The sequence below is a fragment of the Heloderma suspectum genome, chromosome 4, assembly GCF_057233095.1.
Source record: "Heloderma suspectum isolate Gila_16-S chromosome 4, 16-S_ref, whole genome shotgun sequence".
NCBI lineage: Eukaryota > Metazoa > Chordata > Lepidosauria > Squamata > Helodermatidae > Heloderma > Heloderma suspectum.
In genome coordinates, this window is record NC_139461.1 from 215,718,080 (window position 1) to 215,824,294 (window position 106,215).

Here is a 106,215-nt window from a genome sequence, read left to right on the forward strand (position 1 = left end):
CAACGATACATGAAAGAGTGTTTTGGATTGTAGCCATTTGCATAATTATATTTGGCTGTCCAGAGCATCCCTGGACAGCCATCTGTCAGGGATGCTCTGACTTGGATTCCTGCACTGAGCACAGGGTTGGACTCAATGGTCTTGTAGGCCCCTTCCAACCCAACTATTCTATGATTCTATCTAGTTGCACAACTGGTGATTTCTACTTGCAGAATTTGGCTTTTGATCTTGCCGAACCTGGCAAAGAATTATTGGAATATTTTATACGCAGCAAGTCGGCTGTGATAGAAACGCTGCAAATAAACTATCGGGGTTATCAAAACTTTAAGTCAAATGTATATTAACATTGACTCTGATTCCATGAGTAATCCTACTGATTTTCTTTAAAACACTTATTAGAGGTTTATGGCCCTTATTTTGTATGGTAAGGGGTGGGGGACTTTTACCAGTGTACAGAATATTACAGTTAAAACTTTACAGTCCAGTAAAACCCACCCACTGCTAAGAGATTAACAGTTTTATTATTTGAGGGCTACTAATAAGGGAGCTGTTTTCCTCTATATTGATGGCAGACGATAATAAACTGTGGCTGGGGGTGGGGTGGGGGAGAGAAGAGAAGGAAACAAAGCTGTTAAATGCTCAGTTCATTTCACAATCCAGAGGTATATGGAAATAATTTGCAATCAAGGGACAGGCAGTTCTGAAGATGAGTACTCAAAGTACAATGAGGCAAATCAGGGTTCAGCAACTTGTCACAGATGAAGTTTTAAATGTATAGTGTGCCAGAGGCCTCTCCCCAATTAGCATATTGGAGTGTGTTCATCATTTGCCTAAATATGCCAGACACCAGGTCATTGGCTCTTGGATCTATTCCACTTCCCCCTTGATGCCATCTGTGCAATTTCTGGTGTGAGACTTGAAATGGCAGATCAGCATCCTCAGATGACATGGCAAAAAGTTAAGTAAGTAACAGATACTATATGATTTGGATCTTCCATAATTTCTGGGGAAATAATTGTTCTAATTATTCCTGGTTGACATTTCTCCTGGTGTATACAGGGCTGTGCGTTTTGCATGATAATAATTCATTTCTTGGAGGAGGAGGAGGAGGAGGAGGAGGAGGAGTCCTCTCCCCTAGAGGAACTCTGGCAAGTCCTCTCACACCAGATTAGCTGTCTGACCAGATTTATTGATCAGGCGTCTTGGTGCTGAAAGCTCCAAATACTTAAAATCATGAAAGGAGCCCCTGTAATAATGAGATGACGATTCAAGTAATGATGATTATCAGCATAACACTTTTGTTTCCAGACGTCTGAGCTACAAATTTATTTATTTACTTACTTGATTTATACCCCACCTTTCTACCAAAAATGGCACTCAAGGTGGCACTCAAATGTTACCATAACAATAATATTCTTAGCAGATACAAGCCAGAAGTGTACTATTTTAATCAAAATCAAGATTTAGAATGGTTGAGGATGTGTAGGGAGCACATGCAACCAGGTGAACTGTGTGTGATCTGTCTTCAACTCAGTGGTGCAGTTTGCCCCCAAGTGACCACCCAGAGAGTGGCAGGTGATTGGGGCAGCAGCAGGCCAGGGACCCACCTGGGGGGTGTCTCTACAACAACAGAAGGAGAAGCCAATGGTGGCTTACCCAGCTTTTTCAGGGAGCCAGGCTTCGTCTGTTCAGGGCTCCATTGTCAGGGTGGAAACTGAGCCGATAGAACCCCAGAGCAGTTCTGATTCTGAGGAGGAACAGCAAACCATGGGAGAGGAGCGTGCTCATCTCTCAGAGGCATAGCAGCTGGCAGAGGTTCCTCCTGCCAGCATTCCTGGGATAGATAGTGACCCTGGCAGCGAGAAAGTGCAGGAGGGGGGCTTGCTGGACGCTCGGTGCTGACACCGGGAGCAATGACAGATGGAGGGCGCAGAAAGGAGGCGTAGCGCTCGTTTGGCGCACAAGCAACGGTCGCATCCCGAGGACCCAAGGGTAAGAGGGAGGAACTCTCCCTAGCCCATAAGTTCAGGGTCTTCCCATGATTCTCCTTCAAACGGGGACCAACTGCCTAACCTGGAGCATAGGCTACTTTGCTGTTCATTGCTTAGTCGCTGGTGATTAGCATCTGAAAGAGTCATTAAGTTGTTAAAGGATTAAAGCCTTGAAAAGAATCCTTTTGTCTGTGTCTTGAGTTAGCTATTGGAGTAGACTGAAGGAGGCCGCCAGGGCGCTCCTGACATCCATGAACAAGTGCACCGTACCATTCCAAGTCCTTTCACAGGAACATACTTCCAGGTGCGGGGGGGATTGGAGTGATCATCATTAGACTGGCAGGGGCTGATCAACCAATGCAAGAGGCTTCCCCATCCTTCCTTACAGCTGACAAAGCTACAAACAATCGAAGCTTCACATTAATTACTCCCTGACAGCCGAGAAAGCAGCTTTGACATAGCACTTCACAGCTTGTAGGAGAGTTAATCCTCTGAACACTTGAAGCACCGTGGCTCCAACCAGCCCCCTTTCTAGTCCCCTTTCTCCTTTCCACTGAAGCTCCAGATGTTACAAAGGATCGAAGCTGTGAAATAATTACTTCCAAAAAGCAAGGAAGCACACACCAAAGACACTCAGCTTTGACATTAAGGCTCCTAAATGCCTTATTTCGATACATAGGAATCTCGGTGACTTCTGCAGTGCACCTTTCGGGAACAAGCCTCATTGACCACAATGGGAGCTATTTCTGAGTAGACACACATATGTTTGTGCTGGGAAAGACAGGGATGGGAAACACAAGGATGGGAAACTAGCCCCTTTCTAACCTGATGCAGTACAGGGTCGAAGGTGTGAAATATTTCCAAACGGCAATAAATCAAACAATGGAGAATCGCCGCTTCAAGATAGTGCTTTACAGTCTTTAGGGAATTAGTGCTTTAAAATGTGCTATTTTGATTGAGGGGGATCTATGTAAATTCTGAAGTGTGCATTCAAGGAACAAGCCTCATTGACCACAATGGGAGTTACTTCTGAGTAGACACTAATTGGTTTGTGCAGGGAAACACAGGGATGGGAAACACAGGGATGGGAACACCTCTTGACTTGGTAAATGGTGAAAGACACACCCCTGGGCAGGTCTAGCATACCCAAGGCAAATGAGGGGGTTGGGGCACACAACAACTATACTGCTGAGAACCTGACTTAAGGAAAAGAACTGGACTTAAAATAGTCTCAGGAAATCTGGTTTGTCCACAAAAAGTTTCAGGGTGGCTGCATGATGGCCACGATGTCATGTGCCCTGAATGACCTCGAAACAGAGCCAGCTCACAGCAAATCAACTGTGGAGACACCCCCAGGGCTGATACTTTCTGCAGCATCCTTTCTTTCGTCTTATTAAAAAAAAATGTTTCAATAGTCAGGGAGCAGCTAGCTGGGCATGTTCCTGTTTATTGATGCTCATTTTATTATTTTTACTTTAAAAAATATTCTCCTTTTATATATACATGCACACACACACACACACACACACACACAAGAGGTGCTTATTCCGAAGAAAATGCATTTAGCATCACAATAACATAAGCAACTCCATTTTATTTGCATAGCCATAATAGTGCTATGATTTAAGTGAGTTTAAAATGTGAGACTGCACATGCTCAGAGTATAATTATTTTTTATTGAGAGATGGCCACCAGGTTCCCCCCCCCCAACATATCAGGAATGTAGAAGCAATCATAAAGCATGGAATATTGTGGGGAAATAAGATAAATTTTAAGTGTTACTTCACAACAGGACTAATACATGACTGTCTAAAACCTCCCAGGGTCCAAAATTACCTAGCTGCACCACTGCTTCTACTATGTTTCTTAGATGCCAAACCATAAGGTGAACTTCCTGGGAAGACAACAACGGCTAACTAATTGGCACTAATGCATACTCATCACTTCGTGGATGCACAACTTAAGATTGTATGCATCTAGATCAATTACTGGGCTTTCACTTCCCACAGTGTGTTTGCAGCTATGTGAGGCTACAAGACTGTCAAGCTGCCTGAGTGAGATGCCCCACCTCTGAGGGGCCAGAACATGACCTGGCCCTGTTTGCCAGGTATCACACTTCTGAGGGTGTGGGGTCCCTTGTGGTCTCCAAAGATTCTTCAAGAAACAGCAGTTGCAACAGCCAGAGCAATAGCTGCAATGACACCTAAGGCCTGTGGAGTAGATATTATTGTCCCCTCAGAACCTTCACTGGTCACTACTGCCTTTAAAAATATTTGTTGTGTATTATATAACTTCATGAAGAATTCAGTTTGCTTGCTTTCCTTCTCCCTTCTCATGCCATTTGCTTTTGGTATTATGACTCTTAGTTTTTTTTTTAGGGCATAATCCTACACATGTTTAGACAGAAAAAAGTCCTACAACCCCATGGCTGGCTGGTGCATTTTGGGTGTTGTAGGACTTTTTTCTGTCTCAACGGGCATAGTATTGTGCCCTTAGATCTTTGTACAACACTTAGATGATGGTAGGAGGTGCTGTGAATGAATGAATTTTGGTAAATTAGCCATCACCATATAGTAGATGAGAATAATGAGCCAGTATAAGATAGAGGATGGTTTATTTTGTTTGGATCTGGGACACAAAGGTTTTCTCATTCAGTCCTAATTGTCAGTCCTTGCCAGCTGACTGCAGCTGGCTGGCAACAGTGGCAATAACTCACTGACTGATAAGTGGGTCATAAACCTGTCCAAGGCTAGGAACGGAGGGGGAAGCCCAGAGTGGGAGATTTTACCAGCTCAGACAAAGCCAAGATGACATGGCAGAGAGAAGTCGTATTTCCGGTCCAAGGTGTAAACTAGGGATGTGCAGGCGTGCTCCCATTCAGGTTCTCTGAGCACCCGCCCAGCCCCTGCCCCAGCTCGCCAGCCCCCAGGCTCCAAGGAGAGCCCTTCCATGCTTGGCGACTGGCTCGAGACTTTCCTGGACCTGTTTGCCTCCGCGCCGATCGCCATGTTTTTTAAAAACATGGTGATTGGCAGTATGTGCCCATAGACTTATACGCACAATAGAGCCATGAATCTTGCGTATAAGTCTATGTGTCCATAGATCATTCCAGTCCCTCCCCCCCCCATCCCAGGCCAGTATCAGGGTGGACACTGAGCCCATAGAATCCCAGAGTAGTTCTGATTCTGAGGAAGAGCAGTCGCTCCTGGGAGAGGAGTGCACTCCTCTTTCCCAGGGCCCACAGCTGACGAAGATTCCTCCCACCAGCATTCCTAGATTAGATAGCAGTCCAGGGAGTGACTGAGCACGGGAAGTAGACTTGGTGGATGTGCGACGCCGACGCAGAGAGCGGCGCCAAATGGAGGGCGCAGAAAGGAGGCGTAGTGCCCGGTTGGCGTGCAAACAACGGCTGCGCCCAGAGGATCCAAGGGAAAAGGGGAGGGACTCTCCCTAGTCCTTAAGTTCAGGGGTCTGCCAGTAATTCCCTTTCAGACAGGGACCAACTGTTTCAACTTGGGGCATAGGTACTGTGCTGCTCAGATCTAGTTGCAAACGGTAGAGTTGTTAAGTTGTAAAAGAAGAATAAAGCTTTGAAAGGAATCCCTTTGTCTGTGTCTGGACTTGGCTACTGGATTAGACTGAGAGAGGCCTCCAAGGAGCCCTTGACAGCCAGCTACATGAAAGCTGCGACTTGACAGGAGGAGGAAGGCAAGAGGGAAATGCCTCTTGCCTTTCTCCTCTTGTCAAGCAGCTGCCCACGTGTAACTGGCCTGGAATGGGAAGGGGAGACTGGAATGATCTATGGACAAATAGACTTATATGCAGGATTCACAGCTCTATTTTGCATATAAGTCTATGGAAACATACTGCCGATCGCCATGTTTTTAAAAAACATGGTGATGGGCAGGGAGGTGAACAGGTCCAGGTAAGCGTCGAGCTGGTCACTGAGCACAGGGGGCTGGCAGAGTGGGGCCCAGTGAGCTGGGAGAGTTAGGAGGGCGCAGCTTGGAGAGTGCAGATGCCAGCGGTCTGGCAAATTTGCGGACCAAATCGGGTGCCCACGACATCCCTGGTGTAAACAAAGGGATTCATGACCAAGGCTGAGGTTCAGGTTTGGGGTTGAGGTGGAGCTGATGAGATCTGGCATGTGGAAATGATGTTGTTCTCCAGCAGCTTTGCCCCTGCCTGCTTCCTGCTTTTAACTGTACCATCCCAGAGCAGCTGCATACAGTCAGTCCTCTGGCCTCTGAGATCCTCTCTGCCTTAAGCAGACAGAGGCTTGTCTCCATTGTTCTTTTACATGCAGCCTCCTTCGCTCTGCTGGGGTTGGTGGAACTTCGCCCTCTGAATCCTCTGGAGAGGCTGTAGCCAGGCATGGCTCCTCCACAGGAACTGAGGGGACTTGGGCTACTTCTGTGCTAGTGCCTTCCGCTGGGTCTGGAGAATGCCATTCTCCTTTGTCCTTGGAGGAGTCTGAGGGAGGCATGACACTAATACTCAGTGGATGGCCTTGGGCAAATCAATGTCTGTCAACTTAATATGCAACACATGTTTGTTTTATAGATGAATAACAGCAAGTCCTTGTACACTGTACACTATCCAATGTAGTGAGAATAATGTTTTGACATTAAGTTTCTAGACCTCATTGTTGCAAAGAGAAAATAATGTGATCACAATGCACATCTTGCACTTGTGGATCAGATTATCTGAATTTGTAGCTGCTCTAAGAGCTATTGGCTATTGGGTGGTATAGAAATGTAATAAACAAACAAAATAAAGAAATAAGTGACAAGGGTGCCAGTTCGAGTTCTAAATACTAGTTTGGGCATTTATGAAATGTTTAAAAATGGTGCTGTGTTTAAATGGTATTTTGTTTTGTTGATTAATTGTATATTTTAATGCTTATTTGCTTGATTGATGTATTGTAACAAATCCTTTCTCCTAAAGACTATTGGAAGTAGGTGGGAGGGGGGAGTTAGAATGTTCAGATTTAAATGCAGTCTCCTGATTGGCTGTTGCTTTTTTTCAGTTGAGAGAGAGAGGGAATAACAGGCACTTGTTTTTCTTTAGAGGTTTAGATGGGGATTGGCTTTCTGATGGGTAGGATTAGGGCACTGGGCTCTAGGTTTGAGAGTGGTTAGATTCCCCTGGGAGGTGGAGCGGAATATTTATTGTTTTGATGTATGCTTCTTAGAAAGGGTAGAATAGGTCAGGAATTAATAAAAACTTGAAACAAGAATTTTTACCACATAAAACTCAGACTGAATTGAAACATATTTACCATGTAAATAAAGTTTCATTTTTAATTTGTTCTTTCAAACCATGACATTCTTGGTCTCATTTGTTACCAGTAAAAGGGTTAAATGGAACTATGAAAGAAATAGGCCAAAGTCTAGGAATCTACACCCACACAGAAATTGAAGGTTCTCTCCTCACAAGGAGGAGGGTGGTGGCAGCGTCTTAATGAAGTGGTTGCTTAGATTATATAGTTGATGCCTGCCTGCCTGCCTGCCTGCCTGCCTGCCTGCCTGCCTGCCTGCCTGCCTTCCTTCCTTCCTTCCTTCCTTCCTTCCTTCCTTCCTTCCTTCCACACACACTCACTCACTCACTCACTCACTCACTCTGAGGTATTACCTCAAGGAAGAGGTTGAGAGATTATAGAGGTACTGAAATTGTAAAAATATTTATGAGGAGTGGTGTTATAATAATCACAGGCGGGAGAAGGGTGATACATCACAGTGTTTGAACATTATATCTGAAGCCCCTTATCTTAACATTAGAAGGTAGGAGATCCCTTAAGAGACTGGGCTGTGGATCTACCAGTTGACAGTGATAACTAGGGCTGTGCACCGCTTCAGTCTGAAGCCTGAATAATGAGATGGAATGGGCTGATTCGGAGGTGCCTTGACATGATACGAGACAGATCAGAACAGCACCGAGGTGCCCCAAAGTGAAGTGGCTCCTATACGAGGCGCCTTGGTCCACCTCAGTGATTCAGAGCTCTTATGGTGTGTTCTGAGCAGCCCAGACAGCCTGGCGCCAAATGTATCAACTTGTGAGAGATCAGTGAGGAGGAGGGCAGGGAGAGGAGAGGAGGAGGGAGGGAGTGAGCTTTGGCGAATGGCAACTGTAGTTGCCAAATTAGGGCTGAACGTAACCCAGCAGTCTCCAATCAGTGACAGTGGTGGAGGAGGGGAGTGGAGAGATCAGCCTGCTTGCTTGCTTGCGTTTCATTGTGTGAGAGGGCACATGCTGGTTAGGTGGTGGTTTTATTGTTAGACAGAGATTAGAAAGAGATCTTGTGTGTGCAGCTTCATGTGTCTTTCTTTATTCCCAATCTGAATTCAATTATTTTCTTTCTTTCTTTCTTTCTTTCTTTCTTTCTTTCTTTCTTTCTTTCTTTCTTTCTTTCGTAGATTCTTTATTTAAAAAAACCAAACATTTAGTACCAAGTTTGAGTTTCCTCCCTGTTCTTCGTTTCACCCAACCCACCCTTCTGTAATAGGTTTTTACCTTTCATTCTTCTTGATTTTACATTTTAAAAAGCAGAAAATTTCACTTTAGTTGCTTAGCTTCCCCTCCCCCTTTTCAATTGTCTCTCAACCATTAGTTTGCCCTTACTTTGATTCTGTCTAGTACACACACACACACACACACACACTTTCTTGTCCTTGTTCTTGACTCCCCCTGCCCCTTCTCAAGTTCTGTATTCCTTCCCTTCCCATTTTTTTTAATCAATTTTCCCTAAAAAAATAAAAAATAAAACACCTTCTCTCTTCTATTAGGATTATAGTTAGTCTCCCCTTTGCTTGTAGTTTAGTGTTTGCTTTTCTTTTGCTCATGTGTGTGCGCGTGCATGCTTGTGCTGTGTGGACAAGCAAACTGTGTGTTAAAGCGCTACGCAGTCCACACTTCCAGAAACAGTGGGCAAAGCACTACACACATCAACAGCTATTATTTAAATTATATAGTACTACGCTGTTTGGCAAAGCAAGCAAGCCCAATATGAGGCATCTTGCGGGTGTTGTTGGCAGGGGCAGAGGTGGGCAAGGTGGTAGGCAGCAGTGGTAGGCAAGCTGGCTCTTCCCCAGTCCAGATAATGCATCCCAGTAGGCAGGCAGCAGGAGCGAGCAGAAGGCTGGTAGTGCTGGAACTCCTGGCAGCTCTCCATCTCTCACCCCCAAGAGGCTTAGGCAGGCCACCATGGAGGAGATGGGGTGGGGGAAGTGTGGGTTCACTAGGTGGAGGTTTCCATAGTTCGACTCGATGTGCCCTCCTGGCAGGTTGCTTGCAGTGTCTTGCTGCCTCTGAAAGACAAGACCACTGTGGTTGCTCTCAGTTCAACTCGATGTGCCCTCCTGGCAGGGTTGCTTGCTGAGTCTTGCTGCTTCTGTCAGACAAGACAACTGAGAGCCTGAGGTCATGACTGTGATTCTGAATAGGAAAGTACTAGGGGAAAGGGGTTGTTTGCACTTCAAAGAAACATACAGCAGAGATTAGGGATAGCGGAGGGCATCCTCCGCTTCAAAACCTAACTTCTCTGATCATTATCCCTTCTAAATTTGGTTTGAGTTTCTGAGAACAGCACATTGTACCTGTGCCTAGCACAAAAACTACCAGGCCAAACTGTCTAAAATTTGGCAGATGGGATCCCCTCCAGGGGGGCTGAGAGTTTTCCAAATGCCATGCACTTCTGTGGAACCAGTGAAAAGTTATAGCTCTTTGAGAGTTTTTATTGGGGAAAAAAATCAAATTTCACCTGCACCTCGCACATAAACTACTGGGCCAAGCTGTCTGAAATTTGGCAGTTCAACACTCCTCCATGGGGGCTGAGAGTTCTCCAGATTTCATGTATGTATCATGAAAAATGAAAAAGTTATGGCCATTTGCGTTTTCCTATGCAAATCAATAGGAAAACGTCAGAAACGAGTGATCCGGATGTCCGAATCTCGCTTTGCATTCGGATCTCAGTTGAAGTGGATGGGGTCCAAATTGGTATCTGAAGCAAAGGGGTGTGTGTCTGTGCACAGCCCTAGTAATAACTCAAGCCAGAAACACAAAGTGGCTTTTAAAATCTGGCATGGAGACAACAACCTGGGACCTGCTTCATCAGGAAGCATCCCATTGCTCTGTGGGCAAGTGGTTCAATGTGGCACAAGTGGGATTCCCATAACCAAGTGACAGCACAAGGAATGTAATCAAGATCCCCTGGAGTCACCCAAAGTGCCTCAAGCATGAAATCCGTCTAAGTAAGTGAATGGGAATGAGTGCCAATGTTTGCCAAGGCACAGTCTATTTGCTTTTGGCATCCTTTAATAGTGAGGTTTGATAGACATGACGCAACCAGGAAAATGGAGCACTACTTTTCACGAATGGATCATTTGCCCTGACCACACTAAGCAAGCAGCATCTCTATTCAGTTTATATATTTGCCAGTGCATAGGTAAGAAAAGCTACAGTGGGAAATATCGTGTCAAGCGTCTTAAGCTGCAATCCAAAGTCCAAAAGGAGTTCAAACGAAACCATCGACACTTAACTTTCACAGAAATGTGTTTTCGGACAGGGGCACGTCCATATCTAAACCAGCCTCCTTCAACCTGGTGCCCTGCAGATGTGATGGACTATAGTTCCCATAATCTCCAGCCAGCATGGTCACTGGGGATGATGAAAGTTGCAGTCCAACTTATCTGGAGGGCACTAGGTTGGGAGAGGCTGAACTAAACAACGCTTTCCATAAAACAGTGCACAGTTTCACTGAAAAAAAAATCTACTCAGAGGAATAAAAGGCATGTTGTCTAAACAGATATTTAAAATAATCCAAGGGATACTGAGAACATCTTCAGTGCCTTACTACACATACACCCACCTCGTTTCTGTAATATATGAGAATGATATGCAAGCTCACAACAGATTCCCTTGTAATAGCTGCCGTTTCTAAATGATCAAATGCCACTGTCTGTTGAAGCAGGCTCCTCTCCTTTCCGAGACATCAATTATATTTGCTGCCTTCCTTAAATACAGGACTTCCCTGCCCAATAACAAAAGTTGACTAAAGGGAAATTGTCAGAGGAATTGCTATTTTTCTTGAATATAGGTCCTCATTGCTGAAGAACAAAAAGTGGCTATTGGGAAAAATTGTGTGGGAGAGTGAAATCAAGGCAGCTTAAAACATAGGTGGCTAACCAGTGGCATATATGCCACAAGCGGCAATGTTAAAGGGAGTTTTGTGTCATGGCTGGACAGGAGCAGGATGGCTCACTGCCCTACCTACGCTATAGTCAAGTTTAATCTCCTTCCTTCCTCTCCAGTGTTGCACTGTACGTACTCCCCAGCTCAGTTGACTAGAGGCAAAATCATCCCATGCATCTCTCCTTAGTGAGGAAGATTATGAGCAGGTGACTTGTGTGCCTGCCTATTCAGTCTGCTGTTCAGGCGCTGGCAGTGGGCAACTTCAAGGCTCCTGTTGCTCTACTCTCATACGCTTCTTTATCTTTAAATCAGACTTGGATTGGACAGCCCTTCAAATAGAGGACTGTCTTCTGTAAAGTATGATACATGGGGTCCCACAGAGGGGGAAGAACCAGTTGGATTGGTAAGACCAGCAGTGAAACTATGGAAGAGGTGAACTCAGGCCCAGACCTTGAGACTGTCAGCTAGGGACTCTTTGAGCCAGAGACCCCTGAACTGAGACCTCAGGAGCCAGCACCCCATAGGACAAGTTTTCCTGAGGAGACAGATCCCTTTACACCATGGACCTGGCTCACTCTCCCCAGGGCATGCTTGAAAATACAGGCAAGTACAAGGTGAGAGGGGACGAACTCAAGACAACCTCTTTAAGGCTTTTTACTCTTCACGAAGGGGTGGAGCCTGGGAGGGATAGTCTGGCCTAAGAGGCATAAAAGTTCTCCACTGAACATCAGGCCTCCTCGGAGCAAGCTGTCTTCCAAGGTCTTCCAAGGACCTGACTAAGTCACCTTCAGACATCTGTCATATGATGTGCTATCATATATAGGAACTCAAGGTCAAGACAGGACATCCTCATGTTCTCTGAAATCTCAAAAGTCTGACCTTCTGCAGAGGGTCTCAGAGCAATCCAGCAGATTGGGAGACAGAAACAATATTTTAGGAGTCTTGTGGCATCTCCTCAGAAGACAATACTTTCATGTGTGATGTCCAGCAGGCAACATGTATCCTAACTCAAAGAAGCAATTTGGTCATTTGATTCATTGAAATTGACTCCTTCTCCCATGAATACCTGCTAATGAGCAGTTGATAAGAGACAAAGAGTTGCTTCATGACACATTTCCATTTGCAAGTCATCAATTACACCAATCATTTAAATTTGAACTATGAGTCCATTTTCTCACCTGCTACAGGGACTGAACTTGACAGAAGGTGGGCTGGGCATGCAACTTATCAATAGACAACATAAAGTTGCTTAAGAGTTGAGTTTTTAAGCTTTTAGATTATATAGCATTTTATCATTATAGCAGGAGAAAAGGATTTGGGCAGAGGCAATGAGGAGGCTTTAACACTGAAAATATACTGAGCAAATATATCACACAAGGGTCAGTGTAATATTGTGGCTAAAACATGGGACTTGGACTAGGAAGATCTGGATTCAAATTCTGTTCAACCATGAAACTCGCTGGGCGACTTTGGGTGAATTGTTATGTCTTGGCCTAACCTACCTCACAAAGATACAAATAAAACAAGTGAGTAGGTGAAGAATTGACTAAATAACCTTCGGGAAGCACATAACAAGCAAAGCAAAATGAAAATGCTGTACTTCCCTCTCCCCCTGCCCACACACACAGTTTAGAGCTCAGGCACTAGTAAGGGGTGCTCTCACCTCCAACCTGAACTTATCTTGCACAATGTAATATTGCATATTTGGCTCTTACAGACACTCTATGGGTTCACGGAGCCATGCACATAAATGTGCACCCACTACAGAATGCACCAGGGTGAGAGTAGAATGTAGCACACATGTTCAACTCAAGCTTCAGTGGTGGTAGTGGTGAGGACATCTGCTGGTGACTGAAAACCTGGAAAAGGGGCCTCATCCTGTGCAACACCGGCAAGAACCGGGCACAATTTCAGAAGCTGTAGATGACTTTCATTTAGCTTTAACTGAGACTATTAGGGCACAGCTTGGGAAGCCTGGTCACAACAGCCCTTAGAGACTTGAACTGACACACTGCATGCTTGCCTGTCAGTGGTGATATAGCCAGTCAGCTTGGGAAAGGCCTCATCCATATGGAATCATTTATTTATATTCTCATGCCATAAGCCCATACTTGCCTTTGTAGGAGGCAATCTCCTGTTGCTCAGCCTTATGACCACAAAGGAGGGAATAGCTGTAACTAAAGCTAAGACTTAAGAGATTCAAGATTGTGGGATGACTGATTCTTTTGTCCCCCTTCCATCTGCTGAATCAAGCATATGCTCCACAGTGCTGGCCTTCACAGCTAGTATCAAATTAACTTTGGAAGGAGAGGGGCCAAAACTATCTAATGGGCTTCTTCAGTGCCTTGGATTGGATTTGGTATTTGTTTTCATGACAGTTGTCAAAAGTTTCCCTTTCTAATAGCACATCAGTTTGGTGGAGTGTTGGCTCATGATAGCTCTGGGAAAACTGAGGGGTAGAGAGAGAGAAAGCCAGTGTGGTATATTTGCTGAGCAGCCTTCCCTGACCTGATGTCCTTCAGGTATGTTGGACTGTAACTCCCATCATCCACAGCCAGCATGGCCATGATAGCTGTGGATGATGCAAGTTGTAGTTCAACACATCTAGAGGACACCAGGTTGGGTAAGGCTATGCTAGAGGCTTAGAAGTGCAAAGCCCATGTGCAAATTTCTGCCTCGCTGTGAAGCTGAGCAAAGTGATGCTGATATTCCAGTAGCCTTTGGGAAAGCTCCATTTCACAGGGACAACTTTGGAATGACCCTGACACAGTGCTTGACAGTGCACCAGGCATCAGAATAGGAAAGGGGCAGGAGGAGACCCTTCCTCCCTCATTTCTGTCTCCTTGCAGCTTGCCAGCACCAGACCCAGAGTGCCACTGCAACTTCAGCCCAGTAAACTGGGTGGGAGGGAAAGGAAGAGGGATTGGGGGAAGAAAGTTGGATAGATGAATGTGTCAGTGGATGAGGGATTTGGGGTTCAGGGTTTATTTTGCGAATTTTGTTTGGTTAGGAAATAAGCCAAGCTGGTTCCTGATTTGGGGGAAGTAGGTCGACGTATTTCAGAGCTAACCCCAAGTACCTGCTGTGATCACTTCGTGAAGCACTTTGAAGATCAGATCACTTGGCTTCAATGCCCACTTGAACCTTGATTGTAGTATCTGGTGAAGTGTCCAGTGCACCTTCTGGTTTAGCTGTATGGGATCAATTTCAGTTTGTGCGGCCTGAGGATGTAGCCACGTGCCTGTAGCTGCTTAGCCTACAACCTGCTCTCACAACCCTTGCCGATCCTGGCTTATTCATTAGCTGGGAGCTACCTGCTGTTGGCTGAGTGGATCTGGGAAGTGGTGAATGTGTCTTTTGCACGACGGAGTGGTGCCCACCACCATGAAGGAGGTGGTGGTGCATCCACTCCTGAAAAAACCTTCCCTGGATCCAGAGGTTTATACGAACTATCACCCAGTCATGAATACTCCTTTTCTGAGTGTCAAAACCTACGTGACCGCATGTGACACCTGTCAATGGGCAAAGGACCCCACGGGCAAACCCACTGGATTGCTCCATCCCCTGCCTATGCCCTCAGGGCCCTGGAAACTACTCTCCCTCAAGTTTATCACCGACTTGCCATGATCACTATTTTGGTGGTGGTGGACTTATTTTTTAAAACTGCCCATTTCGAAAAGCTGTTTTAAACCCACGTTTCCCGATGGCATGGCTGGCGGGAGGGGCTAGTTTTGGATAGGCCCCCAATTCATGGCCTAATTCTGGTAGGAGTTACTGACAGTGCTCAAATTAGAACTCAGACATTCCTCCGCTCCCCACCCCCAGGTGGATGGGTAGACTGAACACACTAATGCCATGCTGAAGCAGTAATTACAGTGCTATGTAAATTACCAACAGGGTAATTGGGAGCTCCTTTTGCCTCTGGTTGAATTTGCTTACAACAAGTAGGGATGTACAAACCCACACCCATCTGGGTTCTCCAGGCACCCGCCCAGACTCTGCCCCCGCTTGCCAGTCCCCGGACCGCGCTCAAGCCCTTCCCACGCTTGGTAAGCAGCCCGCACTCACCCCAGCAGTCTCATCAAGCTCCATGGTCGCTATTTTTTTTTTAAGGCAGATCACAAAAATGCGCAAATTTGTGAATGCGCAAAATTGAAAATGTGCATTTTCGCACATATGCAAATATGAGCATTCGCAAAAATGTGCATTTTCATGCATATGCTAATATGCACATTTTTATGATCGCCGTTTTATTTTTTTAAAAATGGTGACTGTGGAGGTAGGCGAGGCTTCTGGGGTGAGTGCAGGCCATTCACCGAGCGGGAGCAGGGGCTCAGTGAGCAGGGCTCAGTGAGGGGGGCAGGGGTGGTTCTGCCAGATTTCCAGACAGAATTGAGCACCCGCACCATCCCTAACAAAAATGTATGTCATGCCTCCACACACCAAACCCCATTCTTTGCCAATTTGGGGTACCATCCCAAGACCTTCCCCTCCATGTTAAGTTCTGCCTCGGTGCCAGCCACCCATGATTTTTTAGTTAATACTTCAAAAGTATTAGCTATCCCGCCCAATTTTGTGTCATCTACTGAGTAGAGGGAAACTAGTACTTCCAGTAGAGGGGAACTAATACTTCCAGTAGAGGGGAACTAGTACTTCCACTAGTTTGCTAGTGGAAACTGCCAACCCCTGCTCTTGGGCAACTGTGGCAGAAGAGGATTTCCCACCCTTACTGGTAACCATTGAGAGGCAGCAGGTGGCACATTACTTAGCAGTGTGCATGTACGCAGTTGCTGATTGGCTACCCTTATCCCCATGCTGACAGTAGCAAATACCTGCAGTAGCTAGCCAGTCAGCAACTGCACACCCCAAGGATGGTGACTGAGGTGGCATCTACCTCCTGATTCCTGATGGTTCCTTGTAAGGGTAGGAATTCCCCTCTTCACCTATCCTGCAATAGCAGACAATTCTCAACAAAGAACCATTTCACCAGCCACTGCTGATGCCAAGCAAGGACCTACATGCTAGAAACTCACATTAGTTGGATTCCATAGCCCTGTTCAGGCATTGAAGAGAACATCTGAGGGCTCAAAGTAGGTACTGGTACAAGGCCATGCATGCTGGCCCCAACCCTACATCTCAGGCACTCTGGCTCTACCCCTGTAGTTCAGACCTTGCCATGCTGAATCTGCAAGTTCTGAACAGGAGTTCTACTTGCATTCACTTGAACATGAGTAGAACTCTCAGCGGAATTGGGAACCCTGCCTTTTCAGGGTCTATAATTGTGCTGAGATCACACACCCTGCTATCTTGATTCATTCATAAGGATGTCCATTGCTGGGAAATCCAGCCCTTTTGAGGCTTGCTGGACTTCAGCGACGTGCCCCACTCAGCTTGCTTTTGTGAGCCGAGCTGCGTGGTTTCTCTGAATTCCGGGGACTTTTAATGTAATGTGGGGGGGGGGGGTCTCAGCGATAATTTGCACAAATAGAGAGTTGTGTAAATTACGGCCACAAATTGAGCAAATTGCTGCTGTACTTTGCTCAAATTTGCACAATTTGCACAAATTTTGTCTGTAATTTATGTAAAGTCAAACACACTGAAAATCCACTAGCTGGCCCAACTCATGGCAGGCCAGCTGGTGGAAGGTGGAACAGAGTCCTGGGGGCCAAGACAATGGAAGTTCATTGAGCTCCACCCCACAACCAGATTCCATGAACATTACTATTCATTCATGCATTACTTAAATTCACAATCTAGAAGCTGAAGTTCTGAATCCCTGGATTGAAAATTAGGTCTGAAAAATCATTCCATCTGCTGCCATAGATTGCAGCCTTGGAAGTTCCACATATTGGGCCACTTCAGACATAATGAGATGAATGAACAGTGGTGCCCGTGGACTCTCTCTTTGTCCCTCTATTCCTCCCTACATGTACCAACTTTGGTGCTTCTATCATGTTTTGTTTAAACCATATGTCCCTGTTATATCTGAACCAGAAAACTGTGTTTTAATCTTGGCCTACTAACTAGGATATGAAACACCAGGAACAGATCCCCACAGCAGAATTCCAGAATCCAGATGTGTTTATTTGTTTGTGTTTATTTTCACAAACATACATTTGAAACCCTGTAGGGGAGCAGGAACAACTTGGAAGGTAATTGGGAATGGAAAAGGCTGAGGAATGGGAAAAGGTGCTTTTCTCTATAGAAATGGCTCTTGAGTTTTGTCCAATTTCATGTTCCTTCCTAGCCCTATTTAATTGTTCATTCCTGCATGTGTGTCAAATGAAACTAAGGGGGAGGTGGGACTGTGTTTGCAGAACATCCCTCTAACCTCTACAACCCAGTTCACACAATTTGCTGAGCTCACCATGGGTTGTTTAACACCTGAGGAGTCATGGTGCATGCCGGGCACCATTTTGAATATAGAACACACACACTCCCAGTTGGGGCATGCATATCAGTACTTACAATATTGTTCTTTCCTCTTTATTAGAATGTCTGCTTTCCTATCTTGTTGAATCTCCCTTAATGCATTTTATCCTATAACCCGGCCACCATCATTCATTCATTCATTCATTCATTCATTCATTCATTCATTCATTCATTCACAACCTCTATATATTGCTCCACATCTCAAAAGATTTCAGAGTGGTGAACAATAAAATATATAGAGATATAAAGAAGAAAACACCATATTAAACATTTTGTTTTTTAAAAACAATACCAATAAAAAACATGGCTAGTCAAGCAAGGAAGGCTTCTTGAAATAAATATGTTTTCAGGAGGTGCCGAAAACAACATAATGTTGGTGCCTGCCTGCCTGCCTGACCTCCAGAGGCAGGGAGTTCCATAGAAAGAGGACTGCCACACTGAAGGCTCCTTTATTTGAGGGTTAAACCACCCTTGCATAACTCTACTACAAACCATGGGTTATGCAAGTGTTGTTTAACCCTCAAATAACCCATAGTGGCCAGGTTCTCATGACACAGCAACCCCCCAATTGGGGGTTGCATATTCAAAATGGCACCTGGCACACAATGTGGCTCATTGGGGGTTAAACAACCCCTGGTGAGCCTGGTGGTCATGCGAACTAGGTTAGTGTATTCAGATGAATGTGTGAAAAGTGCCTCTACACAGACACAGCTGTGCACATGCAGGGGCTCCCAAGTGATCAAGAATCCTGATTGTGCAGGGTTCTAGATTGTATGGAAATCCAAACAGGTATATACATGTAGATACTCTTGTCACATATTCAGCCGAATGAGCGAAGGTCAGGGCATGGTCTAGGAGGGAAAGGAACTATCTTTTAACACCAGGTGTCTGTGGAATAATTTCTGTTGATATACATAAGGAAAACCTGCAATGATCATCTGTGTTCTTTAATGTGCTATTATTATCATCATTGTTATTGTTATTGTTGTTATTGTTATTATTATTATTATCATGTGCATTTAAATGTGCTGCATCTCTTTGAAGAGCCCCTGAAGCTCTGATAGACAAAAAAAAAATCCCATCAAATAACAAACACTAAATAGTGCCTAAGTTTCAATTCTTCAGCATATTTTCTTTCCACATTACTCTAAATGTTCTCAGCTGTTGAAGCCTGATATTGCTATCAGTATGTGTAATATTGTTCTTTCCCCTTTATTATAATGTCTCCCATCCTGTCTTGTTGAATCTCCCTTAATGCGCTTTATCCTTGCATGCTGCAGCCTTGTTCACTGTCCTGATTTAGACAAATATCGGTCCCTTAAAGATGTTTGTCCGCAGCCATGACATTCTCATCTTGTCCTTGTGAAGCAAACTTTTACATTTCACTTTTTGGGGGTGGCGGCTTTTGAGTCTGATATCAAACTATTTTCTGAAAACCTTCCTTTTGTTTCATTCATTTTTTTCAGGTCAACGCAACGCTCACCTACCAGAAACATTCCTGGAAAGGCTTTTCAACATTATCTGAATTCTGCTCATCCCTACATCTAATTTAGCTATATGAATTTGGAGGACACTTGGGTGACAGCAGCTTTTGTTCATCTTTTTACTGCCACAATACGCTTGCTTCCCCCAAAATTGACAGGAGTGAAGCTTGGGCTCTGGATTAATCATTTAATAAGTAATTCTGGAGATTTCCTGGGAAAACTGCAACCAGAAGCCAGTCCACCACATATGCAGGTATGTGCCAGTGTCCTTACAGGTACACTGACTCAAAGGACAGAACAAACTGCTCATGTGATGGAGTTGTATGGGTGTGAGGTATGAACGATGTAGGAGCTTCATGGGTAATTCCCCAACTCTGTTTGGAAGGGTTTCTTTGTCCATTGGTCTGCTGGAATGGCACTCCTAACATCCACCTCCAATGCTGATTTTAACCCTTCAAGAATGCCCCCAAACTCTGATCATAACATGGCATACATCTTTGATACAAGGGGAAGGATTCAATGCTATCTATGGGCTAGTGCTATTGATGTTGTACTAGCAGAAAACAACACTCGTGCAATGTCAGTAGTGCTTGCTAGAGTGACAGGTTTCCTGGGAAACCTGGTGTGCTCGCAGACACTGTTGATGTAGCAGAAGTCTTGGTTCCTGCTAGTGCAATGTCAGCACATGGATACTGTTGGGTCCTTTTGCAATAGCTGGAGTAGTTAACATTAGCCTCTCAAACCCCTTTGTGAGTGCCACAGAAAATGTCATTGTGTAGCTCTGGGTTGCTGCATGTATGCAGACTGTATAGCACTGGAAGGTACCTGATCTGTTTCAGCTACAATACAGGTACACTCGTACATGGCACCTAGTTCTCCTAGAGATATTGACCATCAGATTTTGCTCTGTGAAGTTGTGGTCAAACCTGATACCTTGTAGACTGTTTGGTATACTGTGCACAGTTCTGCCAATTGCACATCTAAAAGGATATTGTAGAGCTGGAAAAGGAGCAGAAAAGGGAAACCAAAATGATCAAAGGGCTGGAGCAACTCCCCTATGGGATAAGGTTATGTTGTTTGGGGTTTTTTAGCTTAGAAAAAAGGTAAGGGGGGACATGATAAAAGGTGTATAAAAAAGGTGTAATAAAATTATGCACCCTAAGGAGAAAGTGGATGAGAAGAAGTTTTTCTCCCTCTCTCCTAATACTAGAACCCAGCGTCATCCAACGAAACTGAGTGGTAGGTGATTCAGGTCAGAGAAAATGAAGCACTTCTTCACACATAGTTAAACTATGGAATTTGCTGCCACAAGATCTAGCGAGGGCCACCACCATGGATGGCTTTAAAAGGGGATTAGACAAATTCATGGAAGATAAGGCTATCAATGGCTACTAGTCATGATAGCTACATATTACCTCTAGTAATACCAGTTGCTGGAGAAAATGAGAATGTTATTGCACTCATGTCCTGCTTGTGTGCTTCCCATAGGCATCTGGCTAGCCATGGTGGAAACAGAATGTTGGACTAGATAGGCCTTTGGTCTGATCCAGCATGGCTCTCCTTATGTTTATATCATATATTAATCATGACCCATCTATCCAAATGCCTGTTTAGCCCATCAATCTTATTGGAAAGACACATTTGGCTAAATAATTTTTTATGTGCCTTATTCTTAAACACATATGGTAATGGTAGTTTCCTTTGCCACAGTACATTTTTTGCATCTCAAAATTGGATATGGTCTCTTTGTTAATCTTTTTTGATTCATTACTTTCTTTTGTAATTATTTTACCTTTGTATCCTGTTGATAATGCAATATAAAGACCCAGATCTTTTAAAATTTACTATCATGAAGAAAGAACTGTACCTCTTTTAAAAAGTTGTATTCTAATATTCAACTTATCATGAAATGTATCTTTCAAAAATCTAAGCACTGGAGTGCTCCATCCCAAATGTTTGTTATTCTTCATGGATATAGTACTCTAGATGGCATTATAGATATGATTAGCTGTTTTGTTTTAATATTCACTTTTGAGAGATATCAAAATGTAATAAATAACTAGGTAAATACAGCAATGCTACATTTTGTCCTATTATTCAAGACCTTTTTATATATAATATGTAAATAGCTGCATACAAAGCTATTTGTACACAGCTGCAACCCAATCCATGTCTTCTCAGAGGTAAGCCGTCTTCCAGGAAAGCATTATAGGATTATAACCTACCATGCTGAACAGTGGCTTCATCAAATGGGTCACTACTTTGCAATATAAATTGCAGGTGCAGGGCTCCTGATCGAGATTGGGTGCATTGCAGAAGAAAAAGGGTTACAGCCCTCCTACTCCCCATGCTAGGGTTCCAATCTGGATTGGGGCCCCTGCGCTCACACTAGAGTAAAAATGAAAAAGCTAATGTCTGTTTCAGTCCTTAGTCTTACCTTGTTGCACAAATGAGGGTTGCTGAGTTTTTTGTTTTGCATTAGAGGAGATGCCAGGTCCTGATCTTCAAAACACCAAGTGAAATGTCATCATCTCCCTAACTCACTTATTTTATTTCTAGCCATGCTAACAATGATAACCAAATAACACTGTATCCTCAGCATGCATGTACTGAGAGATCCTCTTTGTTTGCTATTGTGACGTAAAAGAATGATAGGCTAAAACCCTTATCAGGCCCGATTGAGAGGAGAGTTCTACTTGCATTCCCGATCATGAAAATAATTCTACCTGCATTCAACTGAACATGATGAATAGAATTCCCTTTGAGACCTTGCTAATTCAACACGGCAAGGTCTAAACTAAGGGGGGCAAGCCAGCGCACCTGGAGACATAGGGAGCGGGGCCAGCATCCATGCCCCTGACCCTCTACACACTTAAAGCCCTCACACCTTCAGGCAAATGCCAGAACAGAGCTTATGTCTTCTTCACAAACACAACTGAAGCGCATACCGTACAGTAGGGGTGGGGAACATGTGGCCCTGAGATGTTGTTGGACCTCAACTCCCATCAGCCCTTGCCAACATGGCCAATGGCAAGGGATTATGGGAGTTGTAGCCCAACAACGTCTGGAGGGCCACACGTTCCTCACCCCTGCTTTACATGCAACCTGAACCACTACTTGTTCTTTTTTTCTAGATTGCATATATATGTCATCTCTCTAGAGCTGTAGGAGGGGTATGACCAAACGCACAGAACCCAGCCTCTCTTCTCAGAAAATGTTTCTAAAAATTGCCTAGGGCTGGACAGAAATGGTTGAACTTAAATTTCATTGACTGGGGGGGTGGGGGGGAGGGGGAAATCAGGAGGCAGTTTTGAGGTTGGGCCCAACCATTTTTTTCTAATGGTTTTAGCAGTAGGAGGGCAGTGACTGAGGTGGCAAGAAGTGGCAGCTTCCTCTTTTTTAAATTTTAAGATGTATTTTTGCCACCACCTCTGCTGCTGCCGCTGGCAGTGGCAACAAAGATTTTCTTGGCCACCCTCTCTTTCACCCTCCTCCGCTGCTCCTAGAATGATATTGCACCATTCCAGGGGCATTTGGGAAGGAGCATATTGGCAGCTGATAACAGCTGGTGAGGAGAGTCTCACTGTTGCTGCTGCAATAAGCAGCAGTAAAACTACATTTTAAAAGACAGAAGGGGGGGGGAGAAGCTGCTCCCTCCTATTGCCTGCTCCTTCACACACAATTAGAAGTTGCCAGTATATAACAAACCACAGTTATCTCTTTTGCCCAATACAGGAAACAGTGGTTTGTATGATTTTGAGGCAGCCACTTATTAACCCCAACAAGTGGAGGATCATTTAACAATGTATATATTATAGCTGTTATTGTTAATACAGTGTAATCTTGAAAGTGGCTGAGAACACTGTGAAAAGGCATATTACGCTAATCAGTGCCAGCATGCCTTACTTTGGTGCCCTATCCAATGGGAAAGAAGCAATGAAAGAAGATAATATTAAGTTCTGTCTCTTTGCTTCTGTTCAGCCAATGGGGAAGAAGTGTACTTTTCTGCCTCTACAATTCAGCTATGATTTGGTACTTTCCCAAATGAATGAACATTTAACATTCAGTGTTTGAGGAAACCCTATAGAAAGACTCACTTGAGCCAAGTCTAGTTTCACATCCCACCACAAATTGTCTGACACAGTTGAGTTCTTCTTGAAATCCCCCAAACTGAGAATGTTTGCATCATCCCTACTTCATGGTGGCTAAAGAAAGATACTGAGGACTTTGAAAAGACATTTGGCTGCTCTATCTTTGCCTGTTGAGTTTGTTGCCATTTCCTGCAATAACCTTCCCTTATTTCCCTTTGTTGAGTGGTGTGTAGTATTGGACAGACCTCTGTCAACAGGCATATCTATAGTTCAATAAATATTCTCCAACTATAAAACCCACAGAAAGATGGGATTGGAGAGAATACCATTTAAACTGCATTGCGGGGACAAAATTACATTACTTAATGAATGATTTAGGAATTTGGTAACACTGCCAGTCGTTTAATAACCTAGAATATTTCATAGACTTTTTAATTTCACACCACAGTGTCCATTGTTTCAGAGAAATTTGGTTGATTTTTCCTATTAAAGTTAGATATGGGTGTTCAGTGGAACCCTGTGACCTACATTTTATGTATATCAGGCCCGTGATGCTGACAATGAACTGAAAAACCCTGATCTATTATCACTTACAATACATTCCTATTCACAGCTTCATCTGTGTCATTTGCCAAGCAGAGATATATTTTGTCATACTTTCTCTGGAACATCCACACCTCGGATAACATTAACAATTCAAATGTATCTAAGCATTTTCTGTGTATAAAATTTGTCTGATTAATTAGAAAGAGCCCAGAGCATGCAGAACTAATTGTAACTAGTGTCAACATTCAAAAACTGCAGACGGTACATTAAAAAAAAAACGTACTGCAGAAAGTTACAGATTTGGGTTGTTTTTTTAGCATTTGTAGGAGTAGAGCCCTTTTCACCACTGATAATTTATAGCCTCATAAAACAATGTTGTTGTTTTTTTATGGAATTGAAGGACCATGTGTTCCTCCCCCTCACCACCTTTAACCAATTTAATTACTTTCAAATTCTGTTTTATTTTGGTTCCTTTGCTCTTAACATCAGTCTAGCACATTTAAAGAGTGTAATACAAGTAACACTGTGCAGAAAATGAGCAGGGTGGGGGGAGTCAAACATCATGCCCAAGAACGGGGGTGGGGGGTGCAGCTCAGGGACAGAGCACATGCATATCAGGCATACAGAACCTCTATCAGCCAACGGGGAGAATTCCATTCTGGAGAAGCTTTCCGGGCCTGAATTCTAGTGGTGGGTGGGGTGAAGTCAAAAGGGTGTATGGCCAAAGTCAAAAGGGGCAGAATAAAAAAAATGAGCATATTTAGCTTAAACTGGTTACTGCTAATAACTAAGCCTCAGGGGAGGCATTTCACCCTTTAGAATGGGGAAAACACTGCACAAAAGCCAGGAAACCACCAAATGAGTGGCAGGGGGAAAGAGGGTGGGGCCATGGGAGGGGAGTTTGGCCATCTGGGGAACATCAGAAGGCTGGATTAGGACACCAGGGATGGGGATGGAGTTGGGCCCCAGGCTTGAAGTTCTGCAGCTCTGCATTACAAGCAGGAGATCACAAACCAATCCTCAGCATCTCTGATTGAAAATACCTCCATTTGAAACTCTGGGAAAGTCTTTCTGGAATCACTGCTGGCCAGAATTGATGGTACATGGCTCCAGGTCTGAAATACTGCAGCCCTTATAAGGCAACTCAAATCTGCAAGCATAGAAGGCAGACAGGGACGTGTCCCCCCCTTCACCCTGACTACCCCATATTGGCAGGGAGGGGCTGAAGGGGTACTGTAGCCAAGTTCAGCTGAATGTGATGGCAGTGCTCCATAGGGCCCTGTGCAAGGAGAACTCCCAGTCCCAAGCAGGCTGCAACTCAGTTAAGCTGCCGTTATTTGGCACCTCAAGCTCAAATCCTAAGATCTGTGCTTGAACATTTCTTTGGAAATTAAAAACATAACCCTGAGGAGCTAGTCTGCCAAGTTCCAAACACGGGAGGCAATTATATAAAAAATATCAGCAAATGAGATCCCTCCACTATACAAGGGACAAACTACATGTGACCTTAACTCTGTGTAGCTCTGCTATTGAGCGCAGGGGTTTTTAAAAACAAATTGCCTGTGTGTGACTGTGTGGGGGGAAGGTGGTGGTTCCAATGTGTGTGCATGGGTGGGTGGGTGGGTGGGTGGGTAGGGGGTGTCCTTAATCCTTTGCCCCACTGAAGTTCTGATCCAGATCAGCGGGGGAGGGGGGGTTGCATTGCATTGCAAAAAAAAATCCTGTTGAAACAAACAGAACCCTTTTTGCAATGCAAATGGCAGGTGTGGGGGACCCAATCTGGACGGGGTGATGGGGGGAAGGGTCAAACCCCCATGCTAGGGGTCCTGCTCCTATCCAGCTGTCACATGAGGTTTGGCCCTAAGAGGGCTGGGGTGCAGTGCGATGTGAAAAGCTTTAAAAGCTAATGCAGCCTTTGCCAGGCACATGAGCAGCAACCCTGGAGATGTCAGAGTACATTTTGCTGCATAAGCAGTGTCACAGAAGTGAGAGAGGCTAATACATCTCCGAAACAATGCAATGCACAACCTCCCAAAGCAGATGGGGGGGGTGTGCATGCGTGGGGAACTGCTAGGGGGAGGGGGAATCCATTATGCCAGTGGTGTCTATTCCACTGGTGGATGGACATAGCTGAATATGACCCAGTATCTTCAACATGTAAATCACTTTAGGCCAGATGTCTTATGCTGGTGCTTGTTATTATGAATTCTGACTGCTTTATTACTGTATCAGTTTTTAAAACAATTATAATGAATTTGATTGTTGTACACTGCCTTAGGAAGGCTCCTGCCCTGAAAGGCAGCTAGAAATATTTAATTTTTTTTTAAGGGACTTTTGCTATCTCTTTAAAAAGATAATTGTTTTCTTGATTCCCTAATAGAAAAAAAGTAGAGAGAATGACCACTCCTCCAATCTTGTTTCTTCCACAGTAGGCAAATCTGAGGGCTTCTCTCTTCCGCCAGTCCTCTAGTACAAAATATGGAAACTCTTATCATGAACAGACATATGACGTGTTTAGCACTCCTGCACATTTTTGACAAGAAGGAGCATTGCTTTTATAAAGGTTTGAGCACATACCATCTATTAGGAGCTAGGCTCGGGATCTGTAAGCATTGGGAAACTATTTATGTATCACTATTTCTCAGTGGGCACCAAAGAACACGGAGGGTCCCTCTCATGGACAAACTTGTGTAGTAATTGCATATACTTTCTGGTGTGACCATCATTTTATTGAATATTGTTACAGTAAAGGCTGGTGGCTCTGATGTCAGTGGGGTGATGAATCCATTTCAGGTTTCAGTCAGAACTCTAATAGAGCTATCCAAGGTGGGAAGCACCTTGGAGAGCTCCGTTAGAGTTCTGACTGAAACCCAGAGCAGATTTACCACCCCACTGCCATTGGAGCTACCAGCCTCCACTGGTTGGTTCCCATTCATATTATATGTTAACAGGGGAATCCAGCCATGTAGCATGTAATTCAGTCTCAGACCACACTGTAGAAGGATGTGATCTCTTCCTAGTATTCAAGATCATCATCTAAGGACTATACTTCATGACTTTCTTTTGATACTTATTTTCTAGAAAATGGAACCACTTTGTTAATGTTGTTGTTCAGTCTGCTTGAAGGTCGACTGCTTTTTCTTCAAATTTATAACTGAAATGCCTAATAAAAATAGTTTTAAAAAATAATCAAATACATTTTCAACCATGGTTTACAGAGTATTCCTGTTCTCCTCCTTCCTTTCGATGAAGGGTCATAATGAAGCCATACCATGTAAGTGACTGACAGTGATAGAAAACACTGAAACAGATGTTACACACTCAGCATTAAAAAAAAGAGAGGTATGAATACTGGTTAAAAAAAAGCTTCTTTGTATTATGTGTAAATAAGTCACTATGCATGATCCCTCACCTCCTTTAAACAGTAGGTTTCCTGCACATTGATGGAGAAATATCAGTTACACAAAGCAAAATGAATCTATTTCTTGGAGGCTCGAAGGGTTGTTGAAGTAGAAGCAGAATGCTACAGGGACTTCCTGTTCAATGTATTCAGGGCTGTGAAGAGATTTAGCATTTGGGTTAGACTGAACTGTATCCCAGTGATTTCCCCCCCCCTGTAGTCTCTTTCTGTTGTATGTGAGATGAGCGTATGGAGATGTGTTGCAAGCTTGTTTCCCCGCTCAAAGAATGAAGCCCAATTAACCAGCAGAAGTTACCAGTGCCAGTTCCAGGCTTTTGAGGGCTCTTGGGCAAGACACCCTCCATGGGCCCCCTCCCTGAGTAAGTCTGTCTTCTCACCACCATTGTCAGCAGCTGCTATTGCTCCTCATCCCCTTTCTAATCACTTGCTACCACTTTCTTGCTTGACAGGCAGAGAAGCAGTGAGCAAGCAGGCAGCGACATCTACTCCTTTTCCTTCTTCTCAACGCCACCGTTGTCTGGGCCAGAGTGAGAGGCAGGTGAACAGAGAGGTTGCAATGGTGAAGATGAGGAGCGCTTCAGGGTGCTCTTGTCAGCAAGTGCCTGACCATATCTACCCTTGACTCCAGCCCCTGGAAGTTACCATTTGTTTTTCTCCATGTGTGATGTATAAAGCCAGCATTATTCTTGTCATCACGTTTACTTCTGTTCACATGTGTTAATCATTTTATAACTGAGATAAAACAATGGCATAAAATATAACATTCAGGGCCTTCTCCTTACTACACTTTTTGTATTAGTCCCTTATCTGCCTTGCTGTGTTAACCCTACCCTAAGGACCATAGTCCAGTCCTTCAGTGCTACCTGTCAACTCATCTTTCACCATGGATGGGATAACCTATTCAAGCATCTCATATATGCAGAGTGAAAATACAGCCTCTCAGATCAACAAGAGATTAAAGTAATCGATGAGAAGAGAGTTTATATGAAGCTGTCGTGTCTCAAAACAGGCTCAGACCATTGTTCTATGTAAGGTCTGGAAGGTCTTCTTCAGCTGTCTGAACTTCTGAAAAATACCAAAGACCTTCATAATATTGGAGATACTGAGGATGAAACTGGGGCCTTGTGCAAACCATGTGCTCTACCACTGAACTATGGCCTCAGTAAAGGCTGCCAAAATGAAGAGAATAAACTACTGTTTCCAAGCAATCACTCTTAAGTGGTTGTTGGTGAGGGAGTAAGCTCAACTAGGGATGGGTGAAAATTTCATTTCAGTTCATTTTTGAAAAGAATTTACTAACATTTGCTTTTTTCATATTCGGGATGGAAAGAACTTGAGGTGTTTTTTTTAAAAAAAAATCAGATGTGGGAGAAAGTGAAACAGAATGATTTGTCCATCCTGCTCCAAACTCTTCAGTGTGGCTATATGTCAGAGGTGTTGAACCTCTTTCAGCCTGAGGGCTGAATTCCATTTTGGAGAAGCTCTCAGGGGAGGGTGGGGCCAAAGGCAAAAAATGTGGGGCCAGAAATACCAAAAAGTAATAATATGTTTTAGCTTAAAGCTCTCATTGCCAGGAACTAAGCCTTAAGAGAGACATTTCGACCTTTTAGAATGGTGGGTGGGGTGGGTGGGAAGGAAACCCCACAAGATCTGGGAAACTACCAAACAATCAGTGATCAGGATCAAGGGGCAAGGCCACCTGAGGAACTCCAAACTGGGCCAGATTTGGACAGCAGGCATAAAATTCTACACCCCTGCCATAGAGGTAGCCATATGCCTGTGTTTAACGTGATTAGGTGCAAGGTTGATTTCACATTTCAGTCAGAATTTAAATCTTATCAGTTTTTTTTTTTAAGTATTCAAGCATAAAAAGCTGTCTTTCTGACACAGAAGGTTCCATATTCATGGATGTGGGTGGCCATTTTAAATGTTTTTTTCTCCATGTTCTCATGGGGGGAAAAAAACATTTTGTTCTCACAGGAGAATTTTTTCTTAAAACTGCTCACAATATCAACATGTAATCCCACATCAGGGGTTGGATCCAGATTCTTCATTCTGCCAGTGGAAGGATATCACTCATGGAGTGAAACTTCTGCATCCTCTCCTTTCCCCTGCAGCCCCCCCAGGTACATGAGGGGCTGCAGTGGGGAGGAGAGGATGTGAAAGTCCCATTCCACAAGTGGCATTCTTCCACTGGTTGAACAAAGAATCTAGATGCAACCCCAGGAGTTTGCTGCTGTGCCCAGTTCCCATGGTCTTTCCTCAGTTTTACTGAAGGTTTCTCCCCCACCCCATTGCCAAATGCCATATTTGAATTTTAGAGAACAGTCTCTTCTGAGACTGTGGGAGGCCAGCATCTTGGAGCCAGGTGGGACTTGAAGAAGACGAAAGCTGGCCAGAAAGTGTCCTTCTCTGGTTAGTGCATATTGCATTAAATGTAACGGCCCTTGTGATTAAGGGAGCAATCCCACAGCCACTAGACAGCAGCTAGATAGCCATAGGATATGCTGTTTTCTGGGAACCAACCTAGGAGCCCACGGTCCAAGGTCGGTTCCTAGAAAACTGACCTCCCCGCACTTCTGCGCTGCCTCGGAGGCAGCACGGAACAGCCCCATTCTCACCGCTCACAAGAGGAGTGCCTAGGGGCCAGAAAGGGGCATGGCTGGGGGCATTCCGGGGCAGGGATTGCGTAGCTGCATGTATGCAGCATCCTATGTGTTATACAGCAGCCTCCTTCCATGCTCCGTGCTCCTGCGGCTAGACAGCCGCAATTGGCTGTCTAGTTGAAAAAGCAGGGCAGGAGAAGAATGGAGGGAACTACCCCCCCCCCCATGCTTCTCCTGCCCTGCTTTGGATAGGCAGCTGCCTATCTAGATAGGATTAGGCCCTAAGTACCATTGAAAGCAACTTGTTTCAGTGGGATTTAGTTATGCCTAATTTTAGCTGGATTGGAGCCATTGCCCATATATTTATTTACACCCCACCCATCACCCAAAAGGAACACAGAATTGCTTACAAGTATTAAGAATGCAAAAAGCAATAAAACAATAAATCCTAACATTCCAATAAAAACAGTTAAAACAGAATAATAATCTAACCAAGAAACACTGAAACAAACCAGTCAGGGGCCAAATAAATAGTTAAAAGTTTAAAAGGCCTTTATTGTACATTTAAAAATATTCACAGTGGGAGCTTATCCCACCTTTCCTGGGATGGAGTTTCACAAATGGGCAGGGGAGCTGCCAGTGAGAATGTCCCCAACCTCCTCACCTCATTTATGGGGGTGGGGACAAGAAGGAAGACATCTCCTGCAGATTGAGGGGCCCTAATTGTCTGGTAATGGGGGAGACATTCCTCAGGTCCTTGGTACCAAGTTGTTAAGGGCTTGTTATCCTAAAAGCAAGGCCTTAAATTGGGCTCAGTAACTCACTGGCACTCAATGCAGTGCTTTCAGGATAGGCGTAACATGGCCCCTCCTTCTACCCCTACCACCAGCCAGGCCACAGCATTCTGCACTAGCTGCAGCTTCCAGACCATATTCAAGGGAAGCCCCATGTATGTTATGTTGCAGTAATCTATCCAAGATGTTACCAGAACATGGGCCACTAAAGCCAGATTATCTCAATCCTTCAATTATCTTGAATTAGACAATATATTAACTTCTCGGTATTGTCTAATTCCAGAACCATTTGCATGTCCTTTCAACTGGAATACATTTATAACCATGTCCTTGATAAACTTCCTTGGCTTTGTGAGTCTTGTATTTTAAACATGTTTTATCTTTCATTTGCATCTTATATATAGCTGCCTTCGGGCTTTCTGTAAAGGGAGCTTTTGAATATATAAATTCTACACTGCCAGGAGTATTTTGGGGGGCAGGGGAGTTTCAGAAAAAATAAATGGAAGTTTAGAGCTGGTGTAACAGGAGAAAATATATATAATAGTGTGGGAGAAAACCATGCACACAGCCACAGCCTTCTCCCTGCAGAGGGGCTTGCTTCTTGGACACTGCTGCAGCAAAACAGGAACTAAAGCTCTAGCTGCGTACATGATTATTGTCCTCACATCTATATATCCCTTTTGGAGATTTCAATTCATGTCTACATGAGATTACATCACTATATACCTTACATAACCCCCCCACACAGAGAAATAATCCTATGATCCTAGTAAAAGATGGCCTCACCCCTTCATCCTTTCCCCACTATAATTAGGGTCTCCATGCCTTATTTTCTGCATCACTACAGTGGCTTGTAGGCAAAGGGAACTACAGCACCACCATGGTGCAAGGACATACTACAGTGGATGCCCAGCCAACTCATGAGAGCTGGGAAACCAATCAGGGCCCTTGTGGCATTATATAAGTACAACCACAGGGCTAGTTCTGCCATCTGAGTAACTTGCTTGTCAGAACAGTTGCTCCGACTCCTGCCTTGCCCCTGGAAACCTGTCAAAAGCACTGTCTTGCTGGAAGCCAGAATGGCTATTAAGCTTCTGGCCTACCTGTCTCCTAGGTATCAGTCCTGCCAGCCTGCCTGCCACCCAGTCACCAGCTATGACACTGGGTAAGTTGAGCAACATTTCAGATGTGGACTTGCCATGGCGCTGCTTTGGGCTGCACACCCATATATCTTGTAACATGTAGTTCTGTCTTAAAGTCCCTCTACTGTCTTCGTTTGAGCTACTTATGTAGAACAAGATCACATGTACATTTCCTTTCAATAATGCATATACATTACACAGCTGCATCAAGGAAACCCAAGAGAAATGGAGCATATAGTATATTACTAGTGGGAACTGCAACAAAATATTGCCATGTATTCCCCCTCTTAAAATAACCTCCTTCAGTCATGCTCTGCAGCAGCCCCAACCAATTACAGTCACAAGAAAGAGAGAGTAGAGACTGTCTGACCCCAGTGGAGAATCCACCATCTGCTCTGGGTGATGGCTGAGGCAAGGAAACACAATTTGGGACAGGCAGCTGGCTCTCATCTGGAAGTTTCAGGACCTTGGACAGCCACCCTGGAGTTAAAGAACTGATAAGTTCTTCCAACACTGGCTAGGAGCAACTGGCAGGAATTTATAGTCAGACCGGGAGAGTCTTTCTGGAAGCTCTACCCTTCAGGTGCTGTATCTAGCTGTTAAAGGGCCAGCAGCAATTTCATGTAGGCATTGGCTTCTCCTGGAGAGTGGAAGTTGGAGGTGCCAGTTGGGGAATGCTCCTCAGGGTCTCCCTGTTCACTAGAGGAGTCTGAGGTCCACCACTCAGAGTCAGGGAGCAGTGATAGCTCCTGGGGGTTGTGTGCATAGGACAGGAGGTCTCAGGCAGTGGGCCCCAATTCAGAAGGACCAGACAGTGGTTCCGGCACTTCCTCAGAGTCAGTGTTGTGGGAGGCTGGCAATGACAGGATGACCCCATTGACTCCATCTCCTCCTTATCCCTGGCTTCATTGCCCACTATATGGGCTCCATTACCCACAGGGGTGATTTCTGCAGTGGAGAGCTTGCTGTACTCCTGTAGTCTCCCTGTGTGATTTAGAACTCTAGAAGTTTAGGTTTCTAATGCAGGGAGTCCACATGAACAGAGCAGACATTCATTCAGCCCCCAACATGTGGAGGAACGCAGGATTGGCCGTGGGAACACATGGTAGGGCCAGCAACTGGGTTTCAGCCAGCCATTCCCTCCAAGCAGGGCATTCCAATTTCTTCTCTGCACACTGTGTTCCACTTTTTCTTCCTCAGCTGTCAGTCTACATAGTGTGGCCACTGAGTATAGTCTGTCCTCATTGGGCTGGGCTTTGTCCAGCCTCACTGGGGTTTTGAAATTTTTATTTTAGAGTTCCCCTGAGCATGCTGATACCTCCCTTTTGTTTCTTGCTGGCTCCATTATTTGGCTCCAGTCCTGTCAGCGCTCACCACCTGAGTTTGTTATTAGAAGGAATGATACCTCAGTGGACACATACTTTACTTTTTCTTTCTCCTGTCTAAGACCGTTGGTAGGTGGTAGCCTGAGAAATTAAGCCAGACATCTATGAAGAAAAATATTTTTGCATGTCTGACAGCCTAGGGGCTGGTTACCAACAATTAATTCAAATATGAGGGTTTTATAGCAGTTCTTGTTTAAAGAGCATTGTCCAATTTGATCCTGCTAGAGCTTGCTTTTGGAAAGCGCATTCTGCAATGTTGGTAAAGAAGTTGGTATTGAAGGATGAGATACTGATGATCAAAATCGGTGGGACTGACATTTCAGTGTGACTTAAATGGAGTAAAAAATGGTATCTTAAATGAGTGGCTGAGGATGTCCAAAAGAAGGATTTGTAGATATATTTAGGGTGCAATCATATGCATGTTTAGACAGAGAAAAGGCCTACAACTCCCAGCATTCCCCAGCCAGCCATTGTTGTAGGACTTTTTTCTGTCTAAACTTGCATAGGATCGCGCCCCTAATTGGTTACTGAAATGCATGCATAAATGTTTTGAATGAAAAGCTTATTGTGAGATTATGTTTTAGAATAACTATTGAAATAAGAAAGCAATCGAAGGAGTAAGTATGAAGATATCAAAATTAAGTGCCTTAACATATGCAATAAACATAATAGTATTCTAACTCTCTTTATTACTTCCTTCCCATAGTATCCTATTATGAACCACATGTACTTTATAATCAGTTTATACAAATACCTACTTCATTTTAAATTTAAGCTTAAATGACTAGCACTTCTCAGCTCGAATAAGAGCCTCCCTCAAATTTCTTTTGACTCATATCTTTGATTGTCTCTGAAAGTGATGACCTAATCATATTAATTTATAATAAACTAGTCCAATTTTATATCTTAGTACATTTCATTCAGGTTTGTAACCACCTATAAAAAGCCTTTCTTACAAAACTGAATATAGCATTGGCAATTTGAATCAGCAAAATCCAATGAATATTAATTTTACTAAGGATGTTGCAATGAGCTCTGAATATTATCCACATTCATATATTCTCTGTGTGAATATATAATAGCACATTAACATCCAAGAGTAGGTTATCATGTGAACAATTCCTAAGTGGGATAAATCCAGAAGTAATTTAAATGTCCATTTTAAATGTACACTGATATCTTTTTAACAACAGTGGCAACTCACTTTAATAACCGCCCATCACAGACTGTATAGGAAAGTGCTGTTCTACTGGGCTGCCACCAAAGAGCACTTGGCTGCAAAGCACAGGAGGGCCACTGCACGTATTGCCACTACTTAACTGGGTTGCCATTACCAACTGACCAGAAAAATGGCCTGTCTGGATCCTGTGCCTGTAACAGCAGCTTGATTTGCAGGAATCAGTAGACGAAATTGCTCATGGAATTAAGATAAGCAATAAACAAATTAAACCGAGATGATCAGAGGACTGGAAACAAAGCCCTATGAGGAAAGACTAAAAGAACTGGGCATGTTTAACCTTGAGAAGAGAAGACTGAGGGGAGATATGATACCGCTCTTCAAGTACTTGTAAGGTTGTCACAGAGAGGAAGGCCAGGATATCTTCTCGATCATCCCAGAGTGTAGGACATGGAATAATGGGCTCAAATTACAGGAAACCAGATTCCGGCTGAACATCAGGAAAAACTTCCTGACTGTTAGAGCAATACTACAATGGAACCAATTACCTGGGGAGGTGGTGGGCTCTTCCACACTGGAGGCCTTCAAGATGAGGCTGGACAGCCACTTGTCAGGGATGCTCTGACTTGGATTCCTGCACTGAGCAGGGGGTTGGACTCGATGGCTTGTAGGCCCCTTCCAACCCTACTATTCTATGATTCTATGATCACTTCCTATTTAAACTGCTGTTAAAAGTACAGGAGCAGTTAAGACCATTAGCATCCCTATCACTAAACAATTGAGGAGCAGGAGGAAGCCTGATGAATGCAGCAAGTGCTGTGAAACTTTGGCTAAACAAAGGCATCTAGCAGCCTTCGGGGTCCAGTGCCATAATCACTGCTGCTGAGTCCAATGGAGGACCTTGAAGAGGTGCAGCATCACAGTCCCTGTATTGCCTAATGTGAGCCTGTCCCTTTCCTTGGCCATCACTGAACACTGGCAGCTAGAACACACATAGGGCTTTCACCCCACTTTTGCCACTCAGCAGTGATCGTTCACTCATTCATTTCATTTCATTTCATTTCTATACCGCCCAATAGCTGAAGCTCTCTGGGTGGTTCAGAACAATTCACAAGACAATACAGCATAAAATGTCAGTATACAAAATTTAAAACAATTTAAACAGCTAAAAACAATTTCAGTGAAATACTAGACCTGTTAAGACAGCTGACATAGATGCCCCATCATATGCCATTAAATGCCTGGGAGCAGAGGACAGTCTTAACCAGGCACTGAAAAGATGACACTGTTGGAGCCAGGCAGGATCTAGTAGCATAGCACACTCCGACACTTGGCCTAAAACTGGATAAAAGAGTAATCCTCATGAAGCCTCACTGATTCATTGGTAGGCATCTTTGGGTAGGCTGCAATACTGAGATCTCTAATCAGCCTGTCTCTGCTAAGTGTACATGAACATATCTGACCTCACTGGTGAAGTAGCCTTGCCTCTACTCTAAGGCAGCCTTCCCAAACCTGGTTATATCCAGATGTTTTGGACTACAGCTCTCAACTACTAGTCATGCTGTCTGGGGCTGATGGGTGTTGCAGTCCAAAATATATGGGGAGTGCCACAGTTGTTTAAATTTGGATTTACTGTGAAATCCTATGCATGTCTATTCTGAATTAAATCCCACTTAATTCAATGGGACTTACTCCCAGGTATTTCTCATTGAACTCAAGGGGACTTATTTCTGAGTAGACACGTATAGGATCACCCTGCATGGCTGAAATTTTATGTTCGCTTACCTGGGAGTAAGCCCTGTTGAACACAGTGGGACTTCATTCTGAATAAGTACGCACGGGCTTGCATTTTTAGGTTCCTGGTTGTGACACTTTTGGCAGAAGTCTTTCTTTGCCAGGTTCGTAATCAGCCATAATTGCCACCTGACAGTCCATTCATATTTTAAGGTTTGTTGCTGTAGAGATTTCTCAGCGATGAATGACCAAACTGATTGATGTCTTGGAAATAATAAAGAATTCATTTCAAAGGGAATGAAATAGCTTGCAGCCAGCAATGCCAATTATTAACAGGCTTGAATTCTTGACTTGGTTTCACAAAAGAGTACAGTAGGCAGGTGGAAACCCATAATGCAGCACTCAACATTATTTTAAAAGGGGCACTATTAGAAGTGTGTGGGTAGGACTCTGGAGAGCCTACACAAAGTCAAACTTAGAATCAAGAGTCAATGCAGGAAATCCACTGCTACGGCATCTCTGATAGGATGCTGCAATTTGAACACATTGGCCTCCTCCGAGGAAAGCTCGGAAGGTGGCAACAAGAGAGAGGGCCTCTCAGTGGTGGCCCCTCATCTATGGAACAAGCTCCCCAATGAGGTCCGCCTGGAACCAACATTGTTATCTTATCGGTGCCAGGTTAAAACCTATCTCTTTTCCTATCTCATTTTGCAGCACATGAGTTTTAATCTGTCCTGGATGTGTCTTTAGTTATGGCTCACTGTTCAAAGTTGTTTTTAGCTATTTGTTGTTTGTTATTGTCTGTGTTATTGTCTTCTGTATGCTATATTGTGAATATTGACTTCTGTGTGCTTTTATGTAAGTGGCTTTTAAACTTTGTACATTGCATTTTAATGTTGTAACTTCCCAGAGAGCTTCGGCTATGGGGTAGTATAGAAATGTAATAAATAATAATAATTGGTTCAGATCCTGCCCTCTGGAGCAACAGGAAACAAACTTTTTTGGAATACTGTGCCATCGCTCTTAAACTTTACAGCTTAGACCCCTAAAATAAAATTTCCTTTTTTCCAATATTTCTTTCTTGGCTGTTCTGCATGCTCATCACTCAGGCTGGCATTGTCCTCAAATTATGTCATTGAACCTGGATCAGACAGCGGAAAACATGGCCTAAGGCCCATTTTCATTTGTCCATCTTGACCATCCATTTTGACCAGCCTGAGACCCTCCACTGAATACCAGCAAGGGATCCTGCTGCAAGTCTATTTTGCTTGGTATGGGAAAGTAGGTAGACCAACATTCTGGTTTAAGACCTGCTTTTTGTATTTTATCATGCATTGCTTTCACTATCCTGTTTTTTTAATCTTTACTTTAATAAACTTTACTTAATTGGACTATTGGGCTGGATTGGGTTTCTATTTACACCCTCAAGGGCCAGTTTGTCCCCCAAAACACCTGCACTGCCTAGCATGTTTTGGTTATGCTTTACTGAGTAAGTCACAGTGGGAGGGAAAGGCAGACAGAATAACTGCTTGACCAGAAGAGACTAGGAGTCTAGCCTGCTCAGTGCTGGCTCCAGGTTTTTGAGGCACCAGTGGGCCCCTCCCTCAGTGAGTCTACCTTCTCACTGCCATTGCCACCATCTGCTATTGCTCCTCATCTTCTTTCTCATAATTGCTATTGCTTGCTTGCTTGACAAGCAGAGAGCCAGTGAGCATGCAGTCAGGGGCATCTACTGCTCCTCCTCCTGACCACCACCACTGTCTGGGCCAGAGTGAGAGGCAGGTGAACCAGCAAGTTGCAAAGAAGGAGCAAGTCGAGGGGGCTTTTGTTAGTGGGCCCCTGCTGGGGTGTGGGCCTTGAGCTAACTAGGAGCAGTGGTAGCAGAGAAACAGAGAATAAGAGGCAGGTAACACATGGCTGGTAAGTTGCCCTGCAGGGCAGCAATGGTATAGTGGAGCCAGGACTCCGAGGGTCGAAGCACTGGGGACTTTTTGACTAGCAGGGATGAAGGCATTATCTGCCACTCCCATCCAACTTCCCTGTTCCCTCTGAGCTTAGCTGCAATCATCACTGTAGTTGGAGGAAAATGCAGTAACTGGGGAAATTTATTGTTGTGAGTTATTTCGTTCTAATGCAAAATATTTTGGGGTGGATTAGACTTGAATTGACAGTTAAGACCCATTAGCATTGCAAAAGACCTCCTCCTGATGAAGATAAAATCTCTAGAAGAACTGTTTTGTTGACTTTGAGATAAAATATTTTTCGCTTGTGTTGGGAAGAAAAAAACTCCTCGAAAATCTTGACCTGGTGGTCTTATGGAGTTTGGAGACATGTTGAGTCCCTGCCTTTCTCTGTCTCATGCAGTCTTGGGAATCTTCAGCCCAAGTCCAACACGGTAACCACTATGCTGCCAGCTCACTACGGTATAGCTGACAGCTGATCTTAATAAACTGGGCATTATGCTATATACTGCTGCTGTTTGGAAGGTGTGTGTGTGTGTGACTGTGTCTGAGTACACACACACAATACACACAATGCTTCCAGACAAAGGGGTCCTAGTTCTAACACTAGGGAAGCATTGTGCAGCTATTCCATCTTTTTTCATTAATGGAATTCCAGGGTGAGAATAAAGACAAAAGAAACAGTAGGAAAACACTGGAGATTTATGAGTGGAAGATGGGGGGGGGGGTGGCAGAATAAAAGTGATGGTGGGATAAGTGTTTTTTCTGGAAGCACTCAGTCACACACATATATTGATATAGATCAACACAACTGCCTGCATTTTTGGCCTCTCCTTGGGAGTGCAGCTATGGAGACTCTCATGATGAGCACCTGTACTTCAAAATTTACCACTGTACCACTGAGGGCTAGCACTCTGCAGCTGTCTACCATCAGAGGTGACTTGCAATAGAGATCCTGCAGGTGAGAACTGAAGACAGTACAAGCCAAGGCGTGTCTGTAGTTGCTGCCTATATAAATCTGCATACGGAAGAGTTGTAACAATAAAGGGAAAAAAGCCTCTACTTTGCCATTAGTCAGTAACTAATACAAAGAGAAAGAGAGAGAATTTTACAAATGAATAAACTCAAGAGCGAGAAAAGGTGTTACATATTTGCCTAGCTATGAACTACCCTCTCTGAAAACATGAAGACATGCACCTACGCAGGAAAACAGGAGGGTGAAAGTGTTATGTATTTGGCACAATTTACACTGAAATCAGGATGTGAATAAGACAGATGTTTTTAATCAGTTCTGCTGTCCTGCTTTTCTACATGGATTTGGGGCCTTCTGAATGTCTTCCCAATGACTACTTTGTTCTGTTTCTTGCTTTCATACCAACTTCCTCTCATTCCTGGAGTCCAGGTAACCTAAGTCAGAGGTGTAGGCCCAAGAGACCTAAGGAAAGACCACCTTTGGAAGTGCTGGACTCTCTAATTTCCTGGGAGCTTAAGACTTTTATCCACTTTTTCATCTGGAATTGACCTGATAATACATGTCGGTGACACCAGCTTTGAAGCTAAAGTTTCTGTGAGCACAGTGCTTCCATGTGTCTGTGTCATGAGCTTGTTCTTGCAAACAACAATTTCATCATTCAAAAAGCAGTGTTCATGGGCTAGGGAAATTAAATACCGTGTTGCACAACCAACTAGAAAGGTATAAGCTATAACTAATCAAATGTATAAATGTACAAGTCAAAGGCATGCATCTTCCTAACTGAAGCTTCCATCAAATGCAAAAAGGAAAGGTTTAATTCATTCACAGTTCAAGAAACACCTTGGGCATAAAAGGTACTATTTCTTGTAAGAGCCTCAGCACTTTAACCAGCTTCATTTTTGCTTGGCACACATGCCATTCATTCACACATGACATGAAATTCAGCTTTTCATGTGTCATTCACACTGTCCTAATTTCTGTCCTTCTTGGAGATTCCGCTTAAAATATCCAGAGAGCAAGCGCGCAAACAGAGCTAAAGAACCAAAAATACCTTCTTACAGTTTATTCCTGGGAAACAAATTGAGATGAATATCGGAAATAGTGGCTAATATCCAATATTAATCTAGCTTAAACCCCATTCATTTCAGTGGGTCTACTCTAAATAGGAGTAACATTGGATACAACCCAGTGTTATTGCTCTCTGTGGCTAGTTATAGTCAATTTATTTGTATACCACATTTTCCACAACTGAATGTGCTCAAAGTGGTTCACAAAAACAAACAAACACAGTGGTCATAATTATAGCACATCATTAACTTAATTACAGTTTATTTAAAACATATCACAATTTTAAATAAACACAAGACATACCAATCAGTCAATAGCTTGGATCCAAAGAGCCATGTGACATGCTCCCACCATGTGGCTAATTATCCCCCATATTCAGAAGGAAGCTACACTCTGAAACAAAATGGGGAAATGTGTCACATGTGTGGAAGTGCAAGGATGAACCTACAGGATTATTTGAATACCAAGAAGCTGCCTTATACCACGCCTGACTATAGCCCTATTCAGGCATTTAGCCTGCCCATGTGAGGGCTAAAAAGCGGGGCAAGGTTATGCATGCCCCAATGCCGCCATCCTCCCTATTCCTGACACTGAGCAGCAAGGTCCCAAGGAGGCTTCTACACATGCGAATAGAACCCCTCTGTGCAATCAGGGACCCTGCTATATCAGGATACCTGATTGGATGGTGGGTTCTACTTGCATTCAAGTACATGAGATTACACTTCAGACCTTGCTACTGAATGTGGCAAGGTCAAGAACAGGGAGGGCAGAGGAAGTATACTTAGGGATGGTAGGGGCAGGGCTTGCATGCACCCCCCCATCTTATCCTACACATGTGCAGGCTGAGCACCTGTATAGGGCTTTTTTGTCCATCTAGCCCTCTAGGTTTTCAAGCAGAGGTCTTTCCATTTAACTGAAGATGCCAGAGTTCAAACCTGGGACCTTCCGCCTGCAAAACAAGTGCTCTACCAAGTGATGTGTAAGCTACAGTTGTCTCCCTTGCCTATGGAACCTGGCCTATGTCTTCAAGTCTCCATTGTGAAAAAATTCTGGAAGCTGATATGATCAAAGGAGTGGAACAGACATTCCTTAATTGTGATATAGTTAAATAATATTGCTTCTATAATTACAGTTATTAATTTGCAGCCTCCTTTCACAGATTACCTTAAAAGAAAGAGAAAGATGACATATTTATTGACTTCAGTGGGGATAGGGCTGCCCTCTGTAGCTATAACTCCAGCCTTGGTAAACACAAGGGCAATATTGGTATTAACTTTCATATCATTCAGTGTCACAGTAACAATTTAGCCACCATAGCAAATTTCAGACACAAAAGCTAGAGAGCCTTAGCACATCAGTGTTATAATTAATCTGCAGTGACCTCAAATGCATTTTCATTTAATAATATTAAGTAATGTTAAAACTGCAGATACACCTGTTCTAGAATTGCTTCATTTGAACTTGGTACAAGGAGTCAATTGCCATTCACCAATCATCACTTTAAAAAGTTCAGTGTTATCTTTTGTCCTTTGGGCTATAACATTTTTTGAAAGCATACAGTCAAACACTACAATGGTTCTCTGCTCACAATGGGCTCAGATTTAATCTGCTTAGAATCAAGCATTAATTAATCAAGAATTAGAAGAATCAAGTTTTAGAAACTGAAAATATCTCACCTAAATACTGAGCTTCCAGATCAAGATCTCTTTAAAGAGTAAGAACACAAATCACTAAACAAAAAAACAAAAAAACAGCCCTCTAAAATAATCTTTATTTTACAGTGACAGCATACTGGATGGCTCTTGGTTAGCTCTATTGTTGCCATTTGGAATGGAATATTTCAAGTACTTTTCATAGGCTGTGCTGTAATAAAGATTATAAACCCCCAGCAGGAAATAAAGGGAGGGAAATGTTGCACTGTTTGTTCTCTGTTCAAAGTCAGTCTAATTCTTTTTTCTACTGTGGAAACTCTTAAATTGCTTATCAGTTGATGCACATACTGAAGCCTTTCCTTGCCCATATGATCCCTTCCGGTCCCCCCCACCCCCCGAAATGTTCTTAAAGAACAATATGATTCTATGCTGTCTGCAAAATATTGTTTAATTCCAGTGAAAATTTTACTACATTTCAAAGGAAGTAGCAAACAAGAGTTCTTCCCACACATACATTTCAGACTTCTTTTCAGTCTGGATTCATTGGTTGGCTTGGGAAAGAGAAGCCAGAATGTGAAACACCAGCTCTTATTAAGCAGTGCCTTACCTTTTAATGATTGGTAAGGCTACTTATGGTAATCTAATGAGATATGCAGGGACTATGTTCTGGAAATCACTTCTTACATATATACATTACATATATTAATTTGGAGAATAAGGCTATCAGTGACTACTAGTCATGATGGGTATATTATATATTACCTCCAGTATCAGAGGTGTACCTCTGTATGCCAGTTGCTGGGGAACACAAGTGGGAGGGTGCTATTGCATTCATGTCCTGCTGGGAGCGTCTTCCCATGGGGATCTGTGTGAACAGAATGCTGGACTAGATAGGCCTTTGGTCTGACCCAGCAGGGCTCTTCTGATGTTCTTAATAGCCAACTCATTCTCCAAGAGTAGATCTGTATGAAGTCAAAACATCACCATCCAAGCATGAGAGAAAGGTATCAGCAGGCTTGCAGTGGGTGGGGGGAGCCCCAAATTTACATAAGAATAAAACATCTTTGGGGGGGGGGAACCTAAAGTGGAGAAAATCCCCAAAACAGTCCAATGAAGACTGTATACGGTCAGGGCCCATGGAATGTTAACTGACAGTGGGCAGGAGGGAGGGACAGAAAACCATGGAAAAGGGGGATTGGAATGGAGTGGCTGGAACCCTGAACAGAAGCACTTGACACTGCAACATTTTGTTGCAGGCCCCACTTGTAATATATAATGTGGGAATGGTCATTCAAGTATTTATTTCACTCCCCATACATGCAACAGGATACCAGGTGGCTTCCTTGTTCATGTGCAGAATGAAGGAATAATCTGATAACCATAAGAACATAAGACAAGCTGAGCTGGATCTGACCAGAAGCCTATCTAGTCCAGCATTCTGTTCTCACAGTGTCCAACCAGAAGCCCACAAGCAGGACATGAGCACAATAGCACCCTCCCACTCATGGTCCCCAGCAATTAGCATACAAAGGCATACTGCCTCTGATACTGGAGGGAGCATATAGGCATCAAGATGAGTAGCCATTGATAACCTTGTCCTCCATGAATTTGTCTGATCCCCTTTTAAAGCCATCCAAGTTGACGGCCATCACTACTGTGGGAAATATGTGCTGTGTGGAGATACATTACCTTTTGTTTGTCCTGAATCTCCCACTGCTTAGCTTCCAGATCAAGCCATTTCTGCAGCACATCAATGGCCCAGGTATTAATGCCATTGTCAGTAAAATGTCCTGAGAGAAACTCCTGTGGTGTGCCCACCTTCTCCTTCCCAGTGTTGTTGTGTCAGCCCACCCTCTCTCTGATTGCTATGCAGAACTGTGGCATCACCCTGGAAAGGAGACTTGCGTGGTGGAATTATGGAGGTTTGGAGTATGTGCGTGTGCGTGCGTGCGTGTGTGAGAGACAGAGAGAGAGAGAGAGAGCGCAGGATATTATTTTGGCTCTTTTTATATGGTGTTCACAGTGGTGGTCACTGTTTGGTGTGTGTGCATGCATGCAAATTTTTTGGGAAAGGGGAGGAGAAACAAGAACTGGAATCCAAGAGAAAACTTGTCTAACAGTTCAGAGAGTGACTGATCTAATGGTAGTCCATGCTAGTGGGAATGAAATGGTTAGAGGCTAGAAGGGAGAAGAGCAGCAAGATAAGTAGCTTAAGTAACAGAGACTGCAGCTCTTCAGTGTAAGAACAGGCAAGATTAATCTGGGGCCTCAGGGAGCAGGAGAGCACTCTCTGCCACCTCACCAAGCACAGCTGTTTTCTCTGCTGTTGAGATGGTCAGAAGAAGGGCCTTGAGAAACTGAAGGAGCTCTTGCTCTTGCTCCAGCTGGGGAATTATCATCTGTAGGCTTGGCAAGAAAAGGCAACAAGGGGCAGCTTGGGGTTTTATGTTTTGCTCTTTGCATCGCCTGCATCTTACACACTTCATTATTAACAGTGGTCACTGATTAGCTGTGGCAGTCCATGCTATTAGCTTCATTACGATGCAGCGTGAGATTAATCACTTCATTGAGAGATACACTTCTTCAGATGTCAGGCATCAGGGAATGAATTCTGGAGGAGGACTAGAATGTCTTGTCTGGTCCTTACTTGAGCTTTTAGTCTACTGGAGCTTTTTTATTATGGCGGGGGGGGGGGCATCATTTCTTAGCTATTATGAGGATCCAATGACCATGAGGATTTCCAGTATGAAAATTTCCAGTAAGACAAGAAGATAAACCGTGCCATATGCATCCCTCAATATTTCAAAGCCAGATCATCAAAGCATGTACATATGTGTTGGAGGACTATTGCACAGATGTGTGTACATCTCTGGATCTCCCGTTGCTTGATTACTCAACACTTGATGTACTCAGTGGAATGTGTGATTTGTCTCCATTGAAAGTTACAATTTGAGTTGATGTCCGGTGATATCTGTAATATCTTGTTAAAGTTATCTCTTATTATATAGTCAGCAAGTAATGGATATTCATGTGTGAGTTGGTTTAAGACTTACTTTATACAAATTCTGAAAGCAATACATATTGTGGACTTGCAGTGTTCTGAAATCAGGGGACTATTCCCTATGTTCTAGGAACCTACAATGTTCTGCAATAAGGGTCAATAATGCATGATTTTAAGAGATGATTCTAATAACAAGGGGCATCTAGTAATCCTCATACAGGTATAGAGAAGCTTCCTATTCACTGCTCCAGTCTCTTTAGAATTTCCTATTAAGAGGTCCAGAATGCCATTCCTCATATCTCCCTGCAGAGGAGGAGAAGATGCCCTGACTAGGTAACAGTCCTTTGCTGCTTCCAGTTTTAGGCTCCTTAAGGGGAACTTCTCCTAATTTTTTTTTATTTGAAAACACAACAATAACAACAGCAGCAGCAAAACAAGGGGGAAGAAAAAAAAGAAAAAGGGGGGAAGGATTTCACACATGCACGCACACACACACACATATATGCAGACCATATATTTAAATAAGAATCCATATGAAATTGACAGCTGTAGGAGATACGTTCATACGTAGCAAGAGCAGTAAGATCTTCAGTCCACTGAATGATAGATGGTGGGTGTCCGTCCTTCCAAGCCTGAAGTAGAAGTCTCTTTGCAATTGTAAGGTCTCTCAGTATCCACTTTTGCTGTCCATCTGATAATTCCTACATCACAGGGATGTAATTTAAAAGTACACTGACATCTGCTATTGTCACAGATTTTTCAAGAACAAAATTTATACTAGCAATTACTTCCAACCATTTATCTGCTGAAGGAAATGTGAACCACTGGAATGAATGTGTGAATCCCCACTGGCATGCTAGCGAAGAAGGAAAATGAAGTGTTGTTGTGCAGCTCCTGTGGCTTTTGACTTGGTCTAATACCTTAATCTTCTTTTCTGAAGCCCAATGTCTAATTTTTAATTATGCCTCCATTTTTGTCTTGATTTCCTCTACCCTGCTAGATGTTACATTTCCAGTAGTCTTTATGTGGCATTTGTTCACAATGTAATTGTACCTCTCTTGACCCAGCAATGTAATGCTAGGATTAGAAACTTCAGCCAGAGAATACAGATGGAATGATGGACTGACTAGTATGTTGGAAACAACAATAGCAGACCTGACAGATAATCTAATCTTTTCAGTGATCCACTCTTTTTCAGCCTTGTGCTTAATGACTTCTAGTTTATTCTCTCTTTTCAAATAAAAGTTGCCACCTTTCATATAATACATAGCAGATCCACCCTCATCAGTTCTGAAAATGTATACACCTTATGGGCTTAGAACCTGTTGTATTGAGAAGCTCTGTGATGATGGTTTGTATACATGTATTTTGTTCAGGTGCTTGATTATTCTGGAAGGCTGCATATGGCAGCCAAGACCAAAAGGATCCTGGCCATGTAGTGTAAGTTCATGACCTGTGTGTCTTCCATTGCAATGAAATTAATGGGAGTTCCCCTCATGCGAGCATGCAAAGCATGGGAACTCTCTGGATATATGCAAATGTCTTCCTGATCTTCAAGTCACTACACCAGTCAAGCAACCCACAAGGGTCACTGCAATTGGCCTTGGCAGGAAAAATGGACTTTTCCTCTGCGTAGACCCTTCTTTACAAGGGTTCTACCCCCAAAAGAATTACAGATAGGCTGCCAACAGTAGTGATGAAGCTCCTGACACATCCTAGTCTGACCAGCTGCTTGGGCAGTTTCTGAGGCCTATTACCAAGCATGCCTCCCTTCAGCCAAGCCCTTGGAAAAAATAAAGTGGTTTGGATTGTCTTGCTCCAAGTCCAGAACTCAACAAAAATGTTGTGGAAATCCTAAAAACACAAATGGTAGTTTCACAACCACATGGGAGGCTGGGAAACCAAGAAATTTCAGTGCAAGGTGCCTGTTTTAGGGGGCCCGGGCCTTCATGATTTCAGCAGCAGAGTGGGTCAAGCTGGAGGTACCAGAACCAAATGGGCTAGGCAGTGAAGTGGGACAGGCCAGAGATACTGGAACCCCATGATTTCAGCATGTGATTTCAGCAGTGTGGAACCCCCACTTCAGATGACCAGGAACACTGAGAGCTTGAACAGGAGAGTAATATAGGATTCAGCCGAAGGCTACAAAGGGATAAAAAATCTCTGAGTCCAGAAATGACTCCAAAGCAAAAGGACAGGAGAATACTCTTTGGCTGAATCAATAGGGGTTTCAGACTTCCAACAAAAGTCTGAGATGGCTCATCACCCACTTTCCCAACCCTCATGGTCATGTCCCTGACCCTCTCATCCACATCTTGGAGGTGAATGTCTGTAGAAGGGTGTCTGCTGTATGCATGTAGAAAACTTGTATAACTGAGTTGTCCCTGAAGACCTGGTCCCAAATCTGTACAGCATCAAGCTGCTTCACTTTGTACTTCTAGCGTTATATATGCTCTCTACTGACATTTTTCTTTCAGGGAGAGACTAGGCAAAATTGCAATACAGTTTAACAGCACCCCTCTTAACACTGAACGTTACCATGGAAACTAGAATCTCAGATCGACATGAAAGGCTTTCAGAGAATCAGGCGTTACCATTAGCATGATCTAAGCATTCTGCACACCACTAAGAATCTAGCATCTCCTTCAGGATGTCATTAATGCTCATTAAACATCCCTGTGTGGAATTTCTGGACTTTTCATGCAACACACATATACCTCTCTCTCTTTCTCTTGTGTGGGTGTGGGTGTTACACTTAGTAATAAGAATGCAATATTCATCTTCATCTTCTCCCCTCTTTAGAATAACACCAGTGGCAGGAAATATTTAGCCTACACTTATTGCATTTGCAAAATGCTAACTTGGATGGAGCTGCTCCCAGACCTGACATATAAGCAAGTTTATTCCATTGTAAGTCCCCCTACTTTAAATTAGACTTACTCCCTTAATGACTTAGGCCACAATCTTATGCATGTTTAGACAGAAAAAAACTTGTAGGACTTTTTTCTACCCAAATGTGCCTGGATTACACCCTTATACAATTAGTTTTACTGTGTTCAGTACCCAAGGACTGTCCTCTGTAAAGTAGGGCACATGGACACCTTATAAAGAACTGACAACGGATCCCAGGGAACAGTGTTTAAATGGCATTTGTCACTCATGTAATAACTAATATACAAAGGTGCTGTGCTAACATGTCTGGCTATAAGTGCAAGTCAGGTAGCTAGAAGGAAGGTAAGGTTGTTTAAATAATGGGAACCGAAAGAAAGTGAAGGACATTAATATATCCTTATTTCCCCCCCCCCCGCCCCAAACTGAGAAGGGATGGAGGTGAAGCCCATATTACAAGTTGTACTGGGACCAGAGGGCAGTATCCTATATTAGTCCTATTTAGAGTAGATCCACTGAAATGAATGGGACTCAAGTTAGTTGTGACTAACTTAAGTCCCATTCATTTCCATGGGTTTGCTCTAAGTAGGATTGACATGGGATACTACCCTGAGAGATGATGCTTGGGTACTGAACACAGTAAAACTAATTGTATAAGGGTGTAATCCAGGGGGACTTACAAAGTAGGGGGACTTACAATCCAGGGGGACTTAAAGTAGGGGGACTACTTCTCCTCCCCTGCATTGGATAGGCGGTCTCCTTCGAATTCAGAGGCGGCCACCTATCCCCATAGGATTGCACCCTTAGTAATCATTTATCAAGCGAAACACCAGTGTACTGGGTCCCCTCTAGGAGGTGACATCTGGACTTCCTTTAATTACACAGGAAGTGTAATATTTGAAACAATGAGGTCTTCAGCAGATGGAAGGAACAAAAGGAAGAGTAAAATGTGCACACATCTTTATTGATTATAGGGCTGCAACATGAAAAGGCATGAATAATAAGAGTCACAATGATGGCACCATGATAACTTCTTATGGGCTTGATTTTTGCTTCCACCGCATGTATAGTACATGGTGTACTGAGACCAATTGTGCATTTTGGGGCTCTGGCATCAATCGAATAACTTTAAATATTTATCTCTATCCCAATATGTCCTCTATTTGAGGGGCTGTCATGTCTAAATCTGGTTTAAAGATAAAGAACCCTAAAAAGGGAGAGGCCATCAACAGTAAGCACCTGGAAAGCAGACTGTGCAGGTACACAGCTCACCTGGTCACAGGCTTCCCCACTATGGTGAGATGTATTGTATTCTATTTAAATTATTTCCAAATTTGCATCAATACACATAAATAAGGATATGCAAATTTTATGCAAACATCTGTCTTGTCCTCTTTTTTGGTGATGCATTTCTTCTTTGTTGGCAATGTGTAAATGGCCATCCTAGTTCTTCTAGGCACTCTAAAGTCCAGAGGTCTAACCCATTTACTCACATGCATCCTGGGACCTGTTAGTCTGGTTGGCAGACCCTGTTGGCTATTCCTGCTTGTGAACAGGAAATACCAGCAAGAATTAAGGAACTCTGGAACTTTTAGTTCTTGAAAGAGAATGTCACATGGAATGTTAAATTCTTAGCATGTAGCTCTCTGTGTTTTTCTTTTACTTGAAAGTAAGCATGGGGGACCAGTCCTCCTCTCCTTAGCTGTGATTCCTTCCCATACTGAACCCCCTGTACAGCATTTACCAATAGTTTAAAATAGCTCCCAGTGGTGCAACTGGGGGCTTTTTTACTATCAGCAAATGCTATGCAGGGGGCGATTGCTGGGGGAACGGTGTTTGCAGCTGGAGATTAAGCATCCCTTTCCTGTGTGCGGTGGTCCCAATCTGTGTAGGTGCCATCAGAATGGTGCCATCAAAATGATAGAAAGAGAGAATGGCTGAGGAAATGAAGGAGGACATCTGATTAATGGAGATCACTTTACATGTTTACTTGCAAGGGTTCTGGAATAGAAGGATGACCCTATAACACGTTATTAAGGTTAGATATGATGTAGCTTTACTTCAGCAATACTCTGTGGCTATAAGTGAGGAATATATCCATGGCTATCAATGAGGCAATAGTGGCATGGCCAAATCAGCAGGGCAAATAAAAAGAGAACTAGAAATGCAAATAATATTTTAAGAAGTTTAAAAACACCCATACTGGAAATTGGCCTTTGACATCTTGGTTCTTCAGAAATGAATGGAAAAGACCCTGTCATACATAATCACCTTGGACATGATCCAACTTTGCAAGTCTGCCTCCTCATCATTCCCTTCTGCAGCCATATTGGGATAGAGATAAATATTTAAAGTTATTCGATTGATGCCAGAGCCCCAAAATGCACAATTGGTCTCAGTACACCATGTACTATACATGCGGTGGAAGCAAAAATCAAGCCCATAAGAAGTTATCATGGTGCCATCATTGTGACTCTTATTATTCATGCCTTTTCATGTTGCAGCCCTATAATCAATAAAGATGTGTGCACATTTTACTCTTCCTTTTGTTCCTTCCATCTGCTGAAGACCTCATTGTTTCAAGTATTATACTTCCTGTGTAATTAAAGGAAGTCCAGATGTCACCTCCTAGAGGGGACCCAGTACACTGGTGTTTCGCTTGATAAATGATTACTAAGGGTGCAATCCTATGGGGATAGGTGGCCGCCTCTGAATTCGAAGGAGACCGCCTATCCAATGCAGGGGAGGAGAAGTAGGGAGGGGATCGTCCCCTCCGTACTTCTCCTGCCCTGCATTTGTGGCTAGACAGCTGATTTTGGCTGTCTAACCATGGGAGGGCAGAGCGGGAGCCACCAGACGAAACACAGGATGTGTCATACTGGCATTTCCGCCTTCCCTGCCCTGGAATGCCCCTCTGGAACACCCCATTTTGGCCACTCTGCACTCCTCTTCCGAGCACAGAGCACGAGGCCATTCTGCACTGCCTGTGAGGATGCACAGAAGGGGGGGAAGGTCGGTTCCTGGAAAACCACATATCCTATGGCCATCTAGCCACAGACTAGCGGCCATAGGATTGCTCCCTTAATCAGATAAAACCGCATCCCTGAAAGTCGAGACGAATTTCAGACTTCTTCAGAATTAATACTGTTTATCTTTCACAATAATTGTGCAATCCTAAACTTGTATACCCAGAATTAATACTCCTGAATATTCTCCCTCGGTGTGATTTATTCTCTAATAACTCAATTACAGCCTAAATTACAGAAGACCAAAACTCTAACATATTTTGGTCTTCTGCAGATTTGCTGCTATGCAAGGTTTATAAACTCTAGACAAAGTTTACAAGGAGTCTGTGACCACACTGCACTCAAAAGTAGAAATGGACAAACACATTTCAGTGCTTTTCCCACTGAAAAATAATTTCAAATTAACTTCAGAGCAGTGAAGTCCATCATGGCTGAAAATGGTATGGCAACAGAGAAGACAGCACAGGCCACATTTTCTGACACTTTGTGACAAACTATTGAAGAATAGCTTTGTTTCTTCTACCTTCTCCAGATCTATGGAGGAAGGGCCACTATATGGTAGTAGTTGAACAGGACCACCCTGAGTAATCTTCTCACACTATAAAAGGCAGGGCCCAAAATGCTGAGTTCCAGAAAGATATGCTGGTCATCTATGCATCAAGGACAGAAAAAATGAATTTTTTCATTTTACCATGAAAAAATGGTATCAAAAAGCATCCCAGTGCCTGAAAGATCACCTCCTCCCATATAAGCCTGCCTGGGTTTTAAGATCTCCCACTATCTTCAGAGGCGTGTTTGGTGGCGATGCAAGAAAGGACCTTCTCTGCTCCCAGGCTATAAAACTCCCTGCCAAGGGAGGCTCCCTCTCTGCTGTCCTTCAGCTGGCAGGCAAAGACATTTTTATTCAGGCAGGTCTTTGGCATATAAACTGATCTATCGCTGAACGGGTTTCTAATTGGTTGGGTGCTATTTATTTATTTATTTATTTATTGTTGTGTACTGTTTTTATTGTGCGTTTCAATTTATTTGTTATGTTTTAATCAAGATTTTGTTTTTAATCTGTCTTTTATTGTTAGCCACCTTGACTGCCATTTTTTGGCAGAAAAGTGGGATATGAAATAAATAAATAAATAAATAAATAAACATTCTTACTGTTTATTAAAGAGAGAGAGAGAAGCAGTCTTGCCTTTTCACAGAAATTACACACACAGCATTTCTGTTTACCTCACTAGTCACTAAGATTCTCCACAGGATCACTTTGTCAGTGTCAGATAATTGTCAGTATTCGTACACAGTATTTTGTTAGTGCTGCATTGTTAATTTTGATTCTTGTTCACTGAACTTTTCCCAGCCTAGCTGGTTCTCTTTTAGTAAAAGGCCACAGTCCCAAAGAAGCACATGGGAACATGTTTGCCAAACTGGTGTTTGTCCACATTTCGAGAAGGCACGCAGTTCGTGGTTCTGAAAGCAAAGTATCTCCAATTACAGTGTAGATCCTTTGAAATCCCTTTAAATTAATTGCTTTCTTTAGGTTCCTAGCTATTTTCTTCAGAAAAAAATTCTGACAGGGTGGAACAAATTTCTGGGATGACATGAATGCAGCTACAGTCTATTCACAGAACTCTTGTTCTCAAACAGATTTATACTTGTGCAATCTGTTTGGCTAAAATGTTGTAGTTTTACAAAGCTTTTCACCCAATGGCTTCAGTAGATTTTATGGAATATGCTAGATAATAATTTGAACATAATGTGAGTATAACTAGTAAATTTTACCCATGTTGTGTAACATGGGTAAAAGTGGTCAAAGTGGTATGATCCCATCTTCCTGCGATATCCTTTCATATTCACCATTACACATTCTCCAAAATCTGTTCTGGAGCAGCCCAGCAACATCTGTTTTTCACCTCTTGTTATCAGTTAACTTTCCAATATTCCATCCTGACCTTACTACTCTTTTACTGAGTTCTGTCCCCTCCACTGAAACTTTGTTGTTGCCCTTAGAATGCAAGGGTGTGCAGGGCCAGGCAGGATTCTAGACGACTTCAGTGTTCTCTAAAAGCCTATATGTGGTTGATGCTGCTAGTCGCAGCAGTAGCAGCCAGCTTTGAGGCACAGGGTACTATGTTTTTAGTCCCACTTTACACACCTAATTTTGAATACCGAGGACAAATTCAGTTAAAAAAAGAACAAAAAAAACCACCTTGCTTTTCCATATCTAGGTCAAACTTCCCTATGGGGAATATCACAATTTTGTAGAATGCGATCAAAGGTTTCATCTTTGAAAAACTGGGATTATAAACCAAATAATGAAGGAAACAAGATCAATTAACTTTATCAGTTGTGACAGGGCAGACATTAGGGATAACCCCTTCATATTGCCTTCTGCTAAAGAAGGACTTTCAGAGGCAGAAACGTAGAACCCTTCAAAAGAAAAGGATTTGCCCAACCTTGGTGTGTGAGGTGGAACAATCCATGCATTCCCCGTTGATCACTAGCCAATATCTGGGCCCTTGAGTGGTGTAATTATATGTATGGTTTGCTTTGGATATACTCCTCGCATAACGTATATCTGGGGTGGGAAGCTACCAGCCCCCTGGCTTGATCCCATCCACTGACAGTTTCATAAGGGCTGCAGCCAGATTTCTACAAATTCATTCCTGAAAAATCCTGTCAGGTTCCAGAGTGGCTGCAAGATCTGAGGGCTCCAGCAGTGGCTCTTTTCAATCTCTGCAGCAAGGATTGGAATGGCTCAGCTCTACCTGAAAGCAGGGACAGCATCAAGGGTTGTTATCATTGGGCACTTGCTGAGGGTCCCCATCCTTGCCACAGTCACTGAAGAGTCCCCTGGACCTGCTCCTCCTCTTCACTATTCCACGGGTTCATTTGCCTCTTGCTCTGGTCCTGACAACAGTGGTGGTGAGAAGGAGGAACAGTAGATGCCACTGCCTGCTTGTTCACTGTCTCTCAGTCAGGCAAGTAAGAAAGTGGTAGCAGTGATGAGAAAGAGGAGGAGCAGGTGACAATGGTGGTGAAAAGGTAAACTCACTTAGGAAGGGATTGCTGCCCATTAAAGGTGTCTTGCCCAGGCCTCCCCACCCCCCAATCCTAGATCCTGGAAATTGGCTGATGTTTGTGGAGAGATGTGAGGACACAAAAGTAGCACCAGGACACTAAATCCCTGGCTGGTCACAGAAGAGGATAAAGAGCAGAAACAGAGAAGAACAAGGAGGGGACAGAAATGTAGGAAGATAGAGCAAAGGATGGAGGAAAGGCAAAGAGATGGGAAGGAGTGAAGGAGGGCACGGAGGAGAATGAGAAGAAACAAGGCCAGTGAGTGAGCCAGAGGTGAAATGAAGGCGCAACAGCTGAGAATAGTTTGAATACAGAGTGGATGGAGAAGGAGAAAGATAGAAAAGGGAGTGGCTAAGAGAAAGAGAGTGAGCGAAGGAAGATAGAGACAAATCTCGGTGAGAAGGCTATTTCTGTGCCTGAAACTAGGAAGTTGTCACACAATAAGTTATTCTGCTGATGGCTTTTGAAGGAAAGGAAAGGAAAGGAAAGGAAAGGAAAGGAAAGGAAAGGAAAGGAAAAGTCTTACCTCTGCTCCCCAGGTATTCTTGCTCCCCCTCCCAAACACTTGACTGCTGATTTTCTGAGGTGAATTTTTTTTCCTTTGCAGGCAGTCAGGCTTCATCTGAAGGACAAACAAATATCTGCTCATAACAGGAGGTAAGCTTGGAAAAGCAGGATTCTTCTACTTTTTGAAATGGCTCTGCCAACTTTTGACGCTGGCTCTGCTTCCTAGAGGGTACAGCCTGCCCCCCCCTTGATTTTTTTTCTGTCTGTCAATGGAAAAAAGTTTATTTTCTTTATAGAGAAAAGTTTCACCACTCCTACTATTTATGCTAACAAGAAAAGAAATGCCATATATATATAGCATGTACTGTATATATATGAGAGAGAGGGAGAGAGAGAGTGTGTAATTGAATAGACAGCCTATAAAGATTGCTTGGTACTGCATGAAACAAGGCCACAGAGCACAGGATGAGGAAGGCTTGCTGCAGCAGTGAAGCCCAGCTCCTGCCAATTTTTGCCCGTGAAACTGTTTTGTGAGCAAGGGAGCACTTGGGGAGTGTGAAATGTTTCATACCCTTTCAACGTGCTGCTGCATCTTCCGCAGGTTTTAAATCCCCACACAAAAATTCATATTAGCATACAACCAACCTGATTTGGCCAAAATGATGTTGCCCCGAAGACAAATCAGAGCAACGCTGGAAGCATTGCCATCATTTTGAATAGGCTTCCTGATGATGACATCATGTAGCCAATCACATTTTGCTGCATGGTGATACTGTGAAGCCAAAGCACAGTGAGCGCAAAGCTTTCTGCCTTCATTTCAAATAGGCAACATTTTTGCCATGTTTCACATGCTTCCTGCAAAAATAATCATAGCGGGCCTGAAGTTTGCAGTGAAAGGCGCCCCTCCCATTTCAGCTTATTCTACCCTGCCTTGCTGCACCCATGTCAGGCAACAGAACAGACTAGACATGGTGTCACCAGTGTAATGTGAACAGTGTAAGGGCTTACAGTGGCAGCATTATACTGGCAACACTTGCTACCCTGTGCTTCTTCTCCCCTTGGAGGATGTTACAACCCGATACCAGCTATACACATTTTCTGACTCTGTGAGTCCATAAATGTATAGATCCAGGATCTATGCATATGTTGAAACTCACATTTCCTCAACAACTGGTATATAGAGGCACTTTTCATATGTGAAAAATGTATCTATGGAGGATCAGCCTATCAATGGCTATTAGTTATGATGGCTATATGTTACTGGCAGTATGCCTCTATATACCAGTTGCTGGGGAACATGAGTGGGATGCTGATATTGCACTCATGTCCTACTTCCCACAGGCAGCCGGTTGGCCACTGTGTGTGAACAGAATGCTGGACTAGATAGGCCTTTGGTGTGATCTACCACGGCTCTTCTTAGGTTCACTATTTGCTATCTATCTGAATAGAAGAAGTTTCTCCCTGTGTGGCATGTATGCTTGATATGTTTGCAAGGCACTTCCAAGGTAAAATCTCTTGCATCCACTAGGACTTAGACTCCAGTGTTACAGCAGGCAAATCAAGGGAGCTACCTAGAGTACAGTCTTGTCCAGTTTTGTTAGATGAGTTTCAGTTGGTACAGCTCTAGGACATTGACTATTTATTTATTCGTGTCAGAAGCATCACAATTAAAAAACATACTATAACACATAACATTTAAAATATAAAATATAGAAGTTAAAATATATAAAAATTAAACAAATCTTGCCCAGAAACTAGCAACATTAATTGCGTTCTGTCGTGCTGTCATAAGGTCCTCATGTGTACATTGGTCAGGGCACAAAGGGCAAATATACATATGTGTTGTTGTCTGCAAGTCTCTGCAGTCACATAGGGCAGAGATCACCGGATAACCCCATTTATTCAAAGTGTCTCTAGATCTTGTTACACCCATACGCAGTCTATTCAATGATTTCCAAACTTCCCAGCTTTCATTGGAACCGGGTGCCAGCTCCTCTGCTGGTTCCCTCCAGTGTTGATTCTTTGTAGCTTTCCATAAGTCCATTCCACTTTTGAATTCATCAAAGTCTTCCGTCAATCTGAGGAAGCTTTTCCTGGATTTTAATCTCTGAAGAGCTGGTTATAGGCCGTAAAGAGGGTGTTGTTTGGATATTGAGGATTTAAGCCTCTCTTTGTATGCTGCTGCTTCTCTACGAACAGCAGGCAGGGCAATGCCAGCTATATGGTAGATCTTATCTAGAGAAGTAGGTTTTAGACATCTGGTAATGATTCTACTTGTTTCATTCAAAGCAACATCAACTTGCCCAGCATGTGCTGATTTATACCAAACTGGGCAGGTATATTTGCTGGCCGAGTGGCAGAGGGCTAATGCTGTGGTCTTAAGAACCTTTGGTTTAGCCCCCCATGTAGCGCTCATTAATTTCCTAATGGTGCTATTTCTTCAGCTGACCTTCAGTTTAGTGTTGATGCAATGCTGTTTATATGTTAAGGCCCTACCCAAAGTAACCCCTAAATATTTAGGGTTAGTGCAATGCTCCAATAACACTCCTTTCCATATAATTTGCAGCTTCCTAGCAGCCTGCTTATTGCGTAGATGGAAGGCACATGTCTGAGTTTTTGCTGGATTTGGCCTTAGCTGGTTTCCGCAGTAATATCGATCCAGATCTTCCAGAGCTTCAGTTAACCATTGGTCTACCTCCTCGAATGTTTTTCCTTGTGTGGCCATTGCCCGATCGTCAGCATATATATAATTATTAGTACCTTCAGGAAGCAGTTGATCGTTAGTATAGATATTGACAAGATGCTTGGACATGTTCAAGTGACTACTTCAGTGGGAATCAGGCTTCCTGCATTTAACAGGGGGTTGGACTCGATGGTCTTGTAGGCCCCTTCTAACCCTATGATTCTGTGATTAGTATTGGATCCTTGCCCCTGTTGGCTTATAAAAACAGGCAAGGAGGGGACAGCTGGCTGGGCCAGGGAGGTGATGAACGCCTCCTTGCAAGAGGGAGTGGTCCCAGACTACCTGAACGAGGTGGTGGTACAACCATTCCTGAAGAAATCTTCCCTGAACCCATAAGAACTCAAAAACTTTAGGCTGGTGGCAAAAGTTGCTTTCTTGGGTGAGGTCTTTGAGTGGGTGGTTGCCAAGCAGCTCCAGACACTCTTGGATGAGACCGATTATCTAGATCCTTTTCAGTCAGGGTTCAGGCCAGATTTCGGCATGGAAACAGCCTTGATCACCCTGTATGATGACCTATGTTGGAAGAGAGACGGGGGAGTGTGACCTTGTTGATTCTCCTTGATCTCTTGCCTCTTTTTGACTGGGACAAATGTATGAGTTGGAATTGGGGGAAGGGTTACTGCATTGCCATGGTTTTGCTCCTACTTGGATGGCAAGCTCCAGAAGGTGGTGCTTGGGAGATATTGCTCAGTCCCATAGATTGTTCTGCAGGGGTCAGTTTTGTCCCCCGTGCTAAATTAAACCACTAAGAGGGGTCATCAGGGGTTTTGGAGTGTATTGTCATCGGTATGCAAATGACATGCATTTCTCCTTTTCATACTCATCAGATGAGGCTGCAGATGTGCTAAATCAGTGCCTGGCTGTGACAATGGATTGGATGATGACTAACAAACTGGAACTCAATCCAGAGAAGACTGAGATGCTGTTAGTATTTGGTTCTTCTGACCAGATGGAGAGTGCTCAGCCTGTTTTGGATGGAGTTGCACTCTCTCTGAAGGAGTAAGTTCATAGCCTGAGTGTTCTCCTGGAATCATCGTTGTTATTTGAGGGCTCAGGTGGGCTCAGTGGCATGGATAGTCTTCTACTAGCTTTAGTTGATGGCCCAGCTATGTCCCTATCTGGATAGGGATAACCTGGCTTCAGTAGCCTTTGCTCTGGTAACTTCCTAGTTAGATTACTGCAATGTACTCTATTTGGGGCTGCCTTCTGAAGATGGTTCAGAAGATGCCACTTCTGCAAAATGCAATGGCCAGATTGATAGCAGGGACCATGAGGTCTGAACATATAACAACTGTGCCCACTTGTACTGGCTGCTTGTATGCCAAATTGAAGGTGCTGGTTTAGACCTATAAAGCCTTTTGTCCTATAAAGCCTTATACAGCTTGGGACCATAATACATGATGGTTTGCCTCTCCTGAGGGGAAACCTACCAGGGGGAAACTACCCATATGTTATGATCATCATCTGAGACCCTTCGAACCTCTGAGGGAGGTTTAAAGGATGGCAACAAAGGAGAAGGCCTTCTCAGTGATGCCCCCCCCCCAACTGTGGTATGCTCTCCCTACTGAGGTTTGCCTGGTGCCAACATTGTCATCTTTTCGATTCCAGGTCAAGACTTTCCTCTACTCCCAGGCATTTAACAGCATACGATAAGGTGCTTTTTTAATGATCCTGGGATTTTTATTGCTGCTAATGTAAAATTGTTTGATATGTTTGTATATGAATGGTTTTATATTATATTACTATAATATATTTTTATGGTTTTGATCTTTGTAAACTGGCCAGTGAGCTTTGGCTATTGGGCAGCATAGAAATGTAATAAATGAATGAAATGAAATAAGGTATACATATAGATGATTGAGCATGTGTTCCTTGCTCTAGGATCTAACAAATGCTGAAGAGGAAATAAGTTTAATATGATAAGGATGAGGCTGAATAAACTCTGCCTTAGAGCATAAGAACATAAGAGGAGCCATGCTGGATCAGACCAAGGGTCCATCTAGTCCAGCATTCTGTTCACACAGTGGCCAACCAGATATTGACCAGGAACCCACAAGCAGGACATGAGTGCAACAGCACCCTCCCGCCCATGTTCCCCAGCAACTGGTTCATTGCCTCTGGTACTGGAGGTAGCACATATCAATCAAGACTAGTAGCCATTGATAGCCTTTTCCTCCAGGAATTTGTCCAACCCCCTTTTAAAGCTATCTAAATTGGTGGCCATCACTACATCCTATGGTAGTGACTTCCATAGTTTAACTATGTGCTGTGTGAAGAAGTACTTCCTTTTATCTGTCCTGACTCTCCCACCAACCAGCTTCATAGAATGACCCTGGGTTCTAGTATTTTGAGAGAGGGAGAAAAATGTCTACAGAGTAGGAATGTACGAAACCCCTACCTTGCTCTGTGCTGGGGCATCCGCGGTCGGGGGGAGGTGCTCTGTCCCTCCCCCCGGAGGCCTCCCTGGCTGGCTCCGCTCTGCAGCGGCTCTGTGGAGCCGCAGGGCCGGCTGCAGCCGGAGTTCCAGCTACTGCCAGGCTGCTGCGGATGCAAATGGTGGCCGTCGTAGCGGCCGCCATTTGTGTCCTTGCATTAAGCCGTGATAGGCTACGGCAAAAGGCAGGGACACAAATGGCGGCCGCTACGCCATTTGCATGGCTGCCTTTTGCCGTGATAGGCTATGTAAATACTTACGTAGCCTATTACAGCAAAGGGCAGGAGTGCAAATGGCGTAGCGGCTGCCATTTGTGCCCCTGCTCTTTGCCGTGATAGGCTACATAAATATTTACGTAGCCTAACATGAACAAAGACAGCCACGCAAATGGCGGCTGCTACCGCATTTGCAGCTGCAGCAGCCTGGCAGTAGCTGGGAGCCCAACCGGAGCTGCATCAGCTGCCACCAGAGCTGCATCCGCCGGAGCCACTGCCAGGCATGCTCCGTCACAGGGGGATTCCAAAGAATCCGGCCTCACTGGAGTCTGTGGTGGAATTCTCTGACATCCCTACTAGAGAGGGAGAAAAATGTCCTTGGCTCATAAAAGTGCAGTGTCAAGGCTACAGTAAAGATTACATATGAAAGCAGGTCCATATGAGTGTACTGTACATATTGAGAAATGTGCTTGACAAATGTACCAGCATAAAGGGCATTTAAAATGTAATTGCTGAGCCTGGTATTTTTCTACATTACCAAATTAGAAACAATTAACAGTGACAGCAATATTTATTTATTTTTATTATTAAACCCAGACAAATATAGGCAGGATGAAGGACCATGTTCTATGGACAAGTCATTACTGTAGAATGTCCTAATTCCCCAGTAACACAGCCGTTAGTAAATTAAAGGGAAATTAAACAACAAGCCACATTAAATGTTTAAAGGATATATATACACATATGTGCAACATGTGTTGGTGAGTGAGTGTGTGTGTGTGTGTGTGTGTGTGTGTGATATACCTGAATATCTATAGCTACATTGCAAATAATGCCTTGGACTATTAAAAGAAACCATGGAAACACACTGTTACCACAGAAACCCAGGAAGAACTAGAAAAGCATTTACGGTTAAATACTCAGATTCTTCTGAGGAAGAACACTGACATTCTAGACCCACCAGTGGTGAACAAAGAAAGGCTTTTAAATATTTTATCCCCCTGCTAGCTCTTTTTTCATCCTCCCTGTTACTTCTAATTCTATCACCTTTGTGTTTATGCTGTGTGTTCTAAAGAGATGCCTGGCATATAAATGAATTAATTAAACAAAGACATTGTTTGTGGACGTTGTTAATATGGGATGGAAAGTAAAATACAGCCAGTGTTACACTACTTGTCCATTCCAACTAATGCAGGATTAATTCTGAGGGATAACTGTGCATAATATGTGTTGCACATGATGGCCCAATCCAGTTCTAGTTGTTATCTGTAGCTTCAAGCCCTGGACAGGAATGTACATACTCATCCAGATCATCAAATGCATCTTGTGGGGAAGAGGGAGTTGATGAGCACTGTGGTATGTATCTATCCAAAGCTGCACATACCATTTTTTCCTTGCTGGCTTGGTGTAGCTGCCCATTTGCTTATGATGAATGAATGAGCTGTCAAAATGTGCTGCTGCTGCACTGTGATGCAGGGGCGGTAGCTATCCCTTTGCATGGTATTGTCACTGTGACTTCTCCTGTATGCACAACACATAGACCCAAAATGCATGAGATTCCTTTATTCTCCATGCATAGCAGGATTCTGTGCAGGCTTCCCTATTCAGAAAGGAGAGCAGTGGCTCTCCTTTGTTTTTCTGCATGCAGTAGATTGGAGGGGTTTGAAAGCATGGAACAGCTGTGCCGTTCACACAATATGCCCACAGCACACAAAAGAGAATTGCTGGATCAGGATAATTGGGTACAAGCCAGGGAAAGTTAAACATGCTTAATTTCCACTGAAAATCGTTCCTTCACTTTGCTCTTTTTTATTTTTATTTTTTACTTCTGCATCACTAACTTTCTCAGATACAATGGTTTATATTAATTTCCACATCTTATGCTATCAATAAGAAAAAATAATGGTTACACAAGGGGAGGCTGGAAATGTGTTAGGCAATATACATCTAATCAAATTAAATGCGAGTTGTTAGGTATTCATCAGATATGCAAGGGAAGCTGGAAAGGCAGAAATACTAAATATCTAGCAATTAAATTTTGATAGGTGCAATCCTATGCATGTTTAGACAGAAAAAAGTCTTACCACTCCCAGCATTCCCCAGCTGGCTTGTTGGACTTTTCTGTCTAAACATGCATAGTATTATGCCCTAAAGAAGTTAAAGAAGATCTTGCAAAATGTAACATTCTCCCATGGATAAGTAAGACAAGGCAAAACGTGACCAACAGCACAAGCCTATGCAATTTCTACTTAGAAGTAAGCTCCACTGAGTTCCTTTAGGTTTGTACCAGAATGATTCCAATAAAAGTATAATGGATGGTAAGAATCCCTGCAGTAAAACATGAACACCTTGTCTACATTTCTGCTCTTTTTCTAAACATAGTAATAAAGATACCTCAGAAAAACTATTATAAATATTTTTTGTGGTGCAGAACAGAAACATTCCCTGGGTAACAACAGGCATAATGCAGCACAACATTAAGGGAGGGAAACTAACATTACAAAATATTATTATGCAGCTATGCTAACTAAGCTATGTCATTGATGGGAGGGAGAAGACAGCAATCTTTGTTGGGATGTAGAGCAACTTGTATATCTACCCCTTTAAGTGACTGGATTTGGGCAGGAAAAAAGACAGAGTTAAGCCAAAGATAAAGTCTATTTTTGTACATGACACTACAAGAAAGATCTGGGACAATTTTTTTTTTTTAAAAAAAAGACCTTGTAACATTACAGTCTCCTATAGCCTCAATTTTACCATGAAGGCTTCACTATCCTATACTTATCAACTCAGAAATAAGTTCATCTGAGTCCAGTGTGACTTACTCCCTGGTTAGTGAGTACAGGATTGCAGTTTTATTGCATTAATGCAGACAATACTGGTAGTATTTGTTGAATTATCAACACGGTTGTACAAAAAGCAAGCATAGTGTATTGGTCAGTAATTTATGTATTTATTCATTCATAATAAGCATTTTTATACTGCTCTTCAATTCTTTCCCAGTGTGGTTTACCGTACCAAAACAATACCAATAATAATAATAGGCTAAACCCACAGAATTAAAAAAAGCAGCATAAAAAAGCGTTAGCAGGATTAAAATTGCATCTACTAAAGTCTGGAGTGCAGTGGGGTAGGAATGGCTTTTGCCTCATGCCAAAATTACAATCAAGTACGTGCCAGGTGCTGTTGGGTTTCCCAATCCCCCCAATGCACATGCTCAGGCAATCTGACACCCAAATCAGTGAGATTTCTTTATTGCATGGAATCCCACAGCAAAAACTTAATGGTTACACTCTTCAGAAATCATAGCTGATGGTCAGTAGCTATAGGCTTTATGTAATTACAAAACAGTCCAAAGCTAAACACTACTACTGTGACTGAGATCCTCAACATGGATTTTTCCGTTGCCATCTCCATGGTTCTGAACACAAGGGAAGGGACTCTGGATTCCTGGGTACCTAACCCAGACAATCCTTTCATGGGGCTCCAACCCTGGACATGGAAGGGGAATGATTCCTGGAATGAACCTATCAGGCAATCAGGGGATAACTTCTTGAAAGACCTAAACAACCCACACCTACAGAGAGTCCAACTTTGAATCTTTTGTTGATAACTCTAGGCTACATGGTCAAGGTCCATCAAGATCAAGGAAAGGGCTTACCCACACATGCAACGAGTTCCAGGTCACCACTTTTGCATTGGAAACTCCACGCTCCATGAGTTCTGGCAGAGGGAAGTCCAAAGTCGTAGATCAAGCCCAGCCTGCTGTACACCGAGCTGACTACAAACACAAACACACAATCCACAGCAACGAGAGTTCAAGTCTATGAAAAGCCTCACGGTACTTTTCATGGCAAGTCCTTAACAATCCAAAGTTCCAGTCCATGAGCAGAGTGCCTCCAAAAGCGCAGACAATGATGGATCCAAACAGAGAAGGATTTAGGCAATGAAGACGAGATGTTCCTAGCAAAGGCTCTTCGTCTTTGCATCAGCTTAAAAGGGAAGGTGTGACTGTAGGACACCCCCTCCAGATCCCTTGACAGACACGGGCATTTAGCCTTTCAGCAAGGCCCCTGTCTGAACAGGGCGGCACTGCTCAGCCCTCCAGCAGTGATGCTTCAACTTGGGCGACCCTTCTGCAAACCCCACCACTCCCAAGTTCTCACAGACAGCTTCCAGCCTCCCTGCCTGCCAAGGCCAGACCAGCTGGTAGACAGGGAGTTGGGCGACTCCCCCTGGCTCTGCTCTGAGAACACTGACGGAGATAAGCTCACACAGACCCTGACATTCCAGAAACTGAATAGGCCCAAGGCCTTCCAGGCCACTTCTAATCAAATCCTGGCTATAACCTACAAGGCCCACTGCAGTACTGAAGCTGGGCCCTGGCAGGTGCACCTCTCTGGGGGGAGCATTTCACAACTGCCCCCTTCCCCAAGGAGCCCCTGGTGGTAGGAATACCCACAGGAGGCCCTCCATTGAAGATCTTAATGTAAGTACATATGTAGACATTTTAAAGGTCAAAACCAGCACTTTGAACTGGGCCAGGAAATAGACTGGGAGCCAGTGCAGTTGGAACAATATGAATATAGGCATAATATAATCATAATTTTCAGTCCCAGTCAGTAATCTAGCAGGTGCATTCTCCACTAACTGTAGTTTCCAGACAGTCTTCACAGGCAGCCCCATGTATACTGCATTACAGTAGTCTAACCTGGAGGTTACGAGAGATTTGATAACTGAGGCCAACATACCTCTGTCCAGGCAGGGTCACGGCTGCTATACCAGCCTAGGTTGGTAAAGGCACTCCGTACCTTAAAAGCAACGTGTGCCTCTAGCAACAAAGATGAATCAAGGAGCTCCCACCCCCACCATCTGTGAACCTTCTCCTTCCGGGAGAGCACAACCCCATCCGGAACAGAAAGAACACCGCTCCCTTGGGCAGGCAGAACCCCCAACTTATTCAGACTGAGCTTCAATGTACTGGCCCTCATCAGGTCCATTCTAGTAGCTAGGCATTCATTTAGCACTTCCACCATTTATTCATTCATTTATTACATTTATATCCCGCCTTTTTTCGTCTTGCAAGGAAACCAAGGTGGCTTACATGATCCTCCTTCTCTCCGTTTTATCCTCACAACAACAGCCCTGTGAGGTAGGTTGGGCTGAGAGTCTGTGACTGGCCCAAAGTCACCCAGCGAGCTTCCATGGCCAAGTGGGGACTAGAACCCGGATCTCCCAGTTCCCGGTCCAACACTCTTGCCACCACACCACATTTCACCTGAATTCCATGAAAAAGAGAAAAGAGTTGGGTGTCATCTGCATATTGATGACACCTCATCCCAACCTCCAGATGACCTCACTCATCAGTTTCATGTAGGTGATAAATAGTATTGGGGGGGACGGGGACAAAACAGAGCTCTGTGTGACACCCAGAACCACCTTCTTGAATCAACTGTCCAGGTAGGAATGGGACCTCTGCGCCCCTAGTTCCCAGTATAGTCAACCTATTCAGAAGGGTGCCATGTTTTCTTACTGGCAGCTGGGAATTGCTTCATTAAGATGGCAGATCTTCTAGCTGCTGCCATCTTAATTTCCCATAAATGTTTCCAGGCAGCTGACTTGTCCTTTGTGACCAGCCATGCTCACCCATGGCAGCCATTTTATGGTTATGCCCAGGACAGTTTCTCGAATCTCCAAATGTGCCAGTGGCCCCAAAAGGTTGCCTTCCCTTGATGTAGTGGACTGTATCCTCACGCCCTAATGGGAGTGTTCCTGCTTGGGGTTTCAGCTAGGGATGTCAGAGAATTCTGCCATGGATCTCGGTAAGGCCGAATGCCAGTGCATTCGGCCCCCCGAAATCTGTGGCAGAACGGCCTGCCACACCCCCCCCCCCGCTCCCCTGCGGATCCTCCCTGGGACGAGACTTACCTGGGGCGGATGTTCAGGGCGGTGGCGGCTCCGGCGGTGGCTCCGGCGGCGGCGGCTGGTCTTCCGACCGGCTGCCACCTCTGCCATTTGCAGTCTTGTCTTTTTTTTGTTTTACAAGACGTGATAGGCTACGTAAAGATTTACATAGCCTATCATGGCTGGGTAAAAAACAAAACAAAACCGCGTACGCAAATGGCAGCGGCTATGGCCGCCGCCATTTGCGTTCCTTCTTTTTCAAAAAGAAGGAATTTGCTTTCCTTCTTTTTGGCTGTCTTAGTCTACATAAATATTTACGTACACTATGACATTTGCATTCCTTCTTTTTGGCCGTCTTAGTCTACATAAATATTTACGTAGACTATGACGGCGAAAATAAAGGGGAACGCAAATAGTGTAGAAGGAGCTATTTGCGTCCCTTTTTGATTCGCCATTTTAGCCTACATACGTATAATAATTCATGCCATAAAACAAAAACAAAACTAAACTAAAAACCCAGAAGTATCAGTATTATCTAACATTCTCATAAAATATTATTCAGAACACCTAGCCAGTGTAACACTAATCAGGTGGGGAAAAAACAATTCCACAGTGTGGAATCAAATGCAAAAAAGAGACAAAACGGAAACAATTTTTACAACTTAATCAAATTAAAGCAAGCGTGCCTACAATGCATCTGTTAACTTAGTCATCCCCACAACCTTCTAAACTTTATATAATACTTTCAGAAGTGGGGATAGCATTACTCCTTCCGTTTCTGGTGACCAAAATCCTAGCAGCAATTAAAAGATTATGAACCATTGCTTTATTAATAGGATCTATCTGTTCACCTACAATAAGCAAGCTGAACTGTTAGAGGGTCACATGATATAGAAACACATGTACTTAATGATATTGCACATATTACCATTTCCCAAAAATAATTAATTAGGGGTCATTCCCACCAAATGTGTAGCTTTGTCATTTTCACATCCCCAACATCTATCTTCACATTTCCCATATATATGTGATTCAATTGATTGGGTTTCAGATAGTATTGATATCATATTTTATCGCAATTCTCTTTCATATGAATGCAGGGAGAACATGCTGAGCCTTGTGAGTATATTTTCTTCCATACCAGTGATGGAACAGGACAGCCAATTGCTCTTTCCCAACACAGTGCAACATTTTGGACAGTATTCTGTTCTTCATTCATTTCAGTAAGTAACTACAAAACAGAGGATTAAATGCAGTGATCTATTCTTTTAAAAATGGGAAATGAACTCTGTGTTTATGCATGAATCATCACTAATTAGTTTTCTGAGCTAGAAAACCTTACTTCAAATATCCCAAGAAATGGTAAGAAGTGGATAAAGATTAAGAAAATTTTGGATCCATTAAAACCATACATTTCAAATCCTACTAATCTAGTTTCATTGTGTGCTCCCATGTCAATATACAACTAGTCAAAAAGCAGTTTGATTTGGCCAAGAACTGATCAACTGTGGTTTGATATATAGGGAGGTTCACATGGGTGGTGCCATCCTTGCTTCATTTTGGCACCAGGTGAAAATGCTTTCTTTTGTCAAGGGCTTTTAGGTGTTCTACAGTACAATCCCAAGGACCCTGAGGGGCATCCTAGGAGAATGAAAGTGCAGAATTACCCTTCCCTCAATGTAGCCATGGCCACTAGCTCAAGTGGCTTGAAAAGGGCATTAGATAAATTCATGGCGGAAGACACTATCAATAGCTACCAGTCAGAATGGCTATAAGGAACCTCTAAGTTCAGAAGCAGTATACCTCTAAATTCTAGTTGCCAGGGAGCAACAATGGGACAGAGGGCTACTGCTTTCATGACTTGCTTGTGGGCTTCCAAGAGGCATCTGGGAGGGAGTTTCAGAGGATGGCAACAAGGGAAAGAGCCTTCTTGGTGGCAGCCCACCAATTATGGAATGCTCTCCTCAGCGAGGCCCACCTGGTGCCAACATTGTCATCTTTTTAGTCCCTGGTTAAGACTTTCCTCTATTCCCAGGCATTTGGTGGCATATGATGGGCTGCCTCAGCTGAACTGTTTATGGTTGGTACCATAGTTTTATGGGGTGGGTGTATTTTAGTGAATAATTGTTGTAACTGTTCTAAATTTTGTGTGTTTTTATTCTATTGTAAATCACCTTGAGTCTTCTTTTGTTTTTGAGAAATGCATCTAAGAAATTATAATCATCATCATTGTCTGGGTAACCACTGTAGGAAACAGATGGGCATTTCTTCAGATCCAGCCGGGGGGCTTCTTGTGTCCTTATGTCCTTATGTTCTTTTTGGTGTCTCTTTAAAAGATCCTCAGAATTCCATTCATGATTGTACTTGAGGCAACACACTTTAATGTTCATCCGGTCATTCCCTAAATTACACTCAACTTCTCTAATATCTTATAAAAGCAACAGCTTTGCCAGAAATGCCTCTTTGTTTCATGAGGCTATTTCTTGTTGAATATACTCTGTATATTATTCTGTATATTATTCTGTATACTATTCACAAGGTGCTCTTCCTTCCCTTCTTCTCCTTCTTCTTCTCCTTCTTCTTCTGCACTGTAATCACCATGCTGTTGCCACTCCAAGAAGCTCCAAAGATAATTAAAAATAGATGGGATGATGGAAGCTGCTTGGACAAGGCCTCTGCAGGGATCAATTAAGTGAAGGTTACTTTGTTAACATGGCCCAGCATATATCGAAATGTGGAAAAGGTTTCTGAGTGCTGTGATAATTAGGCTACACTGGGCTTTGTCTCCCAAGACTCAAGCTGTTGAGAAACAAAAGGTTTCTGAAAGACGAGGGAGAATTGTTTGGAACTAGAACTGTTTTATTCTAGTGATGGTGAACAATGGAAGCAGATGGTGAACTAGTTAAAAGGAAACAAATAATTAAGGAAATGCTCTTTACCGTGCACCCCCACATAAAGGGTTGTCAGGGGCTCATGGTTATGCCTACTTCTACCTACCAAGGACCCAGTGTGTTTCACATAAGGATTGTGAGAGTTCTGAGTAACAGCTCAGTTTTATATTTTCAGAAACAGGGGAGTCAACCATTGCTTGTTTGTTTCTTCATCCCAGCAGTCCTAGGAACAGTCCTAGGTGCAACCTGAAACCATCACAGCACCTGATAAAGCCTAATTTGAATTGCAAGCAGAATGGCACCTGGCGTGCAAACCAGGCGCACACACCCTACATGCATTGTTTCTTTGCAAAATCACTGTGGTTTTGCACTGCAGCAAATTTAGCAGGGACGGGGCAGTGCAAACATAGCCATGGAGGGCTGCATGCAAGCCAGGGACTGCATATTGCCCACCCCTGCAATAAGGTATCTACTTAGTAGGTTGCACTCAGGAAATCTGGGTTCTAGTCCCCACTCAGCCATGAAGCTCACTGACTCTCAGGCTAATATACCTCACAGGGTTGTTGTGAGGATAACATGGTATCAGTGAAGGGGGTGGGGGCGGGGGCAAAAGCAGGGGGGGGGCCTTCAGGAGCGACATATCCAAGGTCACCCAGAAGTCTGATGCCAGTCCTGAGTCTGAGGTGGGTCACAAAAGCAGAACTACCACCTATAGAAGAAGTAGCCATAGTAGTGACCGGTGGGTCTATCTATTTGCTGCCAACATATGTGTTGGAGTTCTAGAGTGCTAATTCCACGGCCACATTCCTGGTATTGTCATTTTCCATTCCCTATGAAATCCTAAGAATACAACATATTACCTAATGTTGTTGCTTTTAACAACAACAACCCATTTATAAGGGTCATAGACAGAAAGCGGAACATTTTATTAATAAATCATTTTATGTTTCTGGTTGGAATGAACCTACCTTCCTGTTATCCTTTCACTCATTAAGATTAACATTCTTCAGCAGTGTTCCCAAAAACACCTTTGAACATATGAGACAAACATGTTCTTTGCAGACACTATGAAAGAATGCATATATAGACACCATCTGTGCTGCTTCTGAAAAATTATCTTGTATTCCAGAGCCAGAACAAACTGAGGTCTCAGTATCATATATCTTTTGCATATGGAACAATGTATTACTCAGTAGGAGTCAGGTCAGCACTGTCCTATGCTAGCACGCTTTTTATTCTTCTTATATAAAAAATAAAATGGACCTCTAGTAAGTTGGCAAGGTGATGCTCATCAAACGTAGTTAGAAACTGGCAGCGGCTTCATGCACCCTTTTCAGCAGTATAGATTTACAACTGGTAGACCAAACATTTGTCAAACATAAAAAAACATATCCCCCCACCCCCTGCCAAGACCTGGCAAGTTTTTATGTTCTCCCTTGAGACTTCTAGGCCAGAATATGGACACGAGTCACCTTGAGAAATGTAAAAGTCAGAATGTACCTTCTGTTTACACTGCAACAGTAAAGAGCTGATAGGAACAGACAAGTTGCAATGAGAACCCCCCTGTAACGTGGCTGAAGAATTGGCAAGGGACAGAGACCTTTCTCTTGAATGCAAAGAGCCTGCATACAAATGATCAGCTCTGCAGGGTAGCGTTCCCCAACATGGTGCCCTCCAGATGTTTTCAACTACAACTCCCAGGATTCCTGACCATTGGCTATGCTAGCTGAGGCTGATGGGAGTTACAGTCCAAAACATCTGGAAGGCACCAGGTTGGGGAGGAGCAACAGGGTTGATTTCCCTCATACAGTTTCTTTGACATTAGCGCTGATCTAGCAATAGAGGCCTAATAACAATATTAATGTAATGAAGGATGAGGGGATCTCACTGTAGGAGAGACGGTTGATTCTCCAATTCCTAATTGCAGCCAATTCCTGTTCCCTGGTGGCATTAAGGTCAATGGAATGGTGAAATTAAAAGGACCAGATCACATACATTCTGCCCTGGTCAATTTCACCCTGAAAGAAAGACACACACACACACACACAGACACATACACTTTTCTTTATCACTCCCCCCACACACATCCACACACCATTGTATGAGATTCTTCCCATGGTACAGTTCCATGTCCCTGGCAAGTGTGTCAGAAATGCAAGCTTGACGAATCATGTGGGTCTTCCCATCTGACTGGCACCCTCCCAGGGCACAGCATTGAAGGTAAAATTAATTAATTTGTATTAATTTATTAACAGTAACGTACATTACATACAATAATCAAAGATTATGAACAAGTTCTAGGGATGTCAGAGAATTCCGCATGAATTTTAAATGGGATCGAATTCTGACAAATCCGGTCCGTGAAATCCTCCTCGGAATGGGGAGGCCTGGTCAACCTGGACCGGAGTTCACGCAGACCTTTTTTTTTTGGTCTGCCGAACAGCGGATTTTATGAAAATAATCACGAAAAGAAATCTGTAAATCGGAAATGGAAGAAGAATGTGAACGGCTTTACCCTTTTTACAATAATAAATAGGCATTTTCCCTGTGACCCGAGGCTTTCTTTCGCTGGGGCTGAGTCATGAAGTCCACGGAAATCCTCCATCTTTTCTGTTTATTGTCTGTGGAGGTGAGGTGAGGTGAAGTCAGGTTCGGTGAGGTCAGGTGAGGTCAGGTCAGGACAGGTGAGGTGAGGTGAGGTCAGGACAGGTCCGGTGAGGTCAGCTGACGTGAGGTCAGTGGAGGTCCAGTGAGGTCAGGTGAGGTCAGGTGACTGGAAGTTACATGGGGAATCCCCGCGAAGGGCTTTACACTTACGGAGTCCTATGGTGCACACACAAAAAGGATTTTTCGGCGGTACTTAACGGAATTATTTTTGTAAGTTCAGGGAGCCGAAAAAAAATGGAGGAATCCGGGGCATGCAGATGGTGGAACGGGGCGGCCCTCGGCTCTGCAGAATCCTCGCGAAGCAGAGCCACTCTGCGAGGATTCCAGGGAGGAGGCACGGATCGCCTCCCCCCCCCCCCGCGGATTCCCCACCAGAACGGATGGTGGGGAATCCATACTTCCCTATGAACAATAAAGTTCCTAGAACAGAAAAGGGTTGCAATAGCAGGAAGAGATTACTAATCAGAAAGATTTGTTTGGCATTCCCTGCAAATTTAACACATTTCTAGTCCGCTTCGAACTTATTAACTGTACACATTCCTTGATTACTTTGAATAGTCCAGGTCAATTTACTCAGAACTGTCCAGTTCCACAGCATTGTATATCATCCTTCAAACTCTGGAGTCCATCTCATTTCTCAGTACTTAGCGTATGCTAAAGAAATTTGATTTGAAAAAATAAAACGTACTTGAAACTAGGGCTGTGCAGGGACCCCCTGATCCAACTTGGAAGCCTCCTTGCAGCTTCTGAGGTGGGCCCAATTCAGCTCGGGCAGATTCGGGGGGGCCCTGACCCAACTTGGCCCTGAACCTGAAGCAGGATTCAGATGTCAAACCCCGCTTCGTGTCCGCCCTGATGCCCCCGTGCAAACCCCCTTACCCTGCCACCACTGCCTCCTCTGCAGTCGTCCTCACCGCTGGCTGCGTCACCGCTGGCTGCGTTGCCACCACTGCCACCATTGCTGTCCTTGCCGCTGCCAACTGCTGAGGCCTGGACACTCACAGCGACTCTTACTGCAGGGAGTCGCCATTTTTAAAATGGCAACCTCCTGGACCTTTCTGGAGGTTGCCATTTTAAAAATCACGACTCCCTGCAGTAAGAGTCCCTGCGCATGTCCAAGCCTTAGAAGTTGGCAGTGGCAGGGACAGCGGTGGCGGAGGCAGAAAGGATGGCAGTGGTGGTGAGGGCGGTGGCGGCGGCGGCACGGCAGAGTTGGAGAAGAAGGCGGCAGCGGTGAGGGCAGCAGCACGGCAGAGGCGGAGAAGGTGGTGGAGAAGGCAGCGGCGGTGGAGAAGATGACTCAGGTAAGGACCTGGAGGAGCCGGGAGGGCTGGGCCAGTGGGGGGGCAAAGCTCTGAAGTGCACCAAGTGCTCCGGAGAGCTGCCAACCCACTCCAGGTCACTTTATAGCCCCTTCTGCTTTGCCTCAGAAGGGGCACAAAGTGATCCAAAGCAGCCCACTTCAGGGTTCAGGCCTTGGGCCGAAGCAGTGCACAGCCCTACTTGAACCTATGGAGCATTGCAGTGTTGGATCAGGCAGACCCCTTCCTCCTCTACCTGCATTTTGAAGTGCCTGATAAATAGTACTTGTACTTCTTGCTGCCAGCTATTTCTCTTTTGCATTGGAAGAAGTATGTTTTAACCTGCAAAAAAAGTAATGCTGTGTTAAAAATCAGTCTGCTAGGTCCTACTAAATTCATAAATTAAATATTGTAGCCTAAAACTAATGGGGCTATCTAAACATATGATAAATAGTGGATATCAAACATCCAGGAAAGTTAACATGTACATATCTCTTACTCACTTAATTGTAAAAAAACAAGCAAACCTCAACATCTTTCTTCAAGCATGAGGAGTAACAGTCATCAGCCATGATGGCACGAGGACCATCCAATAGGTGTCTGTGATGATCATATATACATTTATTACAGTAGCTTTGGTTGTACTGCTGGGGCTTACTTCAACATTTCCCAAATGCTGCTTGAAATATTGTTACTATTTTTAAAAAGCACCTAAAATTTACTAACCACTGTACACAAATTAAAAACAAGACATTCCCTGCCTGCAAGCTTACAGACTAAAAGATACAACACAAAATGAAGAGGAGTTTGGGGAAGGAAGAAGAACACAAGCGAACCCACACAGAAACCCGCTAAAAACAGTTTGGTCAGAAGCCTTGGTGCTCTTTAAACATAGCCAGAGCCATGTAGGAGCTGCATTTATTTATTACTTACTTACTTACTAACTTATTTTATTTAAAACATTTATCTAATGTCTTTCTGGAAAAAACTAATCAAGGCAGTTTGCAAACAATTCAGAAAATAATTACCATGAGGCAACAATCCCACCCAGCCGAGGCCTTGTCCATGCTAGCCCGTGCCATGGAAAAGACGCACACAACCAGGCCTGCCCATACAGTTGCATCATTCCCCCAGCCATGTGTGATCACTTCATGGAAATGTATCTCCCACCTGGTTGTGGTGGCATGTCCAAAAGGCACCAAAAGGGTGGGAGGACACCGTAGCAAGGGCAATGATGATTCTACAATGCCACTTCCAACTCTCTGAAAGTGATCATCCTTACATAGCCTCAGGCACAGGCTAGCACAACCATGACAGCAGCATCTAGTTCTGGATCATGTTATGAAAAGAAAAACCCTACAATTTCCGAAGGACCGTCCTTTTGGTTGCATTGTTACCAGAGTTTCAACTGGGCCATATGCATAACCTCAACTGGATTTCTGAAGATCTGGAGAGGAAAACGTACATTTGGCATCTCATGAGAAGCAACGGATTCTATTCCCACATGGAGAAATCTGTGTTTTCATCACATATGGGCTGAGCGACTTTGGAGCCACACAATTGGGAATGGGCTTTATTTCCAGATGGAGCACTCTGAATGCTGGAGGTCAATTTTATTAAGCAGCGTGTTCTGTTGCTGCAGCGTGCATGACTAATGCAGTGTGGCAAATTTCCCCTCACCTCCAGTCAGGAAGCAGAAACTACTACACCCTTTTGCTTAATTCCCTCTAAATTACTCAAAACGTTGCTAGCAGTCATCAGAGCCAGGCATTCTCCTGCTTTTTATCCTCAACAGAGTTAAAGAATGCCGCTTTAGGGAGATACTAATGTGGAAAGGAGGCTTTTATTTTACTAATGTTTATTTCTGAAGCTGCATGGGAAGAGTGTGATAGCTATATTTGGGTGAATAAACACTAGGATTATGTCAAATAACGTACTGCTTAGTCGGAATATGAGTTCTGCAAACTGGTAAATATTAGAAAAATGTCCATCACTAACATGAATGTGGATAAAAGAATGGCTTCTATATACATGGTAAAACTCTACAGCTGCCTTCCCCAACCTGGTGCCCTCCAGATGTGTTGGACTACAGTTCTCGGCATTCCTGACCATTGGCTATGCAGGCTGAGGGGAGTCCAAACCATCTGGTTTGGGAAGGCCCCTTGTTCCTGGGTATCAGAACAGCCCATCTCAGAGTGAAGAGCAGGTTTTTGCTCTTTCAGCACAGTTAATCTCAGTGACTGTATTTTAGGGCCAAAGTAGATGTGACACTAAACTTGTCATTAGAAAGCAGATGGGTTTTTCTTAACAGCCAGGTGTGGGGGCTGATTTTCATCAGGACCACAGCACATGGGAAGGGGAGATTTATCCTTTCCCTCCCCAGGTGTGATCCTGATGAAAATCCCCCCTCCCCACACTGCTATTACCCCTAGAACACGATGGGTAACTTGTGGCCCTCCAGATGGCTTGGCCTACAACTCCTGACCACTGGACCTAGCCAGCATAGCCAAAGGTGAGGGCTGATGGGAGTTGTAGGCCAAACATTGGGAGGGCCACAAGTTGCCCACCTGAGCCATAGAAAGAAAGAAAGCTCCCCTAATTGTAGCCAGGATTCATTGGATGGGAGCAACAGTCTTTCTTAAAATTATAAGAATGTAAGTATAACATCAAGAAGCTGCCTTAGGGTTGTATCTGATGTTAGTCTGATTTAAGTCCCATTCATAAGAAGAGCCATGCTGGATCTGACCAAGGGTCCGCCTAGTCCAGCATTCTGTTCACAGTGGCCAACCAGCTGTTGAAGGGAAACCCACAAGCAGGACATAAGTGCAGCAGTACCCTCCCACCCATGTTCAACAGGTGTACATAGACATAGTGCCTCTGATACTGGACGTAGCATATAGCCATCAGGACTAGTAGCCATGGATAGCCTTCTCCTCCAGGAATTTGTCTAACTCCCTTTTTAAAGCCATCCAAATTGGTGGCCATCACTATGTCTTGTGGTAGCAAATTCCATAGTTTGACTGTGCACTGTGTGAAGAAGTACTTCCTTTTGTCTCTCCTGAATTTCCCACCAATTAGCTTCATAGGATGACCCAGGTTCTAGCACTATGAGAGAGGAAGAAAAATATCTACCTATCCACATTTTCCACATCATGCTTAATTTCTGCACCTCTGTCAAGTCTCCTCTTACTCTCCTTTTTCCAAGCTGAACAAACCTATCTGTTGTAACCTTCCCTCACAGGAGAGTTGCTCCAGCCCCTTGATCATTTTAGTTGCCCTTTTCTGCACTTTTTCCAGCTATACAATATTTTTGGTAGACACATGCATTTCAGTGTGTCTACTCTAAGTAGGACTAACATTGGATATAACCCTTATAAAACGATATAAAAATGGGCTAACTGAATGCTGCACTGGGTTGTTAGTTAATTTGAAATATGTGATATTTATGCGTATTATGGTATGAAACCTGAATGGAAATGCAAAATTACCAAGCTTGCCTTAAAAAAAAGAAAAGAAATAGTGTTGGGGAACTATAAAACTGAAATAATTATATAAAAGCTGGGCTTTTCTGTCAACCCCCGCTCTAATTTGTTCTATATACTGGAAAGCCTTTGTGAATTATCTTTGCAAGATGCGTTTAAAAAAACAGCAACTTAGATTAGAAAGATTAGACTGGGTAAGGCTAAAGAGGTGAACCAAGAAATCAATAATAGAATGTGTTTAAATTTTCAGTTGGTATACTAGAAGTGGAAAATTATTTCAAGTGTTTTAGTTCAGATATTGGCCTATAAAATCACTCTTGTTCGCCTACTCCTTCAACTACTTGGGCTAAAATTCCCTGCTGTAGGAGCAAATCCAGCTCTTTTCCACTATTAGGCTTTCATAAAGCTCTGTTTCCCACAGAGCTTCACAGAGCACTTAATTACATATTAGCAACAAGGAAATGCAGCAATTTTCCGTGTGCTTGCAACCCACATATTGCTTTGAATGCTGAGCCACCGTACCCCACATTAATACATTACTTGCAGGCATATTGGTCACTGCAGATTTTGTTCACAAAATATTTAGGTTTATGTCATTTGTTACTGAAGATCTGTGATGTTTTTCAGACAATGGTTTTAATATGAGAGGGTAACACACTTGTATGCACAATCCAATCGAGATAACATAAAAAAATAAAACCTTGCACCTATGATTTCATGCATAAATGGATTGCCACCTCAGGCATCAAAAAGCAAACAGGCTTAGAATGCGCCCTCCTTGATACTTCCTTGGAACCACAGGGCTGGCTTTAGCCATTATTAATGTGTTATTTTATTTTATTTATATCCCATTTTTCTACCACCAAATGGCACTCAAGGCCATTTAATAATAATAATAATTATTATTAATTAATAATAAAAGCTAATAATAAAAGCCAACATTTAAAATAGAAACATCATTTAAAAAAATCATAAGACAAATTAATTAAAAACACAATTAAAACAGCACAACAATAAAAGAATAAAAACACCACCCAACCCAACAGGCCAGCATACATGCTAAAGGCCTGCTTGAATAAAAATGCCTTTGCCTGCTGGTGGAAGGACAGCAGAGAGGGAGCCTCCCTTGGCAGGGAGCTCCAGAGCCTGGGAGCAGCGGTCGAGAAGGCTCTCTATATACAGATATTGCCACTACTATGCATGGGATTCTGCAGCTTTTAGAGTCTAAGGGTGCAATCCTAGGCATGTTTAGACAGAAAAAAGCCCTACAACTCCCGGCATTTCCCAGACAGCCATGCTGGCTGGGGAATGCTGGGAGTTTAGGACTTTTCTCTGTCTAAACATGCCTAGAATTGCGCCCCAGAGATGTCTCTTCAGTGTGGCCCTCCAGACTGGCAACAGGGTCCCAGTAGGACAACTCTCACCCCACCATAGCCCATCAATTCTCAGTTGGGGCTGTACTCCCTTCCCACACCTGTGAACTCCCAGCGGAGTTTTTTTTAAATATATATTTTTAATAAATCAGACAATCAACAACAATAAAGGAAGTATCAGTTTCATATCATAGAATGGTAGGGTTGGAAGGGGCCTACAAGGCCATTGAGTCCAACCCCCTGCTCAGTGCAGGAATCCAAGTCAGAGCATCCCTGACAGATGGCTGTCCAGCCTTGTCTTGAATGCCTCCAGTGTGGGAGAGCCCACTACCTCCCTAGGTAATTGGTTCCACTCTCGTATTGCTCTAACAGTCAGGAAGTTTTTCCTGATGTTCAGCCGGAATCTGGCTTCCTGTCACTTGAGCCCATTATTCTGTGTCCTGCACTCTGGGATGATCGAAAAGAGATCCTGGCCTTCCTTTCTGTGACAACCTTTCAAGTACTTGAAGAGCTCTGTCCTATCTCCCCTCAGTCTTCTCTTCTCACGGCTAAACGTGCCCAGTTCTTGCAGTCTCTCCTCATAGGGCTTTGTTTCCAGGCCCCTGATCATCTTTGTTGCCCTCCTCTGAACCCTCTCCAGTTTCTTAAAGTGTGGTGCCCAGAACTGGACACAGTACTCCAGATGAGGCCTAACCAGTGCTGAGTGAGGGGAACTAGTACTTCTCGGGGTTTGGAAGCTATGCTTCTATTAATGCAGCCCAAAATAGCATTTGCCTTTTTTGCAGCCACATCACATTGTTGGCTCATATTCAGCTTGTGATCGACAACAATTCCAAGATCCTTCTTGCTTGTAGTGTTGTTGAGCCACGTATTCCCCATCTTGTAACTGTGCCTTTGGTTTCTTTTTCCTAGGTGCAGAACTTGGCATTTATCCCTATTAAATGTCATTCTGTTGTTTTTTGCCCAGCGCTCCAGTCTATCAGGATCACTTTGAATTATGTTTCTGTCTTCCAAAGTATTAGCTATCCCGCCCAATTTTGTGTCATCTGCAAATTTGATCAGCATTCCGTGCACCTCCTCCTCCAAGTCATTAATAAAAATGTTGAAGAGCACTGGGCCCAGGACTGAGCCCTGTGGTACTCCACTTGTTACCTCTCCCCAGTTTGAGAAGGTCCCATTGATAAGCACTCTTTGAGTCCGATTCTGTAGCCAACTGTGGATCCACCAGATCGTTGTTTCATCTAGCCTACTTTGAGCTAGTTTGCTCATCAGGATATCATGGGGCACTTTGTCGAAAGCTTTGCTGAAGTCGAGGTATATGATGTCTACAGCATTCCCACGGTCCACAAGGGAGGTTACTTGATAAAAAAATGAGATCAGATTTGTCTGGCAGGATTTGTTCTTGACAAATCCATGCTGGCTTCGAGTAATGGTGGTTGGGATCACTGCATTGTTTTCAAGGTGCTTACAGATGGATTACTTTATCATCTGCTCCAGAATTTTCCCAGGGATTGATGTCAGACTGACTGGTCTGTAGTTCCCAGGTTCCTCCTTTTCCCCTTTTTGAAGATAGGGACATTAGCCCTCCTCCAGTCATCTGGCACTTCACCCGTCCTCCATGATTTTTCAAAGATAATAGTGGTTCTGAGAGTTCTTCTGCCAGTTCCTTTATTACTCTAGGGTGCAGTTCATCTGGCCCAGGAGACTGAACTCATTCACAGAAGTTAGGTGTTCCTTGACCATATGCCTATCAATCTCAAGCTGCAATCCTGCCTCTTCAGCCTGTACTTTGCCTTTGCCAGAGGGGTCATAGACCCTCTTTTGGGGGAAGACTGAGCCAAAGAAGGAATTGAGCACCTCTGCTTTTTCTTTGTCATCTGTTATCATTTTGCCATCCTCATTTAATAGCTGAACAACCATTTCTTTCCTCTGCCTTTTACTATGCACGTAGCTGAAGAAAGCCTTTTTGTTGTTTTTAGCATCCCTCGCTAACCTCAGCTCTTTCTCGGCTTTAGCCTTCCTGACACCATCCCTGCAATTCTGTGCTACCTGCCTGTACTCTTCCTTTGTTACTTGGCCTTCTTTCCACTTCCTATATGTGTTCTTTCCACTTCCTTTTTTGTTTTCAGGTCATCTATAAGCTTTTTGTGAAGCCACATTGGCTGCTTCTGTTGTCTTCCACCTTTTCTTCTTGTTGGAATGGTTTGTAATTGTGCCTTGAGAATTTCCTTTTTTAAAAGCTCCCACCCATCTTGGACTCCTTTTCTCATTAGAGTCACTTGCCATGGGACCTTACTGATCATTGTTCTGAGTTTATTAAAATCAACTTTCCTAAAATCCAGGGTATGCGTTTGACTACACTCGGCTTTTGCTTCCCTTAGAACCAAGAACTCAAGTACAACATGGTCGCTTTCCCCCAGAGTTCCTGTAACTGCTACTTTATCCACTAAGTCATTGCTGTTGGTTAGGATCAAGTCAAGGATAGCCGATCCTCTATTTCCTTCCTCTACTTACTGTAGGAGGAAGTTATCCACCACACAAGTCAGGAATTTCCTGGAGGGTCCATGTTTTGCAGAATTTGTCTCCCAACAAATATCGGGGAAATTGAAGTCCCCCATTACTACTACATCATGCTTCCTTAAAACATTGGCTATTTGCTTTTCAAAAGTTTCATCCTCGTCTTCTCCTTGATTGGGTGGCTGGTAGTAGACTCTGACCACCAGATAAATAAAAGGAATAAATTCCTTTTATTCTTTGCTCCATTTACATTGATCCAGATGCTCTTAATGGGGCTACCAAGCTCATCTTCCTGTATTTCTGTGCAGAGATATGTATTTTTCACATACAGTGCAACCCCACCTCCCTTTCTGTTCCTCCTGTTCTTTTTGAACAAGTTATATCCTTCAACTGCTGTATTCCAGTCATGGGAGTCATCCCACCAAGTCTCAGTTATACCTATCAAGTCATAATTTCCCTCTTGTATTAAGAGTTCAAGTTCGTTCTGTTTGTTTCCCATACTCTGGGCATTAGTATATAGACATCGAAGACCATGTGCTTCATAGTCTGGCTGTCTTCCTACATGTGTCTGAGGACTATTATTGGGCGCTATTAGAGCTGTTCTCTCCGTTGTAGTGCACGAGCCTACGTGCATTGTTACCCTCAACTTTACATCTCTCTTCCCCTTGGATTCAGTTTAAAGCCCTCCTGATGAAGTTCTTCATGCTGTGGCCAAACACATTCTTCCCAGCCTTTGTGAGGTGCAACCCATCCCTTGCCAACAGCCCATCTCCCAGGAAGTATAGGCCGTGGTCCCAGAATCCAAATCTCTCTCGTCGGCACCACCTTCGTAGCCAGTCATTCACGCGGAGTATTTTTCGTTCCCTTTCTATCCCTCTTCTAACTACTGGAAGTATGGATGAGAAAACCATTTAGGCCCCAAAGTTCTTGAGTTTCCTTCCCAAAGCTTCAAAGTTTTACGCCATTTCTTCGTAGCTCCGCTTGGCGGTATCATTTGTTCCCACATGGATGAGAAGAAAGGGATACCTGTCAGTGGGCTTTATGAGTGCAGGCAACCTTTCAGTCACATCTCTAATCCGTCCTCTCAGGAGACAACATACCTGGCGAGTCCATGGGTCTTTGCGACATACTTAGGTCTCAATTCCACGCAGAGTCTCCCACTACTACCACTCTTCTCTTCTTGTTGTAGGCCTGGGTTTCATCGCCTCTGTTTGACTGACCTTCAGCCTCTTGCTCACTCTCATGCAGGTTCCCCTGTGATTCTTCCTCTGCAGGCTGTCCTCCAGTCTCATCCTCAAGTACCTGGAATCAGTTCCACAGCTCCGCTGCTTCCACTGGTGCAGAGTGGCGCCTAGTTCTTCTTCTCCTAACTGTCACCCTTTTCCAAGGAGTATCCTCTACTGCATTTTTCCTCACCTCAGCATTTCCCACTTCTGCCTCAGCTTGCTGTTGCTCTTCAAGCTTCTGGTCTTCACTTTGCTGCTGTACTTCCCCCATTCTGTCCAAGAACTCTTCATGTTCTCTTATTCCCTGGAGGGTTGATAGTCGCCACTCCAGTCCATTTACTTTTTCTTCCAGCAGTGTGATCAACTTGCACTTGTTGCAGGTGTAGGCCATGTTGTTCTCAGGCAAGAAAACAAACATTGCACACACCTTGCAGGTCACCACCACTGGAGAGTCTTGTCCTTCCATAGCCTCTTTTCCCTTTTTGTGTCTAGCTTTGTGATTGTTCTAGACTAGACTGTGCCTGCTCCTCTACTCACTAGAGGTTAAAAGCAGAGTCTCACTGGTGTGGAAGTGTGTGTTACAAGACAAATCAATGAAAAAAAGAAAAAAAGTTTGTTAAAAAAAATGTTAGGGGCCTCCCCCTTGACCTTCCCCTTGACCTTCCCCTTGACCTCCCCTGGCCAACTCCTGTTTGCTCCCCCTGTTCGCTCGCTCTGGTCACTCGCTGTCTGGGAGCTTGCTTGCTTCTGTAGTCCCTGGACCAGCTGGAGCAGCTTGCTCTGCTCTGCTCTGCTCTGCTCAGCTGGGAGGTGGGAAACAGAATGACGCTTCCTGCCCACTCAGCTGCTGGGAGTACTCAGGCCACACACCCCCAATTCAGTCGGGTGAATTGGTGAGCACCTGGTGAGCTCACAGCCACTCAGAAGGATAAAGGGCAGCCCCCTGGGCTTCCTGCAGTCTCCTTTGTCTCCTTTGTCTCTTCTACCACTGCAGCTCCCCTGGCCAACTTCTGTTTGCACCCCCTGTTCGCTCGCTCTCTGGGAGCTTGCTTGCTTCTGTAGTCCCTGGACCAGCTGGAGCAGCTTGCTCTGCTCTGCTGTGCTGTGCTCAGCTGGGAGGCGGGAAATATGTCAGGACATTCTGACTATTTTTAATACTAATTTTGTTGTTGTTGTTATCTTGTGTCCTTAGCTACAGCTACAACCTAAAGACTTTAGATTTGCACCAACCAACACCTCCTCCAGTCATGCACATAAGTTGCAACAGGTGTGCCTGGAAGTAGGCCATGTGCCCAAACTGTAAATAACAAATACAAAAAAAGCATCTACTAGCAAACCCCCAAAGGAGGAGAGATCGTGTCAAGATGCTGAAAAAATATGCATTTTTAAAATTATGATCAGTTGCCAGTTTTGGAAACAAATTTATCAGAGATCTCTACAAGCATTTTTTAGATATGTCCCCTGAAGAAAACCCTGGTAGGCTGAAACGTATTGGCCTCATAATCAAAATACACATTTTTCAGTATCTTGAGACGTGGTCTCTCCTCTTTTGATGTTTTCCAAATTGTAAATGCCAAGCAACATAAAGGTTAATCCCAAGAAGCAGCAATATGAAATTAAGTAAGGTCCTGTCTGCAATGCAAATAAACCAGTTTGTAATGGGTGCTGTTTTATTTATTTCTTCATTTTGAGATTTGTATCCTGCCCTCTGGGCAGCTAAGGACACAAGATAAAAACAACAACAAAATTAGTATTAAAAATAGTTTCACTTTCAATCTAACATCACTCTCTTAACAGAAGTAGACAACAGCTCAGCAGCAGAAAAACAACAAAAATCGAAATATCCATTCACCATGTTTGGCCTGCTTTTTTTTTTTTAAGTTAATATCTTGAGCTTTCTAAACTCTTAGCGAATGTGCTTTTGGAAGTTTGCTGAGTGGTGTGGTGGAGCAATTTAGAGTGAGGAAACCGCAGCTAGAGAAAGGGTTAAGACCCCACCACTTGTCCACTATAATTTTCCTACACTCAAAGTGGCTTTTACACAGCATCGGAGCTTAGATGCCCCTAAGCATGTAATGTAAAGTGTGCTCCTAAGACATGTCAAATATAGTGTTGTTTTTCTGATAATGTGGGCATAGATTCACAGATGTATCATATTGTGCAACAGCATATTTTACATCTTGCCATATTTCATTTTAAGTAGCAAATAAAAAAAACACATTCAATTTATTTTAAATTGTTGTTAGGCCTCCTTTAAGGGTAGAAACTCAATATTCAAAAATGAAAGAGAGTTAATCTATGGCTGCAGTATTCTATTTCAAGTTCAAACATCATTACATAAACCTTTTTACTAAGAAACTCCCTGAAGTTATCATTCCAGTGTTTTGCATCATTCAAAGCTTCCTGCCAAATTAGAAGAGAAAATAAAGACATGCTTTTACAGCCTCTCCAGACAATGGTCTTCTCAATGACTAGTATAATGTTTATACATGTTTTTCAGTTCCTGATGCAGCAAAGCTCTAACATTTTTTTAAAAAAAGGTCAGACGCTTAAGCATATGATCATAGGGACATGCATCAAAATTAACTGAGATTGTTAATACACTACACATTTATTAAGGCAGTTATCTCTTCTGGATTTTTTTGGACACAGTGATATCTTACTGTTAGTCTTGAACCTGGCAATGATTTTGTACCAAATGGTTGAAGTAAAAGAAGCACCCACTGTATGTATTTATGTGTTTATTTATTTATTTAAAATATTTCTTGGCCGCCTTTCAGGGCAGAAGCCCTCCCAAGGCGGCTTACAACTATAAAATACATAAAAACAGTTGAAATATTAAAAGTGATAAAAACATAAAAACAATAAAAACAACAATAAAATCCAACAATAACAGCAACAATGTTAACAGCAGTAACAGCAAAAATAGCAGCCATATCAAGAGAAGGCCATAGTAAATAATATGTTTTCAAGGCCTTCATAAAAGTCTGCAATGACAGAGCATGGCAGACCTCCGATGGCAGCTTGTTCCAAAGGTGTGGGGCCACTGCAGAGAAGGCCCTCTCACATGTGATCACCCACCTGACTGCTCTCACAGTTGGGCAAATGAGAAGGGCCTCTCTTTCTGATGTTAAAGTGTGGGCAGGCTGATATGAGTGAAGGCAGTCCTTCAAGTAACTTGGTCCCAAACTCTTTAAGTTTTTAAAGATCAAAACCAGCACTTTGAATTGGGCTCAGAAACACACTGGTAACCAGTGCAGCTGGCGCAGTATAAGTATTATGTGATTGAATTGCCTCGCCTCCACCAATACTCGGGCAGCTACATTCTGCACAAGCTAGAATTTCTGAACTGTCTTCAAAGGCTGCCCCATGTACAGTGCATTACAGTAGTCCAGCTTGAACGTGACTAGTGTGTGGATAACTGAGGCAAGGTCCATCCTCTCCAGATAGGGCTGCAGTTGGCATACCAGCCTATGCAGGTAAAAAGCACTCCTGGACACTGCAGCCACCTGGGCTTCCTCAGTTAGCTCAGAGTCCAGAAGGACTCCCAGACTGCTCACTTAGTCTTTCAGGGAGAGTGCAACCCCATCTAAGACCAGTTGTAAACCTCCATCTGAAGTAGTTGGTTTCCTAAACCACAGTACCTCCGTCTTGTCTGACTAAGTTTCAGATTGTTCATCCTCATCCATCCCAAAACAGTCTCCAGAGTCCAGACACTGTTTCAATAGTTCCACAGCCTTGCTAGGGTATGCAGAAGGAAACAAGAGGTAGAGCTGAGTATCACCTGCATACTGATGACATTTCAGCCCAAACCTCCTTCCCCCAGTGGTTTCATGTAGATGTTAAAAAGCATGGGAGACAAGATAGAACCTTGCAGCATCCCACAGGCTAATGGCCATGGGGTGGAACTGAAGTCCTCCAGCACCACCTTCTGAGACTGCTCCTCCAGAAAGGACCGGAACTACTTTAAAACTGTGCCTCCCAAGCCCAATCCAGATAAACAATCCAGAAGGATACCATAGTCAATGGTATTGAAAGCCACTTAGAGGTCCAGAAGAACCAACAGGGTTGTACTCCCCCCATCCATTCCCCGGCGTAAATCATCAACCAGGGTGACCAAGGCTTTTTCCATCCCATAACCAGGCCTGAAACCTGATTGGAATGGATCTAAATAATCAGTTTCATCCAAAACAGCTTGGAGCTGTGAGGCCATCACATGCTCCAGCACCTTGCCCAAGAATGGCAAATTTGACACAGGGCAGTAATTATCTGAAACATAGGATCTAAATTTGGTTTCTTCAGCAAGGGCCTCACTAAGGCTTCTTTTAAAGTTGTGGGGACCTTGCCATCCCTCAAGAATGAATTTACCACCTCAGAGGTCCAGATATCCAGCCCAGCTCTGGAAGATTTCAGAAGCCAGGATGGGAAAGGATCTAAAGAGCAAGTAGTAGGCCTTAGTCCTCCAAGCAGTTTGTCCACATCCTCAGGTTGCACAAGCTGAAAGGTATCCATAACATGACTAGATGATGTACCAGCCCCGTCCATATCAGACTCTATCAAAACCATGGTATCCAAGTCAGCACGAATATGAGCAATTTTATCTGCTGTGAAATTGTTCACAGTGGGCCTTTGAGGGTTCGTGTTCTTGTGTCCTAAGGCTGTATGCCCTGGCCGTGGGCTGCTAAGGTTTGGAGGTGCCAAGATAATGATAAGCCAGATCCAGGTTTGCTTACAAGGAGACTTTATTGAGTACTTACAGTGCACAGGCATACCCAATGGTTGGATCAGACAGCTTCTCTGAACCCAGAGCCATGGGGTAAAATGAGTTTTATACCATACATGTCAGCAATGAGGCAGCATTACAGCAGCAAGCATTAATTAGCATTCATTCCCAGCATAGGCTAACAGTACTTGTTCAGAGGGAAAATAATCAGAACTTTCCCAGCACAGCCACCTGTAAACATAGCCTAAACAGAGCTTCACTTCTCAGGCGCATAGTAGGCCCTGATAAGATAAATGGTAGCTCGTTGGCATGGAATGTGCTGAGGCGGCGATATCGACCTTTGACTCATCTCACAAGCTCAGAGGCCCACTAGCAAGGAAATTGCACTTAATAATGAAACAAAGCAAAGCTTTGTAACAAAGGTTACAGGCCTGGGGCCATTACAAAGGCCTATGCCCAAGAGGCCTTTAACCACACGAAAGAGCTCTGCTGGACAACACTGAGCAGATGCAATGGTGACGGAGAAGTAGGATTTCTTCGCTGCCATCACCACCACAGAATAAGATCGCAAGTGGGTTCTTACCTGTGTTCGATCATATTCATTCCAAATCTTCCTCCATTTGTGCTCTAATCATCGACACAGTCATTTCATCACCCTCAGCTCCTCAGAATACCAAGGAGCTGACATGGTTCTATGACTAGGTCAAAGATGTTTGGGAGTGATCATATCAATAGCCCGGGTCATCTCCTCAATCCACGCAGTGACCAGGACCTCGGCAGGACCACTGGCTAAGCGTGCAGGAAAATCCCCAAGATACCTCAAAAATCCATTCAGATTCATCAGTCTCCAGGGGCAGACCATCAAATTTGGTCCTCCACCCCCGCCTGAAGGTCAAAACTGATCAGACAATGATCTGTCCATGCCAAAGGAGTCACTAATGGCTCCCCCACCCACACTGGCTCCCCCACACCCACTGTACTTCCTCACCCGTATCAAGCTACATACCTGTAAAAAATCTGGGGAAGTTGTGTGCTCCAGTCAGAAAATTAGTGGTAGCACTAATCACCATTTAAATCCAGACCCCACCTTCTCCATTTAGAAGTCTAACCAGCTGATCAATTATGATCTTATTCTGTCTAATCCATCTGTTGGATTGGGCACAACCACCCATTTGCTTGTGTAGTTTCTCACCTGGCTAAGGCAGTACAAACAGAAGCCTGCTCCTATTGCCCTATGCCCCTAAACTGGATTGGGAAAATTCTGCAGTGAATGTACAGCATGTGATGTTGTTGGGATGAGTCTTAAGTTGACCAATGCCTGTATGTGTATATTAGTGTGTTATTTTTTTAAAAAAGCTTTCATCCCACCAGGATTAATTTCTCTTGTCAAAATTGGCATCCATTATGCTAATTAAACTTAAAGAGTTCATTAGCTAAATGATAATTGCAGTAACATGCATTAAATACATTATGATTTACAAAACTTGCTTTCAAGAGAAAGCCCTCACCCCTTTTAAGAGAATCCCTAATAAAGGCCACACTATGACAGGACAGAATGAATTGATGGCATGGGAAGAAAGGCAATATTTCAGACATCTTCATTTTAAGGAAGTATTAATTTAATCAATGTGAATTTTTCCCCCCTCAATTTTTTTTTTTTGCACAAGTCCGTTAATCACTTCTAGATTCTGTGCTTTCATGCTTTGCATCAAAACATTACAGTATACAGTATACATTTGTACAGTATACAAATCAGTATACCGTTGATTTGTTATATTCATATTTGCTCAGTGATGTTTATTAAATTGTTATTATGTGACAGTAGATGTCATACATTGATTACCCTAATTTCTGTTTCAAGTGGCAAAACCATTTAAGGAATGACATACAACTGGCAAATTACAGTCTCCAAAATATAATGGGTGCAGCTCTCTTTTCACTTTGGTTAAAAATCAGAGGCCCCAAGTTGGACCTGCAATAAAATAGCCGTGTATTCCCATCCCCTAAAACAGGAGTGCAGAATCTCAGGCCTGGGGGCCAAATCTGACCTTCCAGGGGTGCCAATCTCATCCTCCAGGATTCCCCAGAATGCTACACCCCTTCCCCTGGCCCCACCTTCTTTCCCCCAACCACAAATTGTTTGGTGGCTTTTGCGTGTTTTTCTCCCATTCTAAGAGACTGAAATCTCCCTCCTAAAGCTTAGCTGCTGGCAGTCAGAGCTTTAAGTTTAAAGTATGCTGGTATTTCTGGTATTCTGACTCTGTCCCTTTTGCCTTTTGCCCCACCCACCACTGGAACACAGCCCCCGACAGCTTCTCTCAAATGGAATTTGGCCCTCGGGCTGAAAGAGGTTCTGCACCCCTGCCCTAAGAGGAGTGATTCTGTTCATGGTTCCAGGCAGCCTGTAATGGGAGCCTTGCAGGCATGTTCAGGTCTCTTGGGGGGAGCTTCAAGAGTGGGAAAGACCCAGTCTGCCCCTGCTGTGCTATATAGCACTAGAGGGCTGCCATCCCCAAACCTGAGCATTGTATGGCTATATAGTGGGGGGCAGGGGGCTGTTCAGCCCTGCCCAAACCTGAAGTCTCCTTGGACGAGGAACGGGGGGAACCCCCACACTGCCAGTTTCCCTAAGGAGCTGTTGGGACAGACCCTCCCACCACAGGACCAACTAGTGGTCTGGGTTTCTGGCCAGCTCTTTGAATCTGCCCACCCACCCATCTGCCCGTCAGTCACTCCCAGGGCCACAAGATCAGAAGAGATGGCAAGCCAGGCAGGATCTACAGGGCCAGTGGTGAAATGTGCAGCTGCCTGCCTGTGAGACTGCTCAGGATGTGGGGAAGCATGTGTAAGTGCCTGCCCAGGAAGGAGTGGAGCCTCTGGCCTCTATATAAGCACCCAGACTGAGATGAATTGCTGCTGAAGCAGCAGCTTCCTTAGAGCAAGCCCCACGCCTTCCTGAGATGGGGAAATGAAGTGGGACACACAGTTCTGGAGACAGGAAAAACATCTTCCCAACCATAATCCACCCCTGCATGATAGATACCTAGGGCAAAAACATACATTATCTACCAGCTACATTTTTTTTTCACTTCTACATTAGAGTAGGTACAGGGGGCTTGATCAAGATCAGGACCCTAGTGTGGGAGTTGGGAGGACTGGGTTCCCTGCACATACTGTAGAGTAAAAATGAAAAAAAGAAGAAGAGATGTACAGTAATGTCTGTTTTGGAATTTAGTAGTTCGCGGCTTGAGCAAGTCAGTTCCATCTCTCCCTTTGCGCTCCTTTTTCTCCCCCCACTTTTTTCAAACTGACATGAACATTCCATGTCTTGAATTCTCTCAATCATAGCCATGACTGACAGCCACACATAAGTCCCCCTCATGCATTAATTGTGTGAAGGGTGTCCACGTTAGGGATGGACGAAAGTCCCTTATCTGGTCCCGCAGCTTGCTTCGCGGTGGGAGGGAGGTGCTCCGTTCCTCCCCACTGAAATTCTGGCTGGGGGGGAGGTGCCCCATCCCTCCGGCCAAAATTCTGGCCGGGGGGGAGGCGCCCCGTCCCTCCAGCCGCGAATCTCGTCTTCTGCCGGGACGCAAATGGTGGCGGCTGTAGCCACCGCCGTTTGCGTCCCTGCAGTCAGCCATGATAGGCTACGTAAATCCTTATGTAGCCTATCACGGCTAACTTTGGGGGGGGGGGAAAGCGCATTGGAAAAAAAAAATAGCGTTGCCCTTATTTTCGCCACAGTCTACATAAATGTTTACGTAGACTACACGTGCCCAAATAAGGAACGCAAATGGCAGCGCCCATGGGCGCTGCCATTTGCGTACACGCTTCCCCCCCCCAGAGTCAGCCGTGATAGGCTACATAAGGATTTACGTAGCCTATCACGGTGTTTTTTGAAAATCTAGCCATGATAGGCTACGTAAATCTTTACGTAGCCTATCACGTTTGTTGTTGTTGCTTTTTTACTGGGAAATGGCGGCGGCGGCAGCCGGTCAGAAGACCAGCCACCGCCGCCACCGAACCGCCGCCGGGAGCCGCCAGCGCCAGGGTCATTCGACAGAGGTAAGTCCCATTCTGGGGGGGGGGGAGTGGTGGACCGTTTCTCCACCAATTTTGGGGGGCCGAATGCATTGGCATTTGGCCTCCCAGAGATTCATGGAGAAATTCTCCGCCATCCCTAGTCCACGTGATTAAATGGGCATCACTGGTCCTCGCCTCAAGGACGCATGGCTCCCTGGTCCCACCCTCCTAATATCTATGTGTTCTGAGAAGGGGAAGCCTATGAGCACAGAGGATTATGTAGGTAGACGTATAATAATAAAACAAAAACAATTCACTAGTAGCATCTGGAGTTTTCTCCCCCATTTTTTGCCTCTAGATGTTTTGGCCAACAACTCCCATCAGACCTATCCAGCATAGCCAATGGTGAAGGATGATGGGAGTTGTAAGGCAAAACATCTGGAGGGCTACAAGTTGCCCACCTCTGACCTAAAGTGAATTGCAGGGATAGGCAACCTGAGGAGAAAGAAATTCAACTGCAGCTCTTGCTTGTCTGGAAACCAGCCTGAAAAAAAAACAAAAAAAAACCTTGACAAAACTGATGCAGTTTTCTGATTTAATTAGCAACCCTACTGCTCTGGGAAGTATAGGAACACCTAGGTGACCACAGGCCCCTTCAGGAATTTCCCTCCATGCATACACTCAGTGTGAGGAGGGGACTTAAATCCACTGGCCCCACCCCTTACTAACCACTGACAGAACTAACTGCTGTCATGGGTGACATCATGTGCCCTGCTGGTCCTGCTCCTAATGTTCGCATATTTAGTAGAACATTTGCAAAGCGGTGCCTATGTGCATGCAACTCAATGTATTTAGGTCTCATGAAATTTTGAACCCCTTTATAGACATCATGCCATGTGCATGAATGTCAGGAAGTGTTGCCAGAAGGGTGTACCCATGAGAGGGATGTGGCTAGCTAGTATAGCCCAGCTCAGTAGATCACATGAGTGCTTTAACCGAAAAGGACTCCCACCTACATTAGAGATGCTTGAGAAATGTGTGATTTGTAAATTCCAATATGAAGTAACCTGATCCACAACTCCTGGATTAATGTGTATATTGGAATGTCATTATTCTTCAGATTCTGCACTTCTCTAAGTTTTGCAGTGGAGTTCTCAGTTACAAAAAAACATCCAAATGTGTTTTAAAATACATATTTTGAGAGAAAATACATTTAGAAATCCATATGTTGAGAAAAATATCAGTTCAGAAATAGATATTAAGATACATATCTAAATGATACTTTTATGTAGCTATTTAAAATTGCACGGATTAATGCAGAAATGGAATGGAACAGACTTATGAACACAGATGTACAAAAGTGACACAGACCAGAAAAAGACGAATGTGTCTGTTTCTAACCTACATCCAACAACTTGGGCTCTCACCAGTAATTGAAAGTGAGCCATAGCAATTGTGTGAATCTGCTCTAGGTACTACTTATTTCCAAAAACTAGAGCTTCATGATGCTCCTGCCACTCTATATCCCCTGATCCACAGTGCCTGTCACTACTGAAGTACTGATATGGAACATTTAATAGTAGTCCTTGCATTTTCTCTCTCTGCTTATTCTGATTTCTGATGTTACATCCGGTGTGTGTGTGTGTGTGTGTATGTGTGTGTTCTGTTCATTTTGCTATATTTTGCTGTGATAGCAAGTTTAGGCCTGTAGAGAGCTGAAGGGAAAATTTCTTTTCTGCTATCCTATGTATGTATCACTGAATGCTGAAGAGATTTAATCAATCCCAACAATACAATTTATGTAGCCCAAACTGGCTTCTCTTGGGTGGATTTGTTAATGAAATTTATGATGTAGACAGCCTGCCAGAAATGGCTAATTTTAGTACAGGTTGCCTTCAAATACAGGAAACCTATAAAGGAATGTAAAGAACAAAATTGTATTCACTTCAAGCAACATGCAAAGACCACTCCTTACAATAAACCTCTTAGGAGAAGCTCAAGGCCCTCTCCCTCTCAGATTTGTTTTGCTTCCTACACAAAGGAAAATACAAGTACACATATGCTGCATACAAGGCCAGCATCAAGGCTGGCATGGTCAGGCACTAGCCAAAGCCCCACACCCCAGCAGGGGCCCACTGACAAGAGCCCCCTGGACTTGCTGCTCCTCTTCACCATTGCATCCTGCTTGTCCACCTGTCTCTTGCTCTAGTCCAGACAAAGGTGGTGGTGAGAAGATGGAGAAGTAGATGCCACTGCCTCCTTGCTCACTGGTTTTCTGCCTGCCAAGCAGGCAGTAGCAATGATGAGGAAGAGGAGAAGCAGCAATAGCAGCTGATGGCAATGGTGGTGAGAAGTTAGACTCTCTGAGGTAGAAGGCCTATTGAGCATGTCTTGCCCAAGAGCCCTCTAAAACCTGGACCTGGCATTCACTGCATATTTTTCTAAAATTTTCCAAATTGTATTGGATTTCCATTTTATCCAATTCCGTGACCTGGGGAGCTGTCCAAGCAGTCAAACAGCAAGGTTTCTTCCAGGGCAAGGGAGCTGTCCAACATGAAACTGAGCTAGATGAGGAATTGCATCAACTGAGTTACCCCAGCAGCTTCACCCTCCCTGGAGCATCAGCAAGATGCTGATTTGGGGCTTGTACTGGTTCCAGTTTTATCCTCCCACATAAGGCCCAGGAAAGGGAGACCTCATGCAGCCAAGTGAGCACTGTGCCTTCTGGTTTGGGCCTCTGCTTGGTCTCCCTGCCATCTCTGCTCCTGCGGCCCTAGGGGGGACCTTAGAGGGTATGAACATGGGACCAGTCAGAGTGTGTTGAGGCCTCTGAATCTGTAGCCTTTCTGAGTGGGACATATTCCTGGGTGGTAATCTCAGGAGGCTTGTTTCCACAGATGCCCCTTGAGCATCAGACATGCTAGGACCAGAAATGGGTCTTCCTCCTCTGAGAAGGAGGTCTCATCTGGTTCTGGTTTAGGAAGCTGCTGGGGCACAGCAAAGCATCAGATACAATACCACTCTACATATTGTAGGAGATGGATAGTATGTTCTACTCCAAGTGGGATTTTTCACTAAGAAAAGTCCTCTCATTTACTTTTGAACTAACTATTGTCAAGGGTGATTCCCTAAAAACTCAAGAACACAAAGTGGATATACTTCATTTTCAAGGCTTCATTTCAAGAGTTCAAAGGAAAGAGACTGAGGAATGGGCACCATCTCTTGTACCTCTGTCTGAATCTCTGTCTTGGGTCCTGAAGTTTCATTTTTCTGAGAGTGAGCTATACACAGTAAATAGGATCTGTATGCATTGACTGAAAATGCCATACTGGAGGTACTGTCCTTTCTTCCTTTCTGCCTTTCTTTTTTCAGTACTAAAGATATGTTGCAGTTAGAGATGAGTGAGAAATTCACTCCATCTAGGGTTGTTGTTTTTTTGTTTTTGTTTTAAATTAAACAGATTTACCCAATTCAAGCTTCCTGAGCCTTACAGGAAGCCAAGAAGGAGTTGCATTTCCAAAGCTGCATTTCAGTAACCTTTCCAATGCATTTCATTAGGGGAAGCCATACACAAAATGCATATATTGGAGAAAAGTGCACACAAAACAGCATTTCAGCAATGTAACATACTCAGGGGAAAATGCATGCATTTTAAATTGTACACCAAGATGAGTACATGAATGCAAATATTACAAAAATATGTATGGATTTCTGCATTTTATATTTTGCTTGGTTTCTGATTACTTTTCCAGGTTTTTGAATATTTCATTGTAGCTATTAAGATACATAAAACTTGCATTTGTTTATCTACAGATACTGATTTTTTAAAACAAAATTTAATAAACACACAATTAGATTCATTACCATATCAAACTGAAGAACAATTGAATTCATCCAAAATTTGATTTCAATATGTGCATAGGAAATTTAAGATCACATGCCACGGTGGCTATTTTATTGCAAACCTGGAAGGTATATAATTTAGTATGGGAAGCAGAATTATAACAAGCTCACAGAATTGTTCAGAATTACTTGGAGAGAAATTAAAGAAAACCACTTTTTTTTTTATAGAAACTCAAAAAGGAAGCTTGCAAAACACAGCCTAGCCACGTTGAATGAAGAATTTGTACAAATGAGAATCTTCATAATATTTAGAGAGAGTTGTTTTCCATGTACATTTTTCTTTCTGATATTTCACCAAAAAGCCTGCAAGATTAAAAACAAACAAAAAACCAGTTCCATGCAGACAGGGGCTGTAGTTCAGTGGCAGAATACAAACTTTGCATGCAGAATGTCCCTGGTTCTATCCCCTAGATAGGGGTAGGAAAGAATCCTGCCTGAAAACACGAGGAGCTGTTGCCAGTCAGTGCCAACACTACAGGCTAGACAGACCAATTGTCCTATTCAATATAAGGCAACTTCTTATGTTTCTAAAGAGGGAAATACAGCTCTAAGAACAACCTGAAGAATAGTCACTTTCCATCTATTTAATCCACCCTTTGCCTAGCAGGGCACAGCAAAAGCCAGGTACGTCTTGCACATTTGCCAGATATGACAGCCTGAAATTCTGTATGTGATGTCCCATAACTTTATACAATCAGTGGGTAAATTAACAGTACATTGGCTCCCAGGTTTATATGGCGCATTATGGTTTATCATGACTCAATCAACAGTGGCCAAACCCTAGCAGATCATAAAATGTGTGTATTGATTTTCTCATGGTTTTCAACAATATCTAAAGCACACACTACTCCTTTGGGATGGAATCCTCTCTTTAAGTTATTAGGATTTCATCTGTCACATAAAAAAATGGCAAAGACTTGTTCTCTGCTGCCCCAGAGGGCAGAGTTAGATCTCATGGGCTTAAATTACAAAAGGATAGATTTCTGTGGAGTATAAGGAGAAACTTCTACTTAGCCTTCCCCAACATGGTGCCCTCAAGATGTGTTGGACTACAACTCCCATAATCCCCCAGCAGCTATGCTATTCTGGGTTGGGAAGGCTGTTCTATATGGTAAGAGCAATTTGACAAGGGAATCAATCGGGAAGGTGATGGGATCTCCCTCACTGGAGGTTTTCAAGCAGAAACTGGGCAGCCATCTGTTAGGGATTGTCTAGCTCTGAGTTTCCTGCACTGAGCAGGGGGTTGGTCTATGAGGACTACAAGGCCCTGTCCAACTCTATGGCTTGAGAAGATAAACAAAAATGAAACCATGGAAGAGAGCTCCACTCTTTGTGCACCAGCCTGTCATTCTTCTTGGAGAACAATAACAATAAAGACAGATTGGCTCCCACTGGTAGAAATATTTTGGAGCTTGGTATGAAGTGCCTTTGTGTGTGTGTGTGTGTGTGTGTGTGCGCGCGCGTAGGGGGGTTGTTACCAATTTGTGGGGGAAAAAAGCAGGATTAAAATACATTTAATTGATTACATAAATAAAGGAATTGTAAAAAAAAAAAAAAAAGTAGGGATTTACAAACATGGCCCTTCATTCACAGGAAAGGTGATACTTTCACCCAGCCATATTTACAACATAGGTAGGTGAACCAGACCTTGGAATGGAAATTTCCCTTCAGTTAAAAATGCAGGATTTTGCAGTACAAAGAACTGGCTGATTTAAGAAATCTCCAGTTGCTAACCTTGATAGTGGTTCAGAACGAAATCCTTACTTTCCAGAATATGAGAAATTATGAGAATATGTGGGAAATACTGGCTGTTCATGTCTTCAATATTGTAGCTGCTTATGCCTGCAGTAGGAGGCCAATCTAGAGCCAATAGGGGTGTCCAGAACCAAACAGAATCAGCTTCTGAGTGCTAAGCCAAAACATGCTCTGCAGCCATGAAAAAGCAGGTAATCCTGCCAGGGATCCAAATCCGAACATCATGCCCAAGGGTAGCAAAACTGGCAGGAATGTGCCCTTTATAGGCCTTTGCCCAGGCACGTCCAAAGTGCTTTTCTGTGAGCAGCTCCTGCATGGCTAGGAGAACATTGCCATGACCCTCACCAGGGAAAGACCCCCTGGAATGGCCTGTATGGCTGGGAGAAGGTTTAAATGACCCTTCTATAAGAAAGCCACTTGGGGATATGTGGCTCACACTGGGAAAACATCTAAAGGGCACCAAAGAGAGTGGATTTTGCTTGGTGATGAGTACTCGCATCTCCAAAATATGTTGGACAGCTGTATTTGCTCAAGCAGAGGAGCTGAGTTGCTCTAAACACCAATGGCCTGGGGCTGGTGTAAATAGTCTCCTGAGGAGTTCAGCAACCAACTGTCATTGACTAGGTCTCCTAAGGTCTTCCACTGATCAGCTGGGGCTAATTGCTTGTTCAACTGTGGGAAGTTGGACCAGCCTGACAAGGTTTCTGGTTCTCAAGCTAAAGAACAATGTGTTGCTGTAATTGCCTTCTCGGGAAAGTGTTCCCAGGTCTGAAATGTGTTTTCTGCTTTAATCTGCCACCATGGGATTTGTTGTCTGCCTAATGGTTGATTTTGCTTGCTTATCTTATAGAGATGAATAAAAGGATTTAATTATTAAATATGTCTAAATGTAGGAAAATAAGGGAAATATTTCTTCCTAAGATTTGTGGCTACAGAAGTTCACATTCCTAGAGCAGATGCCCGCTTTCAAAAACAAGTACACAAATCAAGAAGATTTACTTCTTTGTTGGCAGTGCAGATGTTGTGATGTTAAATAAAGAAAATGAATATCTAGTTATCTCTGGCTAACATGGAATTGCTTTCAATACAAGGGTAAAAAAGAATGCTCTGGCTGTCTCTTGCAGATGTACTCCTCTGGCTCTGCAAAATTCCAACAGAATTTGTGAATCAGTGAAAATAGAAAAATCAAGATCTCTTCAAGGAAGGTCAGTTTGGTGTCACATCCTAGATTCAAGCCTGCAGTCAATAATCAACTTAATTAAATGTCCTTGAGCAAGTCCCTCTCTTTCAACCAGGGCTGAGGTGAGAATAAATGACAAAATAAATATATTTCTGTACACTAAAAAGTACTTAGGGAATCATTTATAATTATCCAATAGCTTAACTAAAGAATCCTGCATGGAAGTCTTAATTCTGCACTGCAATATGAGGTGGTAAAAATCTCGTAAACCTTACCCTAGTGGCAGCCATTCCAACAGGCTGCAGAGCAAGAAGTAAGGCTATTCCATCACCTCTGCAGAGAGGCCGCTGGTCTCTCATTCCACCAGGCTACCTGAATTGTTTCTATTCTAGCTGATCATTGTAAGAATAGTAATTTTAAGAAGTGTTGCCCAAGCTTGCTTTTTTCTTCCTGCCTCCACATCCCTTTTTCCTCATGTATTGTATCTTTTAGATCAGGGGTGCCAAAAGTATAGCCTGCAAGCCACAGGCAACCCCCCACCCCCAAGCCTTGTCTGGTGTTCCCTCTCATGAGCCTGACACAGGATGTCCAAATCAGTGAGACCTCTTTATTGTAGGAAATCCCATGGCAAAAGCTTAATGGGTACACTCTTCAGGAATCATATAGCTGATGATCTTTAGCTATAAGCTCCATGTAATTCCAGAACATTAAAAAGCTAAAAACTACAGCCATGACAGAGATCTGCACAATGGGTTTCCCTGTTGAAATCTCTGTAGCTCAAAACACAGGGGAAGGGGCTCAAGAATCCTGGGGCCATCCTTCCCAGGCAGTGAAGACAAGGGTCAGTAACCTGAATGATTACTGGGGTCAACCTTCCCAGGCAATCAAAGACACAAATTTCCACAAACAGCACAAGGAACTGGAATGATTCCAGGGGTCATCCTTCCCCGGCAATCAAAGGCATGAGTTCTAGAAAAGGCCCAAACAAATCCACACTCACAGAGACTTTGTCCAACCTAGAATTTTCACTGGGATCTCTGCCCTACGTGGTCGAGGCCTATTATGTCCAAGAGTAAACCCACACAAGCAGAGAGTTTGATGACCATAACTTTGGCTTTGGTAACTCCACACTGCATGAGTCCAGGCAGAGAAAAGTCCAAGAGTCAGGATCAAACCCAGGCTGCCAGCACTCTGGGCTGTCAACATGAAGATACGCAGTCCACAGCAAACAAGAGTTCAAAGTCTATGAAAACCATCATGGTACTTTTCATGGCAAGTCCAAAGTTCCAATTAGAAAGCGATTCCATGTGCAGAGTGCCTCCAGAAGCTCAGATGATGATAGATCCAAACAGAGACGTTTGCGGGCAATGAAGACAAGAATGTTCTAGCAAAAGCTCCTCACCTTTGTACTGACTTAAAAGGGGAAAACATGACTATAAGACATCTCCTCCAGATGCCTTGACAGACAAGGACTTTTGGCCTTTCAGTGAGGTCCCTGTCTAAACTGGGCATGCAGCCCTCCAGCATTGACACTTCAACCTGAATGACCCTTCTGCAAACCCCACCCCACTTCTGTCAGGTTCTCATGGAGAGCTTCCAGCCTCCCTCCTGGCTAAGGCCAAACCAGCAGGTGGACGGGATGTAGGGTGACTCCCCTGACTCTGCTCTGGGAATGCTGACAGAGATAAACTTAGGGATGTCATGGGAGTCTGAGTGGGAGGTGGAGTCTGGTGGACTGCTCAGCCTACCAGACTCCAATCCACAGACCGCCGCACTTACCAGACCTTGTTTGTTGTGCAAGCCACTGGTCTGTGAGTACCTGGTGAGCAGTGCGCAGCCACCCGTTCCCTCAGCGAGACACCATTTTGCATAAAAATGGCAGCTTGTTCTTTTATGCAAAGGGCCTTTTCTGGAAATGGAAAGCGGCCATGTATGCAAGATTACAGGTGTGAATGGACCATGTCCACTTTACAACCGCCATTTGTGTAAGACGTCTTTTACAGAAAACTATGAACCGCCATTTCTATGTAAAATGTGGCTCACTGAGGAGTTGGGCATCCACATCCACTCATCAGGCACCAATGGACCTGCCCAGTAGCTCACCCAGGGAACTGAACAGGGTGGGTAAGTGGTGGTGGTTGTAGATGGGCGTCCAGGAAGCCAGACCGGGTGAGGGGGATCCGTTGATCTCCACCCACCTCTTGGACTCCTGCAGCATCCCTAAGAGCTCATTCTTGGAGTGTTTTTCCCAGTCTTCGGGGGCAATTGGGGTGGAGTGGCTCGGGAGAGGGCTTCAAACACTTTTATGCTGTGAGCCTGTGACAGGAACAGTTGCTGTTGCTACAAGTCCTAGATCTGCCACTGCTGGGTTGGGCATGTGAGTAGTTTGAGGATATGTGTGTGGTGTGTGTGCACGTGCATGGTCCCTGCCACCCTAGCAGACACCTGTTGTGGCTTTCAGGGCTGAAAAGGTTGTACACCCCTGTTTGAGATTGTTAGCTGGAAGGCAGGGACTGTCATACTCAGTGGAGGCTGGTAGCACCAACGCCAGTGGGCCAATGAATTCGCTCCGGGTTTCAGTAAGAACCAGTCAGAACTCTCTAAAGGAGCTATCAATCCTTGGAGTTACCAATCCTTGTAAGCATTCTGGGAGATTTTTGCCTAAAAAATAGGGTTAAAATGATGATGATGATGATGATGATGATGACAACAAGAACAATTTTACACTAATTATTAGCACTGAGTTTCAAACCTATGCACACTTACCTAGGAGTAAGACTTCTGGGTAAACATGCATAGGCATGTGCAGTAAGTGAGCTATCCCAGCCTGAAAGCGGAGGCTTGGGACGATGGAGCAAAATGTTTTCAAAATGCACCCATGCACCTTTTTCACCATTCATGGTCCTGCCAGAAATTGGAAGGACACACTTCAAATGTGCATCTACACCTATATGTGCAAGCAACACACTGAGCGACACTGAAAACGGTCAGAAAATGCACATGCAAAGATGCCATAAGCTTAACGATCCCAAAGTCTGTGCAGATGGGCAGCGCCTCATTTTAGAGTGACAGGCACATGGAGTGTGTGGGCAGCATATTAACTACCACCCCAAGCACACGTACTTTGCACATTAATAAATGTGCAACTGTGTTTGAAAGAGTCACAGCCCCGCACAAGTAAACGAGGTAGGGAAAAATCTATGCATTTCAGAACTAAGAATGAACAGACATTTATGGGCTGACAACTGTAGGCCAGCTACAGCAGAGAAGAAATATCTGCAGCTCTGCACCACGTCTCCCTGCCAGCATGAAGGTTTTGCCATGCGCAGAAGAATTCACAGCAGAATAGCAAAATGCATGCAGATTTCTAATACACCCACACTACTGAGATCTGCCAGCGAATGTAATAACATTCCTTTCTGCCTGCACGACTATGATATCTAAAGCTGCTGCAATCATTTATAGATATGTGTAGGAGGAATTCTTTGTGTGTTGTTATTTGTAAGACTCCCACTAGGAGTCTAGGCTCACCTCCCCCTGTCCCAAATAAGTGTACCAGCCACCAGCCATTGCTGGCTATACATGGGCAGCTACCTATAAACAAGGGCTTGTCAAACCAATGTGTGATAAACTATGCTGATGGATTTAAGATCCAAGATAAATATATTTGGGCCTATATTCTTCCTGAATCCATATGGAGGATGCTGATCTTTGCACATGGGACTCTTGTAATGAATTTCTCTTGATTCAGAAATAGTGCTACAAGGCTAAGTTAAGTCCAGGGTCCAGCCCTGTTGTCTGTTTTTGATTCTAGGACATGAACCCTGGAAATGCAAAGTAAGAATAGATGAAAGCACCCCAGAGAAAGTACAGAGTGCATTTTCCTCATTGGAGACCCTACAGCAGGGACAGGGAGAAGTTAGGTCATGATTTTCTGCAGTGGTGGCAACTTGTAGTTCTCCAGGTGTTTTGACCTACAACTCCCACCAGCCCTAGCTAGCATAGCCAGAGGTGAGGGGTGGTGGGAACTGTAGGCCAAAATATCTGGGGAGCCTAACTCTGGTCTAATGGTATATCATTGTAGGGTACATCATAATCTACTGGTATATTGGCAAGGATGTCTGTCTCCCAACTGTTTAACAATAGCAGGAACTCTTTATGGCCTACAAAGTAGGCCAGTGCAAGCTTTGGATTCAGATTCGGAATTCCAAAGCATGGCAACCATTTTCTGTGAAATCTGCCATTTTGTGTTGCACAGGCCTAAGATGGAGGAAGGGAAAACCCCTACAACTTCCAGCATGCATCTCCCACTCCCAGCATGCACTGCTCCCCCTGGGAATGCAGTCTCTCCTTTTCCCACAGGGGGCAGACCTGAGGACCTCTCTAACAGGATGCTCATACTTTAATTACACCATCACTCGCCTCCCAGGGAGTAGCCAATCAGAGGTGGGCAATTTGCATATGGGAGTGGAGGGGCCTGGAGTCAGGAGTCTATGATATACACAAGGGCAAGCCACTCTGAAAAAAACATGACACCCCACCATGGCTCATTGTGTTGTGCAAGCCCAGTCTGTCTGTCTGTCTCCCCTCCCCCATATATATATACACAGCGAGAATCCTTCCTAGAGCTGTCGTGAGGCAACTCTCCACCACATTCATGTGCTATTCAGAAGGGAAGCTGCTTACAGTTGTTATGGAAACATTGCCAGATACAACTTGAGACACTGAAAAAAAAACCCCTATCAGTTGTTTTTGGCTTTTCTTAATCAGAAGTTAGAGCTCGCTGTAGAAGAAAAATGGGCTTGTATAGGCCAGTACTGTGGAGCATATGCTCAATTCAGTGGATAAAAGGGAATTCATCATTCCAGAGTCATGAATATCTAAGTATTGGCTTTGGCTACAACTTCTCCCTCCTTTGTGGTGAGAAAGAGCAGACAACAAAAAGCCCGTGTAGGGAGCTTATGACATGAGAACACAAATAACATTTAACTAGAATGCTATTCAGACATTTTCTGAATGCATGTTGAGCAGGGAGCGATGTCGCTGCTGATCTCACCCTGGATGTGTATTTGGTATGACATTCAAAATAGCTCTCTGTGCAATCAGAAACCACTGAATAGGGAGGGTCCATGATCATGAAAGCAGAGCACACTGAAATTCTCCAGCAGGCAGGGCTGAAGGGCACAATCCATCTCACCCCTCAGAATGCGTCCATAATACCTCTGAACAGTGCCCCTGGCACTCTACCCACTGTTTCTCTCTTAAATTAGCCAGTGGGCTTCACTGTGGTGACACAGCTTGAAGAGAGTTCAGAGTTAATCCTATCACACCAATACAATGAACTGGGATTTTGAAGGTTCCTGTGACTTGTTACAAAAAGGAAAGGAAGGGGATGGATGGATGGATTTACTGGAGCTCGACTTGTTTTCATGTTAAGTTTTAATAAAGATTTTGGTTTTAACCTTAATTTTATTGTTAGCTACCTTGAGCACCATTTTTTGGTGGAAAGGTAGGATATACATTAAGTAAAATAAATAAACAAACAAACAAACAAACAAACTTGCATATGGTGCTATTTAGTATAGAACAATATGCAGGGTTTGGTCAATTTTCCATAGTAGCAAGGCCTGATAACTGGATGCCAAGGTACACAACATTAAATGTAAGTTTGGGCCTAATGTGCAGGGTTTTTCCCAAATGCAAATTGCATCAGCTGGGAGGGAGGTGCTGAAAATTATTGGGATCATAGCAGGCGTGGAAGGTGAATTAAATTTAACCTTTTCCTCTTCTGCTGCAGTCCTGCAGAAAATTCCTCTTCTGAAGCTGACATTTGCTTTGGAAGAGGGATCTCCCATTGCCGCCAGTGCAGAATTTCTTCCAATACCAATAGAAACTTCAGAGGAGGGATTTTCCCCAAGACAGCAGCATGGAAGGAAAGGGCTGTATTATATTCCCCCTCTGCACCTGTTGTGATCCTGATCATTATTCCCCACCCCTCCCGGCTAATACAATTTGCCTTTTTAAGAACTCTGCACATTGCATCCAAAGATGCATTTAACACTGTAGGTAGTCTGGTCCTCAAGCGGCCAAAGCTGTCTTTCTACACGACCTTGTAAAGCAGATTCTGAGCCCAGATGTTATTTGCCAGGAGGGTTCTCTTGAACCATATTGGAGGGCACAATGCGACATAGGGGAGAAGGTGGCACTGGTGGTGTCTGAACTATGATGGCCCAACCCAGTCAAGGCATTCTGCATCAGACCAGGCCTTTCCAAGCCCATTTGCTAGTCAGGGATCATTTGTGCTAAACTGACCAGAATGAAAATGAGATGAAATTTGCCTCTCGAGACTTTCAGCATGATAAACATCAAAAAGCCAGAGCGGTTTATGCATCTTTCCCCATATAAGATTCTATTTTCCCAGCAGTTGGCATAATTAGAAATTACATACTTGACTGAACTTCTAGGACTAAATTTAGAAAAAAAAAAAATTGGTATAGTTAGAGAAGGTCAAAACTATATATGTTGCAAGAATCTAAATGACCTTATGCAACCAGCACTCAGGTGCTAAATAGGACCATTTATCCACTGGCTATGATGCTTTGTCACCCTTACAAAAGTTCTCTTAGAAGAGACAGCTCAATATTATGGCTATTTTTAGAGCAAATAACCAATATTTATTGCACTTAGCATTGCATAAGAAATGGAATAGCAAACACAAAATAAAGGAACAAATGCTTGTTAAGGTAGTTCAACAATATGGTTATTTTTAGAGCAAATAACTCTAATATTTATTGTACTTAGTATTGCATAAAACATTGACACTAATTGCAAGAACAAACTAAAAGAATAAATACTTGTTAATTCAGCAGATGAGCTTCATTGATACCATTACTGTTTTACAAATTAATCAACTCTAGATTCATATCATTGGTTATCATTAATCAAAGATAATAATGTGCATTATTTGAGCAGTTGAGCAGGGCTGGGGAAAGTGTGGCCCTCCAGAATTTGTTGGATTGCAAGTACCATCAGCCCCAGCCAGCCTAGCCAATGGTGAGGGATGACTGGAGTTGTAGTCCAGCAACATCTGGAGGGCCACACGTTTTCCCCATCCTTATAGCAAACAGAGAAAAATGAAGGACATATTCCGAAATTGAAACTAAACTAGCCCAAGCATGGATTGCCTCTATGATTCTGGTTCCTGGCTAATTTTTGATAGGGGCATGTTTTGAAATGATTAAGGGTGGAAGGGCCAGGACCCTTCACTCTTCCTGTTGACTTATTCCTGTGTGAGCCAAAACAGATGCAAAGGGCTCTTTAATCTTTTCTTGACCAGTGGAAAGAGCAGCAAAGTCTTTTTGAAATCAATGCTGTTATTATGCTTCTCAGGTTAATGAGACAGCTGGTTGTCTGAGTTGTGAGCAGTTGAGGTGCAAGATAATGGGAGGACTCCTTGAAAACCTCTGTTGGAATTCACACTGGGTGCAGTGGGGGTGGGCTGCAAGCCCCTGCTCCCTGCGGCCCACAGCTAGTTCCAGGAGAAACAAAAAGGCCCTGTATCGACAGCAAGGGTGTGTGTGTGTGGTGGCAGTGAGAGCGGAAGAGACCAAGTTAGGATGTGCCCAGGCCTATCCAGTCTACCTGGTGGACACAGCATCAACATCTAGAGGTGCCTGCAGCCCTGAAGCAGTTGAGGCGCAAGCTGCTGTTTCCTGGTGGAAACTGCTGTATGCCCTCCCAGCATCTGAGACTGTTCTGAGGAATCCAAGGCTTTGGAGTAAATGGGCCCAGGGAAGAGAAAGTTATCTCCTGTGTTTTTTTGTGGTTTCAAGGAACTGTGTGTCAGCCCATATTTTCTTTAGTTCTGGTGAAAAAAGGTTTGTTATATCTCTGTTGTTTTCTGGGCTGCTTCTGAGGCGTGTGCTGTTAAATGCTGCCTCTTGTAATTTGGGTTAATTCTTTGGTCTTCACAAAGCCTTATTGTGTTTGAACCAATGTGGAGGGAGCCCAGCGGTGGCTGTGGGTCCCTGCCAGACTTCATGGAACTGAGAAAGAAAGTAAAGCATTTACTTGTAGTCCAGTTCTCTCTGCAGAGAAGCTTTTCCAGTATTAGCCTAGAACCATAAGACTGGGGAGAAAGGCTTAAGGAGTAAGCCCTTCATGTAAGTGAAGACATTATTATGCCTAATAATAAGGGGTCAGGGGCTATGCTGGGGCCAGATGGGTGGTGTCTGTGGGCTGAAATGAGCTCCCAGGCCTCCAGTTGCCTATCCCTACTGTACAGCAAACTCTTTGGCCTTCCACTGTAGGGCATAGAATTTCTGATGTGTCAGAAGATACTTCTGCATAGGATGCACATAGGAAGGTGGGGTGGGGGGATGCCTCTCTAGCCCTGTCTCTATGCTTGAGGAGGACTGAAACTGAAAAGTTGGTACCCCTGCTTTCACAGCCCCAGCAACCTATGCTTTTACAATGGTAGAGAACACACTTTGCCTGCAGAAGGTCCAGGTTCAATCCCTGGCATCTCCAGGTAGGGCTAGAAAAGCTCCTGCCTGCAACACCAGACAGGTGCTGCCAGTCAGTGTTGACAATACTGGGCTAGATGGATCAAGGGCTAGATGGACTCAGTATAAGGCAGTTTCCTATCTTCCTAACTGGCCAGCATACAAACATTCCAACAGCACTACCAGCTGTGGTTCCTCAGTTTCCACCTTGCCAGCTGATAAGTGTCTGGGAAGTAGCCCTCTGTAGTCCTGCTTGCTACACTGCAACCCTCCTTCCATCTTACCTCAGGCTGCACAAATCCCAAAGCCAGGTCTGGAGGAACAGTGTTTAGGAGAAGAGCATTCCATCTGTCATATGGACTGAATCTCAGCATCAGAGCTGGCCATTGTTATGAGGCACTCCCATACCCCAAGATCCATAACATGCCAGTTTTTGGACACATGCTGTTCTTTCAGGTGACAGCTGCTAAAGCAGAACAAGAGGATCAGCTATGTGAAGGTTGCTGCTGGAATGCCCAACTTTGTTCTTCAGTGTCAACCTAAACCCTCCCTCTCTCATATGGAGCTTCCTTCCTGTTGTGCCCTTTTCCATCTTAAAAACTCTCCACATAGCACTAGGAAAATAAACAGGTTTTCTTATTTCAAAGACTCTCTGGTGGTAGAAAAACAATCCTGACCCTCAATGCAGGAGAAAGGATGCTAATAAAATGGCATGATAAGAAAACAGTTGGCCTGTCAAGCTCGTGAGATTTTGCAGGAGCACAAACCCATTTTCAATTATTTGGGGGCTAGACAGAAGGCTGGCTGACAGAGAGGTGGAAAGCTGACAGAGCAGGTCAAGAGCTAAAGAAAACACAAGCTAGAGATACTGCATACTTCCCCGCTGAGAGTTTGCACTCCCTAAGATTTAGAAAGGCTAAATCAAACTTTGCTTACCCACCTCTAGGTTAGAGATAGGGCCAGGACCCGTGATGATCAGAGGTGTAGTGGACTGCAGGCTTGCAGGGAAGCAGCGCCTGCAGCTTTTTATTAGCAGAAATGCTGATGTCTTATGCCCCCCACCCCTACCCCCACCCCCACCCCCACCCCCACCCCCAGGTTTCTATGTTCTCTTTGACCTTAGCTACAATCCCCACAGTAGCTGAGAGAAATGAATTTGCCCAGCAAAGTATTTCAGGATGGCTTGGTCTTGAATAGGCAATTAAGCCCCATTAGCTTTACAAAGACCTG

General features: G+C 43.8%; 1 long non-coding RNA gene across 1 annotated transcript; it reads right to left on the bottom strand.

Moving 5' to 3' along the window:
* Nucleotides 1-8,402: 8,402 nt before the first annotated feature.
* On the bottom strand, nt 8,403-63,738 carry LOC146348055 (uncharacterized). Its single transcript, XR_014790511.1, has 4 exons — nt 63,195-63,738; nt 54,161-54,256; nt 27,146-27,288; nt 8,403-9,298 (listed from the first exon to the last, which is right to left on the bottom strand). It is a non-coding gene; the product is annotated as an uncharacterized LOC146348055 (long non-coding RNA).
* Nucleotides 63,739-106,215: the final 42,477 nt, after the last annotated feature.